Here is a 115,704-nt window from a genome sequence, read left to right on the forward strand (position 1 = left end):
GGTATGAAGCGAAGCGAATATCGCAGCTTGAGACAGAACAAGGGATAAAAAGAGATCAATTTGATATTTTGAGCGCTTTCCAAAAGCACTATCAAAGAAAATTTCGTGGTAACGATGGCCCGGCTACTGATGAAAACTTTGAAGGGTACCTATCTGGGCTCATGATTAAGCAAATTTCTAGCGAGGACAAATTGAATCTTGCGGAGCCAATAAGCATAGAGGAAATTGAGAAGACTTTAATTAACATGAAAAACGGTACATCACCTGGTAGTGACGGTTTCCCAGTAGAATTTTACAAATTCTTTTGGAAGGAGTTGAAGTGCTTTTTCAAAGCTATGTGCGATGATTGTTGGAAGAAAGGGACACTCCCGCACACTATGAAAGAGGGCATTATTGTACTTATCCCAAAGCCAAATAAACCGCGAGATCAGATTAAATCTTATAGGCCAATCACTTTACTCAATGTATGCTACAAGCTGATCTCAGGATCAATAGCGAATAGGCTCAAAGGAGTTTTGAATAAACTGATCGGAGCACATCAAACAGGCTTTTTGAAGAAAAGGTTCATAGGAGATAACATTAGAATGATCTATGACACCATACAAACGATGAATGATGAGAAACTTAGCGGAATACTCATCAGTTTAGACATTGAGGCAGCTTTTGATTCTGTGAATTGGAGTTTTCTCCGGGAGATAATGAAAAAGCAAGACATTCCCGCTAATATAATACGTTGGTTCAATGCTTTGTACGTTGGATCAACAGCACGAGTGGCTTACAATGGGCATCTTTCTGGCGAAATTAAACTAAGCAGATCGTGTAGACAGGGCGATGCCTTGAGCTGCTATCTATTTCTTTTGGTGATGGAAATTTTGGCGAACAAGATCATTCAGAATCGTGAGATCAAAGGCGTGAAACTAGGTAACAGAGAGCACAAAATATCAATGTACGCCGATGATACTGTGTGTTTATTACACCCTGATGAAATAGCTTAAGAGCACTGTTTCAAGAGCTTGGTTGGTTTGCCAAGTACTCTGGACTTCGCCCAAACCTAGAGAAGACTAAAGCAATGTGGATTGGCGAAGTGTTCAGAAATAAGGAATACCTAGAAAGGAAAGTTTCATTAGATTGGTGTCAATCAGTTAAAATTCTAGGAGTAACATTCGAAAATGATCTCTGCAAGGTTATAAAGGCATATGATGACAAAATCAATGACGTCGCAAGAGAAATAGGAAGATGGAAATACCGCAATATATCGTTACAAGGTAGGGTTACAATTATAAAAACTCTCCGCTTTCAAAAGTCAGTTATCTGTTTCTGTCAATTCCCAGACCTACAACAGCTGTGCTGGAGAGTCTTAAGAAAATGCTATTTGGCTTTCTGTGGAATGGAAAGAATGATAAGATAAGCCGGTTAACAACGGTCAAAAGTACTTTGAAGGGGGGTGTTGGCATGGTTGACCTGGACTCTTATATATCGGCATTAAAGATTAGCTGGATTAAGAGAGCAATAATAAATCCCAATGTTTGGGGCGAAATTGTAGAAAAAGAAATGCGAAAAATAGGATTTACCTGGGGTTTAGGAGCAGAAGCGATTAGGAAGAAAACAAATGGACTTCGAAATCAGTTCTGGAAAGAAGTAATGCTGGCTCTAGCAGATCTCCGAGATAGTTACCGAATGGAAGATGATGACATTACTCGAAGTAATATCTTCTTTTCCGACTTCACAAAGTTTAAGTGCACTTGGGTTAGGAGATGGTACGAAAGTGGCATAAGAACTTTAAATGATCTTTTGAAGTCTAACAGCATGTTGATGACTTTTGATGAGTTTAACCAGACTTATCGTGTAGGGGCAAATTTTCTTGACTTTTCTGCTTTAATTAGTAGTCTTCCCAATCATTGGATTACATCACTGGACAGGCACAAGGTGGAACAGCCAATTGTTGATCCGGTCATTGGCTTTATTTTAAGCCCAGAAACTCGAGTCATTAATGCGTACAATGTCCTAGTAAGAAAGAAAACTGAATGCCAAAACAACAAATGGGAGGCGAAATGGGAAAGCGAGTTCCCTGCCTTAAATTGGAGTGAAATTTATTTAACATTAAAAAACCCCAATGCAGTACAGAAGTACGAAATATAAAATAATTACTCGTATACTAGCGACAAACAGCTTGTTAAAAATGATGAACATCAGGAACTCAGATGAATGTGAATATTGTGGGCAACTAGATGACATTCAACACAGAGTCTGGTTCTGTCCGAGAGCCAAAGGCCTATGGACTGAGTTGAAAGCGTGGTTTAGAGGCAAGCAACTTGGTTTTCTAGCTGAAAAAATCGCATTACAAAAGGTAATTTTGGGAATAACGGATGATGCATTGGCAAATCACTGTGTAAGTGCTGCAGTGCACATCATTTGTTCAAAAAGAGTACCATCAATTTCGGCTTTAATTGCAATCCTGAAAGCAGACAAGGACAGTGAGAAGTATAATGCCAAAATTAATAATAAGAACAATGAGCACGATAGAAAGTGGGCCCCTCTCGGACTGTCGTTCCGTAACACTGTGGAGATGGAGCACCGCCACCAGTAGCAGCTCCGAATGTGGATTGTTATGTATTTGTGTATGTACGTCGCTGTATGTGTATGGTTATGGTGTACGTACGTCAGCCTCCGTGTGAGCACAATGTGCTCCCGGACCATCCGCAGCTGACTGATCGGCATTGGTGATGGACTGTGCATTGTGCTGCCCCCGCCCCTAACCCATCCGGGCTAACCCGTGACCGGCCCTGCACAGCGGCCCTAGCACGCTGTGCAGGGTCGGTCCGCCGGCCGCTCGGCCGGGGCGCCGGACTGCGCGATGGCGTCCCGCTCGGGCGGTCGGCGTGATAGGGGCGCTGCCCCTGCGAGTGTTTGCCTATGCGTTTTTATATCCATACGCCATTATTAAGCAGGGCAGCGCGGGCGGGGGCAGGCGGCCCGTCTGGAGCGCCGGGGGGGGGGGGACGGTATCCTACACCTCTCCCCGGCCAGGGAGGTGTCTCTTATTAGCTCTCCCTGGGGCTGGGGCGGCAATGGCCTGAAAGTGTCGTCCCGGCCCGCCCAGACGGGCGGGTATTCTCATTATACGTCATTTTTTTTAAATAGTGTTCCTGATGCTTTCTCAGTGTGTGAACATTTTGTGAATAAAACTAGAAAAAAAAAGAAAAAAAAGGAAGCCCTTCGTAAAAACGGCTATTATCCGCTCGTTTCCAATCTTTTTGTGATTGTAAACGTTCAAACATGTGAAATGATGGTGGTCCCATGCATTATGGTGGGTGTCAAGGTCACGTGAAGGTCAAGTCAAGGTCATTGACCTTTGATGACCTTAGTTCACTTCTTCTGGGTTCATATATTTTTTGGCTAGTTTTTTTAGCTGATTTCGAATTTAGCACCCATTTGAACATTAACGAAGTAATTTTGACGCCTTCGTACCATGTCACGAAGCTGTCAGTGTTGGTTGACACCTACTATGGACAGCTAGCAAGACGCCTACTGATTGACCTGACCTGACCTGACCCAACCTGGCCTAAATGTATGAAGACATCATCTGTGATCAAAACTAACATGATATTCGTGATCAGCGCCCCGAAAACCCTCGGAACAACCTAACTCTCCAAAGTTTTAACAGGTCCCGATTTTCCCGACCTTTGAGTCACTGACCTGACCTGGAAGGTCAACCAATAACCTAGCCCCGCCATGTGCGTTTGTGGCTAGCAAAACACCAATAAGGGCGAGAGTTTATCCCGCAGGACCTGTTGGTTTTCTACATACATGCGCGCCGGCCGGGGGAGGGTTGGTACGACCCCCTCGTCGTTTTTCGCCCCTGATGGAGTTGGAGCGTCGCGGAAAAAACGAGCGTGTGTGCCGTTAGGAGACACAGCAACTAGTATCCGATTTTAAGGTCTCAGGTCAACCAGTGTCCTGTGAGGTCAGGTCAAGTGACCCAAGACACGGTTTCGGTTTTTATTAATAACTTCTTAAAAAACAGTTGCAGAGCGCGATTTTAGCTGCAGGGTGCTCGCCTTGCTCAGGCGCGTCGAATGGTATAGTTTTTGTTTGGGTGAGGTCAGCTTGAGGTGTTGACCTCGTGTCAAGGTCAGGTCAGAGACCCCTAGGTCGCGAAATTGGTCAAAGGAGGTCGTGTGGCATATTCGATTCGGCAGGTCTTCCTCAGTCCATTGGTGGCTTGACCGACTCGCTAGCTCAGTTTGATTGAGAGTTATTGACGAAAAGCTGCAACTAACCTTGCAAGGAGTGCATGAAATCACGATCCGTGTGCTTGAGATAGTTTGAGATCGCTCCCGGCGCCAGAATAGCAGTTTTCATTTTTCTCCATTGACTTATAGTGGTTAGGTCACGTGACCGACCTGACCTCATGTGATCTTTAGGAAAAATCCTTGTGAGACTTCTAAAAGATGCACGTACTGTAAGTTTCATCCCCCTGTAAAAGCTCCTCTGGGACTGAGGGCGTTGCGAAGTTGCGGCATCTGAGGACCGTCGACTTATGACGTCATATGTCAGTAACCTGACCTGACCTGAAAATCTGGTTGGTGTCACAAGATCCGGCTTGAATCAAAGGTCAGGTATGCCTAGTTTCAGCTCTCTGTTGCTGGCATGTTCGGAGCTATCGCGAAAAAAAATAGGGGAGGGGGGGGGGGCGAGGATTAAGCTAGGCTGGGTTGGGTAAGTTAGGGTCAAGTAAATAGTAGGGGTCCCACCCGCTCCACCTCTTTATATCAGGTGTACCTAAACCACCAGCGACAGCTTCGTAGCAAGTTGCATTGGCACCACAACTATACGTCTTCTCAAATGTCTCAACGAATGCTGGATTCGAAATAAGCTAAAATAAATCCCTTAAAATCGTAAAATTTGAAACAGTCACCCGAAGTCACCAAACGTCAACGACCTTGAACTGGCCGACAACTGACAAGTCAACTTGAAACCCATCACGATGCATGGGACAACCATCAGTTCACATGTTGGCACGTTTATATGTAATCACAATAGAAGTCTGGAAAAGCAATTTTATGTGCGCTAACATAAACGGCAAATCATTTCGGTCTGCCATGATCTCAGAAATCAGATCAAAGGTCAAAGGTCATTGGTTTCAGGATCATTATAGGGAATGTGTAACCAGTAACGTAAATAAGTTCGAGGACACTCAAAGTTTCGTCACGATCGGCCGTTTTAGCGCGAGATAATCGCGCAAAAAAACGAGGGGTTTTATCCCGCCCGCACCCCTAAAAGTGTGAGGGATAACCAGCACACAGATAGCGACGGATATCCATCACACCTACCCCAGTAACTATATTTTCTACATGTAAGCATATGCTGGCGATATAATGCAGCCAAAATTATCACAGTTACGTGCTTTGTCCCTGGCACCACATATACTCCTGAGCTGAATGTTCAAATTTTGTTCTTCTTTTCTTTTAAACTGAACTAGAACAACATTTTTATTGGACAAGATTGTTGACGGCCCTCCTGTGAAACGAGACTCGATGAATTCTTAAACTCCCTAGTTATTTTGTAACAACCCTAGGTTCGTTGCATACTAACTAAGGAGGTTGCAACGACCCTAGTTTCGTTACAACGTCCCGGAACGAGCAGTTATTTTGTAACGTCCCTAGGGTCGTTGCAAACAAACTGATCGTTCAGGGAGGTTACAACCACCCTAGGGTCGTTGCAAACTAACTGAAATCGCATACTCCCTGTAACATATATATATATATATATATATATATATATATATATATATATATATATATATATATATATATATATATATATATATATATATATATATATATATATATATATATATGTTACAGGGAGTTTGAGAAATCCGTGAGTTTGCAAACTCCCTAGTGAGTTTGCAAACTCTCTGACCCATCAGTGACTTTGCAAACTCACTAGGGAGTTTGCAAATTCACTAGGGAGTTTGCAAGCTCACTGACCGGTCAGGGAGTTTGAGAAATTCCAGAGCGATTGGGCCAAATAAAATCAAATGTGTAAGATGAGGGTGGCATACGTGCCGTCCGTGATGTTAAAACAAAAGCGACTAGTGGTACGGCCTATATAATCGTCGCACGCTGACAAAAAGCTTACAGATCCTTCATTGTTCTACCGAAAAAATGCTACTCGCGGCTATGTAAAGGGGAGGTTCGGAGCAACGTGCTCCTCCATTCCGTCGTTTCCATCCTCAGGAATCAGGATACTGAAATCCTTCTCGTCCACGCCGAAACCCCCACTCCGGGCTGGACAGGCACCTTTATCTCATGCGGGCTGCTCCCTTGGAGCGGCACCGCTGCTCCCGAGGGAGCGCACCCCGTAGCCGGGTGCAAAGAGTGCTTGGGGGGCTGGTCGGTCTGTCAATTCGGACGGGCTCAGCCCCGGCGACTCTGCATATAGGGTGTCTGCCCAGACCAATGTCTCCCCCTATAATTCCTATCATTCGTCCGACTCTGAAATGGTCTTGTCAGACCGAAAGGGCCTAACAAAAAAAAAAAAAAAACAAACAAACAAGCAGCGCGCGCCAGTCGCAGCTGGGCTGGCTGCCAGCAGCGCCGGCTCTCGATGACACGTCTATGGCGGAGTGGGAATGGGCGTGAATTGATGCGTGAGCCTGTACTTTAGCATAAGTGACCAACAGTGAGCTGTTTCTACTTTGATATATTTAGCCTGACTCTGGAATAGCCACACTTGAGTGGAATGGGTCTAATTGGGACGTGAACTAAATAAATGTATAACTAAATGAAGCGGCGGTACATGCATGGGTAAATCACTGAGCAGTTTAAAATAAAAAGGTATTCATGGTGTGCATATGATCTATAAGCTTTTTGTCAGCGTGCGAGGCCTTAGATTAGAGCTAGCCTCCATTGTTTTAACATCACGGACGGCACGTATGCCACCCATATGCTGCACACTTGTTTTTATTTGGCCCAATCACTCTGGAATTTCTCAAACTCCCTGACCGGTCAGTGAGCTTGCAAACTCCCTAGTGAATTTGTAAACTCCCTAGTGAGTTTGCAAACTCACTGATGGGTCAGGGAGTTTGCAAACTGACTAGGGAGTTTGCAAACTGACGGATTTCTCAAACTCCCTGTAACATATATATATATATATATATATATATATATATATATATATATATATATATATATATATATATATATATATATATATATATATATATATATATATATATATATATATATATATATATATATATATATATATATATATATATATATATATATATATACACATATATATATATATATATACATATATATATATATATATATATATATATATATATATATATATATATATATCCTAATATTAAAAATCACGGCATGTTGTGCTTTAGAAAGCTTTCTGTTGAGTTTTTCGATTCTTCTTACCAATGTTTTTAGGTCTGAATTCAAGTTGAACAATAGTTCACCGAGAGGCATGTGTCATCGTTTATATTGACAAGTCATTGACGTTTCGGATAATCGACTATATCCATTTTCAAAATGATACAACGCTAGTTCTAACTAACCATAATCCATTTTGTTTATACTAAACACTAAACAGACACGCTGAAGAACCAGAACGCTGCACAAGCTCATTCACATGCTATCAGTTTTTAAACATGTTTCGAAATTTAAAAGAGTAAACACGAGCATACATAAATTGACATCTTCGTTTGCGACAGTTTTGCGGTAGGGTACTAAAAATTAACCATACCTATAGCGATAACCAGGCACTTGGTCAGACCTAACTAATACATATGAAACACACACGCACGCATACAACACGAACATACGCTATACCTTCAGCCCACCCCTCTTTGAGTGCGCTGACTCCACAGTGACAAATTGCATGTTTGTTGTACTTGTTTGTTGAGTATGGGTGCCTGTTCATGTATGAGTATGGCTTCCAGCACGCCCAGTTTCCTGGTGTCATGTGTCGAGGCGATGATTGTGGTGTTCTGTGTGAGTGTTCTTCGGGTGATCTGTGTGCTTTGTTCCCGCTGCATGTGGTCCTTTGGAGCCCCCTCAGCAATTTATATTTCTGGTATACACAACATGGCGGAAATCGATAGACAAAAACAAGTCACCAATGCTCCTTCCAGTATATATTAGAGTTCAGTGACAGCAACATACTTAAGATTTAGGCATATGCACTCGAGTTGTGCGGTGCAGCCTACAACACACAGGCATACTGGCATTGGAGCCGTGCGGCATAGCCTACCACCCAGGTGACTGCACAGTATACTCGTACATCGATACACTGATTTGGGCCACAGTTACGAGTCCGCGCTCCGGGGGGGGGGGGGGCATGTGCACCCCATTTAGCCGAATCTTTTGTTAAGACCGGCCGTGTCATCATACGTGCCTAGAAGATGCATCCATCTCTTCTCTCTTACACGCCTGTAGTCCACGTTCTGCATCCACACTCTTTCCAGTCCCACCACGCGTAAATCGTCCACACTGTGGTCCGGAGTGCAGAAGTGGTGCCTCATCGGAAGCGCCACGGTCGGGTTGCTCACCCGTACGGATGATAGGTGGTTCTGTATCGGCCGTACAGATTTCCACCTGTCTCTCCCACGTAGCACACGCACTCACATACATTACACCATATTCCGTAAATAGCATTTACACTTTTACACCCTATCGTCCTATCGTACGTCGTCACGCGCCCCTCCCCCGGTCCCCTCACGCGATCACTGCTTGAGTACATCCGTCTGCAAATGACACACTGTTTGCCGCAGCTCTCTGGTTTGCTATCGCCCTTCTTTGAAACAATACGCCTAGTTTTTGCATTTACTAAAATGTCACGTAGGTTCCTACCTCGTTTGTATGCTACCATAGGCTGACCTGGAAAGACTTCGCGTAGCCTATGCGATCTGTGGAGTATAGGTGCTGCTTCTTTGTGAGTACCGACCTGATATTCGGTAGGAATTTGGAGTACGTGACCGCCATAGGTACTTTCCCCTCAGTTTTGTTGGACGGTCGGTCAGAAAGAAGCTGTTCCCTATTTACTGAATCAAGCTTTTTTACCCGCGCCCGGCTGGGGGTCCTGGATTTCCACGCCCTGCTGGGGGGGTGTTTGAACACCCCCCCTTCTAACTCGGCTCCTGGGCCACGTAACGATACGCGGAAGGCGGCGTTCGAAAGAGCGTCAAAAATAATGAGGAAATTACTTCGGTCAATTTTTTGGTCAGGTCAAAGGTCAGGTCACCAGAGGTCATTGAAGGCAAAATTTCGCCGATTTCCGGGTCGAATGTCGAAAATTTCCAAGAAGCCAACGCATAACTCGGGAACCAATAGAGCTACAGCGCCGCGGAAAAGCGCATTCGATAGCCCTATTAACGCCCTTTCTGAGTAATTTTCTCAGATTTGACCTAACGTCAACGGTTTTGCCTGCAGGGGGCAAAAACTGCAAAAATAGCCGATTTTTTCGGAAACAGTTTTTCGGCAATAACTTTTGACCCAAGCATTGTACGAGCTTACTTTTACCGGCATCGTGTTCCTCTCGTCAAGACGCATCGAATGAACTATAACTTGACCTTGAAAGGTCAACTTAAAAATTTGACCTCAGGTCAAGGTCATGACCTGACCGGAAAGGGTCATGTTGCATATCAGTCGATCCGTATCGTCGAGCTGAACACATCTAAGGCGTTTTCATCGCTCTAGCATGCCTCTATCAAAAGTTATTTTCGAAAAACTGTTAGATACCATTCATGACCTAAGATGACCTCAGGGCATAAACAGGGGTCACGGACACCATTTTCATGTTCAGTGTGTCTAAACCACTTGTAATTCAGTGTTTGGGAGTGTTTATAATGTCTTTCGTCCAAAAGAGGCGCATTTCAATTTTCTCCCATTGACTTATAATGGGGAGGTCGCAAAATTGACCTGACCTTAGGTCATCGATATCAAAATTCTGAGATATACATTTTGTACATGCTATTGCTCTTAGCAATCGCTGAAAGTTTCAAAGCGATCGGTCACTCGGTGTAGCTATGACAGACATTGAAACTTTTTATGAGGTGAGGTCACTTCAAGTGACCTGGTGACCTGACCTTGAATGACCTTGGGCTGAAATTTTCAGAACATGTGTAGAATTGATGTATGATAAGGTGTACCAAAAACGGCGGCGCTGCGCGCCGCCGTTTTTGAGATATTCGCGAAAAACCACAAGGGGGGTGTTCAAACACCCCCCCCCCAGCAGGGCGCGGGTTAAACTCCCTAGCTACTACTGTTTGAGGATATTCTCTCTCAAGAAGACGTTTCTTGATGTCCAACTTTACCACGCGCCACGTGCGGTGGTTGGCAAGAACGCATGGTGGCCATCACACCACATAACTTTTACGTCCAAGTGACATTCAGTAAAGAAGACCGCTTGTCAATCGGATGTCCCGTTCCTAAGATATTAGCTTTTGAAGAGCGTCCCCACTGCCGGCCGGCCGGCCGCTCATACTCAGGATTTTCCCTTAATTACGAGCGAGCGAGCGCAGCGAGCGAGCGAGTTCATACTGAACCAGTAAAACGCCTTTTGGGCGAAGAACGAGCGAGCGGGATAGTGAGCCCTGCACGTGCGGAAGGGCGAGAGGGTAATTCCAACGGGCTTATGCAAAGCACCCTTCTAACCGGTCGCTAGCGGTGTGCCAAATTTGAACGTAATCGACCAGGCCGTTCCTGAGATCTGGAAGCGGCATTCTGCACGTGCGCACGTGCAAATGGGATCCAAACTGACTTTTGCACGGCACCCTACTAACTGGTCCCCAACCGTGTACCAAATTTGAGCGCAATCGGCCCAGCCGTTCTCGAGATCTGGGAGCGCCTCCTGCACGTGCGCACGTGCAGTAGCACCCCAACCTTAACACATGCGGATGAATTATCTGATGGAGACCTAACTGTGTACCGAGTTTCAATTCAATCGGCCCAACCGTTGTGCCGTTATTGAGGTTGCAATTTTGGGGGTTCTTAAAAAATGTCCAACTTTACCACGCGCCACGTGCGGTGGTTGGCAAGAACGCATGGTGGCAATCACACCACAGAACTTTTAAGTCCAAGTGACATTCAGTAAAGAAGACCGCTTGTCAATCGGATGTCCCGTTCCTAAGATATTAGCTTTTGAAGAGCGTCCCCACGGGCCGGCCGGCCGCTCATACTCAGGATTTTCCCTTAATTCAGTATGAACTCGCTCGCTCGCTGCGCTCGCTCGCTCGTAAAAATGGTAGAATAATGACACTCCCGTACATATAGGTCGGCGAGTGTTGAGCAATTCGTGTGTGTGTCACAAGCTCGCAACATTATTTCTAGATCTTAAATTCCTTAGCCTTGCGACTGTCAACACATTCTAATTTATTCAACACATTCTGTGAATGTCATTCTTACGCGAAAACAAGCTCTTAAGTATTCAGAATATTGGGGGTACTGTAGGTACCCCCCAGGTAAACTATTGAGGAGGTCCCGACCCCCGCGTACCCCCCTGTGGCGGAGCCCCTGCACTTGTGGAGACGTTCCATGACCTGAGATAACCTCAGGGGCATACAAGGAGTCACAGGTGCATTTTCCGGTTCAGTGTGTCATGTTTACCTGTGTCACGATGTTTGAGGGTGCTTTTCGGTCAAAAGAAGAGCATTTCATTTTCCTCCCGTTGACTTATACTGGAGAAGTCGCAAAATTGACCTAACCTTAGGTCACCGATATAAAAATTCGGAGATATAGGAATTGTTCATACTGATTTCCTAATGCGAAAGCTCTAGTTTCAAACTTCTGGGATTTAACTATAGTATAATGACAGAATCACATCTCTTTAGAGGTATGGTTATTTAACTTGGCCTGGTGACCTGACCTTACGTGACCTGGGGTCAAAATTTTCGCACACCATGCGATATTGATGTATCATAAGCTATACCCAGTTTCGCGGCGCTGGGCGCCGTGGTTTTCTTTAAACGCGCAAAAACTGGCAGGTGTAGCCAAAAACTCGGGCGAAGGTTAATCGTCTCGGGATCGTCTCATTCGTCTCAAACACAGAACAGCGTTATTCAAACTGGTTTGAAACTGATTTGCTTGCCTTGTGTTAAGTTTGTATTTATGTTATCGTCGCGATTATATTTTGTTACCTTGCGTCGCGTCGTATTATGTTACCGCGTTGTATTTATCGAGCGGGTCGACGGCGTTGCTCGACCTGGCCGCCCGCCGCGGGCCGGCGTGACCGCTATGGCGCATGCGCGCTGACCTGGCGCCGGTCACGTGATCGACAGTGACCTCGGCGCGGCGGTGCCTGGACGGGGGCAGTAGGCGAGCGGGAGGCGGAGCGGACGGTGGCCGGTATTCCGGATCGGCCACGGCTGTCCGTATCTGTCTCTCGGTCCCTGCTCCCCTCGGCCTTCCCCGCCAGTCGGGGGTGGGGGTGGCATCCAGAGCTGCCCTCACCTTCCGCTGGGCGGTCGGCACCTACCCACCTTTTGTGTGCGCCTACCCACCGACCATTACCTGTGTAGTGCCCTGCCTACCCACCGGCCATTGCCTGTGTGATTATGTACCACCATCGCAAATACAGCCGCTTAAACGTATTTTAACTCTTTGGTCCTTAATTCATTTTTATGCGCCTGATTCTCCACTCTTAAACCACCACTTTCAACATAGTCCTCCGGGGTCGGATGAGCACTTGTAGTTAAATCAGGACATAAACCAGAGGTTTAAAATGGACGATCGGGTTAAACTTAGGACCAAATTGAGAACGAAAATTACTAAAACTGTAAAGGATACAAAAGCCTATCGGGATAAAAGTACCGGGGATATCGACCCGGATTACCTGGCATACAAAGTTCAACAACTGAATGAACTGCGAGACGATTTGAAGGCTGTTCAAATTCTTCTAGACAAAGAAGGCCATCCCGATGAATCCCCACACAGTGAAATGCTGTCTGAGGAGATATTTATGGCGTCTCGTCTGCTGGCCCGACTCGAGGGAGCGGCGAGGGGAGCGACGCAGGCCGGAGCGCCTGAACATGACGTCAGCCTGAGTAGCGACCTCCAGTCCTCACTCGTTGTTAAGATACCTACCTTCAACGGAGATCTGATGAAGTGGAGAGCGTTCTGGGAACTGTTCTCTGTGTCCATCCACTGTAACAGCCGCTACGCCAATGTTCAAAAATTTGTCGCACTGAAGTCTCACCTGAGTGGTGCAGCCGAGAAAGCTATCGATGGAATCCCCGTCTCGGGGGATGGATACCTCGCCGCTGTCGACATCCTCCAAAAGCGGTTCCAAAGGGCAGATGTCGAAAAGGAGAACCTCATGAAACAGATCCTCGATGCACCTACCGTCCATAACAGCAGTGATCTGAAAGGCATGCGGTGCCTAATAGATCATCTGTCAGCTCATACAAGAGCTCTCCTCGTTCTCGGTGTGACTACCGAGAGCTTCTCCAACTTCCTCTTGCCTGTGATGAAGGACAAGGTTCCTGAAAGATGGAGGCTGGACTGGGTTCGACAAGAGAAGTCCAGCTATGAGGACTTCCTGGCATTCCTGGAGAAGGAGGTCACCCTACGTGAATCCGCTCGGTCTACACTACACCATCGACCACCAGTTCAGCATCCTCTACCCCATCGCCAGCCACCACTTCGGCCCTGAACATACAGCGGCAGAAAGTCGAGAAACGGTCGAAGGCCTGGACCTGTGAAGCCTGTGGCTTGGGACAGCATGGACTGAACAAATGTCAGCAGTACAGTAGGTCTACTAAAAAAGTCCCCCGCTCCAGAGGCGGCCGGCCGGCCGAACCCCCGGATTCCAGCCCCGACTCTATGCGCAGGCCGCGGCAGCGACACGGGTCAGGTCGCGGCGCCCGGCGAGTGGGTCAGTTGGCGGCGGCCGGCCGTGGAGTGAGGACGCCGCGTGTGGGGCGCAGAGATGCCGCAGTGCAGAGGAGGGGAAGATAATGACTCTGCACGATGCCGGAAATGATGCCTTTGTGATCTAAATTAAACACCTGCAGTGTATATCCTCCCTTGCCCCATTCCTATTTTATCATAATCCTTCAATAATCCGTAATGGCCATTCAACGCAAGCAAGCAAACAAAACAACCCGTTTAGCGGCGACATCATCTCGGATAAAAAAGCGACAGTGATGATTAGAATAGACTTAGCGCGAGGGCAAATCGAGGTGTATAACTATATGTATCCCATACCGAGTATTTTATTCCCATCTAGCGAATTAAGATTGGCGATCTTGTCCAACAAGTCAGCGGCCGTTCTAGACACAGATAAATGCTTTGTTTTCGGTCGCATCATTATCTGCAATAATTCGAAGCGAGGATTAACCCTCGCCGGCCGAGAAGAAAGGGTGGATGCCGCCACCATGTATTTTTTTTTTGCGGTAGCTCAAAGAACACTGATGATAGAAGGCTGACATTTCACATGCCTTACATTTCATTCAAGCCGGATCACTTGACATCAACCACGTTTTCAGGTCAGGTCACTTAACTATGACGTCTTAATTAGGTAAACCTCTGCACGGTTGTCGGTTATAAAATGATGCAATCCGCAATGCACTTAGTGTCATATAAGCATAATGCGGAAAGTTATGGAAACTGTTGATTTGGCGTCGGAAATGATCTGAAACTATACCTCAAGCACATGAAATCGTGACTTCATACATTCTTGGCAAGGTCTAATGCTTCACTTTTGCATTGTTCACCTTGCGTGACGTCATTTATGACGTCACTAGGGTCATACGAGTGCTTCGTCAATAACTCCCGAGTCCCGATCAAAATGAGCTAGCCAGTCGGGACAGCCATCAATGGACTTTGCAAGACTTGCCGAATCAAATGTTATGCAACATGTCCTCCTTTCAACAGCTTCGTGACCTGCGTTGCTCTAACATGACACTGACCTGAGGTAAACATCCTAAATTGCTTCACCTAAACAAAAAAGCATATAAATCGACGCGTCTGAGAACAGAAAACACGATTGTATCGAAATGACGATAATGCGTTTAGTTCTTTTACCAAAAACCGATCAAATGCCTTGGGGCCCTTGACCTGCCCATAAGAGGTCACTGATATTTTAAAATGGGGTACCAGTCGCTGTGTCACGTAACGACGCAAGCGCTCGTTTTTTCCGCGAGGCTCTAGCAGCTAGCTCAATTATAGGAGCTAAGGGTCGGGGAATCGCTCCCTTCTCACTCACTACCTATTTGGCCGGGATAGTGTTTGCAATTATTGTTAAAATCTAGCATTTTTATATTTCAAATGACCCATTTTTCCCGCACCCAAGTCTTTCAATTCAAGGTCATAACACCAGGTCACGTCAAGTGACCTTACTTCAAGGAAAGTGCCTGTGCTCATCATATCTAAATACACCGACTAACCGATCGCTTAAGAACTTTCAGCGATTTTAATGGGCAACAGTATATGTATTTGAAACGTTTACTTTGCAAGTTTGACATTATTGACAGAAAGGCCGGGTCAATTTTGAGATCGCTCAAGTCAATGGGAGAAAATTGAACTGCGCTTTTTTGGACGGAACGCATAATAAACACTCTGAAAACATGTGGTGCTGACATACAATACTGAATGAAAAAATTGTTTGTTTTGTTGGGGGCCATCTTTTTCGGTCTGAAAAGGCCCTTGCAGAGCTATGACATAACTATGCTCTGGTGTAGTAATTGGGTTGTGCGAGCCAGCGACAGTGATCTGCGGAAGCCAGACTGTTCCCGTGGGACGATTGCCCTGTCGGGACGGTCCAGCCGTCTCCCAAACGGTCACCCGAAGAGGATTATGTGTCCTGGAATGGATCCGACATCAACTACTGGTTGGCTGGTGGGGTGACCTCCAGTCCAGAGAGGGAAGCATGAAGACTAGGGGCGATGCGGATTGGTTTTTCCTGAGGATAGCGAGGATGGAAGGAATCTAGCACCCTTGAACCTTCCTTATACCTACTGAATGTATCTCAAGCTGTTAAATCTCCTAAGCGTTTTTTCTCGACATCGTCAAGGTGTCATTAACAAAAATATGAAATCCGGAAGGATAGATTAAATATAGAAATTGTGGCCAACAGAACATTATCAGTTGCGTTCAACATACTCGTAAGCATGTTTACACACCCAGCTTACATATGAGCCATGTAATAATTATTTTTGATAGACATGCTTAAGTTATGAAATCTTCTGAAGTGTTTGTAAAGTTCCACGGTACGGATCTAATATCCTGCTATGCATTATGACAATTTCTGGTCAGGTCATGTCTTTGAACAAAGGCCAAATTTTTCAAATGACCTTTAAAGACCAACTTTTGAGACATTCGAAGCGTTTTGATAAGAGGAACACGAGGCTGGTAAAACTAATTTCATGCAAGTTTTAAGCTAAGAACTTTTAAATGTTTGTGGAAAATCAATTGGTTTTCTCATAATACCGATGGTGGCAGTTGTTGTTATTTACATGCTAAGCCGTTGACCTTAATTAAATCTGACAATATTATTCAGACATAGCGGTAAACGAGCTGATTGTTGTGTTAGGTTAGGCTCTTTCGGTCGATTTCAGAATGGGAAGGAATGAGGATGATAGGAATTAGGGGGAGACAGGGGGCCTGGGCGTGAATCCTGGACCTCATACTCCGCTGGGGCTGAGCCCATCACGTGGGTTGGATTGCCATGACACATGGATAGCCCTGGGCGGTGTTTCATGGCCCCGCGCTGCTGGCACGCTGCGCTGCGCTGCTGCATTGTTGCGGCGGTTGATATGAATTCGGCTCCACGCTAGCGTTGCGAGCTTCCGAGTCTGTTGATGTTTCCATGGAAATTGGAAACCCAATGCACCGGTGCGCGCAACGCACCCTGTCTCAGCAAAATTTTACCATCGATGACCTCTAGTGACATGACCTCTGGTTATGACCCGATCCAAAATTGGCTGAAGTATTTTTTTCTTCTTTTTGCTACTTTTGACGCTACTTCGAATACCACTTAAATGCCGCTGAGTTAAAAGAATGATGCTCAATCCCCGTTTCCCCTCCAACAGGGCGTGAGAGTCTAGGGCATTCCTGTGGGGCACGGGCTAACAATGACTATCTCATAATCATTGTGGCCATGAACAACTACTGCCATTCTTTAACACCGGTTTCGCTGCGCTGAGCGGTGGCCGTCCCGTTTGTTGGATTCTACAGCTGGCTGGCGGAAAGCGTTACCGGCCGCCCGTCCACCGCCCGCGGGCCGGACCGAGCGGTCCCGCTGACCCTACCTGACCTGAGCCCAGCGCGATATGGGACAGGCAGACGGGGGTTCGGCTCAGCGAATGCAGCGCCCACTGGTGCTGGGGACTTTTTTAATAGACCTACTGTACAAGGCTATGACAGTCGAGAATCGCTGGAAGACAGTAAGGAGGGCTGGTGTTTGCTACCAGTGCCTGGGCCCTCACAGGGTTCGGTCCTGTATGAGCCATCCATGTTCGTCCTGTGGGGAGCCTCACCACACATCGCTTCACCATCCGACCCAGCACCAACCGACAAGGCCTGCACCTGATGCACCGAATCTGCCACCATCACTTACCACCACATCAGGATACCGACCTGATGATGTGCCGACCCACCACACATTCCACAGTCGCAGAAGTGATGACATGTGTAGCCTCAACCTGATGGAGGTCTCAGACCAAGAAGCTGTGAACCGAGACGGCCTCCCAGTGACCGAACCCTCCTGTAACGACACCGCACAGCGGTGCAAGACGAATCTTGTGCAGGAGTTGTACTGCCAACCAGTAGCCAGCTCTGCCAACCGGTCCACTCACCAGATGATGATGCCGAAACGGAAGCTTGAAACCAGCCAGCCACCCAAATCCGAGACGCGGAGCGATGCTGTCATCAAAGAAACAGCAACCAAACCACCGAAACCGACATCGAATGTGGAGGATACCGCCCTCCAACCCACCTCTGAACATGGTGGAGGAGACCGCTCCATTGGCACACCGGCTATTGGATACTCCACCAACCTGAATGATGATGCCGCCCTCTTCCCTCCTCACCATGAAAGTAGGAAAAAGAGGAAGCTACGTGACGTAGTTGAAGGATCTGTGGAAGACATCACCGGACAGAGTCTTGCACAACACCTACCTGCAACCGGACAAAAACCGGCCGTGACAACTGGTGGCTGTGACACTCAGTTCCCAAGCAGGGAAACGGCATACCAGACTGACACCTGGAAGAGCTGCCGTCAGATGATGGAAACGGGACCACAACGATCCGTCAGCAGACTGCACCGCCACAACATTGAGCCTGACTAATCTGACGTCTCATCAAACTAGTCATACGGAGACTAGTAGCACGATTCATCTTTACCGACATTTTTCACAGCACTCGCCATTCACCACGGCATCACCACCAGCATATGCATCATGAGCACAAACTTCTTCTTGGCCTTATCTGCCTTTGTTATAGCCCCACGCTTACTACTGTGTGATCTGTGTGTTTGGTTGTGTGCGTGTGTGGATGTGTTTGTGCTCTGCCCGTACATCATACTCACGATGAATTTAACTCTGCCATCAGAACGTTGACCTCTTCAACATTTTCAACCAAGAGATGGAGGAAACCCGGTCCTGGTTCCGCCGGATGGCGGTGAGGCGTCGGTGAGGACCCGCAGTACCGGCTCGCCAGACGCCGCCCGGTGTTCAGCGCCGACAGCCTGCGGTTCGTCTCCGACTGGGCGACTCAGTGGCTTGAGACTCCCACATGAGCTTCCTCGCCAGTCGGGAGTAGGGTCGGCATTTTGAGCCGCCCTCGCCTTCCACTGGGGCTTCAGACTGCGAGCGCGCCGGTCATCTTCCAGTCGACGGTTTACCACGTCCCGACAATATGGGCGGCAACGAAACTTTGCGGTGCCGGCACATCAGATCAGACGCAACCGGCGCTCATTGTACCGACGACCTGCGGCGCGCCTCCTACCAAGCGACGCAGTGACCTAGTGGGGTTAAGACTGACAGTGATTTGTGTGATTGTGGACATCGGCGTTTCGAAAACAAATGCGATTTGTTTTCGAGTGGGGAGTATGTTAAGTTTGTATTTATGTTATCGTCGCGATTATATTTTATTACCTTGCGTCGCGTCGTATTATGTTACCGCGTTGTATTTATCGAGCGGGTCGACGGCGTTGCCCGACCTGGCCGCCCGTCGCGGGCCGGCGTGACCGCTATGGCGCATGCGCGCTGACCTGGCGCCGGTCACGTGATCGACAGTGACCTCGGCGCGGCGGTGCCTGGACGGGGGCAGTAGGCGAGCGGGAGGCGGAGCGGACGGTGGCCGGTATTCCGGATCGGCCACGGCTGTCCGTATCTGTCTCTCGGTCCCTGCTCCCCTCGGCCTTCCCCGCCAGTCGGGGGTGGGGGTGGCATCCAGAGCTGCCCTCACCTTCCGCTGGGCGGTCGGCACCTACCCACCTTTTGTGTGCGCCTACCCACCGACCATTACCTGTGTAGTGCCCTGCCTACCCACGACCATTGCCTGTGTGATTATGTACCACCATCGCAAATACAGCCGCTTAACCCTCGCCCGTATTGGTGTTTTTCCAGCCGCGAACGTATAAGGGGGGGGGGGGTCCGTTGGACCCCCCCCCTTGCCATTTCGCCCCTGATCGAGCTAGAGCTTCGCGGTAAAAACGAGCGTGTTGCCCGTGACGAGAGGAAGCCGATGATACCTAATTTTAAGGTCCTAGGTCATTGGTTTACCTTGCAGGTCAGGTCAATGACCCAAAAGTCGGGAAAATCGGTACCTGTTAGAAGGTCGTAAAGTGTGGCTGTTATGGGGTTTTTCGGGGCGCTGATCACGAATATCATGTTAGTTTTGATCACAGATAATGTCTTTATGCATTTAGTCCAGGTCGGGTCAGGTCAGGTCAGGTCAACCAGTAGGGGTCCTGCCGGGTATTCCTAGTAGGTGTCAACCACCTCTGACAGCTTCGTAACATGTTACGAAGGCACCAAAACTACTTCGTAAATGTTCATATGGTTGCTAAATTCGAATTCAGCTCCAAAAACTGGCCTAGAAACATGTAAAACTTGAAAAAGTGAACCGAGGTCACCAAAGGTCCATGACCTGACCTGACCTTCAGGTGACCTTAACACCCACCCTAATGCATGGGGGCAACATCATATCACATGTTTGAACGCTTGAAACCACGAAAAGACAGCAAACGCGCGGCTAATGCGAGCCGACATACGCCGAATCGCGATTCTGGCCAAACATGGTCTCGAAAAGTAGGTCACAGGTCAAAGGTCATTGGGGTCAGGGTCATGAAATTTTCAGGGTAGGTGTAAAATTGATTAACGCGAGGGTACTGAAAGTTTCGTCGCGATCGGCCGCTTTTTACGCGAGTTATTCGCGAAAAACCATGGGGGGGTCCGTTCGACCCCCCCCCCTATACGGGCGAGGGTTAAACGTATTTTAACTCTTTGGTCCTTAATTCATTTTTTATGCGCCTGATTCTCCACTCTTAAACCACCACTTTTAACACCTTGTTCTTGTGTGTGTGTGTGCATGTATTGCTTTAACCCTCGCCCGTATTGGTGTTTTTCCAGCCGCGAACGTATAAGGGGGGGGGGGTCCGTTGGACCCCCCTTGCCGTTTCGCCCCTGATCGAGCTAGAGCTTCGCGGAAAAAAAACGAGCGTGTTGCCCGTGACGAGAGGAAGCCGATGATACCCAATTTTAAGGTCCTAGGTCATCGGTTGACCTTCCAGGTCAGGTCAATGACTCAAAAGTCGGGAAAATCGGGACCTGTTAGAAAGTCGTAAAGCGTGGCTGCTATTGGGTTTTTCGGGGTGCTGATCACGATAATCATGTTAGTTTTGATCACAGATGATGTCTTCATGCATTTAGGTCAGGTCGGGTCAGGTCAGGTCAGGTCAACCAGTAAGGGTATTCGTAGTAGGTGGCAGCCGCCTCTGACAGCTTCGTAACATGTTACGAAGGTGCCAAAACTACTTCGTAAATGTTCATATGGTTGCTAAATTCGAATTCACCTCTAAAAACTGGCTTAGAAACGTGTAAAACTCGAAAAAGTGAACCGAGGTCATCAAAGGTCAGTGACCTGACCTGACCTTCCGGTGACCTTGACACCCACCCTAATGCATGGGAGCAGCATCATATCCCATGTTTGAACGCTTAAAACCACGAAAAAGACTGCAAACGCGCGACTAATGCGAGCCGACATACGCCGAATCGCGATTCCGGCCAAACATGGTCTCGAAAAGTAGGTCACAGGTCAAAGGTCATTTGTGTCAGGGTCATGAAACTTTCAGGGCAGGTGTATAATTGATTAACGCGAGGGTACTGAAGGTTTCGTCGCGATCGGCCGCTTTTTACGCGAGTTATTCGCGAAAAAACCGAGGGGGGGTCCGTTCGACCCCCCCCCCCCTATACGGGCGAGGGTTAACCCTCGCCGGCCGAGGCGGAGGGCGGGTGCCGCCCTCTCTCTCCCCCCATAGTTTTTTTCGCGATAGCTCAGGACACGCCGGGGATAGAGAGCTGAAAATTGGCATAACTAACCTTTGATTCATGCCGTCCCAGCCCGGGGACAGCTTGGGGATACCTTCCCGGCGCTCCGGACGGGCCGCGGCGCCCCGCCCGCCCCGCCTCGCAGTGCACCATAGCACAACCACAGATCCGTTGCACGACGCAGTGCGAGGCAGGGCCCCTGACGGCCGGCCGGGCATACAGACAACAGCGTTCTGGCCACTCGCATATACCTACCCGGCCGGCCGACCGGTCCCACAGAAGCTTCTGATGGGACCGGTCACGGGTTGGCCCGGATGGGAAGGGCAGGGCGCCAGTCACACATGATGTGCTGCTACACATCATATCACAGGCCACTCATCACGCTCACCGGTTGAGATTTTTTTTTTTTGCTGCAAGAAGAGGTTCTTCCTTTGCGGGGCCTGCTGATGAACTCTGACATAAGTTCATGGCGGTCCGCCTTCAGGACATTCTCCAAACACGCCGCACAGATCTCCGTGTGGTCATGTTTATCATGTTAAAGGGTGTTTATAAGTCCATGATCATCCTCGAAACTGGAAACTCATGTACAGCCCACCGCTAAAGTAATGTAGGGTTTTACCAATCTCAACGGTTGGCTTTGACTGGCGATTGTTTAATGCGGAGTGATCGAAAAGAAGATGTCAATAGCTAAAGTTGCAGCTGCAAGGGTGACGATAGGGGAAGTTGGGGGAACGCCGAATACTTTTTCTCTGACGCCCGTAGCACGCAAGGTAGACAACATAAGCTATTCTTGCTGGCGTCATTCGAGAGGCCAGTCTTTTGCCTTTCAAACATACCAGGCGCATTTGATGAATTCGCATACCGTTAAGCGCACAAACTAAAAATATCAAAGAAGTGACTTTTTCGGCGTTGCCCCGGACTGCGGGGAAAGCCGAAAACGGGAGAAATGATCTACGGGGAATGCCGACATTGATGTTTTGCCACTTTATCTCAAACTTTATCCAGAATTTATCAAAGCTGACACCCGTTTTAAGAGCTTGAGGACGCTTGGTGCACACTGGAAGTTATAATTGTGTGATATAATAAGAAAATGCCAGGTAAATAATTCCTTATAGGTAACAGGCCGTTGTGTCGGTTGAAAGTGTAATTTGTGTGACTAAAAATTCGCGTTGCTATTCTACAGCAGTAAAGTCCACGTAGCGTGCTTTAACGTGCGTAATTGCACGTTTTCGGCATTACCCCAGCCAGCCATACTTTCATTTGCAGGTCCATAACTTTTCAACGTGCCGTATAAATTTCAAATAGGCAGCTCACTTATGCAAAGACATGCTGAAGATTACTTGACCGAATTGGCCAGACAATCGGTAGCATAATGAGTAAGAAATGCAGCTTCAAAGGCGCATGTAGTACAAGGAACGCGTACCTTGAAAACGCTCTTGGCGCCCTCACAGCCGAAGTATTCCGAATGACGACTCGTAACAAACATGCGATAATTGTAGTCACTTAACCCGCGAGTTGCTGGGGGGGGGCGTTAAACGCCCCCACTTTTTTCGCCGGGCCATAGCATAAAAACGGCGCGCCGCAGGCGCGCCAAATTTTGGGTACCTGTAGGGAATTGATTGAAGTTTATTGTGACAAAGTTTCAAAAAAATCGGTCGGAAAATTTTTGAGATATCGAGGTTTTAGTGACGTCATGATTTCTGAGTTTTCGACCAAAAACGGCATATGCTCAAAAAATCATATAAAATCACAGAATAGACATACAGACATGCCGTAAACGCCATTAAACTGCCAAAACCATGATTAATCAAATGGCTATCTTCGATTATTGATTATCGTTCCGCATTTTCCATAATCTTGAACTGAATCTTGGCAATTTTTCGTGACTTCTTCACGACCATGATATATGCATTTCTTTAATTGAACTTTTTGAGCCAAACACGTACACATATGATAAAATGAATGTCACCATCGTGTTCTACGCCCCAAATTACCTATAAAACATGTGTCACAGGCTGCGAATATCAGTTTTGATTTTCGGGGATATGTGCGTACCCGGTTGACCTGACCTTGACCCTGACCTATGCTTGACTGACCCCTACATGGAGCTGACACTCTTGTAGGCCTTATATGATGAATTGTGCACCGTTTTAACAGAGTTTATGACGAGAGGCGCCCATTGCGAAGTCCAGAAGTCCATGCTACTGAAAGCCCGATTTCAGGTGTTTGACCTGACCTTGACCCGACCTGTGACCTCAAAATTCAACTTTAAAGTACTCATCTGAAGCGTCTCGTCGCGCTCTTTCGTTTGCCGCCTCGTGCGTTTCGCTGCGCCTATTGGTTCTCGAGTTATCGGCTGGGGGCGTTTAACGCCCCCCCCCAGCAAACGGTGGGTGGCGAAATACCCCAGCAACTGCCGGGTTAAGCTTCAGAGCATCACTGACAGGTGGCATCCATGTCTTACGGTTTTCGAAATATCTCGAATTTCGGCTTTGCCCCAACTCCGGCATTGCCCCAACTTCCCCTACATATAAGCTACATTCAAAGTTTCATTGTAGCTTGGCTAATCGTTCCTAAGTTTCAGAAGCAGAACATACCCATGACTGAAACCCCACATTATTTCTGCTGTGGACTGTACCTATATGATGGAAAATGGGGAAAATAGCATGTACCTAAGTGTTTTTCTATTTGTGTGTTTTGTCAAAAATTGAAAATTAGAAATGGGGGGGGGGGCTCTAAGCTTCCCAGGGGGGGGGGGGTCAGTTTAGCATAGGGATAGATATAAAGTTACGCCCCTACGCTCTGCCTTCGCAAATATAATTGTTTCTTTAATTGCGTTGCTGCAAGTAAACAAATATTTTTCTTTTCAACCGGGCACTTTCGTACAAATAAAACCTAAATGGCATACTATAATCATCAGTATCGTAAATACTAGTAAGTACTGTATAAGTAAATACTAATAATACTAATAAAAAACTAATAAGTAATAATAATACTAATAATAATAAACTAACCTAAACTAATAATAATAAACTAAAACTAATAAGTAAATACTAATAAATACTGGTAAGCAAGTAAAATAATTAGCAGAAAGGGAATCCCTTCACAATGCTTAAGAGATCCGGTAAATACGGTAACTTTCAGGTAGAAAATGGTAAAACCTTTAATAAAACTTTATTCAAAATTATAAAATCGGGCAGCACAAAAGCTTTTTTTTTTTGTTACCTTACCGAATCAGTCCCAATGGTCAATGGCAATATTGGGTCATCTCAATGTATGTATGTATTGTATTCATAAAAATCTCCACATCGTGGCTCTTCCGATTTCAGAGTCAGTACATTAGTTAAACACAGTGAACATGTTCATAAAACACGAAAAAATGATGGTTTAAAAATCACTATAAATTGCTAAAATGCGATAAAACTGAGCACATCTACTCCCCATGTCTCGCGATTCACCTCCGTGGGTGACACAGTAAACGACTCCTCCTGAGCTCGGCTGGCAGTCGGTTCCAGGCGGTGGTAGCCCGGCACATAAATGCACGGCGAGCGAGTTCTGTGCGCACGCGTGGCATTTGCAGCAGCATACTCTCCGATCCCCGCGTGGTCCTTTCTGATACATCTGAACGGGACACAATCATCGTGCGGAGATGCTCAGGCGACTCAGGTGACCCCAGAATCCGACAAAGTGCCGCCAAGTCACATTTAGTAATCAGCTCATCAATTTTGAGCCATCCCAGTTCTTTTAAAGCGGGAGTAATATGCTGAGACCTCTTTAGTCCGGTGATGATCCTGGCACCAAAATTTAGAACTTTCTGGATCCTATACTTTTGGGTTTTGGTGCAGCCGCCCCAAACGGTCAGACAGTACCTAAGTGATGTGGGGATAAACAAGCCCTTCGATGATAACTTTTTTGGTCTCGTGTGGTAGTCGGTGGCTCAGCTTTGCAAGTCCCACCAACATGCCATAACAGCGCCTGATGACGGCAGATATCTGGAGGTCCCAATTGAGATAAGAGTCCAAAGTTATGCCAAGAACCTTCACAGAAGGAGAAGGACTGATGAGCTGTTCCCCAAAATGAATTTTAAATGTTTCGTTGATTTCTAAGTGAATTCGCTTAGACTTCACGACCAAAAGATCTGTTTTTGAGGGATTAATTTTTAAACGATTTTGAGTAAACCAATTCAAAACAATTTTGAGCGTGTTCTCTACTCTAGTACGGAGGTCACCCACGTTGGCCGGAGCATCCGCATCGATAAACTGCGCGTCGTCGGCATACATGATGAGCTGTCCGTGGCGAATAAAAGAAGGTAAATCGTTGGTAAATAGTAAAAACAAGATCGGTCCCAAAGTACTCCCTTGGATCACGCCATGTGTCACCGCCACTGGCGTTGTACACCCCGCCACACGCTGCGTTCGGCCTTCGAGCCAACCGCGGAACCAATGGTCATCCACACCATACCATCCGAGCTTTTCCAGGAGCCGGCAATGCTGTACGCTGTCAAACGCTTTGGACGTGTCTGTCGTCGTCAACGTGGAGACGAGGCCACGGTCCATGCTGCTGACAAGCCTGTCAACAGCGCACAGCATCGCCGACTCCGTGGAGTGGCCCGGGCGGAAGCCATGCTGTTCAGCGCAAAGTATATGATGTTCGCTTAAATATGACATTAACTGATTTCCAACTACACGCTCACAGAGTTTACCTACAACGGACAAAATCGAAATTGGCCTAAAATTATTTGGCTCAGAACGGTCACCACCTTTGAAAAGTGGAGTAATGACGGCAGATTTCCACGCTGTCGGCACCGTGCCGGACACAAGCGAGTCGTTCACAATATACAGCAAATGTGGCGCGATCACAGGGAAGGTCAATCGGATCAACTGCACAGTGACACCATCCTCGCCACACGCCCTCGACGAACCCAGCTGGCTCAGCGCAGCCGACAGCTCGGGCAGAGTCGCCGGTTTGACACGGAATGAGCCGGCGCACACCCTCGGAGGTCGGGGCGGTACCGTCTCACCCGCGTCAGCGGCCGCGTTCAGCGCCGCGGCTGTGTCTGGTCCGACGCACGCAAAATAGCGATTTAGTCGGTCCGCCCACGTGACATCAGCTGACCTGTCGGAGTCCGGCTGGGGCTCCCGCTTTGTGGCAGACACGATGTACTTGCGAATGTCTTTCCAGTGTGTGGTTTTTGAGTTCTTGAATGTATCTCTGAAGTGAGCTGTTCTGGCGGTGGCTAACCGGCCCTTGACAGCATTCCGCAGGCCACGATACGCGTGCCAGGTGCTGGGAGATGGATTTCTGTCCTTCTCAGCACGGGCGCTGTCTCTGTCACTCATCAGCTGCCTCAGGTCCTCGTCACCATGGCTCACCCAGGGACAGGGCGAATTACGGACCTTGATTTGAGTGAATGGCATATGCTGGTTAATGACACTGTCCCACACTGTCAGCCACGCGTCGTATTTTTCGGATGGTGTCATAGCTTCGTAGATTGACGACCAGTCGGCCGTCAAAAGGTCAAGGCAGAGATGATCCTTGTTGAGATGTCTCGTAGACCTCACGGTGATGCTCCTCGGCGCGCGTCGGATGCGTGTTCCCGTCACTCGGGTGATGATCAGGTCGTGATCACTGATGTGACTCGTGACGACCCTGGTCGAGTCACACTGTTCCGGGTGGCTTGTGATTAGGTGGTCAAGGAGCGACGGTGGCGCGTTCGGAGCACTTCGCGTCGGCGTCGTTATTAGCTGGCTCAGCGAGAGGTCGTGAAGCAGGTCCAGGTATTGCTGAACACCAGGTTTGCTGGGATGGAGCACGTCCCAATTCAGATCACCCAGCACGTAAACCGGGTGTGCCCTGCATAATTGCAATATTGCAATATGTATCAATATTGCAATAATGTAGCTAAACTTATTAACCGTATTGACGATAAACAATAGTGATGGTCTCTCTCGGGTAGCGAAAAGATGTCAACAAATGTAACTTTGGTGATTGATTTCAGGCTACCGGGACTGAATTGAGAAAAATGGACTAGACAGTGGTGTTGGGGTGGGGTTAGCCTTGTGAAAACCGTTTTGTGTCCCAAAGGTGGCAGTCTACCGTTAAGTAGACCTACTGTAAATATATGTTTTTGTTACGTGCTGATTCCTTTAAAACTGATGGCGTTAGAGGAACTTTGAAGTCTTGCTGTTTTTGAAGTGAAAATGGCGTAAAACATGACGTCACCAAAACGTCATTTTCGCAAAAAAAAACATCCGACAAGTTTCGCTCAAACTTTCAGGGAAGATACTAAATTGATGTTGTAAAAGGAATTCAAAATTTGACGTCGCTGGCTTCACGCGTTTTGACGTTATTGCCGAAAAATGGGAGATGGGGCCGATTCTGCCCCCACCCCCAGTGCAGCGGGGCGCGGGTGAAGCCGGGTATGGCTGGGCTCTGACAGCGGTCCGTCTCTGTGCCCAGTCGCTGCGGCGCCAGCAGCAGAGCACTCCGCCTCCGACCAGCCTGTTCACCGAGCTGGGCACCACAGCCACGGCGCGCCCGTGCGACCTCATCTCGGACCACGCGCTCCCCGACCACAACAGCTTCCAGGCGCTGTCGGCCGACTGCGAGCCCAGCGCTGACCCGCTGTGGGCCGACTGCGAGCCCAGCGCTGACCCGCTGTGGGCCGACTGCGAGCCCAGCGCTGACCCGCTGGCGGTGGCCGAGCACAGACGGCTGCAGCAGGAGCGCAAACAGCGCACCCGAGGTTAGTCTCCCACTGGCTGTCGGGGTCTGAGTGACATATGAAAACAGGCGGCTATATTTTCCTAGCGGGGGAGCTGTTAGTGTATTCCAGCAGCGCCTCCCCCACTGGAGGGGGGGGGGGGCGCCCACCTGAACCGTGACTTCAGTCGGCCCATCCTAGATCAATGGCGCCCCTCTGAAACCACTGGTGCCCCTCTGAAAATAACAGTCGGAACATCCGAGATCAATGGCGCCCCTCCAGAGCGTCCGACGCCCTACGGAAGGCAGCAGTGACCCCATTCCAAGCATTGCACCCCTCTAGAGCACCCGGTGCCCTTTTGAAGATTACACTCGCCCTATCCGAGGTCGTTGGCGCCCTCCAGTAGTCACTGACGCCCATCTGAATGGAGACTTCAGTCGCCCGCCCCATTCAAGATCGATAGCGCTCCCCCAGCCCTGAAACCACTGACGCTAGTTAATTATTTTTACTTTTGTGAAGGACGTTTATCTGCAATACCCTTTGGCTCAGACCCGCACGAGATTAATTGAACCGGTATCGTGTTCCATTTTTAGAGACGAGTGAAATGAACCAGAATTTGACATTAAAAGGGCATTTTGAGAATTTGACCTAAGGTAAAGGTCATCACCTAACCGGGAAAGGTCATATTGCATATTAGTCGATCCGCATTGTCGAGAAGGAAAATAATTATATAAGGTGTTTCATTGCTCTGCCATATCTCTATCAAAAGTCATTGTCTTAAAACTACTGGAGACCTTTCATAATCGTATGTCGACTAAAAGTTACCATGATTTGAAAATGGATGTACTTAAGATTTAACGACCGACAACCCGTCGGGGCGAATTTCGCACTGGGGTACTCAAAATTTGAAGAATTTAAGACGTTTCCATGAGTTTTGAAGGTATGGATAAGTTCTAAAAATCCTGTTCACCTTATCTGGGCCATTAACTCCATACGGTCCAGGAAAGCTGGCACACTACCTTTAAATGGCCTGTTTTCGGCGAGCGATATCTCGGTCAACCTTTGAAGGAATCAATGGTTCTTAGTCTCAAATGATAGATCGATGAATTTTCTTTCGACAATTCCTCTACCATTTTTCACGAAACCCAGCCGATCTTCTACGGCGTACAGGGTAAAAATTTATCTGCACGCCAGCACCCGCGATGCGCCTCTCCGATCGTCGGCGCGCGGTCCTCGGTAGCGCAGTCGGTAGCGTATCGGGCTACGGATCCGAGGGTCGTGAGTTCGAATCCTGGAAGCGCCGCGTGATTTTGGCTAGAATTGAATGATGTAGATTCTTGAATGTTTGCATAATCAATTATTAATAGTTAATTGAATGTATCTGCCCACTAATCGGCCCCTAAAACCTGTTATTTAAGAAATGAATGTCACGTGCGCGTCACGACTGCCAACCATAAGCGCTACCATATTCTAGTTTGAACTAACTTTTTGCTAGTCCCGACCACATATAGTAAGTTTTCTAGTAGTTATACTAGAAATTCCTACCAAAGTTCGTCCTACCCTTCACTCAATATACCGTGGTTAAAAACAAACATTGAGCAAAGTACACCGACTATTGAGGTCTAAATGGTTTGAGCATATCGCAAGCGATTAACCAAACTGAGCAACATTTAAGTGCATTGTCTTGATGCTCTGGGACCAAAAGATTTAGTTATCTGCATACTGAGCCACAAAACAACCCGCACACACTTAAACTATAACAGCCATCGCGATACTGCACCTCAAGCTGGCACTCCAGAGGGTGCAGGAGAGACGCAGACCCTTGGTCCGACGCATGGGGTCAGCGACGTGCTGCAGCGCCGCGACGAGCTGGGCGAGCACGCCAACCGAGAGCAGGAGCTTCGGCTCAACGACCCCCATCGACACCTTCAGTATTTCCGACTGAGCTAGGGAGCCTTCAACCTCCTCCTAGCACGGATCGAGGACCAGACCACCCGGTCCCGCTCAACCACCACCTTCCTCCAGCCGGTGAGCGCACCACTGCGGCTGGCGATGACACTCCACTATCTGGTGTCGGGGGGGGGGGGGGTGAATTTTCCGTTCTGGCGCCGAGCTACCGGCTCGCGAAGTCGACCACGCGCGTGTACGACATCTGTCGCGCGATCGTGAACGTCCACGGTTCAGTGTTCCTGCCGGAGCCGACGGCGGAGACGTTGCGCGCCAGTGAGCGGAAGTTCCGGGAGCGATGGCTTTTTTTGAACCGCTTTTTCAGTTTGAGTTCTACCCACTGACCGAAAGCCAGGTCGGCATCGTTCAACGGTTTAGCCACCTGTTGTACACTTTGAAGTGCTGCGAGGGTTTCGACATGGGCACGGCTGCTCCTTGTCGTACTGGTGATGCCGGCACCGACCGCTCCGGAGACGGGGCTGGCCCGAGCGCTGGCCTTGGAGCTGGTGCTGCTTGCCGGGGCGCCGGCCCCGGGGACAGAGCTGGTGCGCCGGCCGTTTGCGGTTCAGGTGGTGCCTCATCGTCCAGAAGACTCGTGTTTCATGAAACTGGCTTGTTGTGTACCGCTTGAATGAGATCCACATCTCCGACCCGACTGAAAACATAGGGAATTTGTTAAAGGAAGACTGCCACCTTCAAAAAGTTTTCTCAGATCGGCCTATGATTTATTCCCTGGACAAAACAAAATTTTAGAATTCACCTGACAAAGTATCATCACGTGAATCGCGAAAAAAATTGTCGATTTTCATACAATTATCAATCGGTTAATGTCTAGCGACAATGTTTACACATCACTAGACTTCAAGGTCATAAGATTATTACATTTTATTTGAAAAAGTAAGGTATTTTATGATTTACTAATATATGATTTCATGAGAAATTGGCCATGTTTAATTTATTTTGCATTTAAGTTCGTAAAACATTAAGAAAATCATGGCTCATTTGGAATGGGTCTGGCCCATGTTAAACCCCATTTCCCACACTTTTTTGGAAAAAATGAACTACTGAATATATAAGTTTAACTTTTATTTTGACACTCCAAAATTCTTCTCTGATCTCGAAACAATCAAAGTTTTGACATATATTTACCAAAAGATAAGAAAATTCATGTTTCAAAGTTATCGATAAACAGTAGAGATGTCGGTTTTCTTGGACTAAAAAAAATGGCATCAAACTGAACTTTGGTCTCCGATTTCTCGCAAACGGGTTCGAATTTCGGAAAACAGACTTCAGTCTGGGACATAGGTGGCTCAGCTCTAGTGAAAACCGTTTTGTGGAAAAAAGGTGGCAGTCTACCTTTAATTTTGAACGCCACCTGTTGTGTTGCTGGGCCCACGACCCGCGTCATCGTTTTAACCGAAGTCATCCATCGTCTTGGGTCCAGCCCACCTCGAGTGAGGCCACTGCAATGGCGTGTTTATAGGTATATTGGTAATGACACTTGGTACACCCTCCAAACCGGCTGAGCCGACAGTAGATGTCGCCTCTGCTGGGAGACGCGCGCGCCATCTAAAGGCGGGTTGGTGGAACAGCCACCAAAGGTCCGCTCATCATGCTGAAATGTGTACACAAAGGTGGATCTGCACTGGTTGGAGTGGACACATCTACCTGGTTCATTGAACTGGCAGAGAAGAAAACTCACTATTGTGACAGATCTCCTAGGAATAACTGTTACACACAAAACAGTATTGAATGGCGAATACTACAGAAAGAACAGGTGCCTATTTTTATATTTGTTCAGTGCCATTACATTTTATCAACATAAAACGAGCTCCCGCACAGAGCAGACAAAAATACAAAAAACACATCCAGCATGCTGATCTCACAAACATCTTTCAATGCAAATATTGCATGCAAGTGTTTGTGAGCATCCCAAAAAGCCTTAACAATACTCCAGACTTTTCTTTCACAACCAACATCTGGCAGAAACACAGAAAAAGGAAAAAAATGCTCGGAAAAATGCAATTTATATCATATTTTGACAGCTCAGATTTTGTATTATGGTATTGGTACCTTAACCCGCGCCGTGCTGGTGGCCTGAACTTTCCGCCGAGTGCTGGGGGGGGGGGGCGTTTTCACGCCCCCCCGTCTAACTCGGCTCCTGGGCCACGTAGCGACACGCGGTAAGCGGCAATCGAAAGAGCGTCAAAAATAAGGACGAAAACACTTCGGTCATTTTTTGGGTCAGGTCAAAGGTCAGGTCACCAGAGGTCACCAAAGGTAAAATGTTGACTATTTCAACATTTTGGAAACTGCCAATGGCTATCTCGGGAACCGATAGAGCTACAGCGCCGCGGAAAAGCGCATTCGATAGCCCTTTTACAGACCTTTCTGAGTAATGTTCTCAGATTTGACCTCAGGTCAACGGTTTAGCCTCCAGAGGGCAAAAACTCCAAAAATAGCCGTTTTTACGAAAAACGTTTTTTCGTCAATAACTTTTGACTCATAAGCGCCATGACATTACTTTTGCCAGCATCGTGTTCCTCTCGTCGAGACGCGTCGAATGAACTATTTGTTGACCTTGAAAGGTCATTTTGAAAATTTGACCTCAGGTCAAGGTCATGACCTGACCGAAAAGGGTCATGTTGCATATCAGTCGATCCGTATCGTCGAGCTGAACACATCTGACGTGTTTTCACCGCTCTAGCACGTCTCTATCAAAAGTTATAGCCAAAAAACTGCTGGCGACCGTTCATGACCTGAGATGACCTCAGGGGCACACAGAGGGGTCACAGGTGCATTTTTCCTATTCAGTGTGTCATGTTTACCTATGAACCGATGTTTGAGAGCGTTTTGAACGATATTCGTCCAAAAGAGGCGCATTTCAATTTTCTCCCATTGACTTATAATGGAGAGGTCGCAAAATTGACCTGACCTTAGGTCACAGATATCAAAAATCCGAGATATACATTTTATACATACTGTTACTCATATCAATCGCTGAAAGTTTCAAAGTGATCGTTCAGTCGGTGTAGCTATAGCGAGCCTTTGAACTTTTTCTGAGGTAAGGTCACTTGACGTGACCTGGTGACCTGACCTTGAACGGCCTAGGTCTGAAATTTTCACAACATGTGCGGAAATGATGTAGGAACACGTGTACCAAAAACGGCGGCGCTGCGCGCCGCCGTTTTTGAGATATTCGCGAAAAACCTGAGGGGGGGGGGCGTAAAAACGCCCCCCCCCAGCACGGCGCGGGTTAAGAAAAAGTTGTGCTCAACGCTTTCACCTGCTACCTACCTACATGTCTAAGATACATATCTATCTGTACATATCTAAGATCAGTGACACATTGGTGCGACAGTGGCCTGTTGGGAGGTGATGTGAATGAAATGATAAATAAAAACCAATGAGAAAGATTGCATCGTAAGAACATTATATAAGAACATTATACCTTCAATGACTCTGACTTGCAAGGTTTGAATTTTGATAGAATTTAGGAATAGCTCTTTGAAACTTCAACTTAGAACTTGCGTCCAACATTTCAAGTTAACTGGCAAAAGCAGAAAATATTTGTTTATATGGATAATAAATGGCCGTTTTCCAAGAATACCTACTGTGGCGTTGAGTAGTAGACAAATTTATGCCCACTGGCACTGACTGTATAGTGTATAATCATGGCAAATTGAGAAAATGGGGAAATGGAAATGAAAAGTGGAGTAGAGATGGTTGAAACCAATGTTTAAACAACATTTCAATTTAAATCACACAGGCAATTGACAAAATACACAACACGGATAAGGATATTATTTCGAATACTTTATTATTTTATTTCGAATATTTCGAAATAAAATAATTTTATTTTATTTCGAATATTTCGAATTTCATTTCAATCGCAAACAACTCCACACCACATGAGCCCCTTGCATCGAAAATGATTGGAATGTAAACAAGAACTGTCAAGGTTGTCTAAAAACAACATGGCGGCTGCTGATTTTCGGTCGCTAAATGATTGCTACGCGCGATACAGTTCAACCGGTTGAACTTTTTTTTCGGTCGTCGCGTGAACATCGTTTGGGCCGAATGCCTCCATAATATTGGCCGAATGCACAGTCGTTGTGTCCGTCATTCGGCCGATATAAACACTTGTGTATGTATGTATATTGTATTAGCGAAGCATTCCAATGATGGATTAGTGTCAGCTTCTAGTCAATGACAATAGTAAAAACATATAAAACACAAGCACACACACGTATACACATTGTACTAAAATACCAAAACGCTAGTCACTTGTCGAGTTTAAAAGTCGTAAAAACTCTGCTCTAGTTCGAGAGCCGGTGGTGGCAGGCGGCAGGCGATTCCAGGACGAGGCCGCTCGGTACGACAAGGCCCGGCGCGACATAGACAGCCGGTAAGCGGGCAGCTCCAGTACACCGGCACACGTTGCCCGCGTTGAGCGCTGCGATACAGCGGCTCGCCGAGTGAATAGGGAGCGGATCGCCTCCGGAGCGCAAGGGTCACTCAGCGCCCTGAACACAGTGGAGCAGTCACGGTGGACGACAAGATCAGCAATGTCATGCCAGCCGAGGGCTCTCAACACCGGTGAAATATGTTCAGAAACCCGCGCTCCGGAGACGACCCTAGCACCAAAATTCAGGATCTTCTGCACCTTATGTAAATGACAGCGAGCGGCCCCGCCCCAGACGGAGAGGCAGTAAAGGATGTGGGGGAAAACATGGCACTGGATAAGGAGCTTACGGGTCTCGGGGGTAAGATGATGACGAATTTTATACAAACATAGAAGGATGGAATTGCACTTTTTGACCACTGCTGACTGCTGACCTGTTCGGATCCCGGGCGGCGTTTAGAAGTCAGGTGAAGGCATTCGTATCGAGTCTGTAACCTTATTTATACATGTGTTAGTTAGACATAGGTAGGTGTGTGAAAATGTGGCGTATATTTATGCTTGTGACTCCGTCTGTAAATGGGGTGCACCTGTGGACGGTATATTTCAATACACAATACACAATACACAATTGACAACATTTGAAATGTGCTTTTCCCAGGATAGGGTTGAGTCGACCGTCACTCCCAGCATCTTCACAAAAGGGGATGGTTGTAGTGTGTGACCGGATATGGTAAGGGAAAAGGATGAGGCTTTCTTGAGGTTCTGGCCAGTACCCACAAGAAGCAAGGTGGTCTTACTAGGATTCATTTTCAAGGAATTGGATGTGTAATAGGACTGGACAGCGAGCAAGGTGTCTTCCTGTTGTTTTTTAAGGACAGGTAAGTCAGTGGGAAGAGCGGAATCGAGGAGTTGGGTATCGTCTGCATAGGAAATGAGCCGTCCATGAGGAAGGTAGGAAGGTAGGTCATTTGTGAAGATGCTGAAGAGGATTGGGCCGACCAGGGAGCCCTGCGGAACGCCATGGGACATAGGAAGGGATAGGGAGCCGCCTCTCACCACCTGCCGCCGGCCGCCGAGGTAACTCGCGAACCACCCGGGGTCAACACCGTACCAGCTCAACTTGGACAATAAAATACCATGGTCAACACTATCAAAGGCGCGACTGAGGTCCACCGACGTGATGGCAACAATGTGACCCTTGTCGACGCGGCGTGTCACCCACTCAACAGCGTCGGTGAGAGCATCCTCCGTTGAGTGATATCGGCGGTACGCATACTGAGATGGTGATAAAATAGAGGAAGTATCAAGATAAGAAGCGAGCTGATTGCAAACCACCTTTTCACATACTTTCGATAACACTGGTAAAATTGATATAGGTCTAAAATTAACAGCGCTGTCACGGGAACCAGACTTATGAAGCGGCACGACAGAAGCAAGCTTCCAAGATGAGGGAAACGTACGTAAAGAAAATGAGGCATTGACTAGATGGAGAATGTGGGGTCCAATCACAGGAAAACACTGGCGAATAGCAAACAGTGGTACACCGTCATGTCCCACCGCACGGGAGGACGACAACTGCCGCAGGGCCACAGACAACTCCGGGAGTGTCGCCGGCCGCAGACACATGCTGGCCGTGGTGACACAGGGCGGCCTCGGCGGGAGTGGCGGGGGGTTGCCGGCTGCCAGTTCAGCGGCAATACGCGGACCGACTGTCGCGAAGTGCCGGTTGAACTCATCCGCCCGGGCCGGCGATAGGCCCTCGCGGGAGAAACCACCCCCGCCCCTCCCCGGACGTAAGGCGAACTCGCGCACGTTTCGCCAGAAACCACGGCGGTCCGACAGCATACCGTCACACAGAAAAGCACGCTTACATTCCGCCAGGCACGATTTCACTCGGTTTCTGAGTCGCCGGTAGCTGTTTCTGTCGCTGTCAGCGCCGGAGTGCCGCCACACTCGGTAGGCCTCGTCTCTCTCCTGTAGCAGGCGCTGCAGCTCCGGGCTGTCGTCGAGCCACGGACAGCGCGGACGGCGAGGGGTCACTTTTCTCAGCGGGCAGTGGCTGTCTATCACGCCCCACCAAAGACGCATAAACTCACCGACCTTATTGTCCAGGTCAGCGGCACTGTATACCGCGCTCCAGTCCGCCCGCAGAAAATCAAGGCACACGGCGTCCCAGTTCACCTTACGCCAGGAGCGCGCGGTAAACGGGGCGGGCCGGCGGCTCCCCCGACGGAACGGCACACGCACAGTCACAGTGAGGTGGTCGGCCACGGCGTCAGCCGGCGGCAAGACGTCAGCGTCCAGATCGGGCACGTTAGTGATGACGTGGTCTATGAGACTCTCGGACGGCTCCAGGTGAGTAGGGACTCGCACCAGCACTTGCGCGAGAAAATCGCCGCTGTAACGGCCGAATGAACCGGCCGAATGGATAGTGTGCGGTGGCCTTAACAGTATGTCTCTCGCCCGTATAGGGGGGGGGGGGTCGAACGGACCCCTTCGGTTTTTCGCAAATAACTTGCGTAAAAATCGGCCGATCGCGACGAAACGTTCAGTGCCCTTGCGTTTATCAATTTTACACCAACCATAAAAATTTTATGACCCTGACCCAAATGACCTTTGACCTGTGACCTACTATCCGAGACCATGTTTGACCAGAATCGCGATTCGGCGTATGTCGGCTCGCACTAGCCGCGTGTTTGCAGTCTTTTCGTGGTTTCAAGCGTTCAAACATGTGATATGATGTTGCCCCAATGCATAAGGGTGGGTGTCAAAGTCACCTGAAGGTCAGGTCAGGTCACTGACCTTTGATGACATCGGTTCTTTTTTCGAGTTTTACATGTTTCTAGGCTAGTTTTGGGAGCTGAATTCGAATATAGCAACCGTACAAACATTTACCAAGTAGTTATAGTGCCTTCGTAACATGTTGCGAAGCTGTCAGAGGCGGTTGACACCTACCACGAATACCCGGCAGGACGCCTACTTGTTGACCTGACCTGACCGGGCCCGACCTGACCTAAATGTCAATCAAAAAAATCAAAACTAACATGATATTCGCGATCAGCACCCCGAAAACCCAATTGCAGCCACGCTTTACGACGTTCTAACAGGTCCCGATTTCCCCGACTTTTGGGTCATCGACCTGACCTGACCTGGAAGGTCAACCAAATGACATAGACCTTTAAACTGGGTATCATCGGCTTTCTCTGGTCACGAGCAACACGCTCGTTTTTTCCGCAAAGTTCTAGCTCTATCAGGGGCGAACGACAAGGGGAGTCCAACGGATCCCCCCCCCCCCCTTATGCGTTCGCGGCTGGAAAAACACCAGTACGGTCAAAGGTTAAACTGTTTATCTCGGACTTTTGATATCTGTGACCTAAGGTCAGGTCAATTTTGCGACCTCTCCATTTTAAGTCAACGGGAGAAAATTGAAATGCGCCTCTTTTGAACGAATGTCGTTCGAAATCCTCTCAAACTTCAGTTCACAAATAAACATAACACACTGAATCGGAAAAAATGCACATGTGACCCTTCTGTGTGCCCTTGAGGTCATCTCAGTTCATGGACGGTCACCAGCAGTTTTTTTTTTGCTATAACTTTTGGTAGAAACGTGCTAGAGCGGTGAAAACACGTCAGATTTGTTCAGGTCGACGATACGGATCGACTGATGCAGCATGACCCTTTCCGGTCATGTCATGACCTTGACCTGAGGTCAAATTTTCAAAATGACCTTTCAAGGTCAACGAATAGTTCATTCGACGCGTCTCGACGAAAGGAACACGATGCTGGCAAAGTAAATGTTGCCACTGTCTTGTGTTGAAAGTTATTGCTGAAAAACGTTTTTCATCAAACTGCTATTTTTGGAGTTTTTGTCCTCTTGAGGCTAAACCGTTGATCTGAGGTCAAATATGAGAGCAATATTCAGAAAGGTCTGTGAAAAGGCTATCGAATGCGCTTTTCCGCAGCGCTATTGTGTACCGAGTTAGCCGTTGGCAGTTTCGAAAATTGTTGTAATGGACTAAATTTGACATTGATGTCCTCTGGTGACCTGACCTTTGATCTGACCTAAGAATTGAATGAAGTGTTTCCGTCATCATTTTTGACGCTCTTTCGATTGTCGCTTACTGCGTGTCGCTACGTGGCCCAGGAGCCGAGTTAAAGGGGGGGGGGGTGAAAACGCCCCTCCCCAGTACGACACGGAAAACACAGGCCACCAGCACGGCGAGGGTTAAAGTGACCATCCTACCTTAACATTAGTTTTAAGTTGAGATAGGCAAATTGGTGGCCATGGCCTGAAAATACCGGTTTGGGCACTCACAACATCGAAAAATGCTTTAATTCGGAAATATGGAATTTCAAACTTGCAGTTTTCGGATTCTAAGGGGCTAATGCATTGGTATGCCCCCCCCCCCCCTTAGAATTTGTGACGTCAGCGGAGATCTAACAATTTTTAAATCTTTTACTAAAACGTTTGGTAGCACGCGGTGGTATATGCTGCTTTGCGCGCAACAAATGCCGCACTTTCAAATAAAGTCGCTAGGAACAGCGGAGATCCCAAAAAGTAAACAAAAGTAAAAGTCTTATATCTTGAAAACCGGTGAATATTTTTCGATGAAATTTGGTAGATATTCGTTTTCGCTCTTTGTGAACCGAGCGACATCACTTTCATGCCAATTCATTGACTTTTTGAAGGTGGGAGGGTTCCTTTAACCCTCGCCCGCACATGGGGGGGGGTTGCCACCACCACCCCCCAGGTAGTCTTTCTGCTCTGCACTCTTAACATTTTTAGAGCTAGAAACCTGATTTTTCGTATAGCTGCTCATCTATCCTTTCTTGATGTCCACTGAAAATTTCAAGTTTCTGTGGTTTTTATTTTGGATATGACCTTCTTTTTCAGGTCATGTCATGACCCAAATGACCAATTCTCAACATCTTGCGTTGGCTATGGGCCTTGTGAGCTTTTGACACCTTGATTTCGGCCTTTTTTGCCAGTCTTACCTCCCACCTATCATGGAACATGTTGTTTGACGATGTACAGATGTCAAGGTCAGGGTCAAGGTCAACGTAGGTCATCTAAAATAATTGCGTTTTAGACAAGCAGAATTTACTTTTTGTGAGTTTTTTTTTACTGCATTTTTGGTAAAAGCTTCTCAGATCATGATTTCATGTAATATGGACACATAAACAATCGGTGCTTACATCAGTATATGTAGGTACACACAGACACACGCAGACATACAAACACATATCACTGACCTTGACCTAACTTGACCTGAAATGACCTCAGCAGCAAAAACCTGGTCGGGTAGTGTGACAAAGAGGTTCTAGCTGGCTTGGCACCAGAAAACGGCATCGCCATCGGTATATGATAAGCAGTGCACTTGATATCCAACGGTGACCCAAAACAGCAACATTTTTTAGTTTGACCTGACCTGGAAGGTCAATGACTGACCTGAGAAGGTAAAACTGGGTATCATTGGATTTGTCTCTTCCCAAAGAATCTTTTTGGTCTTTACCGCGAAGCTCTATCTCCAACAGGAATGAAATGGCGTGGGGGGTGGCAACCCCCCCCCCATGTGCGTTCTAGGATTGGAAAACGGCATGTGCGGGCGAGGGTTAACTAATAGGTAATGGAGAGGGCGCAAAATTGATCTGGCCCTCAATGTAGCCATATGGTTGGGGGATTATGCAAGGCGATCATGTTCGGTGAGATCAGCAGGTTTCTATGGCGCTTATTCAAAGTCGATTATGCACACTCACATCAGCAAAGGTCCGAGATCCCAACTCATTGTCATACCAGCAGCGACTACAGTCAGAGGCGACCGAACGATGACATACGTTCTGGATTTTTTTTTCTCCACCAATCACCTTCCTTCACAATTCGATGTTTAGTGCGCGCAGCCCCTACTTGTGGACATGCATGACTGCATGAGTGCCAGATGGGTGAGGCGTGAGACTGTCCCATATAGAGGCACGAAGGTAAAGGATGTCTTCGGGCGACGTGGTATAGAGGACGACCTTTGCTGATGTGAGTGTGCATAATCGACTTTGAATAAGCGCCATAGAAACCTGCTGATCTCACCGAACATGATCGTCTTGCATAATCCTCAAACCAAATGGCTACATTGAGGGCCAGGTCAATTTTGCGCCCTCTCCATTACCTATTAGTTAACCCGCGCCCGGCTGGGGGTCCTGGATTTCCACGCCCTGCTGGGGGGGGGGGTGTCTGAGCACCCCCCTTCTAACTCGGCTCCTGGGCCACTTAGCGATACGCGGAAGGCGGCGTTCGAAAGAACGCCAAAAATAATGACGAAATCACTTCGGTCAATTTTTTGTTCAGGTCAAAGGTCAGGTCATCAGAGGTCATTGAAGGCAAAATTTTGCCGATTTCCAGGTCGAATGTCGACAATTTCCAAGAAGCCAACGCATAACTCGGGAACCAATAGAGCTACAGCGCCGCGGAAAAGCGCATTCCATAGCCCTATTAACACCCTTTCTGGGCAATTCTCTCAGATTTGACCTAACGTCAACGGTTTTGCCTGCAGGGGGCAAAAACTGCAAAAATAGCCGATTTTTTCGGAAACAGTTTTTCTGCAATAACTTTTGACCCAAGCCTTGTACGAGCTTACTTTTACCGGCATCGTGTTCCTCTCGTCAAGACGCATCGAATGAACTATTATTTGACCTTGAAAGTCAACTTGAAAATTTGACCTCAGGTCAAGGTCATGGCCTGACCGGAAAGGGTCATGTTGCATATCAGTCGATCCGTATCGTCGAGCTGAACACATCTAAGGCGTTTCATTGCTCTAGCATGCCTCTATGAAAAGTTATTTGCGAAAAACTGTTAGATACCATTCGTGACCTAAGATGACCTCAGGGGCGTAAACAGGGGTCACAGACACCATTTTCATGTTCAGTGTGTCTAAACCACTTGTATTCAGTGTTTGGTAGTGTTTATAATGTCATTTGTCCAAAAGAGGCGCATTTCAATTTTCTCCCATTGACTTTATAATGGAGAGGTCGCAAAATTGACCTGACCTTAGGTCACCCCTGAAAATTCGAGGTACACAAAATGTTTACCACGCGCTCAATGTTAAATGGGAACAGTAGGTACAGGGCAGACGCATCAATTTTTTACACTGAATCTTTCATCCGTGAATGCTTTAGCATTATTTAAAGCTAAAAACAGTGCGAATGGCAGAGTGAAACAGACAACCTCTCTCACATATAGACATAACATGTAATCGGTGGTGCGCCAGATGCGCCGTTATTGTCAACTGCAGAAGGTGACATGTGACGTAACAGCATCAAGAGCGTCTTTTTCAAGAACTTAAAAAAACATATTTTCTGTCTGTGGTCCTCCATTTCTCTCAGCATGTTGATTTTATGAGGAAATTGTATGCACCATAAATTCTGCGACAATAGTTTGATCATTTCTACACATTCTTAACCCACGAGCCGCTGGGGGGGGGGCATAAAGTTGCCCCCCCTTTACGTTTTGTGAAATATCTCCGAAAACTGATGAGCTACGAACGTGAAACTTGGCATAGCTTCTAATGAATACCTAGGCAATGTTTGAGGAAAGTTTGGTGGTTGTAGCACCTAAGATGACGTCACAGTGACGTCATAAAGTTTTGTCGTTTTCCGATATGGACCGTTTCTGATGACGCTGAGCATGAAACTCGACTGTAAATGAACTAGACAGCACCTGCTGTCATCCTAAAACATCTTACTACACTTCCATCTAGTTTCTGACCAATAATCGGCCCTTTATATTCGGTCCCATATATGTGATGTATCGTGAGGAATATGAGAGTCGCAAATCTATAATTTCACTTATGACGTCACTGTGACGTCATCTCAAATGGGATCGACACCAAATTTAGACACAACCTCGGCTAGGTATTCAGGAAGATGTGTGCAAAGTTTCGCTTCTCTATCTCTTCGCGTTGCGACGATATCGTCGCAGAAGTAAAGGGGGGGGGGGCAACTTTATGCCCCCCCCCCCCCCAGCGGCCGGCGGGTGGCGCGGAGGCCCAGCGGCCGCCGGGTTAAAAAGTCGAGTTCCCAACCCCATTCAAAGCCTTTCAAAATAGTGTGCAACATTTTCGGGAGATCCCTGGCTTACAAAATTACAGTCAGGTCATACCTATGATAACTTTTAACAGTGCACAATAGGATGCTCCAATATCACTGAATAACAATTAGATGAATATTGCATAAAGTCAATGCTACAATACCTACATAGAAGCATGGATGAAGTAGAAATGAAGTGAAGTAGGTAGTAGGTAATCCATGATAGAAGTAACACAGGCATTGAGTAGCTCCTGTCACTATCTGTGTCAAACATCACTTTAGCCTGCACGATGGGAATCACCACTGGGGTTGGTATCAGAGTGCCTGGCCTGCTTATCCCTCTTCGAATCAAGGGCACCCTTATAGTAGCACAAGACGTGATGTCTATCTACCTTTACAATGAGCTGGCCCTGTGTCCAGACTTGAAACACACAAAACAGAGGCCAGTTTGTCTGACCTTATTCAGTCGGTCACTTTATCTCCAGACTCCTGAATCCTCCGCATTCCGCCGGCTCGTGGTCAGTGGCGGAGCAGAATCCGCATCCCCTCGGAGTTGGAGCAGACGTATGCTGCCGCATCTCCTGTCCGTTCCTGGCTGGAGGGGCAGACTGGAGAGCAGCTCCTGAAGGCGTCCGTCTGAGTTCCCTTCCTGGCATACTGACTGACCACCAATTCGGATTTCGAGCAGGCAGGTCCACCATGGATCAACTGCTCCTGGTGTACAATGAGGTGTCTCAATATGTGGATAATGGAAGTGTTGTTGATCTTGTGATGTTTGACTTCGCCAAAGCTTTTGATGTTGTTTCCCAACCGCATCCTCCTGACAAAACTTCGTCTTCTCGGTATCCAAGTCAGTCTGGTCCGATGGATCGAGGACTTCCTAGTTGGCCGACAAATGGCCGTACAGGTGAAAAGCAGGCTGAGCAGTCATCCCGTCACGAGTGGTGTCCCACAGGGCTCTGTTCTGGGACCTATTCTCTTCTTGATATTTGTTAATCACGTAGCTAGTAACCTGACATGCAATGATACAAGGTTTTTGCAGATGACCTGAAGATGTATATGAAGATTCGTCATGACCCGCACGCCAGTGATGTCCTCGATTCGCAGACGTGCCAGAGAGACATTGATATGCTGCAGAACGCGGCCGAGTCATGGTGTCTTTCTTTGAATGTTAACCCGGCAGTTGCTGGGGGGGGGGGGGGCGTTAAACGCCCCCAGCCGATAACTCGAGAACCAATAGGCACAACGAAACGCACGAGGCGGCAAACGAAAGAACGCGACAAGACGCTTCAGATGAGTACTTTAAAGTTGAATTTTGAGGTCACAGGTCGGGTCAAGGTCAGGTCAAATACCTGAAATCGGGCTTTCAGTAGCATGGACTTCAGGACTTCGCAATGGGCGCCTCTCGTCATAAACTCTGTCAAAACGGTGCACAATCCATCATATAAGGCCTGCAAGAGTGTCAGCTCCATGTACGGGTCAGTCAAGCATAGGTCAGGGTCAAGGTCAGGTCAACAGGGTAGGCACATATCCCCGAAAATCAAAACTGATATTCGCAGCCTGTGACACATGTTTTATAGGTAATTTGGGGCGTAGAACACGATGGTGACATTCATTTTATCATATGTGTACGTGTTTGGCTCAAAAAGTACAATTTAAGAAATGCATGTATCATGGTCGTGAAGTAGTCACGAGAAATTGCCAAGATTCAGTTCAAGATTTTGGAAAATGCGGAACGATAATTAATAATCGAAGATAGCCATTTGATTGTTCATGGTATTGGCAGTCTAATGGCGTTTACGGCATGCTTGTACGTCTTTTCTGTGATTTTATATGATTTTTTGAACATATGCCGTTTTTGGTCGAGAACTCAGAAATCATGACGTCACTAAAACCTCGATATCTCAAAAATTTTCCGACTGATTTTTTTAAAACTTTGTCACAATAAACTTCAATCAATTCCCTACAGGTACCTAAAATTTGGCGCGCCTGCGGCGCGCCGTTTTTATGCTATGGCCCGGCGAAAAAAGTGGGGGCGTTTAACGCCCCCCCCCCCCAGCAACTCGCGGGTTAAGAAGTGCGTTGTGCTCCGTTTTCACAGGAAACTCCACGCCGTTCTCCCTCCATGTTACCACATCTGCAATGCCGCGATCCAGGTTGTCCATTCCCACACCGACCTTGGTATCATAATTGATTCGGACTTGAAGTTTCATAACCATATCGCAGCAACGGTATCAAAAGCTGCGGGGCTGGCTGAGAATCTGCTTAAATCTACTGTTTGCAGGTCCCCGAACTTCATGATGACACTCTTTGGCACGCACATAAGGCCTCGGATCGAGTATTGTTCTCGCGTATGGCACACCGGATACGTGGGTGACTTAACCCGCGCCCGGCTGGGGGTCCTGGATTTCCACGCCCTGCTGGGGGGGGGGGTGTTTGAACACCCCCCCCTTGTAACTCGGCTCCTGGGCCACGTAGCGATACGCGGAAGGCGGCGTTCGAGAGAGCGTCAAAAATAATGACGAAAACACTTCGGTCAATTTTTTGGTCAGGTCAAAGGTCAGGTCACCAGAGGTCATTGAAGGCAAAATTTCGCCGATTTCCAGGTCGAATGTCGAAAATTTCCAAAAAGCCAACGCATAACTCGGGAACCAATAGAGCTACAGCGCCGCAGAAAAGCGCATTCGATAGCCCTATTAACGCCCTTTCTGAGTAGTTCTCTCAGATTTGACCTACCGTCAACGGTTTTGCCTGCAGGGGGCAAAAACTGCAAAAATAGCCGATTTTTTCGGAGACAGTTTTTCTGCAATAACTTTTGACCCAAGCCTTGTACGAGCTTACTTTTACCAGCATCGTGTTCCTCTCGTCAAGACGCATCGAATGAACTATAACTTGACCTTGAAAGGTCAACTTGAAAATTTGACCTCAGGTCAAGGTCATGACCTGACCGGAAAGGGTCATGTTGCATATCAGTCGATCCGTATCGTCTAGCTGAACACATCTAAGGCGTTTTCATCGCTCTAGCATGCCTCTATCAAAAGTTATTTGCGAAAAACTGTTAGATACCATTCGTGACCTAAGATGACCTCAGGGCATAAACAAGGGTCACGGACACCATTTTCATGTTCCGTGTGTCTAAACCACTTGTAATTCGGTGTTTGGAAGTGTTTATAATGTCTTTCGTCCAAAAGAGGCGCATTTCAATTTTCTCCCATTGACTTATAATGGGAGGTTGCAAAATTGACCTGACCTTAGGTCATCGATATCAGAATTCTGAGATATACATTTTGTACATGCTATTGCTCCTAGCAATCGCTGAAAGTTTCAAAGCGATCGGTCACTCGGTGTAGCTATGACAGACATTGAAACTTTTTATGAGGTGAGGTCACTTCAAGTGAGCTGGTGACCTGACCTTGAATGACCTTGGTCTGAAATTTTCACAACATGTGTAGAATTGATGTATGATAAGTTGTACTAAAAACGGCGGCGCTCCGCGCCGCCGTTTTTGAGATATTCGCGAAAAACCACAAGGGGGGGGTGTTCAAACACCCCCCCCCCAGCAGGGCGCGGGTTAAGGCTTCTCGAGTCAGTCCACAGGCGTTGGACGAAGCGCGTCCATGGTCTCGGTAGTCTAGACTACAACTCTCGACCCAAGGCCCTGAACCAGTTCTCGATCAAGGGCAGGCTCCTCCGAGCAGATATGATACAGTGCTGGAAACTATTTCATGGCAAATGTTCAGTCAAACCATCCGATATTTTCGTGCTCTCGCCATCCTCTGGGACCCGAGACTATCTCACGTCCGACCCCAAACCGATGTGCGAGCCAGATCGTTTAGTGTCGATCGCGTTTTTTTTTTTTTGCTCCGCCGGCACACCGGATACGTCAATTGCGCATGCGCGCCTGGATAGGGCGGCCGCGTGTTTGAGACGCTCCGGTTTTTAAGTGCTTTTTCGCCTCCACACGCGACACTGGACAGTGAAAGTGTGCTGAAACTCGGACTGGACAGTGCTGAATCGAGTGTGCGACATAATGACCCACGATTTTGACTTACCTGGCCGCAGTGACTGTTTCCGTTGTCGCGTTGCCTTCCTCTCGATGTCGGCGGTAGCTGCATGGAGGGGATCACGCTCGGCGGTGCGGCATTCTACCGTTTTCCGGAGAGGCGCCGAGACTCGTACAACCAATCAGCGAGCCGGAGAGCCCTCCACCGCATCGGGTGTCGGTGGAATGGCCCGCCGCTGCTGGGGAGCGCCGGAGTGCATATTTACGTCTGGACAACGAGTTGCGGGGAAAAGTGCTGATTTTGTTGCAGTTTTAGGAGCCGGTGATTAGGCTGGATTTTTGGGTTACTTTTTCGTTCCGATTCATGTATTTCATAGTGTTTGGCTTTTGAATATTTTAGTTCTTTCAGATAAATATTACTTGCCTTACAACGTTTGTAAAAACGTTTCATTTTTTTATAAGCCGACGTTCAGAGTCCTAAAAATACATCAGCACTACAATCATTGTAAACAAACAAATGGAGCACCACTTGGCTCTGTTCCAAGGCCATTTTTAGTTTATCTGGTGGTTTTCTTACTCTTGTACGTCGTTTTGTTGGATGTTTTGAATCCCTTAAGATTGACTTATATCATATATAAGAAGCATGTTGACTGAAAACAATCTGAAGTATCCAGGAGGCTGACAGAGGTCCTGACTCCTGAGGCGCACCTCCTGAGCAATATCAATATTGATATCAAGTCAAAGTTGAACAGGTTATGAAATTTTGGTTGATAAACGAAAGTTGATCGGGCTCATATATCAGCAAGAAAAAGTTAAATTAAAAGAGCTTATTGGCCAAAAACAAGCTATAATATTGCAGACCTTGGAGCAATACTGAAGAGCACGCTGAGCAGGATCATGCCAGAAAATGTTGACTGATGAGCGCATATTCATGTATTGGTATGAATATTGAATGATAACTTACAACAGCAAGATAAATTAGTGCTAACTATCAAGTTAGAAATCTAGAATGAATGGACTTGGGCAGTTTTACTATGCAGTATGCTTAGATGCTATGCAGATTGTATAATGTGCATCAGGTACTCTGGCTGGCAAATGAAACATGCGATCATTCCATTGCTACTGGAGGAGAAAGCTTGGATCACTAAATCCACTTTATGTTGATTTTGATGTTAATCATCACTGTATTTCTTGAAAAAGGATTGTAGTAAAATTGTCAATGTGACAATCCATGCAACGATGTGATCATATAATGTGTTCATACTTCATAGTCATTCGTGATAGTGATTATTGGTCCAATATACAATGGCAAAGCTCTCAGCCTCAGCGTTTCTTCCTGTGGATGGCAAGTACTGACTCAGAGCTTAGAAGTATTAGTTTTCATCACAGGGTTGGGATAAAAAGTACTGATGGTAATCTTCCACCAAGGAACTCTACTTTGACATGGTATGAGATGTAGGCACAAGTAGGTAGGTGCTTAGTTCCTATAGTCAGTAGTTGTGTATGTTTAGTCAGGTTAGCTTAGATTAGATTGTTAGTTTTTTTTTAATTTGCCAAGTGTCCATAAAAATGTGACCTGAGCAATGAGCATACCTGACTAACCTGACAGCTGACCTAACCTCAATCATCACGTACATATTTGCAGCCTACCCAAGACCTGCATAGCAGTAGCACCCAGTTATAGATAGGTACTCAGTACTCACCCTAACTCAATCTTACCTGCTAACCTTCAACTTGCCAAAAGTTAGCTCACATTGCCAAGCTGCATCCAGGGAAACAGTCAACTGAGGAATTGGCTCATTGGGTGGCTAGTGTGAGTCTGTGCATTTAAAGTGTTTCTTCTCTGAAGCTGCTCAGCACTGCTGTATGTCATGTTAGATGCTCAGAAAATGTGGAAATGATTACTAAGCTACTTAAGTGCTTTGTTAATGCTCGAGACATGAACAAGTACAGATCCTGCAGGGTACAGCTATGAGTTAGGTGCTAGGTGAGTATGTTATGTGAATGTGCTGTTCCCTGTTTGACGATAGTAAGTATACAAACAAGCACAGTGTCAGTTATATTCAATCTCCACATAAACATACAACAAAAATGGCCATATAGCCTAACTCCAAAGTCCGAACACACCACAGATAACTTAAGCCTTTGCAGGCACAAAAATGTTTTGATTAACAGGACAGGTATACAATATATCCTCTGCCCTTGGGGATCTTGCTGCTAAGTTGAGGTACGATGACTGAACTTCAGGATTGATCAACCTTTTCTTAGCCACTGCTTATATACAAGAAAGACCAAATGCTTGTTTGTTTTGATTTACAGGACATGTATACAATATATTATATCCTCTGTCCTTGGGGATCTTGCTGCTAAGTTGAGGTACGATGACTGAACTTCAGGATTGATCAACCTTTTCTTAGCCACTGCTTATGTACGAGAAAGACCAAATGCTTGTTTGTAAACTGCGTTGAAAATTTAATGATCCACCTTCAATACTGACATGAAGGCACAAATGAAATAGTGAACAATATTGATATTGATATACACTGACGCTTTTCGCTTCATATTTTGTAACAAACGCGCTAAAACTGCAATATGACAGCACTATATGCTTCTTGACAAAATAAGAAAGTAGTAAAAAATTAGCCCTGATGGCATTCATTCTTGGTGGAAACGTAATTACAAAATGTTTTGTAGTAATTATTAAATTCCGGCCGAAAACAGTGCACGGTTTAAAAAAGAATCATTCCAATGACGGTCCATTCTTGCGGTCCTGAAATCGCCACTATTTCCGGCCTCTCCAACGCAACTCGTTGTCCAGACGTAAATATGCCGCCGGAGTACCGACCCGGCTGCGGCCGGCCTGGCTGGACGGAGGCGGCGCCAGGCCCTGGGCCGAGGGGGCTGCCGGGCCGCGGCCGGAGCGGCGCGCAGCTACTGCTCTGCGCCGTGCCCGTCATACCCACCGAGGCTGCAGGGCTGGTCGCCGCGCCCAGGAGAGGCGACATCGGTCTGAGCGGAGACTGGAGTCGTGCCGCGGTGCGGCGAATAGTGCTGCGCTGGCTCCGCCCATTCCGGCGGCCGTCGCCGTGCACCGAACCCTCGTCTACCCGCGTCGTCTGCCGCTGGCTGGGCGCGCCTCTGCGACGGCTGATAAGCCGGCTATCAGTCAGGCGAGAGCGTTACCGGCCAGGGTGCCGGCACAGCGGCTACGGATCGGACATTTAAATGTCCGCTCTCCAGGGCTGGGAAAAATGCTGAATCTGCTACATACCAGATATTACGAGAAACTCTTTATTAGCTACATTGCCACAAATGTTCCTCACATCATTTCTGCTAGAGAAAATGATTTTACAAGTAATCAGAATTCTGGACAGAGCTTTCCTCTTTCATTTTCTATCTATTCTAAATTGAGCTTTGAATGTTTTTATTTAGTTGGTTGCACAAACAAAAACAGATAGTGTCTTGCTTATGCCCCCTGTGAATGTTCTTTTTCTTATTTTTTACTCTTTGTAGGTACTCACTACGCAGGTTTAGAAAAAACATACAAATATCAAAATAAGGTGCTGTAGGGCTTTCTCAGGGCAAGTTCCAGCACCACCTGAGAGCACCAGAGAGCTCCAGTGAGCCCTAGAATTTTCCTTTCAGCATTCCAGCAACTTCAGGATTCAGATGGTATCAGCCTACTCAGGCAGAAAGTATTTGAAAGAAATCAGGTTGATTTGGCTGCTCAGTGCTCAGTCTGGTCAACAATTTACAATCATTGTGCATGCCGAACCCGCTGTACAAAAGTTGCCAGTTGCCACCAATCAAGGTTTAGAGTTAATACAATAATTGAACATGTAAAGAAGTAAATGAAAAAATTATTTTCTAGGCGTTACTTGATCAATATTTCAATCAGATCTCACCTTCTGCGCAAATTCGATCATAGGTATCTACCTATATGTTCACACATCTTGCTTTGCGTGCTGGGCGGCTACCTTGCTCTCAGCTCTATAACTGTGTACTACACGCCGCTTTAGGGACAGTTGTCATTGCAACACTTGAAATTAGGCCTGGAATATCCCACTTTCCTAAAATAGAGGCAAAATAAAAGCTAAAATAGCTGAAATAATTCAAAAACACCCAGAAACACTCATCAAAAGCAACTGAACTATCCACGCGAAACAACTAGAATTGTCTCTAAAGCGCCAGAAACAATGCATCAATAAAATACACAAACAGCAATGACGTAATTTGCATATTTTTGACAAGATTTCTTAATAAAACTTACAAAAAATGTTCATTAGTTCTTTAAAAGTCTAATTTGGTTCAAATCAGTATGATTTAAACAATAAAATACATTAAAAACTGAATAAAATTGCGTATGACGTCATCAAAAAGGATTAAAGACGTTGCAGGACACTGTATCATAGAAGATGGCTTTTTAGAGATGCCATGGGCAGAATGAGTTGATTCTTTTCGTATTTTTATTGATCTTTGAACAATGCCTTTTTAAAAACAATTTGTTTTGTTTCGTAAATATGTCATTTGAATATTTCACAAATAATGAAACTCCTTTTTGCAATATTCATAAGAAAGATAGCGCATAAAAAGGCGTAGCAGATACATTTTGTTACACGACTCAGAGTATGAAGAATTAGTGATGCTACAATGGAAACTGCTACAAAGAGCCGCCAGATTCGTCATAAAATTGAGCACAAAGCTGACGTTTTGAACTTGTGTTAGTCTTACAGATGTTTTGTTCTTATTCGCCGACGAGATCACTGGCTGGTGGTACCTCTATTTTAAAAATGTGCGAATTTTGATGTTTTTATTGTATTTTTCTTTATGATGTACGGAAGAGAGAAATGTTGATTTTGCTACAATTGATGGAACAATAAACCGATATCTGCTACCTACTGGGGTATGAAAGTATGAGAGATTTCCCAGCCCTGCCGCTCTCTCATGCCGTCTATCGATGATGTGATAGAGACGCTAGACAGAGACAATCTGGACATACTGTGCGCCACCGAAACATGGCTCAGCCCCGACATAGACAGCAGCTTTATCATTATACCGGGCTACAAAATCATCCGCCGTGACCGACCGGCTCGGGACGGACGCCGGAAGAGAGGCGGTGGCGTCTGCCTCATCTATAGGCAGCACCTGCGTGTCGAGACTCTGGCGGTGCCCTCGTCCGACTCTCTGATCGAGGTGCTGTGGGTGAGGCTGGTCGCCCGAGTCCATCTGATTGTAGGAGTCATCTACCGGCCGCCGTGTGGCGCCATCTCTCCCTTCCTGGAGGATCTGCACAATCAGCTCGTCCACGTGACCGGGTTGGGTAAACCCATATGTGTGGTCGGCGATACAAACTTCGACACCTCGCAGCCCGATAAACCGGACGTGACGCGCTACCTACAGGCTCTCCACGATCTCAGCCTGAAGCAGATAGTGACCGGCCCGACCCGCCCCGAGTCCGGCTCGCAGCTGGATCACGTGATAGTGAGGTGCTCCGATGACACGTCAGCGGCGCGGGTGGTTCCGTGTGCGTGGAGTGATCACGATCTGGTGGTTGCCGAGTTGCCGGTGGAGCGTACCCGACAGCGTCCAGTGACTGTCAGTGTTCGCTCAACAAGGTCACTGGTGCCGGACTCGCTGTGTTTAGATCTGCTGCTCACGGACTGGTCCGCAGTGTACGGAACGGATGACGTAGAGGCGAAATGGGATGCCTGGCTCGCTGCATGGTCGCCCAACATCGACCGGCACATGCCTGTGAAGCAAGTCAAACTCCGTCACCCGCCGTGCCCTTGGCTCACGGACAATCCTCAGCTCCGAGCCCTGATGCGCGACAGAGACCTCGCCAGAGCGGACTGCGATGCCGACCCGAGCCCAGAGACCCGTGACATCTATCGTGCCAAGCGGAGTGCAGTCAGAGCTGCCCAGTGCCGTGCGAGAACGTCTTTTTTTCTTTCGTCATACAAATTCTCACGTAAAACCACCTGGAAAGACATCAGACGATTTCTAGTGTCCCCGAAGTGTGCCATGAGCGGACCGCCCGATAGCCGCCCGGAGTGGGCCGACAGACTCAAATCAGTATTTCGGCACGGTGGGATCCCGTGTTGCAGCTGAACTGGCTGCTAAGAGTGTGAACGCCGAGCCGATACCTCCATGCCCGCCTCGTGTCGTTAGCGGTGCTTTCCGCGTTCACCCAGTCACTTTACCTGAGCTGTCTAACTGTCTAAAATCTATGTCATCTTCTAAGGCGTCTGGGGACGACGGCATCACTGTGGGAATGATGCGTATGACGTTTTCTGAGATTGGGCCGCACCTTTTGAATGTTATAAACGCGTCTATTACGTCCGGAGTAATACCTGTCTGCTGGAAAAGCGCTACTGTCTTGCCTGTCTTTAAATCAGGTTGCACAGATGACCCTTCTAATTACCGGCCAATTTCGATTTTACCGACAGCGGCGAAACTCGCGGAGCGTGCTGTCTGTACGCAGCTGCTCGATTACCTGATAGCCCATGACATCCTCTGTGATCAGCAGCACGGTTTTAGGCCGGGCCGGTCCACGGAGTCGGCGGTGCTGGACGCTGTCAGTTACCTGACCAACGGTATTGACCAGGGGATGATCGGCTGTCTCACGACGGCTGACACCTCTAAAGCTTTTGACAGCGTCCAGCATCGTCGGCTCCTGGACAAACTAGGGTGGTACGGCATTGACTTATTTATTTGAGAACTGGCTCAGCGATCGGTGCCAGAGGGTCCGAGGGGGATCTGGGGCCGCCGTTCCCGTGGATCACGGCGTGATCCAGGGCTCAATTTTAGGGCCAATCTTATTTTTGATATTTACAAACGATCTGACCTCATACCTGCCCGACAATAAGGTGGTGTTATATGCGGACGACGCACAGTTCATTCACCGAAGTGCACCAAAGGACATGACTGTCCTCCAAAACAGTGTCCAAACCACTCAGTCGTGCTAACAACTGGTTTGTTCAAAACAGTTTGAAGATAAATCCCCAGAAAAGTGATATCATCTTGGTGAGTTCAATTCGCAGAAGGCTCAGTACTGACTTCGATAGGCGTTATCACAAGTGTATTCGCGGCCATTGGGGCGACGTAAGAAAAGAAGAAAACAACTGGCCCCAAGAACTTTAAATTATCAGTTAGCTTGCACCTTTTCCTTGATGTGTAGAGAATTTACCATTAATTGTTAGAGAAAATTGCATTTAAGATCTTCCATTTATGCTTTTTTCATCGTTTGCACAATATGTTCTTTTACTAAGCTAGAAACACTAATTAGAAATAGTTCCCGCATCATCGTCAAGAACAATAGGGAAGGCTTGAAGTTAATACAATAATCTAAACGGTGTTGTAATCTATGTGAAGACACTTCTAAAATTGCCTGTAGAAATATTGAAGGCAAAAGTTCAACTTTTTCACAAGACTGATGTCTATAAACCTATTCAACGCGTGACAACTCAGCCAGTATTTCGTCGCCTACAGCCCAGCTTTCCCAAGTGACCGATAGAGGCGCTGCTATCGATGTCCGCCCGTACCGCCTAACGTTCAGATAAAATTTGATGGTGCCACACTTCGCCCGGCGCAGAAAATAAAAGTACTCGGAGTCGTGTTGGACAAAAATCTTACGTTCGAACATCACATATCTGTAGTTATTCGTCGCTGCTATGCAACCCTGGGTGGCCTGTCTAAAATGTCGCGTCGCCTTCCCGAAGAAGTGAAAAACTCCTCGTCCAAAGTCTGGTTTTCCCACATATTTTGTACTGTGCCACTGTTTGGGCCGGGTGTAATTTAACGCAACGTAAACGACTTCAAAAAGTAATCAACCATAGTGTCAGGATCGTGAAAAATTTGCGCCGCTCCGATCATATAACACCGCATCTGACCGACATGAACTGGCCCACAGTACACACACAGAAATATTGAGCGATGTCAAGTTCAATATACTCGTAAATAGTTCAATTAGCTTCAAAGTTCTGCTTCACTTAGTAAAATATCTTTAGGTTAAGTATTTTCGTGATAAATAAGCAAGGTATCCGTCGCACAACGCCATAAAAAGTAAAGGCATCAAGAATAAGTTTGTTTTTATACGAAGTTTATTGGTTAACTAACAAACATCGGCAGTTTTATTACACCACACAAGCATCTTTACGCAAAACAGGATAATGTAACAGCATAACAGATGTTCAAATACCTAACTGATATGTTTCCATGCAAAGCAAGTGTCTGTGTATCCATACGCGAATGAGTGTTGTGTCGCACTGGTAATTGCGGTACACATCCAGAGCACCGTTCGTTTACGTCAACCAGTGTAAATTTAGCGAAATTTTGAGCTATATGCTGACGGCGGCGGCGCCATTTTCGCAATCTGTCAGTTGTGCGCCGGGGACCGCGGGGGCCGGCGGGGGAGTGTTGTGGCTGCAGTGCGCAGAGTGGGTTTGCCCATTCTTGTGCGATCAGTGAGATAAAACAGTGCTGTGGTGTTTATCTAGTTCGATAATAAGCTGAGTAATGAGTGACTAAGTGAATAATAAGTGAAATACTGCATTGTGGTCATCGTCCGATAACTGCAATCAAGACCGAGTCTGAAATCTGAAGCGGAGCGACATTGGAGGAGCTGCTGGAAATTATCCAGCTTTGTCGGAGTGCTAAGGTGGGCTTGTAATTTTTCAACTGAGCTGCTGTCGTGTTATGAAAATAATGGATGCACTTTCATGCTTTTCTAGGGTTAATTAGGTATAGGTATGCTAATATTTTGCCAGATAGGCAACAGAGAGCCGATGGCTAATTAAATGAACGATAATTTTGGCACAGTGAAGTAGTGCGTACAGATGATATATTTTTTATTTATTACGGGCAGTTGACGGGAGACGGGCGGTGGCTGCGACCTGTAGCGGCGCCCATGCGTTGTGAAATATCAGCTTATATACATGATAAGGTATATACGCTAATCTAACTTTTATTTCCGTCAGATGTGATGTCCATTCTTAACAATAAACGACAAACAAACAAACGTGTTTGCAGCATGGGGTAGGCATTGAGCATCACAATGTTTCGTTGCATTTAGCTAGGCTCGCGGCTGGCGACAACGTCCCGCCGCGTGTTGCTTGCGTTACAAATTTTGCGGGCCCAACATAAGCTTTACCAGAAAAAAATCGTTATAATAACCGTCATATTTGTGTAAATTTACCGTCATGACTTTGTGTACGATTACCACGCGAGTGTTCCTTTTGGTACTTTTTACCAAAAACACATATTTGTGCGTAAATGTAACGCGAGATCCGCGGTAAAGTTACACTGAAAGCGGTTCTCCTACACAATAGTGAAGCACTCCGAAGCTAGCAAAACACACATATAAGTGTTCTTTTACCCAGAAAACAGAGTAATTTTACAGCAAAAAATGTTCCTTTTGGTACTTTCAATTACACCGTTTTTCCGCTCAATATTTATGTGTGTGTAGAGCAGCTCATCACGGAGAGAGACGTCGCCATGTTGTACCGTACTCTGTCCAGCTCCCATGCACCCGACTCACTCCGCGATCAGATCGCATACAGAGCAGTGATCTCCGAAAGAGAAACTCGCGCGTCGCTAGCTGGCGCTCTTCAGCTGCCTCGTGTACATACGGAGCTTGCTAGGCGGTCTTTCCCATATAGAGCTGTTTCAACATGGAACAAGGTGCATGCTGTGGACAGGGAGGCCAGGACATAATTTTATCGGTAGGCGCTAATGGCGTTTTCGCGTCAGGACAATGTCGTACAACTTCAATTTTATTCACTTTATCATATCTCTACAGATCTTTTAAGTGTAACTGCTGTGTGTTTTTATGTTCTTACTGTAACTTGACACTTGACCCGAAAAGCCGTGGACATGCGGAGGTCATACGAAATAAATGATGATGATGATGTCCGCTGCATCTCCCCATGGAATTCTCTACCGGACCAAGTAGCGGCTGAAACAGATCTATCCAGGTTTAAAGGGAGATAATGACCTTTTTCCACAAAATCTGAGTTAGGACCATTTTCTGACAAAACACAACAAGTTATAATGTAAATTAAAACCATTTTGCTCAATTCGGTACCTTGCCGCAAATATCTCAACTTGAAGTCACGTTAGCGGGGAGCGCTGAAAATGACCGTTGAATAAGTACTTACATCACTTTTTGGTACTTGCATGTAATTTTGTAAAATGAGCGTATTCCTTACATTTGATCTTCATCACATCTAGTTAGTTAATGGTCGTCTATAGTGCCTTCAAAAGATATTCATGATTTGGGGGTGGTTTATGTCTAAATTTACGCAACTATTTTTCCTGTTCATCATCTGACGCCATATGCTGCTATTTTAGTAGCAACGACTCAATTTTGAATCGGTCCCGCCGACTGCACAATAAAAGTTAGTATATGACTGAAGATCGTTTTTCCATTGGAGCACGTGTTGAGGATGAAAGCGTTTCTAACAGTTTTGTTAGTGCACGGAGTGCACTAACAAAACTGTTAGTGAACGGGTCAATGACCCATCCAAAACAGACAGGTCAATGTCCTATGACCTACAGTCAACGCCGTGCAATTTCATTTTTCATCTATTTTATTGTCTATTGGCTATTCTTGCCTATTCTATGGCTTGTTTATTTATGTATGTATATTCAAATGTGTTTTTCTCTCTATCTCTGGTGTTCGGACAAAATCAATATCAGTTTCAGAGCCACCCAATTAAATACCAGCAGTGAACAATCAACATGTATTGCAGACTTAGCAATGACACAAAATGACAAAACAGTCATCAATACATGTACATATTACATATTCGGCAGTATTGTCTGCCGTGCGTCCATCACAATGACGTGTGCATGCCCTCCAGGGTAGCTCATACGCTCTCCTTGCTCGTCATGTTGAAGTGTATGTTGAATGTACAGCTGTGGAACTCTGCATGCCGACCACAGCACCACGACTGATGCTCGCGAGATCCGCCGTGCTTGTGACCGTGAATGACGCACCGCTCTGTACGTCGCTGCTGACCCGGCTACACTGGCTTTGTGATCTTGACGATGCTTATCAAGTTGGAGAAGTCTGCATTTTCAGTTACGGTCCTTGCCATCTTCCGTTGGACGGTGTCGCATGCCTCAGAGTAGCTAGTGAGACTGTTTACTGACTTATGCCCTGTGAGCTGAGTCACATAGCTTTCAGGACACCCACCATCAAGGAGCCGTTTGATCGCAGTCTTCCAGGCGCTGTGGTTTACGATTTTTTTGTCTGTTATCTCAGCTATTTTTGCTGCAGAGCTGAGTAAGCCCCCAAGAGAGTTGGCTCCAAGCGGAGCGTTTTTGAACCAGTTGCCAGTCTTTTCAAATGTGTAGTTCACTGCCAGGTAGAATTTTGAGCACGAATCGGAGCTTGCTGGTCTTTTCGACGAATACAACTTGAATGCTTCCACTGGACATTTCGTTTTATCCTCCAGCGAGAAAATTTTCGGCTTGAAAGCCCTGCCAGAGTCGCATCCGCGGCGAGTCTTTGTAAGTCTCTCCGAGTACTCGAGGTACTCACCATCAGCTCCGCATTTCAGATCGACATCTCCCCATAACATCTGGTGGTGCTCGTTGCGCCCTCGTAGTCCAAACAGCATCGTGAAATACCAAAAAAGGACTAAGGAGCGCCATAGGATGGTGAAAGCCGAAGGCCTTTGACTCCCAGAATTTCCTCTCGTCTTCTTCGGATACTGGCATGGCTCTATTTGGCCCGTTGCCCTTGCCGGACGACTTTGACACCGCCATCTTTGCTTTGAGGACATCTTGGGCAAGAGAAAATGACGATGTCGATATCTTAAAGTCAGGGTAGCTCTGCTCTTTTAGGTGCCTTTCGATTGAGTATATGATCCCCTTCAGAGTCTGTGGTTCATATTCCTCGCCATCGCTTCTCTTCAGTTGTTGGATAGGTATACCTACATAGGTAGGCACTTAACAACGGCGCATCCAGCTCATGTGGATCCTTGCTCTGTCCTTCATGCAGAAGAAAGTGTTTAAATTTACGTACGTCTTGTTCAGTGATTTCCTTTGTCCTGGATGACTTGGTGCTAGCAATGAACTTAATGGCTTCCTCTCTCGCTGTTTCTATCGTAGTTTCATTTTTATCTTCATCATCATCAAGTAAATTGCCAATTAAATCAAAACACGGTCTATCACTCATTACTGTTAATTCGAATAACGTGTAACTGCCAAGGCCTAAATTTGCTGACAATGCAAACCGAAATTGTTTCCAGAGGCCTGTTTCACTATAAACTTGCGATTACAAGTGTTTGAACTTTACAATTCATAAGTATTTTTGCAAACTATGTAAAATCGGATTTCACTAAACTTCATCACCAGCGGCACCTCCGATAAAAAGAGTTTGCAAAAAAACTTGTAAACAGTAAAAATGTTTTTAATCAAGAACTACAACATGTTACAGATATTGCTTCTTTTTATCAAATTATGTCTAGTATTCATGTCAAAAAATGCATGAAAAAATTATAAATAATGATGCTGTTTCTAAATGGTATAAATGATAGTTCACAATATTTTATTATTGAAAGAAAATAGCACGCAAAACATTTGACAGCAGAAGACTGTTGAATGCAATTATGGCGCGCGAATGACAAAACATGACGATATTTATTTATTGCTCGTAGCTGGTTCGTAGGGATTGTGCTAAGTAAAAAAGAGCATATAATGACTCAGCATATCATATTTGTTTTAAATAATTGATTGCTTTGCATCATTGCACAAAAAGTAATAAAATTCCGAACGTAAGAGCCACTGGAATTTCGAGTTTGTAAGTACAACGTTTTCTTTCAAGTTTTTGGTCTTCGTGAAACAGAAAGTTTGCGATTTCGATGTTTCTTACAAACTTTTTTCTTGTAAAAAAGTTGGTAAATTTTAAACTCAAAATTCATGCTCGGAGGTTTCGTGAAATCCAAATTTCAAATGTTGGTAAATATTTCTTTTAAACTCAAGTTTTTTCTTTGTAATTACACACTTTATTTGTTAGTGAAACAGGCCTCAGACTTGATTTTTCGCTTTAATTTTGAATTCGCGTGGCGCAGTCATATACTAAATCGCTTAGTACACTCGCGTTTCTAAATTTTCATTTTGTGACCTCGACTACGTCTCGGTCACAAAATGAAAATTTAGAAACGCTCGTGTACTAAGCTATAAAGATAGATACAACACTTTTGCGGCATCACTGAAAAACTTATGCAGTACTGTTATCAAAATTCTCATAACACCGTTCGACAAACCTGAAGTCTTTTTGAAATAAATATGCTTGTATTTTTCGCTTCAGGCTCTGACGCCAAAATAATGAATTTCGTAGTCGCAATCGCAAGATTTGGCTGCGTTTCTGGCGCATGCCGTTCATTTGTGGCGCAAAATAATACTTGGAAACAAAGAAGAGTAGGCACTATGTACCCCCGAATTAGAATATAATTAATTCTAAACCGAATTAACTCTAATTCAAATTAGAATCCTTACAACCAAGCAACGACAAGGCGATAACATAAACAAAAACCCAAGCGTCGCTGTTTGAAACAAAAGCGCCATATACTGCGACTTTTTTATAGAGAAGGACAACGCATTTCGGTGGGTGTTATAAGTACTGCAAGTACTGCTTCTTTTTTTGCAAAAATAAAAACCTTTTTCACATACGAAAATGTGCTAGGAAATTTTTCATATTTTATAGAAACTACAGTAGAAGTAGTATAGATGTCGAGTAATTTTTATTTAAGAAAAAAGAAAGCTCATTATCTCTCTTTAAATCATTGTCGTCTACAACACTGGGCGATGCTCTGTTTTCATTCTAGTTTTGAGTGGATATCTTAACGAAGCCGTGTTCCATGACTGGATACTGTGTACTGATTCGACAATGTTGCTGTTAGTATCACTACACTCTTTGTGACTTATCCATTTGGCACTTGTGGGAGAGAGAGAGAGAGAGAGAGAGAGAGAGAGAGAGAGAGAGAGAGAGAGAGAGAGAGAGAGAGAGAGAGAGAGAGAGAGAGAGAGAAAGAGAGAAAGAGAGAGAGCATGTATTCACACTAGAACAACATGAAATTCATAAATAACATAAGCATTAACCCTCGCCGGACCTATTGGTTTTCTACATACGCGCCGGCCGAGGGGGGGGGGCGGGTACGACCCCCCCTCGCCGTTTCGCCCCTGGTCGAGCTAGCGCGTCGCGGAAAAAACGAGCGTGTGCGCCGTTACGAGACGCAGAGATTGGTACCCGATTTTAAAGTCCTAGGTCAACCGGTGACCTCTGAGGTCAGGTCAAGTGCCCCAAGGTACGGTTCAGTTTTTGGTGAATAACTTCGCAAAAAACGGCCGCAGAGCGCCGATTTTGGCAGCATCGTGTTCGTCTCGCTCAGGCGCGTCGAATGATATACTTTTTGTCCGGGTCAGGTCAACTTGGGGTGTTGACCTCAGGTCAAGGTCAGGTCAGCACCCCCAGGTCACGAAGTTGGTCGAAAGAGGTCATGTCGCATATCATTCGATTCGGCAGGTCTTCCTGAGTCCATTGGTGGCTTTCCCGACTCGCTAGCTCAATTTGATCAAGAGTTATTGACGAAAAACGAATATGACCTTGATGACGTCATAAATGACGTCACGCAAGGTCAACATTGCAAAAGTGACGCATCTAACCTTGCAAGGAGTGCATCAAATCACGATTCTGTGTGCTTGAGATAGTTGGAGATCGTTCCCGGCGCCAGAATAGCAGTTTTCATTTTTCCCCATTGACTTATAATGGTGAGGTCACGAAAATGACCTGACCTCATATGACCTTTAGGAAAAATCCGAGATATACAAGTTGTGGGACTCATAATGGATACTAGATCCTACAAGTTTCATTTCCCTGTGACATCTCCTCTGGCAGTGAGGGCGTTGCGAAGTTGCGACATCTGAAGACCGTGCAGAGGTTCACTTATGACGTCATAGGTCAGTGACCTGACCTGACCCAAAAATGCGGTTGGCGTCAAAAGATCCGGCTTGGATCAAAGGTCAGGTATGCCAAGTTTCAGCTCTCTATCGTCAGCGTGTTCGGAGCTATCGCGAAAAAAACCCTATGGGGGGGGGCGGCACCCGCCCCCCCCCCCCCTCGGCCGGCGAGGGTTAAGCAATGGGCTCACTTTCCCGATGGGATGTGTTCTCTCATCCACCGGGCGAGCTCTTTCTATGCGGGTTCCTTCCCGCTACTCTCTGTTCCTCTATCCATTTGGCTACTCTCAGACCAAGGGAACCCCAAACAGGTGAGTTAAACAGGTGGCTACGCCACTAGCTCCAGGGCGGCGGCTGCCTGCGGGTACGTGTGCTGGCTGTGCTGTGACCGTGTTCCTGTGCGCTCCAGGGCGGCGGCTGGCCTGCGGGTACGTGTGCTGGCTGTGCTGCGCGCTGCTGGTGGTGGCGCTGGCCGCCGGCGTCGGTGTCAGTGTACCGCTGGTGCTGCGACTCGAGCCGTCTGCCGGTCTGCAGCAGCGACTGCACACGGCCAAGCAGATCCTGAGCCAGGTGCCGCTCATTGACGGGTGAGTGACGGCTGCCAGCGCCGGCTGCCGCGCCGCTACTGAGCTCAGACGCTGAGCTGAGCGACTGCCACAGGGGCGGAGTGAGTGACGGCTGCCAGCGCCGGCTGCCGCGCCGCTACTGAGCTCAGACGCTGAGCTGAGCGACTGCCACAGGGGTGGAGTGAGTGACGGCTGCCAGCGCCGGCTGCCGCGCCGCTACTGAGCTCAGACGCTGAGCTGAGCGACTGCCACAGGGGCGCTGCTCTGGACGCCAGGAAATCCTCCCTCGGAAGCGCCAGCAAATCCTGGAGAAATGTTCGCAATGTAAACAAAATAGCCATCAACGAACTCAAAATGGATCTAAGGGCACAATTATGCTGCCATTTTTCCTCGATGAAATTAAGATCAATTGCCTATCACTTAACACAAGATAGGCGAGACAGAAATATCATTTTGAGGATTTGAATCACATGACAAAACCTAGTGGTTATTCTTTTCTTGACCGAATGTTCTTTTAAATGTTTTTTTTTTTTTTTTTGCCAGACTAGTTCAGGTCGAATTCGTTTGCTGCGCTAACAATAATCTCTCTCTCTCTCTCTCTCTCTCTCTCTCTCTCTCTCTCTCTCTCTCTCTCTCTCTCTCTCTCTCTCTCTCTCTCTCTCTCTCTCTCTCTCTCTCTCTCTCTCTCTCTCTCTCTCTCTCTCTCTCTCTCTCTCTCTCTCTCTCTCTCTCTCTATCTCTATCTCTCTCTCTCTCTCTCTCTCTCTCTCTCTCTCTCTCTCTCTCTCTATCTCTATCTCTATCTCTCTCTCTCTCTCTCTCTCTCTCTCTCTCTCTCTCTCTCTCTCTCTCTCTCTCTCTCTCTCTCTCTCTCCTTCTCTCTCCCTCCCTCCCTCTCTCTCCCTCTCTCTCCCTCCCTCTCTTTCTCTCCCTCTCTCTCCCTCCCTCTCTCTCTCTCTCTCTCTCTCTCTCTCTCTCTCTCTCTCTCTCTCTCTCTCTCTCTCTCTCTCTCTCTCAAAAGTCCGTCACCCATGAACAGATGACCAGGAGTGTCCCCACCGCAGTCCCAGCGACGCACAGAACCTGACCTAACACCAGACAAGACATACATAAGAGTATGTAATAGTCGCGGCACTCCCTGCTAGGAAGGTGAAATAAACAAAAGGGAAAATCACTGTCTAGCATGCAAAAGAGAGAAGCAGTCACGCTAAATCCAGCAAATGACTGACTGTCCGCTGTACCAATACTACCAGTATCTCATAGTATAATTGTAACGAACTGGTCTCAGGCTCTCCAAGCACACTGCCGGCCCGCGGCCCAAACCGGCCCGCGGCCCAAACCGGCCCGCGGCCGACCCCACAGCGCCCCAGGGCAGACGCGGCGGCAGTACGTTCACATACGCGCTGACGTCACGGACCAGCCGTGACCTCACCGATCCGTGACCTCAGCAAGGCAGAGCAATACACTACACTCCCCTTCCTTAACTAAGCACTTCCTCGTAGCACTAGTACAGGTAACAGGCCATCACATCCCACTCCCTGCCTGATATAGCTCAGGCGCTCTCCGCGTTCGAGTCGAGCGCCGCAATGTCCGCTCCACAGATGTCGCCACCTCTGGATGAGGCCCAGTCCCATCCGGTGAGCTCGGCGCCGGACACGTTCCCGGAGCGGACGACGGCCAAACGTCCGCCGACGGCCGCGGCGGCCCACCCGGCTCGAGTGACGACGGGGCGGAGACGGGCGACGGCCGATGTGACGATTGAGCCGGTACCCCCGGCTGCGTCGGCGACGACCGAACATTGGGCTGAGGCGGCTGCTGAGTGAGCGCCCCCGGCCGCGACTGCGACGGCCGCACGGCGGACGACAGCGGTGCCGGCGGCGTAGCCCCCTGAGACGCTCCACCTGGTCGCCCGGGCTGGACAGCAGCATCGGACGACGGCCGCCGGACCTCCCGTGACGCCGCCTCCGGCGGACCGATCGGCTCAGCTGACTGCCGCCTCCTCAGCTGGTCACCATGCCGTCTCCAAATCCTGCCATCAAACAAACGGGCCACGTAAGACACCGGGCCATCGGTGCCGACGATAACCCCAGGCAGCCACTGCAACCCAACAGCGTTATTTCTCGCGAACACCGCATCGCCAACCAGCATTTGCCGACACTGAGACGTTCGGTCAAAGTACGTACGTCCTCTGCCTGTTTTGCTGCTGTAGGACTGTCTTGCCTATATCTGGAAACAACAGATCTAGCCGTGTGCGAAGCCTGCGACCCATCATTAGTTCAGCGGGTGTCACCATGGTTGTTGAATGAGGTGTTGTGCGCTGTCTCATCAGCCATCTGGTGAGTCTCAGGTCCCACGGTCCGCCGCTATCAGACTCCCTTTGTAAGGCCAACTTTACCTCCTTGACGGGGGCATGCTCATTTTTCCAAAATGCCTTAGATTTTGCTTTCGTGTTCATAGGCGGTGGAACGGGGAGGGCACCTGGGCACCGTGCCCCCCTTTGATTTTGGCATTTTAACGTTATCCCTATGGGCGTTGCATGGAAAGGATGGGACCAAAAGTCGGCAGTGCCCCCCCCCCCCCTAATTGAAGGTGTTCCACCGCTACTGTTCGTGTTTGATGCTCTTTATTCTATAGCCAGCCCTTAGACAGAGGGGGGGGGGGGCACTAATGATCAGTGCCCTAACCCTCAAAAGTTTCCATCATTAATGTTTACTTTTTATAGTGAAAACTGAAATAAAGCGGATACTGAACTGTGAACATCCAGTTTTAACACTGGCCCCACACAAGCCTCCGAATGCCCAAAGCAGATCTCTGATGACTGGCCTTTGGGTGTCATACCATACCGTGCATTGGTCAATGTGGTCGATGTGTACGACCTCGGCGTTTACCATTTTATACGCTGGAAACTGTTGCGCTTGAAAAAAAAATCAGGGGAGTGGCTTATTATGAGCGCTCATCAGTCCTAACTACCCGCAAGCGAATGGCTAGCCCTTCCGTCTCCGCTCGCTTGCGATTTGGCATTTATGTAGGTACAAAATAGCGGCAAACGACCACTGAAGGTATGAGTTGCGTCTCTTGCACACTTAAAATATCTCTAAATCGAATCTAAAAAGACAAAAAAAAAATGATATAAAGCGGAAATGGTTAGCATTTACACATATTCAAAAGGCACCGTTGAACAAACTGTATGGAGCGGATAGCTGCAATATCAGGTTATGGAAATTTGCCTAATGTTTAGGGCACAAATTATAGAGGGGCAAGAATATACGTTTGTCCCTCCTCCAAAAGTTTCTTAGGGGACGGTGCCTCCTCTGCCACTCCGTATCTGTCGCCCCTGTAAGCGCCAAGCGGTCACTGAAGGCCTGGGCTGCCGCTGCGTCACGTTGACGCTTATAATGCCTCCAAAACTAGGTTGAAGAGAGGAAAACTTCAATTGAGCGCAAACGCTTGCCATTTAACCCGCGCCCGGCTGGGGGTCCTGGATTTCCACGCCCTGATGGGGGGGGGGGGTGTTTGAACACCCCCCCCCTTGTAACTCGGCTCCTGGGCCACCTAGCGATACGCGGAAGGCGGCGTTCGAAAGAGCGTAAAAAATAATGACGAAATCATTTCGGTCAATTTTTGGGTCAGGTCAAAGGTCAGGTCACTAGAGGTCATTGAAGGCAAAATTTCGCCGATTTCCAGGTCGAATGTCGAAAATTTCCAAGAAGCCAACGCATAACTCGGGAACCAATAGAGCTACAGCGCCGCGGAAAAGTGCATTCGATAGCCCTATTAACGCCCTTTCTGAGTATTTCTCTCAGATTTGACCTAACGTCAACGGTTTTGCCTGCAGGGGGCAAAAACTGCAAAAATAGCCCATTTTTTCGGAAACAGTTTTTCTGCAAAAACCTTTGACCCAGGCCTTGTAAGAGCTTACTTTCACCGGCATCGTGTTTCTCTCGTCAAGACGCATCGAATGAACTATAACTTGACCTTGAAAGGTCAACTTGAAAATTTGACCTCAGGTCAAGGTCATGACCTGACCGGAAAGGGTCATGTTGCATATCAGTCGATCCGTCTCGTCGAGCTGAACACATCTAAGGCGTTTTCATCGCTCTAGCATGCCTCTATCAAAAGTTATTTGCGAAAAACTGTTAGATACCATTCGTGACTTAAGATGACCTCAGGGCACAAACAAGGGTCACGGACACCATTTTCATGTTCAGTGTGTCTAAACCACTTGTAATTCGGTGTTTGGGAGTGTTTATGATGTCCTTCGTCCAAAAGAGGTGCATTTCAATTTTCTCCCATTGACTTATAATGGGGAGGTCGCAAAATTGACCTGACCTTAGGTCATCGATATCAAAATTCTGAGATATATGTTTTGTACATGCTATTGCTCTTAGCAATCGCTGAAAGTTTCAAAGCGATCGGTCACTCGGTGTAGCTATGACAGACATTGAAACTTTTTATGAGGTGAGGTCACTTCAAGTGACCTTGCGACCTGTCCTTGAATGACCTTTGTCTGAAATTTTCACAACATGTGTAGAATTGATGTATGATAAGGTGTACCAAAAACGGCGGCGCTCTGCGCCGCCGTTTTTGAGACATTCGCGAAAAACCACAAGGGGGGTGTTCAAACACCCCCCCCCCCAGCAGGGCGCGGGTTAAGAAAGGCAACGTATGAAAGTATATGGGCATCTGGTTACATCTTCAGATGATCGAACATAATAATCAGGTATAACCGAAGGTTTGTTGTCAATAGTTAAAACACTATTCTTTAGAATTGTGTTTTTCTATTGAAAAACAAATCTGAGTTCCCTGACAATTTGGCAAAAGCTGCCTGAGATCAGTACAATTTGATGCTCTAGAAAATGGCTGTTCCAAAAATTCTGATTTTTTCAGGATTTCTAGTGGGCCAGGTGATCTACGTTCTGGTATGGGTCTCCCCTCCGCGGACAATCTGTTGCACGTGCCACGTGACTTTGAAAATTCCCGTGTTAAGCCAATGGGCAAAATGAAAAAAATGCGTTCCACGGCAGATTGCTCGAAAACGATCCGAACGACCCCTCATTTTCTTCCATGCGGATCAACCACCATTCGGTGCACTACCCATGGGTATGTCGCAAAATAGCCGGAAAAGTCCAGAATCACGTGCCACGTGCCGTTGAAAATGACCCTGCACACCGGAAATTTGGACTTTTGGTCATTTCGGCGCACCCATGATGCATACTATGGCGTGGGTGACCAAACAATGGGTGTCATCCGGTCGGCAACTGTTTAACCCGCGCCCTGCTGGGGGGGGGGGGTGTTTGAACACCCCCCTTGTGGTTTTTCGCGAATATCTCAAAAACGGCGGCGCTCCCGCCGCCGTTTTTGGTACACCTTATCATACATCAATTCTACACATGCTGTGAAAATTTCAGACCAAGGTCATTCAAGGTCAGGTCACCAGGTCACTTGAAGTGACCTCACCTCATAAAAAGTTTCAATGTCTGTCATAGCTACACCGAGTGACCGATCGTTTTGAAACTTTCAGCGATTGCTAAGAGCAATAGCATGTACAAAATGTCTGTCTCAGAATTTTGATATCGATGACCTAAGGTCAGGTCAATTTTGCGACCTCCCCATTATAAGTCAATGGGAGAAAATTGAAATGCGCCTCTTTTGGACGAAAGACATTATAAACACTCCCAAACACTGAATTACAAGTGGTTTAGACACACTGAACATGAAAATGGTGTCCGTGACCCCTGTTTATGCCCTGAGGTCATCTTAGGTCACGAATGATATCTAACAGTTTTTCGCAAATAACTTTTGATAGAGGCATGCCAGAGCGATGAAAACGCCTTAGATGTGTTCAGCTCGACGATACGGATCGACTGATATGCAACATGACCCTTTCGGTCAGGTCATGACCTTGACCTGAGGTCAAATTTTCAAGTTGAACTTTCAAGGTCAAGTTATAGTTCATTCGATGCGTCTTGACGAGAGGAACACGATGCCGGTAAAAGTAAGCTCGTACAAGGCTTGGGTCAAAAGTTATTGCAGAAAAACTGTTCCCGAAAAAATCGGCTATTTTTGCCGTTTTCGCCCCCTGCAGGCAAAACCGTTGACGTTAGGTCAAATCTGAGAAAATTACTCAGAAAGGGCGTTAATAGGGCTATCGAATGCGCTTTTCCGCGGCGCTGTAGCCCTTTTGGTTCCCGAGTTATGCGTTGGCTTCTTGGAAATTGTCGACATTCGACCTGGAAATCGGCGAAATTTTGCCTTCAATGACCTCTGGTGACCTGACCTTTGACCTGACCAAAAAATTGACCAAGTGATTTCCTCATTATTTTTGACGCTCTTTCGAACGCCGCCTTCCGCGTATCGCTACGTGGCCCAGGAGCCTAGTTAGAAGGGGGGGTGTTCAAACACCCCCCCCCCAGCAGGGCGTGGAAATCCAGGATCCCCAGCCGGGCGCGGGTTAAACCGCGCCGTACTGGTGGCCTGTGTTTTCCGTGTCATGCTGGGGGGGGGGGGGCGTTTTCACGCGACCCACTCTCATTTGGCTCCTGGGCCACGTAGCGACACGCGGTAAGCGACAATCGAAAGAGCATCAAAATAATGGCGGAAACACTTTGTTTAGTTTTCAGGTCAGGTCAAAGGTCAGGTCGCCAGAGATCATCAAAGGTCAAATTTAGTCCATTTAAACAATTTTGGAAACTGCCAACGGATAAATCGGGAACCAATAGCGCTACAGCGCTGCAGAAAAGCACATTCGATAGCCATTTTACAGACCTTTCTGATTATTGCCCTCAGAATTGACCTCGGGTCCACGGTTTAGCCTCCAGATGGCAAAACTCCAAAAATATCTGTTTTTAAGAAAAACGTTTCTGCAAACAGTGACGAGATTTATTTTGCCAGCATCCTGTTCCTCCCGTCGAGACGCGTCGAAGAACTACACGTTGACATTGAAATGTCATTTTAAAAAATTTGACCTCAGGTCAAGGTCATGACCTGACCGGAAAGGGTCATGCTACATATCAGTCGATCCATATCGTGGAGCTGAACACATCTGACGTAGTTTCACCGCTCTAGCATATTTTTATCAAAAGTTATAGCCAAAAAACTGTTGGTGACCGATCATGGCCTGAAATGACCTCAGGAGCATACAGAAGTCGCAATTCACATGTGCATTTTTCCTATTCAGTGTGTTTTGTTTACCTATGAACCGATGTTTGAGAGGGCATTGAACAACATTCGTCCAAAAGAGGCGCATTTCATAGTTTCTCCCATTGACTTGTAATGGAGAGGTCGCAAAATTGACCTGACCTTAGGTCACAGATATCAAAAGGCCGAGATAAACATGTTATACATATTTTTAGTCTCATCAATCTCTGAAAGTTTCAAAAGTAATCGTTCAGTCGGTGTAGCTATCGCGAGTCTTTTAACTTTTTCTGAGGTAAGGTCACTTGACTTGACCTGGTGACCTGACCTTGAACGACCCGGGTCTGAAATTTTCCAAATTGTGTGGAAAAGATGTATAAACATGTGTACCAAAAATGATGGCGCTTGGCGACGCCGTTTTTGACATAGTCGCGAAAAACCTAAGGGGAAGGGCGTAAAAACGCAATCCCCCCCCCCCCCCAGCACGGCGCAGTTTGATGGGAGAAAATTTAAATGCTCTCCTTCTGAACGAAAACACCCTCAGACATCGGGATACAGGTATATATGACACATTTCATCGGAAAATTTCACTCGTGATGTGACCACTTTTGTGTTACTGAGGGGGCATTCCACGTCAAATCAAACACCGAAATCCGTCATCCCCTTCGATTTTTCTGAAAATTTGTAGGCAGACTGGGCATGGTTCAAAACTGAGTTACGTATAATATTTTCAAAATTTGATAACGTATCGCTGAGATATAGGTCATCGAATATAGCGAAAAATGCCACACATCAATTTTTTAAATGGCTATAACTCTGGTTCCTTTTCTGGTATCAAAATGATGTTAACAGGGTCTTATAGGCAATTGATAAGGCTTTGATTTTTAATTATAAAATTAAATTGAAGTGACCTTGAAATGCATTTGACCTTGAATTAAAACAGAAAAATTTAAATAGCAAAAAACACGTCACCTTCGATTTGGGTAATTTTTACATATTATGTCCGTCACAATGTTCCTAACCATCTGTGAAAAAATTGGAGTGGGCCATTCATAACTTTCGCGGCAAACGCCGTTTTCATGCATCAACATCACGCAACCGCGCGTGACCTTGAAAGACAGAGTCAAGACATGCTTGCTTGTGTACACTTTCTGAAATGAATGATTGCTGATTAGTGATATCCCAAACTCTGCGAGAATGGAAATGCATAGTCATCGTAGTCAAGCATTCACGTTCCATAGTAAAAGTGTCTCAGGCAAACGGTATTTTGCGGTGAATTTTGAGCCGTGTGGAAATGCATCATGAAGTAAATTCAACGAAAACATTATCACGCTACGATATTTTCACGTCTTTTGATCTCCACTATACGAAAGAACATACATTTTTTAGTATGTATGGGGAATTTCTAGTTAATCCAATAATAAATATGGCAGTTAGAGGCCTGCTAAGAGTAACCTTGTCGCCGGCTGAGGCGGGCTCGGCCGATGCGGGAAACGCAGCAATCACAATTTTGTGTTTACACGTTCATATTTCAATTGTTTACCAACCGATTTTCAAAATTCTTTCACCATAAGATTGCCTGTACATTTCTTAGTCTTCTCACAAAATTTGACGCGAATCGAAGGTAATCAGCGGTAGGGAGCGCGATGTAAAGACGGAACCGTTCCGTTCCGTCCCGGCACAGTCTACAATTCAGGCGGCGCGTAGCGGTCGGCGCCGGCTGCCGAGCCGCCGCGTTGCTGCGGCGACAGGATGTTCACTTTACACCGCTATTACTAGAACAGTTGTGAACCGATTTTCTTATTGCTTGCACGATGAGATGCCCAATTCAATTCTTGACAGGTAGCCATAATTAATTTCGCATTAATCTTATGAGATATTGGCGAAAAACAGGAGGGGTGGGCGAAATTTGTTCTTCCCCCTCCACTGCGCGTGCTAACATACGTTTGCATATGTGCAATTTTCTTCAAAACTTATGAATGGCCCACTCTAATTTTTTCACAGGTTGTTAAGAATATAGTAGGCAATAAAATATATGAAAATGAGCCAAATCGAAGGTGACGTGTTTTTTTGCTATTTCAATATTTGTGCTTAAGAACAGAGTTAAGCAAATTTCAAGGTCATATATTTAAATTAGTGCAGTTCTAAACAAATGCTTAAGAAATTACCTAAACAGTAAGGTTTATTTCATTCAAATCAAACAAGTACAACCAAAGTTATGGTCGTTCAAAAATATAAAGATGCAACATTTTGTAAAAATTTGATGCCCTATATTTAGAAGACCTGTGGTCAGAATGTGCAAAAAACATCAATGTAATGTCCGGAGCCACACAGGAACTCGCTCACAAATTTATAATGAAATCGCTGATGGTAAGGTGCAAAACAGCCGATTTTTGTTCGATTTGACGTGGAATGCCCCTGAGGTCATCTCAGGTCATGAAAGGTCTCCAGTAGGTTTTGGACAATAACTTTTGATAGAGATATGGTAGAGCAATGAAACGCCTTATATGATTATTTTCCTTCTCGACAATACGGATCGACTTACCGAAGAGATGCTTACCGAAGAGATAGGAGTAGGAGGCATGGGAGCGGATGGCTCATGAGGGTTGCCTCCTCTCATTGTTAGTTAGCATGTACTTGTCGAATCTTCTCTTGAATTGATTGACATTCTCACTTTGTATGACGGTTTCAGGCAGGCAGTTCCACTTGTCGACAACTCTAGATGTGAAGAACTCGTTACGTTTTTGTGTTCTGTGTCTTGGCTTAATTAGCTTCATACTGTGTCCCCTTGTTCCTTGTTGTCCATGATCCAGGACCAGAAATGCACAGTCTGTTTTGATTCGGTCAAAGCCTTTGAGTATTTTGAATGTTTGAATCATGTCGCCTCTACAAAGAAAAGAAAGTTCTTCTTTTTTCCAGTGTGGTTAAGCCAAGTCTTTGGAGCCGCTCTTCGTATGGCAGATGAGACAGTGATGAGACAAGTTTTGTGGCCCTCCTTTGCACCTTCTCCAGCTTCATGATATCTTTCTTGAGGTAGGGGGACCATGCTTGAATTGCAAATTCCATCCGTGGTCTTACAAGTGCCTTGTATAGCGGCAGGAGGGTTTCTTCACTGAGACATGTTAGGGTGTTCTTGATACGGCCTAGCATAGAGTTTGCTGCTGCTGCTGCTCTGGCGACTTGCATGGCAGGTTTCAGGTCAGTGGTTATTAGTACCCCAAGGTCTTTTTCTTGCTCCGAGTGTGCCAGTTGGGCTCCTCCCATTCTGTATGAGTATTTGGGATTCCTTTTGCCTATGTTCAGTACAGTACATTTCTTCTCATTAAATTTAAGAAGCCACCTGTTGCTCCACTCCTGTAGCTTGTCGAGATCTGCTTGCAGTCGCTGCCTGTCTTCTGGACACTTGATGCGTCGAAAGATCTTTGCATCGTCTGCAAAGAGCTTCCCTCCTGACTGGAGTCCATCCAGCAGATCATTTATATAGATGAGGAACAAAGTCGGTCCCAAAACACTGCCTTGGGGCACGCCACTCCTGACCTTCCTCCAGCTAGATCGTGTTCCTTTAATGCATACCCGTTGCTCACGGTTTGTTAGAAAAGATCGGATCCAGTGTGCTAGTGGGCCCTCAATGCCAGCTGCCCAGAGCTTCGCAAGAAGATGGTCGTGCGGCACTGAGTCAAATGCTTTGGCACAGTCTAAGTACACGGAGTCAACGCTGTCTCCATCATCCATCGCATTCTCTAGCTCACACAGATACTCCAAGAGCTGTGTTAAACACGACATCCCAGATCGGAAGCCATGCTGATGGATGCTGAGGAGACCAGACTCTTCAAGATGGCTGATTAGGCGGGTCCTGATTAGTCGTTCTAGTGTTTTACAAGCAACAGATGTCAGGCTTATAGGTCTGTAATTGAGTGGGTCGCTCCGACTGCCCTTCTTATAAATTGGTGTCACGTTTGCCCTTGTCCAGTCCCTCGGTACGCGTCCTTGTTGCAGTGATGTTTGAAAAACAGTTGTCAAAGGTGTACTCAGACTGGTCGCACAGTGCATTAGCACAACCGGGTGCACTCCGTCAGGACCTGGAGCTGACGGCTTCAGACTACGCAGTGTCTTCTCCACTTCATCCCTGGTTATTTCCACCTGTGTCAGTTTTTCACCCTGGAAACCTGTTAGAACTGACCAGGGGGGAGAGACAGCGGTTCTTGTAAATACCTTCTCAAACTCTTCATTTATCACTTCACATGCCTCTTCTAACGTCTTTGTGTCGGCCCCATTCTTGTTTTTAACAGACAAAACTTGTTCTTTAATTGAGGTTTTACTTCTAGCATAAGCATAAAATGCCTTGGGGTTCGTCTTGGCTTCCTTGGCAAGCTTGGTTTCAAACAGGTACTTTGCCTCCCTCACACTCTTTGTTGCCTTGTTCCTTATCTTCTTGTACTGGTTCAGGTGGGTCTTGCTTTTTGATTTTCTGTATCTGTCCCAAGCATGCTCCTTCCTCTGTATGTCCTCCATTACCTTCCGAGTCGTCCATTTCTTCTTCCTGTGCTTTCTGTTTGGGCTATTCGTGTAGGTTGGAACACAGTGATCAACAACAGCGTTATAGTGCATCATAAATATGTCCCATGCAGCTTGCACATCTTTCCCTCCAAGTTCCTGTATCCAGTTAATATCAGCAAACATGTTGTTTGCTTCTTCATAATTGCCCTTAAAGAAATTCTTTCTAGTATCAGCTTGCAACTGTGGTTCATTGCCTTCTATAAGCAGGTCGATGACCAACAGACAGTGGTCACTGGCCCCTATGGGTGATTTATACTTTAAATTGTCAACTTCCAGTGAGTTCCGAGTAAGTATGAGGTCCAAGAGTGAGGGCTCATTACTTCCTCGGACTCGAGTGCATAAATTGACATGCTGCTGTAGAAAGGCATCTTGGGTAGCTTCATAGAACTGGCTCTGCTCTGTTAGCATGCCACCCTGTACAGTATTATGCATCCAATTAATCTGGGGAAAATTAAAGTCACCACAGATGACTACTTGGCCATGCTTGTTACTGAGTTTTTCAATGCTTCTCTAGTAGCTTCATTGTAGTTAGCATCTGCATTTGGGGGTCGATACATGCACGCAAGATTCACAGTATGTTGTCCAAATGTCAGCTGGCAAGATACACACTCAACATTGTACTGATCGGTAGAGTCTCGGGCAGTGATATAATCTTTGACCAATATTAAAACACCACCTCCTCTACCATATCCCCTGTCCCTTCTAAAAACAGTATAGCCAGAACATTCAATGAAATGAGAGACAACTTGGGTTTCGTCCATTTTTGTTTCAGTTATAAACACAATATGTGGCTTGAAATGGTTGATTGCAATATTAAGTTCATCTCCCTTTGTCTTGCTTAATCCATCAATATTTGTATACAGACAGCTTAACTTGCATTGCATTTCACTCCTATTATTGGATACTGGTTGCGCTTTACTGTTCGTTCCTGGGAACGACCCTGCCTCGAAAAATCATATGAGTTTCTCTTCCTTTCTTCTTGAGTTCCTGCCTCAGTATCCACTCCTTCTCCCGTTCTTCTTTGGAGAGTTCTCTGTTGATGTATGTGTTTGGATATCCTGCATGACGCAGTCCAAACCTGTTCTTCATGACCAGATCTGCATCTTCTTTTTTTCTCAAAGCGGACGAGCAGCAGTCTGGGTCGGGGTTCAGGGTTGGGATTAGCATCCCTCCTCTGCAGTCGGAAGACCCTTTCAACCTTGATCTCCCTGTCATTTTCACATATAGAATTGATGATTTTCTTGACTTGCTCCTGGTCATGCTCCATCTTCTCTGCCACTGTGCCTCCTTCACACTCTGGTATGTTGTGCATTATCACATTATGGGAACGGTCTACTCTCCTCTCATGTTCTACTACAGCTTTCTTCACTTCATCGGAGCTCTTGCCGATTTCTTTTGTGACATTTGACTCCACATTTTTCAGTCCCACTTCAAGTTTTTGGTCGAGCTCCTTCGTAGACTGTAGCCCTAGTTCCGAGAGTTTTCTTGTTAGCCGTTGCTCTGTCTCGTTTATCTGACTTGTGATCTCCTTCTCCATCCCCTTCATCCGAAATTCAACTTGCCTGTCAATCCTCCTAACCAGCCTGCGTTTCTGCTTCAACTCTGCTCTACAGGATATGCAAATCCATGGCAGTTCATACGTCTCCAGTGCGTATACTGCACTGGCACTGAGATCCTCACAGTCTGTGTGGAACCACCCAGCACAACATTCGCACATGATGCATTTGTCCTTCCCTTCAATGACCTTACCACATGGCTTTTTGCCTCCCGTACATACATACACTACCTTATCTCCCTTCTTGCCCTTTTTAGTAGCATATCTCCAGAGTCCAACAGGTCCAATAATCTCTTCCCCATCACTACTTACGTCAGAATCTGTGATATCCTCACTCTCACTTCCACTGCTTTCCTCAATTTCAGCCTCTTTTACTACCTTAGCTTGTTTCTGTTTTGCTTTCTTAGCCTTTGAAGACGAACCCTGCGCATCATTCGCCTCTTTGTTGTTCTTCTTCCTTCCCGCCATTTTCAACACGTCGCCAGCCGTCCAGTATTTTTACCAAATGGATATCAATGTTATATATCTTCTACCAAACTAATCACAAGAGGTGGCAACCAATATTGTTGGATCAGTAACGGATAGCAAAGGTTACTTTCGGCTATTTAGGTCCTGGGTCCGGGGAGCACGCTGGACACGTCCGGTCGGGAGGGCTTCCAAGGCCAAACTCCCGGTCGGGAGGGCTTCCAAGGCCAAACTGTCTAATGTGTAAACTGACTAACATGTAACATGTGTGTAAACTGACTAATATGTAATATGACCTTTCCCGGCTAGGTGACCTTCACCTTAGGTCAAATTCTCAAAATGCCCTTTAATGTCAAATTCTACTTCATTTGACTAGTCTCGAAAAATGGAACACGATGCCGGTTAAACTAATCTCGTGCAGGTCTGAACCAAAAGGTATTACAGGTACATAAACGTCCACCGCGAATACGTATATTTTACGGCTAAAACGTTTACCTACCTTAGGTCAAATCTGAGATAATTAATAAGAAAGAGCATAAAAAGAGGTAGGGTGAAGTCGTATAAGAGTACGCACTTAGTGGATTTCTTGCTCTCATTTGTTTAATATTTGAAAGAAAGAAATCGCAAAAAGGGAATATTTAAGTTCATTGAATTAGCCATCAACCCATGGGGCAACGATCCTTCAGCGTAAATGGAAGTGGTCTAAAACTGACATTTTCTGAACCGCTGCAGTTGCGTACTCTTACCATATGGGGTGTGCAAGAGTACGCACGCCAGGCGGGTGGAGTACGCAAGCATATAAACACACACATATGCAGCTTGTACTGTCCAAATGCTTAACTTCAAACTCAGAAGGCATTTAAGTTAATTCTAGTATCCAAAAAGAAAAAACATAAAATAAATCTTTCAAGTCTATAAATCAGGAAATAATCATGTCGTGTGTTTCTTTACAAAAATGCACAATCAAAAGGGAGAATAACTCATATTTGGAAGAATTTCGGGTACGCATCTACATCACAGTACTCCATTGATGATATACCTACGAAACAAACGTCATTGAGCGATTGATAAATAATTCTATATTTCTGTATATTCGATTTAATGTATAATTCTGCGTACTCTTACCCTCCTGAACAGTGCGTCCTCTTACCGTACATGCAATTCGCGTACAAAACAACCCCGAAACGTTGTGCAAAACTTCGCAAACAGAATATTGCACTGCACAGTATTTCCCCAGATAACCTCACAAGTTTCCCACAACAATCACGGAAATGTACCTTATCTCAGCTGCCAAGTATCAAAATTAATGTACCATACCATAATAATATCTTAACGCTCGAAAATAATATTCATCGCCTTAAACTCAACAGCGTCGCCAAGCAACGCCCACGTTCCGTTGGTGACAAGCGCGCACTGGCGGCTTCATGCCACTTCATGAACTCGACAAACCCGCGTTGCTAAGCATGCAACAGCTGATGCGTACTCTTATCGCCCGCGTACTCTTACCCGCCCTTACTCTATCGATTGGGCTTTGCTGCGGCGCTGTAGCTCAGTCTTTTTCTGAATCCTGACTTATGCGCCGCTTTGTCGTAAAATGCCAAAATCGGCGAAATTTGATTTTTTGTTGTCTCTGGTGACCTGACCTTCGACCAGTTCGACCTAACCTTAACAATGACCTAAGTAGCTTTATAATAGTTTTTGACGCTCTTTTGAACGCCGCCTACTGCGTGTCTCGACGTGGCCCACAAGCTGAGTTAAAAGTGGTGTTCAAACACCCCCAGCAGGTTCAATTAAAAAACGTATACGCTGGGGGCGGTACCGCACTGTTAGGCGGGGGCGGCATCGCAATAATGGGCGGCACTGCGCCTAAGGAGTGAGGGATACCACTTGCATTGAGGAGTGGCATTGTACGGTGAAGGGGCGGCGTCGCAAATTGAAGGGCGGTATCGCAACGAGGGGTGGCGCTAACGAGGCTGCCTTATAAGAAACGCTTGGCACATCCTAGCCCAGCTCGACGCCGCCTGGCTGCTGCATCTTGAAAAAGGCCCTTGGTGTCGATGAGAAAGCCCCATTTTCAAATAATTACCTAGCGTCAGTGGTTTCAGGAGAGGGGGGGGGGCGCTATCGATCTTGAATGGGGCGGGGCGCCATTGATCTCGGATGGTCCGACTGGGATCTTCAGAGGGGCGCCAGTGGTTTCATAGGGTCGCCATTGATCTAGGATTGGCCGACTGAAGTCCCGATTCAGGTGGGCGCCAGTGGCTCTTGAGGGGCGCCAGCGATCTCTGATTGATGGGGCGACTGTGATCTTTAGACTGTGTTGAATGCACCATTGGGCATGGATGGGGCCACTATTGCCTTCAGCAGGGCGCCGCACGCTCTGGAGGGGCGCTTTGAGCTTGGGTGGGGCGACTGTAGTTTCAAGGGGCGTTGTCTCGGATGGGGCGAATGTAATTTTCAGAGGGGCGCCGGGTACTCTAAGAAGGGTGCCATTGGTTTCAGAGGGTTGCGATCGATCTTAACCTTCGCCCCAGTGGGGGGGGGGGGCATATATTACCACCCTGTCGCGTTTTTTGCGTGAGAATAAAAAACCGCGGCGCGTAGCGCCGCGCCGCTTGGGGTAGCTTTTTGTACATCAATTTTAGACAATGTGTGAAATTTTCGACCCCAGGTCATGTCATGTCAGGGCACTAGGTCAAGTTAACTGACCATGACTAAAAAGTTTGCAATCATGTCCAGCCTGCAGTGTCAGAAAGGTTTTAAACTTGGGGGATTTCATGATGATATGGGCGCCTATAATTTGCATATCTCGGATTTTTTATATCCGTGACCTTAGGTCAGGCCAGTGGCGTGACCTTACCATTTTAACCCGCGCCCGGCTGGGGGTCCTGGATTTCCACGCCCTGCTGGGGGGGGGGGGTGTTTGAACACCCCCCCCCCCTGTACCTCGGCTCCTGGGCCACGTAGCGATACGCGGAAGACGGCGTTCGAAAGAGTGTCAAAAATAATGAGGAAATCACTTCGGTCAATTTTTTGGTCAGGTCAAAGGTCAGGTCACCAGAGGTCATTGAAGGCAGAATTTCACCGATTTCCAGGTCGAATATAGAAAATTTCCAAGAAGCCAACGCATAGCTCGGGAACCAAAAGGGCTACAGCGCCGCGGAAAAGCGCGTTCGATAGCCCTATTAACGCCCTTTCTGAGTAATTCTCTCAGATTTGACCTAACGTCAACGGTTTTGCCTGCAGGGGGCAAAAACTGCAAAAATAGCCGATTTTTTCGGAAACAGTTTTTCGGCAATAACTTTTGACCCAAGCCTTGTACGAGCTTACTTTTACCGGCATCGTATTCCTCTCGTCAAGACGCATCGAATGAACTATAACTTGACCTTGAAAGGTCAACTTAAAAATTTGACCTCAGGTCAAGGTCATTACCTGACCGGGAAGGGTCATTGCATATCAGTCGATCCGTATCGTCGAGCTGAACGTTTTCTAAGGCGTTTTCGAGCTAAGGCGTTTTCATCGCTCTAGCATGCCTCTATCAAAAGTTATTTGCGAAAAACTGTTAGATATCATTCGTGACCTAAGATGACCTCAGGGCATAAACAGGGGTCACGGACACCATTTTCATGTTCAGTGTGTCTAAACCACTTTTAATTCAGTGTTTGGGAGTGTTTATAATGTCTTTCGTCCAAAAGAGGCGCATTTCAATTTTCTCCCATTGACTTATAATGGGGAAGTCGCAAAATTGACCTGACCTTAGGTCATAGATTTCAAAATTCTGAGAGATACATTTTGTAAATGCTGTTGCTCTTAGCAATCGCTGAAAGTTTCAAAGCGATCGGTCACTCGGTGTAGCTATGACAGACATTGAAACTTTTTGTGAGGTGAGGTCACTTCGAGTGACCTGGTGACCTGACCTTGAATGACCTTGGTCTGAAATTTTCACAACATGTGTAGAATTGATGTATGATAAGCGCCGCCGTTTTTGAGATATTCGCGAAAAACCACAAAGGGGGGGTGTTCAAACACCCCCCCCCCCCAGCAGGGCGCGGGTTACGTCAATGGAGAAAAATGAAAATGCCTCTAGATCCGTGTGTACGCATAGGAACTCTCAGAATCACAATGATTTGGACCACCCGTGACGACCAAGGTGTCCTTTTTGCTGATAGCCTCTAGAAAGGTCATCCGAGGTCATTTTAGGCTACAAACAGCTTTTTGACAATAACTCTCGATTGGAAAGAGATAGAACGCTGGGGTTGGCCTAATTGTGTTTGACTTGCCGAGACGCATCGACTGATATGCAACATGACTTTTTCCGGTCAGGTCATGACCTTGACCTGAGGTCAGATTTTGAGGTTGTACATTCAAGGTCAAATTATAGTTCATTCGACGCGTCTCGGCGAGAGGAACAGGATTCTGGCAATAGAAATGTCTTGTTTTTTTTTTTAGTCAAAAGTTACTGTCGAAAAACACTTAATAAAAATAACTTTTTTGGAGTTTTTGCCCTCTGGAGGCTAAACCGTTGACCTGAGGTCAATTTTGATGATTACCTAATCAAAAGAAGAGTTGCAAAGCTATCGATTGCTTTTCAGTGCGTGTTTCTAGCTATCATAGTTCCTGAGATAAATGCATGTTTGCTTAAAAATATAATGACATTTGGCAAATGTTGACCTTTGATGACCTCCAGTCATCCCAATATTGCTCTAAGATGAAAAATGACCGAAATACTTTCAAACGTATGCATTGAGAGCTATTGACTGCTTTTTACCGCGTCTTTCTAGCCCTCTTAGTTTTTTTTAGTTAGAGGGGGTAGTAACATATGCCCCCCCCCACTAGGGCGAAGTTGGCTGAGACCGCCACTGGGGCGCGGGTTAAGATGAGGCAGCTGTAATCTCCGTTTAGATGGGCGCCAGTGACTTTCGAGGGGCGCCAGCGACCTCGGATGAGGACGACTGTGATCTTCAGAAGCGCGCCGGACGCTCTGGAGGGGTGTCGTTGGGCTTGAATGGCGACTTTAGTCTCAATCGGAACAACTTCAGCCTCAAGGGGGGGGGGCGCTAGTGGCTCTTGAGGGCGCTATTGATCTCGGATAGGGCGACTGTGATCTTGAGAAGAATGCGGGTGCTTTAGAGGGGCGCCAGTGGTTTCAAAAGGCGCGATCGATCTTGAATGGGGCCGATTGGGGCAGCTGTGAACTTCAGAGGGGCGCCGGGTGCTCTAGAGGGGCGCCATCAACCTTTAAAGGGGCGACTGTTCCGTTCAGCTGGGTGCCAGCGGCTCTTCAGGGGCGCCATCCACCCTGGGGGTTCGGAATATTCTGGTTTCCGGAGGGTCGCCCTTCATACTTGGGGGCTCAGGTCCTAGTTGGGGGTGTCCTGGAGAACATTCGGGTGTCCAGGCACCCCTAAAGAGATATTGAGTTCGATCCCTGCCTTCACATCACTCTTTTAAACGCCCCCAGCCGATAACTCGAGAACCAATAGGCGCAGCGAAACGCACGAGGCGGCAAACGAAAGAACGCGACGAGACGCTTCAGATGAGTACTTTAAAGTTGAATTTTGAGGTCACAGGTCGGGTCAAGGTCAGGTCAAACACCTGAAATCGGGCTTTCAGTAGCATGGACTTCAGGACTTCGCAATGGGCGCCTCTCGTCATAAACTCTGTCAAAACGGTGTAAAATCCATCATATAAGGCCTACAAGAGTGTCAGCTCCATGTAGGGGTCAGTCAAGCATAGGTCAGGGTCAAGGTCAGGTCAACCGGGCAGGCACATATCCCCGAAAATCAAAACTGATATTCGCAGCCTGTGACACATGTTTTATGGGTAATTTGGGGCGTAGAACACGATGGTGGCATTCATTTTATCATATGTGTACGTGTTTGGCTAAAAAAGTTCAATCTAAGAAATACATGTATCATGGTCGTGAAGAAGTCACGAGAAATTGCCAAGATTCAGTTCAAGATTTTGGAAAATGCGGAACGATAATCAATAATCGAAGATAGCCATTTGATTGTTCATGGTATTGGCAGTCTAATGGTGTTTACGGCATGTCTGTATGTCTATTCTGTGATTTTATATGATTTTTTGAACATATGCCGTTTTTGGTCAAAAACTCAGAAATCATGACGTCACTAAAACCTCGATATCTCAAAAATTTTCCGACCGATTTTTTTTTAAACTTTGTCACAATAAACTTTAATCAATTCCCTACAGGTACCCAAAATTTGGCGCGCCTGCGGCGCGCCGTTTATATGCTATGGCCCGGCGAAAAAAGTGGGGGCGTTTAACGCCCCCCCCCCCCCCCAGCAACTCGCGGGTTAATTCATGTTCCCTCTTTAACCCGCGCCCTGCTGGGGGGGGGGGGGTGTTTGAACCCCTCCACCTTGTGTTTTTTCGCGAATATCTCAAAAACACCTTATCGTACATCAATTCTACACATGTTGTGAAAATTTCAGACCAAGGTCATTCAAGGTCAGGTCACCAGGTCACTTGAAGTGACCTCACCACATAAAAAGTTTCAATGTCTGTCATAGCTACACCGAGTGACCGATCGCTTTGAAACTTTCAGCGATTGCTAAGAGCAATAGCATGTACAAAATGTATATCTCAGAATTTTGATATCGATGACCTAAGGTCAGGTCAATTTTGCGACCTCCCCATTATAGGGGAGGGTGGGGCAAAGCGGCCACCCTAACGCTTCTCACGATGCCAACGCTTGATCTTTAAACTTGAAAAGATTCTTTCTATACCAATGTGATCCCTATTAAGTTACCTTTTATTTCAACTGCGTTTTATTTCCAAAGGCGTTCACATATGGAAGATATTTACAAAACTTTAAACCTATGCATATTGGCCACTTTGCCCCATACCCTGGGGCAAAGCGGCCACCGGCGTCTTCTCAAGTCCCGATATGAGAAACAAAATAGTTGCCTCATGTACGACTAGGGTATTTGATGGTGACAAGGTTTAACCCGCGCCCTGCTGGGGGGGGGGTGTTTGAACACCCCCCTTGTGGTTTTTCGCGAATATCTCAAAAACGGCGGCGCGGAGCGCCGCCGTTTTTGGTACACCTTATCATACATCAATTCTACACATGTTGTGAAAATTTCAGACCAAGGTCATTCAAGGTCAGGTCACCAGGTCACTTGAAGTGACCTCACCTCATAAAAAGTTTCAATGTCTGTCATAGCTACACCGAGTGACCGATCGCTTTGAAACTTTCAGCGATTGCTAAGAGCAATAGCATGTACAAAATGTATATCTCAGAATTTTGATATCGATGACCTAAGGTCAGGTCAATTTTGCGACCTCCCCATTATAAGTCAATGGGAGAAAATTGAAATGCGCCTCTTTTGGACAAAAGACATTATAAACACTCCCAAACACCGAATTACAAGTGGTTTAGACACACTGAACATGAAAATGGTGTCCGTGACCCTTGTTTATGCCCTGAGGTCATCTAAGGTCACGAATGGTATCTAACAGTTTTTCGCAAATAACTTTCGATAGAGGCATGCTAGAGCGATGAAAACGCCTTAGATGTGTTCAGCTCGACGATACGGATCGACTGATATGCAACATGACCCTTTCCGGTCAGGTCATGACCTTGACCTGAGGTCAAATTTTCAAGTTGACCTTTCAAGGTCAAGTTATAGTTCATTCGATGCGTCTTGACGAGAGGAACACAATGCTGGTAAAAGGAAGCTCGTACAAGGCTTGGGTCAAAAGTTATTGCAGAAAAACTGTTTCCGAAAAAAATCGGCTATTTTTGCAGTTTTTGCCCCCTGCAGGCAAAACCGTTGACGTTAGGTCAAATCTGAGAGAATTACTCAGAAAGGGCGTTAAAAGGGCTATCGAATGCGCTTTTCTGCGGCGCTGTAGCTCTATTGGTTCTCGAGTTATGCGTTGGCTTCTTGGAAATTTTCGACATTCGACCTGGAAATCGGCGAAATTTTGCCTTCAATGACCTCTGGTGACCTGACCTTTGACCTGACCAAAAAATTGACCGAAGTGATTTCGTCATTATTTTTGACGCTCTTTCGAACGCCGCCTTCCGCGTATCGCTACGTGGCCCAGGAGCCGAGTTACAAGGGATTCCCCCCCCCCAGCAGGGCGTGGAAATCCAGGACCCCCAGCCGGGCGCGGGTTAAGCGAGGATGGATGTTTGCTTTGTCAGCATCCCACCTGTAGGTAAACAAAGAAAGGATTTTCATGAAAAAAAAACATTTAATTGCATTATTTGGTAACTCACGCAACTGAAAAGTGGCCAAGATGAATGCATGACGACACATTTGAATATAAATAATGTTTTTTATCCAGATGGAAACAACTTATGGCCAATTGGGGGGTGGCATTGTGTATCATATGTGTATCAGATTATGTGTGTATGTGTATGTGTGTATGTGTGCATACACCTTTTTTCAATCCGAATCGGCATCCGGTCAGTTAGTTTCGGCAGATCTGCATTAGGAACGTCAGCTTGAGTGCGCTTTCGACAAACCACGCCTCAAACTCGGCATAGTGCAGCAGCGTGACATGGGGCATTTAATGTCGGCAATGAGCGTGGTTTCGACACTGGCCAATGTATTTCAGCACACGGCATAGGACTGTGACATCGGGCATTGGAAAAAGGCAAATTTCATTTTACAATGACAATGGTCATGCAGTTTCGTTGGCGGTATAACAAGTTAAATCGAACAAATTTCAAACCATATTTTTTACTTTGAAGCGTTTCCAATGCTTACCACTAGAATTTATAGCATTTTTCCTTTTCTTAGACTTTCCTTGGATTAATGGAACACAAAATACGCCAAGGCTTATTTTAAGGTCTAAACGTTTTTTTTTTTTCTGTGGATGGAGAGTGAGTAGGCTAGCAAGCCATGTCAGAGTCGTGAGATGAGAGGATCATGCGGAGGAAACATTTGGGTAAGTCTACCAGTGACCGGTGAGCTGCGGCGGCTGACAAGGCGCCGGAATAAAACTGTCCCGCTACGGATATGCAGCCAAAGCGATCGATGGTCAGCCCGTAGGGTTTCCACCTTTCCAAAGGGCAGTTTTTTTTCTGTCCAGAGATACAGTTGACCATGACTCAGACTGACCACCGCCGTCCTGCAAACATTGTTGCCGCTTTACGGTGACATGCCCATTTCCATCTCGGCAGACCTGAACCATCCGCGCTGCCGGTCAGCGCCACTCACAATGCGTCGATAGATCGACACAATTGAAAAAATCAATATTTTTTCATGCAAGAAATACGGCTAAAACATTGTCAACTTTAGATGTGTTGAAAGGAGCGAGGCCCCGAATGACCCCCGTCGCCCTTTGGATTCGCCAGTGCTTCCACATTGTCACAGAATGACACAAGGATGATGACCTAGCATGAGGTCAGCTTGCGTGCCGGAAGCGGGTGATGTTAGGGACGAACCGGGGTTAAGGCTCCAGAGCGACTGACGAAATTAGGTGCCCGTTGCCGCATTCCAATGAACGGTTGCCGATTCGGATTGAAAAAGATGTGGTTACCTAGCAACCAAGCGCTCATATTGAGTGTCTCTTTACAGTACCGTGGAACATTTAAACAAACATTCTTAAAATGCCTTTCCGAAAAGGTAAGAGTTGCTTAATTCACTGATGAGATAAATTGACCATTGTCTAGCTTGGTTGCAAGCTGCCGACGTAAAATGCCCTTTGTCAAAACAGAATGCCCGTTGTCGATATTAAATGCCCCTACCGTTGTTCAATGACCCTGGTCGAATATCAACAGATGCTATTCTAAATCAGCGAAAAGTGTCGAAATGCGTGCTCCAGTGTCGAGTTGCTAGAGTGCCTGTCGAGATAAGGTGCCCGCTGCCGTATTTGAATGAACGGATGCCGATTCGGATTGAAAAAAGGTGTATATCATAATGTATATATGCCTTTTGTCTGTTTACAGATATTTTCTGTATTCTGTATTCTAAAGACTCAACTGCCTAAATTTTTCCTCTTTTTTTTTTCTTTTACAGTACAGTACGGTACAGTAGGTACACTGTACACTGTACAGTTACAATACCTTTTTCTCTTTTTTTATCACTTCTTTCACTGTACCCCAGGTACGATGACCAGTGATACATAGGTACACACTTGCTGATAATACCATTGATGATGGTAATAATGGTTGTATGTTGATGTATGTTATTTACATCTCTTATTGCATTACGAATGTACGTTGATGTATGCTGTTTGTTTACATCGTTGTGTTACATGTAAGTGTTTTGTATTGACGTCCTACCGTGTATTTTTGTGGTATCAAGTATCACCCAATAACCATCGCTGGAACCGGTGAGACCGAGCGGCAACAAGCTTTGCTTAGCTGCGGGGTCTCACTTGGCTCCAGCAAAAGCAAACTGCTAAAATGACCAGATAATGTATGCATATATTATTTTGCATATTACTCAGAAAATTGTATAAATGTGAAATTCTCTGCATGGCTGGGTCTCCCATGATCACTTTAACCTTTTTATTGGGGATTGTAGTGGGGGGTCAGTCAATGACTTATGAGCTCATTGACTACTTTCTGTCTTATGATTATACCATACCTATATCCTCGCTCCCTTGTTGTCTTCTTTTATTTCTTTTCCATTTCTTAGCTGGGAGTATTGTATTGTATTGTATTTACGTCATAGACTCATTCCTTCATGAGATCGGAATCACAGGGCTATTTTCGAGTCAGAGTCAACACACGCTAAGAAATGCAATGATGAGGATAAAAAGTGAACACACATAAACCACACTACACACACGATGCAGAAGCTAAAAGCGGTTACAGCGACGTGTCAGCTCATGTCACCGAAGATAAGAGTTCTAAGACCTTGCTGGTAAACATCGAGGTGGACATGTCCCAGAACTCGCGTGGTAGGGCGTTATAGCCTGCGGCAGCGCGGTACACGAATTGCCGCTTCCCCGCAGCCGAGCCGTGTATGCGGGGAAGACTAAGCAGGTGGTCCTGCCTGGTGCTGCGGCTACGGTCTGGACGCTCGGCATTAGTGGCAAATAGTGCAGCTAGTGACTCGGGCTGACCTGTTCGTCTAGCTTTGTGTAGGATGTTTAGGGTTTGGGCTTGAACCATAGTGGAGGGGTCCGGCCAGCCGAGGGAGGCACGGACAGAGGAGATGTGGTCGAATTTCTTTTTGCCGGAGATGATGCGGGCCGCAAAATTTAGAATTTTGTTGATGGTGGCGAGGTTCTTGGCAAACCCGTTGCCATAGACGGAGAGGCAGTAGCGGACGTGGGAAAGGACGAGGGCAGACACAAGGAGTGGGCGAGTACCGGATGGTAGGTAGTGGCGGATGTGGGAGAGACCGATAAGAATGCCGAAGCACTTCTGTGACAGTTGCGATACGTGCGAGTCCCAAGTGAGATGGCGATCAAAAGTGACACCGAGATTTTTTGCTTCAGTGCAAGGTGATAGCACGGCTTGCCGAAACTTGACCGTGAACGGTGGGAGATCTCGTAGATTTTGACGTGAGCCGATGGGAAGTAGTTCGAATTTTGACTCGTTAAGTTTTAGACCGTTCGAATGAAAGTAATCACCAAGCGACTGGAGAGATGCCTCTAGTTTTAAGATAAGGTCAGGTAGCTCGGACTTGTGTCCAGAGACTTAAACCTGGGTGTCATCGGCGTACTGAATGATAAAAGAGTCGCCAGCGTACAAGCTAAGATCGTAAGGAGTGCCGCGACACTGTTTTTTTTTGTTTTTTTTCTCTGGTGTTAACGTAAGGGACGGGTACTGTGTGTCGCTGGGTTCGAGGGTGGGGGCACTCCTGGTCACCTATTAATGGGTGGCGGCGTAAAAAAAAAAAACGCTTTCTGCAACCGCGAGTACCTTCAAAAGGGAACAACAGTTTCCCCTACACTAGGGACATGCGACAAAATGACCACTGGAACATGCATGAAATGGAGCTCTTATTCCTAAAAAATGTCTACAATCACTTCTTTTCTGATACTATTAGCAAATACCGTCTCAAGTTAGGTGGTTGACAGTCAATGGAGATCTGGGGAGACTGAGTGATGCCAATTCACCACGTAACTGATAATGAGGGCCGAGGGGAGAGAAACATGCAACATGCACAACACAACTGACAACTTGACAAGTGACAAAACACTACCACTATTGCGCAGTGCACAACAAATTACAGCGGCCAGCCCAAAAAATGCTTTTGGTGGCTAATTGCAAAACAAGTCACCAATCAATGTCTTAGGTGCAGCTGAACACTGCACAATGTTCACACTGTTCACGCATTGAGTGAGATGCCACAGGTGGTTTGAATCACACATTGGTACAACTGCAAATCTGAAGTGGTGTCATGAGGTTCATGCCTCCATGATCACAGCACTTTGGTTGTAGTTGGCATAACACTTGTATTCTGCTGAGTTCCACATGAACTGCAGACACCTCATCTGGTGGTCTTCATGTTGCTCAACTTCTTCAGGAGGCAAATGTCGACCACCCAGCGGAAGCATGGTCCTGCAGAAGAAAAGGTAATGCATAAGGTACAGTCCACAGCAGAAGTAATGTGGGGTTTCAGTCATGGGTATGTTCTGCTTCTGAAGCTTAGGAACGATTAACCAGACTACAATGAAACTTTGAATGTAGCTTATATGTATCGTCACCCTTGCTGCAACTTTAGCTATTGACATCTTCTTTTCGATCACTCCGCATTAAACAATCGCCAGTCAAAGCCAACCGTTGAGATTGGTAAAACCCTACATTACTTTAGCGGTGGGCTGTACAAACATTATCTGCTGAAACAGCCCTTTCTGTTGGCTGTTATCAAACTTTTAGCATAACATAACATAACATGTATTCCATGTATGTTGCATTTGTTGATGCAAAATACTGCAGGCTATTTCAAAACCAGAAAATGAAATAAGATTGTGGCATGATTCACATACTCAGCTATCAGTATCAAATAATAAATTACTTTTAAAAGTTGGCATATGCTATAAAACACATTCATAGAATATTCTACTTCACGTCACAAGGACTCACAATCTTTCTGTTGGGTGTTTGAATTTTGATTGACACATTAACTTAGGTTTGTCTTAGATTTTATTATTGCAAAAAATTCATATTGCATTTATTGTAGGTATCAAAATACTGCCAGCAAAAACAAAACAAGAACATGAAATGTCAATGAGCAAGCCGCCTTTCCTAAAAATGGGTTGCTTTGAAAAGAATTTTAGTTTCTTTAAAGGAAAAGGAGAAATGATTGTCAGGTAATTATCAGAAAACCATTCAACCAGATAGTGGCTGGGTGGTTTCACAGCAAACATCAAGCCAAAACATATATGTACTTACATTTATCTAAAAATTGAGCCATTTGACTACTACAAGGATATTTGAGCAAAATAAGAATCCAATTATCCAATGTTGACTTCCTTGCAAAGTTTATGCCTTATTTTATGAAAATGTGTCACTAGAATATGATACTATCATCGAATATTATTTAATTTACGATTCATTTCGATCGAAACGCACATCGAGTCCCGCGCCATTTTCGTCGACGATGAATATGGTCGCGTTTCATGAAGAGATAAGGGGTTTCAATGGTCTTTCAAAGCAATAATTTGATGCAAAAATTGATGGGAAATAATATAAAGCTGGTTCCAATGGCCATCAACCATTTAAAACACCGAAAATACTCACAACTACGTCCCCACGACCACCCAGCACCGCGCACGCCACACTACTGGCACAATGCCAAAACTGCTGTCACAGCAGAAATGTTTTTTTTTCTCGATTGCAATTGTGGAATTATTTATTAAACAGAAGATGATCTTTCCGAAAAACCCACTGATTTCATACACAGATGCATGGAAAATAGAAAAAAATCCCAGTATGTTTATTTGTATTGTTTTGTCGATTTTGACATGCCCCTAGTTTGCAGCCATATTTCGATATGTTCTACAGGGAGTTCAGAATTATTTCAGGACCAATCTTTTCCTCGTTCATTTTCCCGTCGATCATGAAATTTTTAGAGCGGAACAATTAGTTTCCAGGCGGTCCGAGTGGTTTTCGTGAGAAGGGTACAAAAATCGGCGTCATTTTTAGAGCCTCGACACCAGCTCAACACAGGACCCTATGGGAAGCGGTGAAGTAGCGGGAGCAATAAATAGAGCGCTCTAATTTTAGTTTATTTCCCTGGTATGTCACCGACTGCCTTGCTATCGAAAATTCGTGGATTACTTATGTCGACGGGAGCTGAATAAGCAGCCACCCTCCACAAACTGTAGGCACGGGTCAAGACGGCGTCCGTCCACACCAAACCCAGTGTGGCTGCAGAACCCAGTCGGTAGAATTGGCTCCAGCGCATCGCGGTAAATGTGGTCGCATGAAGCGTGGCTGTATCGTCATTCAAAAGGAAAAGCACCTATTTGTTTTGTTTTCTAATTCCAGCGGGAGCAAAGATGTCCGGATAATTTCGGTGCACCCTGTACTTCTTAAATGCTTAATGGGTGCTAGACTCGAAATCAGCTCCAAAAACCTTTAGAAACATGTTTAACTCGAAAAAGTAAACCAAGGTCATGTAAGGTCAATGACCTTGGTCTGACCTTAACGTGACCTTGACATCCACCATAATGTATGGGACAAACATTTCACATATTGGCACGTTTTTTATCACAAAAGGTATGGAAGCGCACGGATAATGTGCACCGACATATGCTAAACCACGATTCCGGTCTGACGTGGTCTAGAGAAATAGGTTACAGGTGAAAGTTCTTTGGGGTCAGGGCCATGCAATTTTAGAGGATGTGTAAAATTGTTAAACTCGAGTGTACTCGAAGTTACGTCGTGATTGGCCGCTTTTTGCACGAATGATTTACGAAAACCGCAGGGTAGTTTCACCTGACCGATTAGAAATGCGGGGGTAATATTAGCCGTTTTCACAACGGCCATCTGGTGTACATTTGGTGAAGATTAGGTGCAGATTTGGTCAAATTTGGTTTATTGTGTTCCTAAAAAAACGTCGGCTGGGTTTGCATAGATGCTCATAGACCTCATTGTTTTCAAATTACCAGACATTATTCTTTTAACCCGCGCCCTGCTGGGGGTCCTGGATTTCCACGCCCTGCTGGGGGGGGGGGTGTTTGAACACCCCCCCCCCTTGTAACTCGGCTCCTGGGCCACGTAGCGATACGCGGAAGGCGGCGTTCGAAAGAGCGTAAAAAATAATGACGAAATCACTTCAGTCAATTTTTTGGTCAGGTCAAAGGTCAGGTCACCAGAGGTCATTGAAGGCAAAATTTCGCCGATTTCCAGGTCGAATATCAAAAATCCAAGAAGCCAACGCATAACTCGGGAACCAATAGAGCTACAGCGCCGCGGAAAAGCGCATTCGATAGCCCTATTAACGCCCTTTCTGAGTAATTCTCTCAGATTTGACCTAACGTCAACGGTTTTGCCTGCAGGGGGCAAAAACTGCAAAAATAGCCGATTTTTTCGAAAACAGTTTTTCTGCAATAACTTTTGACCCAAGCCTTGTACGAGCTTACTTTTACCGGCATCGTGTTCCTCTCGTCAAGACGCATCGATTGAACTATAACTTGACCTTGAAAGGTCAACTTGAAAATTTGACCTCAGGTCAAGGTCATGACCTGACCGGAAAGGGTCATGTTGCATATCAGTCGATCCGTATCGTCGAGCTGAACACATCAAAGGCGTTTTCATCGCTCTAGCATGCCTCTATCAAAAGTTATTTACGAAAAACCGTTAGATACCATTCGTGACCTAAGATGACCTCAGGGCATAAACAAGGGTCACGGACACCATTTTCAAGTTCAGTGTGTCTAAACCACTTGTAATTCGGTGTTTGGGAGTGTTTATAATGTCTTTCATCCAAACGAGGCGCATTTCAATTTTCTCCCATTGACTTACAATGGGGAGGTCGCAAAATTGACCTGACCTTAGGTCATCGATATCAAAATTATGAGATATACATTTTGTACATGCTATTGCTCTTAGCAATCGCTGAAAGTTTCAAAGCGATCGGTCACTCGGTGTAGCTATGACAGACATTGAAAGTTTTTATGAGGTGAGGTCACTTCAAGTGACCTGTTGACCTGACCTTGAATGACCTTGGTCTGAAATTTTCACAACATGTGTAGAATTGATGTATGATAAGGTGTACTAAAAACGGCGGCGCTCCGCGCCGCCGTTTTTGAGATATTCGCGAAAAACCACAAGGGGGTGTTCAAACACCCCCCCAGCAGGGCGCGGGTTAATTAAAACCCTGAAATAAATTCACATTATGAAGATATTTGTTGTAAAAGAGGTTTGGTGCAGATTTGGTCAAATTAGGTGTATTCGCCGGTTAGACCGTCGTGAAAACGACTATTAGGTATCTATAGTTTTCCCTTCCCCTCTTTTTCTTTACAGTGCTATATGGGCGTAACATGAAAGCACCTGAAAATAACAGCAGAATATAACTGGAAAGTTGCTGACACCCGTCTCTTTGTTTTATGTTTCAGGCACAACGATCTACCGTGGAACATTCGCAAGTTTGTGCACAATAACTTACGGATATTTAACTTTAGCGCCGACCTGCGCGCCGCCGAGCCGTGGGCTTCCAGTCCGTGGTCGCACACGGACATCGGCCGACTGCGGCGCGGCCACGTGGGCGCCCAGGTAAGCGCGCTGCGATCTGTACTCCACTGTGCTCTGCTCAGCCAATACGGCCCCCGCCGAAGTTAGTTGGTAGCACTGCTGCTCCACGGCGTACATTTCCTACCAGCCCATAGGGTTTACTTACATGTTAAATGGCCTGTTTTCGGCGAGCGATATCTCGGTCAACCTTTGAAGGAATCAATGGTTCTTAGTCTCAAATGATAGATCGATGAATTTTCTTTCGACAATTCCTCTACCATTTTTCACGAAACCCAGCCGAGCTTCTACGGCGTACAGGGTAAAAATTTCTCTGCACGCCAGCACCCGCGATTCGCCTCTCCGATCGTCGGTTCGCGGTCCTCGGTAGCGCAGTCGGTAGCGTACCGGGCTACGGATCCGAGGGTCGTGAGTTCGAATCCTGGCAGCGCCGCGTGATTTTGGCTAGAATTAAAGGAAATAGTTCACTTTTAACATGGGGTTTTGAGTTGAAATAGCAGTTTCGTAGCTTGAGCTGAGACTAGCACAAATCAGGAGCTTTTACGGCTCAACGATCACCCTAGACCAGTGGTCGGCAGGTCCTCCGGGGTCGTGCCCCCTTTTTTGGCGCCAGGCAGGGCCATTACCCCCACCTACCAGACCCCATTGCTGATACAACCACGGTTACTGAAATTCCATACTTTTCCGTGACTCTTTGGGTACCATATCTGCGAGAAACCGCAGGCCCCCTCCCCTGCGGTTTCTCGCAACTATCTCAAAAACGTTGGCACGGAGCGCCACCATTTTGGAACAATTGATCATACATCGTTTCTGCAGATGTTGTGAATATTTCAGACCAAAGTCACTCAAGGTCAGGTCACCAGATCAGTGAGGTCACGTCTAAAGACTAACGCCTGCTTTAGCTGCATTGAGTGACAGGTCTCTTTCAAACTTTCAGGAATTGATAAAGGCGACAGCATGTACAAAATTTGTATCTCGGAGATTTGATGTCGGTGACCAAAGTTAAGGTCAATTTCACACCCTCTCCCATTATCAATGGGAGAGGGCGCAAAGTAAATGGTAGAAAATTGAAAGGCGCCTCTTTTGGACCAGTGTCATTCCTAACACTGTGACACTCTTATTTACAAGTACCTAAACATGACCGCTGAACCGGAAAATTGCACCCGTAACCCCGCTGTATGTCCCTGAGGTCATTTCAGGTCATGAATGGTATCTAACAGCTTTTCGCTAATAACTTTTGATAAAGGCATGCCAGAGCGATGAAAATGCCTTAGATGTGTTCAGCTCGACGATACGGATCGACTGATGTGCAACAAAACAAAACCTTCGATGTTTCTCGACGGGAGGATCACGATGCTGATAAAAGTGAGCTCCTGCAAGTTTTGAGTGACAAGTTATTTAAGAAAAACTATCAGCAAGCAACGTACATTTTGGCAGTTTTTGTCTCCTGCAGGCTAAACCGTTAATCTTCGGTTGAATCTGAGGGCAGGCATCAGAAAAAAACGTTAAAGAGAGCTATCGAATGCGTTTTTCCGCAGCGCTGTAGCTCTATCCTTTCCTGAGCTATAGGCCAGTTTGTCGAAAACTGTCAAAGGTTGACCTGGAAATTGGCGAAATTTTACGTTCGATGACCTCTGGTGACCTGACCTTTGATTTGACCTAAAAAGTGACCATTATTTTTTTTCTTCATCATTTCTTACGCTCTTTCGATCGCCGACTACGGCGTTTCGCTAGTGACCCAGGAGCCAAGTTAGTACGGGGTGTTCAACCTCCACCTCCAGCAGGGCGTGGAAATCCAGGAGCCCCAGCGGGGCGCGGGTTAACCCCCATACGTATAGGGGTAGCGGGTATTTTTCGGGAATAGATCACGTTAAAAGGGTCGGATTACGAAAAAACTGTACCATCGAGCCGATCATTTTTATCTGTCCTGAAAATGGCATGACCACTGAAAATGGCATGTGAAAACGCCAATACCCGAATAACCGTTGATTTGTGGGATCTTTCTTGAGATCATGGCAGGCCACAAAATCTCACTTCAAAAAGTTACAGCAGGACCCGATTTACTCGGCAGTTGTTATTGACCTATGGAAGGTCACCCAATGACCAACTGTAACGCTGGAACGCGCCGTGCACTCCATGCGCGCACCGGCGATACGGGACACGCGCCCCGTCCGAACACGACCGTAGCCAGTTACCGACTGTATTTTCCGTCTGACCTGACCCGCCTGCGGCGGAGCAGTGGCGCCCCCAGCCACAGCCGCATAGGCACCTCGAGGGGAGCAAACGGGGGAGGCTCACATTTCCTCCCCTCACATTTCCTCCCTCCGCGCAAAAAAAACATACATGAAACGAAACAACATGTCCGTAACCCGTCACGTCACTTCAATATTCCCAAACACACACACGCACGTGCTAATTCGCACATCCCGCCTCACGACGCAATGCCTATGTACATTCAGGTGCCTACACGTCTCGCCCCACCACCGGCTTAACATACCTGATATGTGTCCGCCGTGTTTTGCCTGTTCGTGGGTCGAGACATTCTACATGACGCCTGCTAAGGCGTTTCGTCATTATGTAGATTGGTGACCAGGGAGCCACCATCTTTCGCGACACACCCGAAGGGCTATCAAAACGTCGCAACAAAACCTGATCGCCCGGTTTGACAGCCGGCTCACGTGCGCGATGACGTAAGTCGTACGCACGTTTCATGCTTGTTTGTGTCTCACGCAGCCTATTGTGTGCGGTGCGTAACGTGTCCGACAGTAGACGCAGCGTTTCATGGACAAAATCATCGGTATATTTCGGCACTGCTTGCGCGGTGAGATGAGATATGGGTGTGTTTGTATGCCGCATGAAATAGAGAAAATAAGGGGAAAATCCATGGGATGCACAGACTTCGTTATTCAAAGAAAAAAACAATAGCGTGTAAGTGATTTTCCCAGTCTGCACCATGGCTGTCGGTGAGGGCGCGCAGGCGACGCTTGATATCCCGGTGCCGTCTCTCGATCTTACCTATTGCTTCGTGGTGAAAACCTACGCCACTTCTGACATGTACTCCCCAGAAGCTACAAAATTCTGCCATTTTGTGACCTGTGAAGTTTGTCCCTGCGTCCGTTTCGATACGTTGGGGCGGTCCAAAAGTCAAAAAGTGCTTATTCAGAGCATCTACGATGTGCTCTGCGGATCCAGACTCTAACGGATAGTGAGAGAGAAAACCAGTAAATTTATCAACACATGTTAGCACCAATGTTCTGCCAGTCAACCGGCTGTTCGGCATATGCATCACGTCCACCACTAACACCTCCCCCGGGCCGCACGGATCCTGAGGCAGAAGTGGTGGCGCGGGCGGTCCCCGGTCGTCTTTCCGCTGACTGCACCGCTCGCAGCTGGCGACGTAATTCTCGCAATCACGTCTCAGACCAAGGTACCACACGTCCCTGGACACTTTCTCAAAGAGTTTCTGGTCACCACAGTGTCCGTGGTGCGACGAGTCGTGATTATGGCGGAGAATTTCATACCTTTTTGCTCTGGGCCACACGACCTTGAGCGTTGCGCGCGTAATGTCTTTATAAAAAAGAATGCCATCACGGAACATAAAATTTGTAACATCCTGTTTTTTTAGAGTAGGTGAACAGAATTTCGGCCATTTCTGGTGCTTCAGACGATGCACCAGAGCACGACAATCCCTGTCATGTTTCTGGTACCACCGGATTGAGTCTGGATCCAGTGATAACCGTGTCCCGTCTATGCTAACCGCATTCACTCGTTCACCCGTCTTACCGGAAGCGACACCCTGCTGACATCCTCCCGTCACCCGCTCCGAAGACGGGCCGCACTGCCCCGATGGCAGACCCGACGCCGGCGGTACGGGCCGGAACCCGTGCGACCCCAGCCCATCGTGCGAGCCGCTCGAATCCGGCGGCCGCGGCCCGGACGGGATCCGGCGCCCCGTCAGTCCGGCGCGATCGCCGCCACCTCCGCGCGCCGGTGGCGGCGGGCGCCGAGCGCCGTCACACCCGAGCACGGTCCCGGCAACTGAGCCAGCGCCACCGACCGGAGCCGCCACGACTGTGGTACCATCAAGCGAACTGTCGCCACCCCCGCCGGAGCCCGAACCAGACCCAGGCTGGCTCTCAGGAATCCTCGACAGCATGTCCACGTGCTGCATGCACGCTGCTGGTCGATGTTCGGCCCGAAAATGGAATTGGCTGACATAAGCTCTCCACCTGACTATACGCGGGTTCACATCATCTTTGTTTTGTAGTATTTTAAGCGCACTCTTGCAATCACAGACCCATGTAAAATCGGCGCCCGCAAGGTATTTATAAAATTTCTTTAGGCCTGTGATAAAGCTGAAAAGTTCAAGTTCGTAAATCGTCCACTTTGACTGCATTTTGTTATATTTACTGCCGTTGAATGCGATAACTCTTTCCACTCCACCTTGGACTTGACACAAGACTTGACCCGACCCGACCGTGCTACTGTCTGTATAGAGGACAAACGGATCGTCACGCGTTGGGTAGGCCAGTACTCGGCCCGATAACAAACATGTACGCAATGAATCAAATGCCGCCTCTAGTTCGCGATCCCAGTAAAACGATGATGAGTTCGCTAGACGAATCAGAGGCGCCGAAGTGTCCGAAAAAGATGGGATGAATTTCCTGAACCATGCAAAAAAGCCGTATATACGTTTCGCCTCCTTCACAGTGGTGGGAGGCTTGAGCTCCTGAATGCATTTCACTCTGTCTGGGTCAATTGACACGCCTTCGGGTGTAATCAAATGTCCCAAGTAAGAAAGCTTTTGCATGCCTATGCGACATTTGCTGGGCGCTAATTTCAGGCCCGCCTGGCTCAACCTATCTAGTACTGTATGGAGAAGCTTCAGGTGGCTATCGACATCTGCACTCGTCAGCAACACATCGTCGGCGTAAATAGATACACCGGGGATGTCCCCGAGAACACGATGCATTGCAACATGCAAGAAGTATGAGGACTGGGCACAGCCCATGGGCATTCTCTGCGGATAGTAGGTCTTTCCTAGGGCGTAAAAAGCGCAGACTTTTTGAGACTCTTTCGACAACTTTAAATTCCAAAATGCATGTTTTACATCCAGCGAGCTGGCAACTTGCCATCCATGAAGGGACTGCAGAAAATCGTCAATGCTTGGAAGCACGAATTTCTTAGGCAAAAGACTTTTGTTAATTTCGCGCATATCCTGGACAATGCGGAACTCGGAAGATTTCCCTTTGGGAACGAGAATCACTGGTGAATTCCAGTCACAGGGCTCTCCGACGGCAATCACGCCACTGGCCTGTAATGCATCCAACTGTTCTTCCAAGATTTTTTTCTTTGGCCCACGGTACTGGATAAGGCTTTGAAAACCTAGGCTTTGTACCCGGCTCAAACTCCAAATCAACGTCACCCCCACCGTAACAGCCGATGTCTGTGTAACTCTGGGAGAAAACGCCGGGAAATGACTGTAACAAAGAGGCTACCTTCTCGCGATCTGCCCCTCTAACCCCGTCACCAACTTGGAACCGGGTCAGTACCTCCTCCGGCTCGAGACCCAAGAACTGACTATCGCTGGCGGACACGGCATTGGTCTCCGCGGTGTCGAACGTGTCTGTGTCGCGCGGCGGTGTGATATCTGCGCCGTCGGTAGGCTGCAAATACCCGATAACATCACGCCGGCGAAGTGTCACAAATCGGTCTGAACGATTTCTCACACGAAGTGGTATCTCACGGGCTGAGTATGGCCTAAGCAGGGCATCAGTGACCTCAATTTGACCCGTTTTCTGACCTGTCAGCACGTATTCTGAGTCTGTCGATAAATCTGTACTTATTCTAACACAAAGACATGATATTGACCTCGGTGGTATGCGCACTGGCTTCTTCAAGCGCAGCTTCACCTGACCAGACACATCTGAGCAATCTAACACAACACGATGGGCCTTCAGAAAATCAAAACCAAATATACAGTCATGTGAGAGGCCCTCAACAACAGTGAAATCAAAATGCACTTCATCGCTGCCCTCGGCAGCGGCTATCTTTACGGGCAGGCTGCATGAACCAAGGGCTCGCATCTGATGGCCTGACGCTGAAATCAGAGCCGCGGCTGGCTTCAGTTGTGCTTGAGGAGCAATCACTTGCAAAACTCGATTATCCAAAAGAGTTTTTTTGACTGCCGGAATCTAGCAAACAATCACTGACAATGAAGCCGTTGATCGAAGCCCTGGTTACTGGTAAAGAGACCAATCCTAGAACCGGTTGCGCCTGCCCGCGAACTCGTTTGGGCACTGACGCTTGAAATAACCCACTCCCCCACACGACCAGCAGCGGACAATACCTGACCGTCGTCCCTCGACACCGTCACCCCAGTCCGGCGACGGATCACGCGCCGCCCCTCCTCCGGCCGCCGACTCGGGCGACGCGCGGCGGCCGGCGCGCGGCCGCTGGGTTCCGCCCCGTCCGCGGCGCGGAGAGCTGCCGCGTTCCTCCCCTGATGACCGGGTCCAGACGCGTCCAGTGTCGGTCCAGCCCCGGCCGCCACGCGGTGAAGGGGAACGGCGTCTCGCGCCCACTGGCCCGGCGGACCGGCTCTGACAGGCCCGGGCATCGCTGGGTGATCTGCTGGCCACCGGGGAGTTCCACCGGCTCCTCCGCTCAGGGGCTCCAGATCGTCGTCCTCTGTCGTTCTCGTCTTCCGGCTCCTCCCACCCGTGCCGTCCTCTGCCGTCCTCGTCTTCCGGCTCCTCCCACCCGTGCCGATCTCGCACGGGTGAACCCGGCGATGCCGAACCCGACCAGCCACCGCGGCCGGCCGCGGCCGGGGATTGGCGGCGGGGTGCGGAGTAGCGGCCGTCCCGGTCAAGGTCATCCCAGCGGACGCGGCGGCCGGACACCGCGCTGGCCACCTCTGCCGCTTCCAGGCCCTCCTCTCGTGTTAGCTCTGAGAGACACTGCTCGAATGTAGACGCTTTCTGGCGAGACAACAGACATCTCTCTTCATGTGACAGCCCGACCAGAAAGTGTCGATATAGGGCCGCGTTATAAGACGGCACACATATTTTCTTCACTTGGCCGTCCTCTCCGAACATCTCGGGACACGCCTGACGGACCAGCTGACGAACCTGAAGACCGTAGCTTTGGGCTGAAAGGCTTCCTTTAGTCAGTGTCGCCAGGCCCTGTGACGCATGCTCTACAGAGCCGCTCGCACCACCGAAGTGTGCCTTGAGCTGCTCCGTCACTGTTGCTAGCGACAGCTGACCTCCAGTGTCTTCAATGCTGTTGACGACTGACAGGGCCCGTCCATGACACCTGGCCGCGATGATAGTGCCGAGCTTGGAGTCCGGCAGGCCCCCCAACTCTGCCAGTCTAGAGCACTGTTGGAGAAAGTCCTCCGGCCGGCCCGATCCGTCGTAAGTCGGGAAATCACTGACGGAGACGGACACCACAGGCTCCATCGCCACAATCCCACCGCTGCCACCATGTAACGCTGGAACGCGCCGTGCACTCCATGCGCGCACCGGCGATACGGGACACGCGCCCCGTCCGAACACGACCGTAGCCAGTTACCGACTGTATTTTCCGTCTGACCTGACCCGCCTGCGGCGGAGCAGTGGCGCCCCCAGCCACAGCCGCATAGGCACCTCGAGGGGAGCAAACGGGGGAGGCTCACACCAACGACCTTTAAATTGGGTAGCAGCGGCTGCTTATCTTCACGGGCAACACGCTCAATTTTTCTGCAAAGCTCCAGCTCAGAGACCGAGGTGCCCAGGTCAGGGTGCCATGGACGACTCCTCTCCCTTGCGTTAGTGACTGTGAAAACGCCAATAGACGAGCGCCGGTTGGTACATGACAGTTACTTTCAACGACTGTACGGAATGGTGAGCAGCTACATGAAAATTGACATGCGCCAGCTCATCAGTTCATGCTTTGTGCGTTTGACCTCGACTAATCTTTGAATCCTGGGGCACAACAGTTGCGATGTTTGTCCCATCAAGGGAGCCATTAAATCTAAAAAAGATGAGGCTTTCTCAGAGGCCCTCATTACCCCCCGCCGAAGGGCGCCATTACCCCCAAAGGGGGCATGCCCCACCATTTGCCGACCCCTGCCCTAGACGAAGATATTCCATTTCTCGTTCCGAAAAGAGTGCCTTGTAGAGGAATGCGTGCCTTGCACAGGAATGCAGCCACGTCATCGTCAGCCAATCAGCGTGCTGCTTACAGCCAATGCAGTATGCGTAGGTTTGAGCTACGCAATATGATTGGTCAATGCGTAATAAGCTTCCGCGTCAATCATTATTTTACATAGAATATAGTTCGTCCTATATTAAAATATAGAAAATAATTGTTTTTACAAAAAGGTTTTATTTTATTTCATGATTATTTTGAGCATAAAAAAATCATAAATCAATAGCAAAATACTGATTTCAGGAAAGTGGACTGTTTCCTTTAAATGATGTAGATTCTTGAATGTTTGCATGATCAATTATTAATAGCTAATTGAATGTATCTGCCCACTAATCGGCCCTTAAAACCTCTTATTTAAGAAATTTAAGAAATGATTGTCACGTGCGCGTCACGACTGCCAACCATAAGCGCTACCATATTCTAGATTGAACTAACTTTTTGCTAGTCCCGACCACATATAGTAGGTTTTCTAGTAGTTATACTAGAAATTCCTACCAAAGTTCGTCCTACCCCTCACTCAATATACCCTGGCTCAGCCAACCACCTCACTAGTGACGTCAATCGCATTACAGCGTTTCAGTATACCGACACTAGATAGGCCGGCTGCGACTACGGCTAGCTATATCTCTACGGCTATGGGGCGGAGCAAATGCCAAAATGTCCAAAAGCACGGTATGATGTGGCCACAGTTGTGATATTTCTAGCTCAATCCTAACCCTTGCCCTATAGGAGGGGGTGGGGGGGGGGGGGGTCGAACGGACCCTCCATCGGTTTTTTCGCAAATAACTCGTGTAGAAAGTGGCCGATCGCGACGAAACTTACCCTCGAGTTATTTAATTTTACACCTACTCTGAAAATTACATGAACCTGACCCAAATGTCCTTTGAGCTATTTCTCGAGACAAAGTTTGGCCGAAATTGCGATTCGGCGTATGTCGGCTCGCATTAGCCGCTCGTTTACACTCTTAGAGTCATTTTGTGGTTTCAAGCTTTAAAACATGTGATTTAATGTTGGTCCCATGCTTAGGGTGGATGTCAAGCTCCCGTTAATCAGTGGTAACCATCACCCATCGTCTTCGATGTAGTCGAACTTGGCGCACTCGGATAGTGTTCGAAATTTGTGACGCGTACTTGTTGCTATGGCGACCGGGCAGCACCTACGCTATTCATTCGTCAACAAGTGCTTCCGGAGCTGCCGCTTACACTTTTGAACACAATCTTTATGCGTCAGTTTGTGTGACGCGTCATATCTGAAACATATTTCGTGAGGCTCCAAAACCATTCAATTCATCTCCTTCAAAAGAAGTTTTATGTAACATTTTCGATGTGTTTTTGGGCTTAATTGCTAGCTCCATTCATCCTATCTTGCGTGAGGATAGTCATCACTCGGGGACCAGTCGTTGAAAGCAAGAAACAGCGACGAGGAGAAGGTCTTGTAAAAAGTCGCAGCGATTGCATTGAGCATTAACCCGCGCCCGGCTGGGGGTCCTGGATTTCCACGCCCTGCTGGGGGAGGGGGTGTCTGAACACCCCCCCCCCCTGCTAACTCGGCTCCTGGGCCACGTAGCGATACGCGGAAGGCGGCGTTCGAAAGAGCGCCAAAAATAATGCCGAAGTCACATCGGTCAAATTTTTGGTCAGGTCAAAGGTCAGGTCACCATAGGTCATTGAAGGCAAAATTTTGCCGATTTCCAGGTCGAATGTCGACAATTTCCAAAAAGCCAACGCATAACTCGGGAACCAATAGAGCTACAGCGCTGCGGGAAAGCGCATTCGATAGCCCTATTAACGCCCTTTCTGAGTAATTCACTCAGATTTGACCTAACGTCAACGGTTTTGCCTGCAGGGGGCAAAAACTGCAAAAATAGACGATTTTTTCGGAAACATTTTTCTGCAATAACTTTTGACCCAAGCCTTGTACGAGCATACTTTTACCGGCATCGTGTTCCTCTCGTCAAGACGCATCGGATGAACTATAACTTGACCTTGAAAGGTCAACTTGAAAATTTGACCTCAGGTCAAGGTCATGACCTGACCGGAAAGGGTCATGTTGCATATCAGTCGATCCGTATCGTCGAGCTGAACACATCTGAGGCGTTTTCATCGCTCTAGCATGCCTCTATCAAAAGTTATTTGCGAAAAACTGTTAGATACCATTCGTGACCTAAGATGACCTCAGGGGCATAAACAGGGGTCACAGACACCATTTTCATGTTCAGTGTGTCTAAACCACTTGTAGTTCAGTGTTTGGGAGTGTTTATAATGTCATTTGTCCAAAAGAGGCGCATTTCAATGTTCTCCCATTGACTTATAATGGGGAGGTCGCAAAATTGACCTGACCTTAGGTCATCGATATCAAAATTCTGAGATATACATTTTGTACATGCTATTGCTCTTAGCAATCGCTAAAAGTTTCAAAGCGATCGGTCACTCGGTGTAGCTATGGCAGACATTGAAACTTTTTATGAGGCGAGGCCACTTCAAGTGACCTGGTGACCTGACCTTGAATGACCTTGATCTGAAATTTGAACAGCATGTGTAGAATTGATGTATGATAAGGTGTACCAAGAACGGCGGAGCGGAGCGCCGCCGTTTTTGAGATATTCGCGAAAAACCACAAGGGGGGGTGTTCAAACACCCCACACCCAGCAGGGCTCGGGTTAAATGACGAAAATATTTTTACCCCCACCGCCTCAGGCGATCATGTGCCGTCACCCACCTGGGTTAATATACCCTAAATGACTTCAGATACTGACTACCTTGAGGCTTTTTTTGCTATTAAACGATTGCAAGGTCATGTGACGTCATCAAAGGTCACCAAAGGTTTTTTGCTAATAACTCCTTACAGGAACGAGATAAAGCCACGCGGATTGTCTCATTGTGTTCAGCTCGTCAAGTCGCATCGAATGATAAACATATTGACCGTAATTACCCAGTAATTACTGGGTAATTACGAGTTACCCAGTAATTATAATAATTATACCCAGTAAGTCGAGGGTAATTACCCAGTAATTGTTTTTATGTTGTCCAGTGACCAAGGGTGAGCAACATCATCCGAAATATATGGACTTGTGAGTTAGATATTATTATCCCAGAGAATAATCCGAAAAGTAACTATACATAGCTAATTTCCTGGGAAAAATGACTTTAAAACAACAAACATAATGACCTTGAGATCACGTGACCTGAGGTCAACCTTTGACCTTGACCTTTCGAGGTTAACACAACAGGCATGTATGTTTCGATGCGGATTGCCGAGAGGATCACGATGGTGCCATTGGTTGGTTCCTAGCTTTGCGATTTCGAAAGTTATTCGAGAAAAACTCTCCCCATACCTAGCATCACAATTTTGCCTTTTTTAACCCTGTGACGTCATCTGTGACCTGACCTAAAAATGACCTGGGTAAAAATTGTTGACCTTGTCTGTGCGTACCCCATGCTGTTTTCTTCTTGTTGCTATCTTGCTTTGTTCTCGAGATCTTAGAGGGGCGGGGGGGGGGGGCGCGGTCCCCGTCGGTTCTAAGTTGGCGCGGACCGCCGTCGGTGCGCGGGATATACCCATATGGACCGGAGAGAAGTTGTATGGTGCTGCCGGTTGGTACTGGTACTGGTGGTACTGGTGGTACTGGTGGTACTGGTACTGGTGGTTCTGGTGGTTCTGGTGGTACTGGTGGTACTGGTGGTACTGGTACTGGTGGTACTGGTACTGGTGGTACTGGTACTGGTGGTACTGGTACTGGTGGTACTGGTACTGGTGGTACTGGTACTGGTGGTACTGGTGGTACTGGTACTGGTGGTACTGGTACTGGTGGTACTGGTACTGGTGGTACTGGTACTGGTGGTACTGGTACTGGTACTGGTGGTACTTGTGGTACTGGTACTGGTACTGGTGGTACTGGTACTGGTGGTACTGGTACTGGTGGTACTGGTACTGGTGGTACTGGTACTGGTACTGGTGGTACTTGTGGTACTGGTGGTACTGGTACTGGTGGTACTGGTACTGGTGGTACTGGTACTGGTGGTACTGGTACTGGTGGTACTGGTACTGGTGGTACTGGTACTGGTGGTACTGGTACTGGTGGTACTGGTACTGGTGGTACTGGTACTGGTGGTACTGGTACTGGTGGTACTGGTGGTGCTGGTACTGGTGGTACTGGTACTGGTGGTACTGGTACTGGTGGTACTGGTACTGGTGGTACTGGTACTGGTGGTACTGGTGGTACTGATGGTACTGATGGTACTGTTTTTCGTCAATAACTCCCGATCAAATGGAGCTAGAGTTGGGAAAGCCACCAATGGACTCGGGAAGACCTTCCGAATCGAATGATATGCCATATGATAAGGGTTGCCCAGCTTCGTGACCTGAGGGGTTCTGACCTGACCTTGATCCGAGGTCAACTGCTTAAGTTGACCTCATCCTAGCAAAAAGTATACCATTCGATGCACCTGAGCTAGGCGAACACAATGATGCCAAAATCGGGGCCCTGCGGCCATTTTTTGCGAAGTTATTTACTAAAAACCGAACCCGTAACTTCAGTCACTTGACCTGACCTCAGACGCTACCGGTTAAATTGAGACCTTAAAATCGGGTACCAATCGCTGCGACTTGTTGCGGCACACACGGTCGTTTTTTCCGCGAGGCTCTAGCTCTATTAGAAGCGAAACGGCGTACTGGGGTCGTATCAACCCCTCCGAAACCCATTTTGTTTGCGGAAAAATGAGGATTTTATAGAAAGAACACCTTTCTAATTTTTTGCATGTCGATTTGCAATGACATGAAGTTTATTTTGGAAAAATAAAAATTTGAAAAATTTTGGTCCCAAAGGTCATTAGAGGCAAACGAAAAACGATTAAGGTTTTTGCTCAACAATGAAAATTTTTCTTTGGAATTTTTAAATGGTAATACTAATTTTTGATTCATCGCAAGCTTAGTGTTGTTAACTGTTTGTTGGTAGCTTAACCCGTTCTTGAGTTATAGGCCATCAAACTCACCGTTACAAACCGAAGTTAAAAAATGTAATGCAATATAACTCAAAAAGTTTTGATCTGAGAAGTCTGATATTTTGCCAGGCGTCTTTGGGGCCTATGATTACCCCGGATGCGGATTGCCGAGAGGATCACGATGGTGCCATTGGTTGGTTCCTAGCTTTGCGATTTCGAAAGTTATTCGAGAAAAACTCTCCCCATACCTAGCATCACAATTTTGCCTTTTTTAACCCTGTGACGTCATCTGTGACCTGACCTAAAAATGACCTGGGTAAAAATTGTTGACCTTGTCTGTGCGTACCCCATGCTGTTTTCTTCTTGTTGCTATCTTGCTTTGTTCTCGAGATCTTAGAGGGGCGGGGGGGGGGGACGCGGTCCCCGTCGGTTCTAAGTTGGCGCGGACCGCCGTCGGTGCGCGGGATATACCCATATGGACCGGAGAGAAGTTGTATGGTGCTGCCGATTGGTACTGGTACTGGTGGTACTGGTGGTACTGGTGGTACTGGTACTGGTACTGGTGGTACTGGTGGTACTGGTGGTACTGGTGGTTCTGGTGGTACTGGTACTGGTACTGGTGCTGGTGGTACTGGTACTGGTGGTACTGGTACTGGTGGTACTGGTACTGGTGGTACTGGTACTGGTGGTACTGGTACTGGTGGTACTGGTGGTACTGGTACTGGTGGTACTGGTACTGGTGGTGGTACTGGTACTGGTGGTACTGGTACTGGTGGTACTGGTACTGGTGGTACTGGTGGTACTGGTGGTACTGGTGGTACTGGTACTGGTGGTACTGGTGGTACTGGTACTGGTGGTACTGGTACTGGTACTGGTGGTACTGGTGGTACTGGTGGTACTGGTGGTACTGGTGGTACTGGTGGTACTGGTGGTACTGGTACTGGTACTGGTACTGGTACTGGTGGTACTGGTACTGGTGGTACTGGTGGTACTGGTGGTACTGGTACTGGTACTGGTGGTACTGGTGGTACTGGTGGTACTGGTGGTACTGGTGGTACTGGTACTGGTGGTACTGGTGGTACTGGTGCGGCCGGTGGGCCGGAGGGAGGGCGCCGGCTGACCGGCTGTCCGGGCCACCCCGCTGTGCCGCCAGTTTTGGGCGGCCTACGTGCCGTGCGAGTCGCAATACAAGAACGCCGTCCAGATGGCCCTGGAACAGGTGGACCTCATCAAACGACTGGTGCACCAGTACTCGGACTACCTCAGTCTGGCGCTCACTGCCGAAGGTAAGATACTCTCTCTCTCTCTCTCTCTCTCTCTCTCTCTCTCTCTCTCTCTCTCTCTCTCTCTCTCTCTCTCTCTCTCTCTCTCTCTCTCTCTCTCTCTCTCTCTCTCTCTCTCTCTCTCTCTCTCTCTCTCTCTCTCTCTCTCTCTCTCTCTCTCTCTCTCTCTCTCTCTCTCTCTCTCTCTCCCTCTCTCCCTCTCTCTCTCTCTCTCTCTCCCTCTCTCCCTCTCTCTCGCTCATCACTGCTCAGGCAATCTTCACTCGGAATTCATCCAACAGCTGCTGGTGTATTTCAGGTTATAGGAAATAAGATATGTGCCTGCACTGCTTGTTTCGCGTCGCAGTGAATTCATGCGGCACTGGCTAATTTACTGTTGAATGGTATTTCATTCAGGCTGATTTGTTGGTTGTAAACAGAGGTGTGCACAGAAACGTGCGGAGGTTTAGATGAAACGGCCATTCCGAGGGCTTTATTGGGTCAACTTCGGGTGACCCGGGGTGAGATCGGGTCAAAAGGGTCAACCTACGGTCAGGCTGGATCAGGCTAAGTCAGCTTAGGTCATACCAGGTCACCCCAGCCAGCAATCAGGGGCGTAGCCAAGGGGGGGCATAGGGGCTATGGCCCCCCTGGAGCCCAAAAGGGCCCCCATCGCGGTGATATAAGTACGGTAAGTGTCACAATAAAAGTAGCGTAAGGGCCCCTCGGGGCACTCCTCTGGGTTCGCGGGGGCCTTTCGGGCCTGAAACCTTTCCGCTAGGGCCCTCTGGGCTCTCTTCATTGGTTATAAAAGGGCCCTTCGGGCCTGAGGCTTTGCCACTGGGCCCCTCGGAGCCCTCTCCATTGGGTTCGCAGGGGCCCTTCGTAATTTTAAAGGTAGTGTGCCAGCTTTCCTGGACCGTATGGAGTTAATGGCCCAGATAAGGAGAACCGGATTTTTAGAACTTATCCATACCTTCAAGCCTCATGGAAACGTCTTAAATTCTTCAAATTTTGAGTACCCCAGTGCGAAATTCGCCCCGACGGGTTGTCGGTCGTACCCCAACCACATTTCACACCACTATGAACAATAAATGCACACACTGAAATCGCTTTTACCGATAGGCTCATCCAATCAAGTTTCGATAAACCCGTTCATCATCATCTCCTGCGGTTTCGAACACGCATGTTCGGTGGTGCGGTAGACCGCGCCCAAAGCCAGGGCCCCGGTAACGTGAGGTAGCCGAGTCGGGGCAGCGTGCGCTGACCCAAGCCGGGGCCGCGCGTCCTCCCGGTGTCATGTGATAGCCCGGGGCTGCCCGCGGGGATGCGGTAGACCGCGCCCAAAGCTGCGGCCCCGGCTTGGGTCAGCGCACGCTGCCCCGACACGGCTACCTCACGTTACCGGGGCCCTGGCTTTGGGCGCGGTCTACCGCAGGTGGCTTCTGCTCATACTTTGTGGTGCGGTGGTGGTGCGTTTGGCCGCGCGCTCTGACTTCGGCCAAGAAAAATGCGTCAGCTGATCTTTGTCATTTCTGCCACTTTCATGTGGTGAGATGGGGTCATAACTTTAGAGACGGCTGTTTCATATCAATTATTTTACATAAAATAATATTTCAAACCATAAATTAATGTTCGACAGCCAAATTAAAGAAACAATACCAATACAGGCTTACAGTTTAAATTCGACATTGTGTTGTCTACGATTATACAGCTGATAACTCATTCCCGTACGTCGTAACTCTATAATGACCTTTGCTTATTGTCGCATGTGCGCCGCATTCGCGATTGTTGCCGACGCCTGTTTGCAGGTCAGCCCACTACAGTTGTTATACATATCGAAAAACCGATAAACTTTTAGGCGAAAAAAGCACTATTTTAGGCCCATTTTTGATTTTTTTTTGCGATATTAGGTAAAAACAGAAGCTTCTTATCCTAGGAAAAATAAAATGGGAAATTATTGGAAGGTGGCACACTACCTTTAAGGTAGTTAAGCAAATAACTAGTAACTATGTCAGGAAATTAAGAAAACGTTGGACCCCTTCGCTCACATGGGCCCCTTTCGGTCTGATTGGCCCCCCTGAGGAAAATCCTGGCTACGCGCCTGGCCCTGTCAGGCGTTCAGGGGCCCCTTGGGGTCCTTAATATGCTCAGAGAGTTTTCCTGTAGATCAGAGGACTCGTCACGCGCGCTCAGGGGCCTCTTCATGCACTTAGAGGGCCCTGTCGTGTACTCAGAGAGCCTTTCTGTGGCTTAGAGGGCCCCGTGAAGCGATCAGGGGCCCCTCCATGCGCTCAGGGGGCCCTGTCGTGTATTCAGAGGGCTTTTCTGTTGCTAAGAGTGCCCTCGTCAAGTTATCAGGGGCCCCGTCAAGCGAAGTTAAGAAGTTGCCACTGGGGCCCCTCTGGGCCCTTTCCATTGGTTGTAGAAGGGCCATTTGGGCCTGAGACCCTGCCACTGGGCCCCTCGGGGCCCTCCATTGAGGAGCAGGAGCCCTTCAAGCCTGAGACCTTGCCGCTAGGGCCCCTCTGGGCCCTCTTCATTGGTTATAAAAGGGCCCTTCGGGCCTTAAGTTTTGCCACTGGGCCCCTCGGGGCCCCTTTCCATTGTGTTCGCAGGGGCCCTTCGGTTCTCTCAGTTCTAACATTTTTTTCATTTTCTAATTTTTTTAAAATTTATTTGGGCCCCTTTCAAAAAATAGTGGACGAAATTCGATGACTTTTTGGATTTTGAGGGGGTTTACCTTGGGCCCCTGTAAGTTTGGCCCCCTCCTGGAGGAAATCCTGGCTACGCCCCTGCCAGCAATTCGCTTGCGCTGAGCTGCGGCAAACGTCGGGTAGCTTGGGCTTAGCTTGCGTTTGCCCACTTCAAAAGAGTAACTTTGATGCTTTAAAATATATGGTATGCTGGCAGTGGCCGATCCAGGGGGGGGGGGGCAAAATGAGCATTTGCCCCCCCCCCCCCCAACGGCTTAATTTTAACATTACGCCTATGGACGATGCATGGAAAGAATCGATAAATTGTTATGGTTTGCCCCCCCCCCAAAAAAAAACTCTGAGCTGGATCCGCCTCTGTATGCTGGTGCTGATTACGTTTTGTTTGAGTCTTTCGCATGCTGGCCCCTTATGCACTCAACCCTACCATACGCTACACAACCCTACCCTACCCAGAAGCTCTACTCAACACATACCAAACCATCCTTTACTTCTTGCCTTACCCGTAAGACGCTGGTTGTATCAGTCACCACCGCGGGTAAGAAGATGCTGTCGGAGAATCCCGCGCAGCACTCGTGCGTCCTCTTGTCTTCCTCGGGGCTGACACTACGTCATGTCGTGATAAGAAGTGGAAGCAGCTGCAGTGCGCAGGTGACAGTACCTGACATGTTTCTGCAACGCAATCAAATCTAGTGAATACAACAGTGAAATACTTACGTGTCGCTCTGTGTGGCTTTTCCCCGCAACCCGCCACGTGGAGGCTGCCACATCGGATTGCGTCTCTATTTAACGCCCGAGACCCCTCACCGGGTGCAGAGCGCACACCTCTGGTGAGGGAAGACACGGCGGCCGTGGGCAGCGGCAATAAGGCCCCCCGAGAAGTACTCGGTGTGTGCTACTCGCAGCCGATTGTATAGCTGGGGGCAAACGCCCATTGTTAGATGTGCTCTCAAATATCAAAATATATCAGCAAATATCAAATATATCATCAGAGCATATTAAACATGTTTTATAACATGCCACTCAATACATTGATTTATCCTCAAAATATAAGTTGCGCTCGCGCATTGGAGGTCACCAAAGCCAGTTGCGGCATTATGTGTAAATTTTCCACTTGACGGCGCATTGGCTCGCCAGGATTGATCCGTCCTGCATCACGATCGGCCGGCTGTTTTCTCTCTACTCTCCACGTTGCTCGTAGCGCTCTGGCTACCCGTCGCCTCTGCGACTCGTGGATCTACCGGCCATCACCTCGGCCCATCACCTCCGTGTACACCACATTTGGTGTTGCGCCTTGGCCACCTCTGGGCAGCGCGATCCTTAGATCCGCCGGCCGGCCGACCCGCGATGCAGCCACGTACAGCTGCCCGTGGCTGAACACTGGCTCCTCCAGAAAGACCGCGACCCGACCGAGCGTCTGCCCCTGGGCTTTGTTCACCGTCATGGCGAAACCTGGCCGCACGGGGAACTGGTGACGCTCCCAGCGGAAGGGAAACGCGTCATCCGGGGGCTGGAGTGGGAGCCGTGGAATAAGCACTTGCCTTCCGGCGTTTTTGCCGCAGGCGATGGTGGCCTCCATGAGTCGCGGGCTGATGATACGACCAGCGATAAGTCGCGTGTCATTGCACAGTCCGTCAGTGGCGGACAGATTACGAAGTAGCATGAGTGGCATGCCTGGCTTTATCATCAAGCAGTGAGGTGGGAAGCCGGGAGCGCGCAGAGTGTTAAGATACTCATGTGGGATATCCAGCTGCTCGGCCTCCTCCACCAGACTGTCGGCGCTCAGCTGGCGGACGGCCTCTCCGGGGAAGCGCTCGGTGACTGTGGCGTTCAGCTCGTCGACCCGAGTGTTTCGCGGCGCGAGCACAGCCCGCGACGCCATCCACTCCCGGTCGCCGTGTCGCCCTGCCAGGTCATCAAACACCCAGTCAATGACAGCGTCGATATCCCGGCAGTTGCTGGGGTATTTCGCCACCCACCGTTTGCTGGGGGGGGGGGGGGCGTTAAACGCCCCCAGCCGATAACTCGAGAACCAATAGGCGCAGCGAAACGCACGAGGCGGCAAACGAAAGAACGCGACGAGACGCTTCAGATGAGTACTTAAAAGTTGATTTTTGAGGTCACAGGTCGGGTCAAGGTCAGGTCAAACACCTGAAATCGGCCTTTCAGTAGCATGGACTTCAGGACTTCGCAATGGGCGCCTCTCGTCATAAACTCTGTCAAAATGGTGCACAATCCATAGTATAAGGCCTACAAGAGTGTCAGCTCCATGTAGGGGTCAGTCAAGCATAGGTCAGGGTCAAGGTCAGGTCAACCGGGTAGGCACATATCCCCGAAAATCAAAACTGATATTCGCAGCCCGTGACACATGTTTTATGGGTAATTTGGGGCGTAGAACACGATGGTGACATTCATTTTATCATATGTGTACGTGTTTGGCTAAAAAAGTTTAATTTAAGAAATGCATGTATCATAGTCGTGAAGTAGTCACGAGAAATTGTCAAGATTCAGTTCAAGATTTTGGAAAATGCGGAACGATAATCAATAATCGAAGATAGCCATTTGATTGTTCATGGTATTGGCAGTCTAATGGCGTTTACAGCATGTCTGTATGTCTATTCTGTGATTTTATATGATTTTTTGAACATACGCCGTTTTTGGTCGAAAATTCAAAAATCATGACGTCACTAAAACCTCGATATCTCAAAAATTTTCCGACCGATTTTTTTGAAACTTTGTCACAATAAACTTAAATCAATTCCCTACAGGTACCCAAAATTTGGCGCGCCTGCGGCGCGCCGTTTTTATGCTATGGCCCGGCGAAAAAAGTGGGGGCGTTTAACGCCCCCCCCCCCAGCAACTCGCGGAATATCGGCGTCCATCACCAGGTGCGGGGGCAGCTGACCAAACCCATCCTCGGGGCCCTCTGCGCGCCCCTCTCCCAGCTCGAGCAGCCAGTCACAGAACGCCCGCAGCTCTGGACCGTCCGGCCCGGCTGCCCGCCGCGCCCGCATGTTCTCCAGCAGCGGCGCCACAATGAAGTGGCGCCACAGCGCTGACCGCCGCAGACAGGCGTCCACCACCTGTGCGCGGGTACCGTGCCTGAAACGGACAACAATATGCATATAGAAACGCGCCGAGACGGCCACTAATGCTCAGAAATGGCTGTTTAGCCGGCGCCCTGGTGGGGGTCTAAGCCACAGGGGGAAAACTAAAGCGTTAACATTTTTCGGGAAACGTTTTTCTGCGAAACTTTTTCATCAAGGCTGTATTGTCGATTTTATCAGCGACGCATTCCGCTCGTTGAGACGCGTCGAATGAAGTATAACCTCACCTCAAAAGGCCGACTATAAAATCTGACCTAGGGTCGAGGTCGTGACCCTACCGGAAAAGGTCACGTGTCATAACTGTCTATTTGTGTCGTGTAACTGAATCCATCTAACTACGTGTTTGCATCGTTCTAACATGTTTAAGTTATCGCAAAAAAAGCTGGATGACCCGTCCAGCTTTTTTGCTACATGCAAAAAAGCTGGTGACACGCGCACCGACGCGACGGGGGGGGGGGCGGATATCCGCCCCTCTGAGGTTTTTCGCGAATAGCGGAAAAACCGCGGCGCGAAATTTGGTACGACAATTATCTCATCAATTTTACACATGGTGTGCAAGTTTGAACCTCCTAACTTTTAAGGTCAGGTCACCAGGTCACTTTGAATGACCCAACCTCAAGTCACTTTTTTGCAACTTTGTCACCGTGCCAGAGCTACAGTAGATGTCGGAGGCCTTTGAAAGTCGCAGGATGTTATAAGTCTTTAGTAGCTACAATTTGTATATCTCGGAATTTTGATATCGGTGACCTACGGTCAGGTCAATTTCTCGACCTCCCCATTATAAGTCAATGGGGGAAAAATCAACTCCCTGTTTTTACCACTAAAACGGGTCGGAATGGCCCCATATACCATACATGACATCCATTCATATACGATCAACCTTCACTACCTTGAGGTCTGTTGACGCGACGACTCCCTGGCAATGCCATCTATAAAGACGAAACAATACTTTCCTCACGCAAATGTTGCACAGAGCACGCACCAAATCCAACTCACACTCTTCCGAACACTGTTTGGCGCTTCTTCGGATGATTCGATACGAACTCACGAAGGATAGCCTTCGGATCCAGCTTTCTGGCGCGGTCACTGTGCGTTGCAAGGACGACCAGATTGGACAGCCTGGCCTGACTCATAGTGGACCGCAGTGGCGTCTTAATGCGACTCAGGGCGCTAAAAGAACGCTCGGATGACGCTCCGCTCATCGGGACTACCAGAATTCGAGTCGCCAAACGGAGCACTTCAGATAGCCTCTGGCGACACACGAGGCCCTCTTCCACGATGATGCCGACAAGTTCACTGATTGATGCGACTGGAAAATCAATGGCACTACACTGACGGATCACACTCAGCTGTGCAGCAAGAGCGTCTGGATCGATGTCACCTGCAGCGGACCCGTCCTCGTTACGGTCACCCACAGCTGCCATTATTTCTTTGACTCGTGCAGATGATACATCTTTTTCTTTCCCGAGCAGCAGGTCCCCCATTTTTTCCAAGCGCTCAAGACCAGGCTGATCGAAGCGGCGTCTTACCTCGCTCGATATCAGGTCCATGGCTTCCATGAAAGCTCTCCTGATCGAGGCCTTGGCGCTGAGAGCTGCAGGGGGAGCTGCGTTCGTACAGTGTTCCAGTCGCTTCGGTGGTCGGCTTGCGCGGGGCTCCTTTGGCGGGTCGATCGGTGCATCAAGCGACTTACTCTTCCGGGCACAGTCTGTCCAGAGCTGGTCGAAGCCAGCCTCACGAAGCGTGCGGAGCGTTTCGAGAAGCATGGCTGCTCCTCGACGGACTTCTCCAGAGTTCACCCCTGGGCGCTGCAGTGCCTTTGCGAAGAGCTCGCAGGGACGGAATATGCGTTCGCATAGCATAAGGGCGAACACCGTCTCGTAGTGGTGGAGGTGTTGGAGATGATGACCCCTCACCCGGTATCGAACATCGGGCGATGCAGATGCATCGGCTGCGACGCCTTCAAGTGTTAAGATGATCGCGTCGTACTCGTCCAGGAATCGTGACACTGCCTGGCACCTGACAGTCCATCTAGTGGGGCACAGTGATAGAAGCTTTCGCGGCGGTTGCTGCATTACACCTTCGTCATTTTCCACGCTCACGTTTAGTTATCGGAGATGCTCTTCAAACCAATGTTTCCTCTTAGTTGTCTTCAGAATCCCCACAACGTCTCTGACCGTATTCAACGCATCCGCTACCTGGGAGATTTTCTTGGCCTCTGGGGCATTCCACGATAGATCGTACCAATTTTTTCCAATTTGACACCGTCATCTCTCGGAATTTGACGAGAATTGGCCTCAGGGGTAATCAGGGGCTCTGAATCCACCTGTAACAAGTTCAGGCTTATCAGACAAGTATTTTTTGAGTTATGGTGTATAGCATTTTTTGGATCTTGCTTTGCAGCGCTAAGTTTGGCGGGCTGTAACTCTAAGACGGATTATTCAAATGCCAAATGTTATATAACATTGAACTTGCAATGAAACAGAGATTAATATGTACAGGGTGATTTTTTTACTTGTTAAAAAGTAATGAGGTTTAGTGGCGTTAAAATGCAAATATATATGGTAAAATTATATACCAGCATGACGAGCATTCTGGGACATTTTGATTTCATGCAGACACGATGTGAAGAAACGTCCATCGTGTATTTTACTTGTGCTTGAAGTTACCCCCTCTCTCACCGACACGAATCAGCCCGCCTGAGCACGTGTTGAACAGTACCATGGACTCCCATGCTCATTAGGCGGACTGAAAAGGCTCCTATCACCCATTTTCAGCTCTGCCAGATATTTCCAATGTTTTCTTGTTATATCTGCCATACCTGGGTCCAAAAACTAGAAGTCTAGAAAAGGCAGGTCGGGGATTTTGCTACTGGCGGCCCTGGTGGTGTCTGATTCGCTGTTTTTTGTTTCTCCCTGAAGACTGATTCTTCAGAGGTTGCATATACGCCAGATGGACCGTTT

At 47.4% G+C, this 115,704-nt stretch overlaps 3 protein-coding genes across 3 annotated transcripts; 1 reads left to right on the forward strand and 2 right to left on the reverse strand.

The window, feature by feature from the left end:
* The first annotated feature begins 12,960 nt into the window (after positions 1-12,960).
* LOC122374836 lies at positions 12,961-110,551 on the forward strand. The gene is made up of 6 exons (XM_043353843.1): positions 12,961-13,581; positions 27,974-28,259; positions 62,019-62,196; positions 92,390-92,546; positions 106,812-106,944; positions 110,451-110,551. The coding sequence occupies exons 1-6, from the start codon at positions 12,961-12,963 to the stop codon at positions 110,549-110,551; spliced, it is 1,476 nt and encodes a 491-aa protein (XP_043209778.1).
* On the reverse strand, positions 63,226-72,078 carry LOC122374837 (vegetative cell wall protein gp1-like). The gene is made up of 2 exons (XM_043353844.1): positions 71,870-72,078; positions 63,226-64,204 (listed from the first exon to the last, which is right to left on the reverse strand). The coding sequence occupies exons 1-2, from the start codon at positions 71,908-71,910 to the stop codon at positions 63,700-63,702; spliced, it is 546 nt and encodes a 181-aa protein (XP_043209779.1). The 5' UTR covers positions 71,911-72,078; the 3' UTR covers positions 63,226-63,699.
* Positions 110,552-110,871: 320 nt separating the features above from the next.
* On the reverse strand, positions 110,872-113,874 carry LOC122374838. Its single transcript, XM_043353845.1, has 3 exons — positions 113,738-113,874; positions 112,540-112,736; positions 110,872-111,539 (listed from the first exon to the last, which is right to left on the reverse strand). The coding sequence occupies exons 1-3, from the start codon at positions 113,872-113,874 to the stop codon at positions 110,872-110,874; spliced, it is 1,002 nt and encodes a 333-aa protein (XP_043209780.1).
* Between the last annotated feature and the right edge of the window lie 1,830 nt (positions 113,875-115,704).

The sequence above is a fragment of the Amphibalanus amphitrite genome, unplaced genomic scaffold (genome assembly GCF_019059575.1).
Source record: "Amphibalanus amphitrite isolate SeventyFive unplaced genomic scaffold, NRLGWU_Aamphi_draft 001723F_arrow, whole genome shotgun sequence".
Taxonomy (NCBI): Eukaryota; Metazoa; Arthropoda; class Thecostraca; order Balanomorpha; family Balanidae; genus Amphibalanus; species Amphibalanus amphitrite.

What these genes read in the sequence shown, in the direction of transcription:
- LOC122374836 (XM_043353843.1), top strand. Translation starts at nt 12,961, where the DNA reads ATGCTGTCTGAGGAGATATTTATGGCGTCTCGTCTGCTGGCCCGACTC. An exon ending in GCGCAAACAGCGCACCCGAG is followed by an intron (nt 28,260 to 62,018) that starts GTTAGTCTCCCA and finishes TGTGCGCTCCAG; the next exon opens with GGCGGCGGCTGGCCTGCGGG. An exon ending in TCTGGCGCTCACTGCCGAAG is followed by an intron (nt 106,945 to 110,450) that starts GTAAGATACTCT and finishes CACCGGGTGCAG; the next exon opens with AGCGCACACCTCTGGTGAGG.
- LOC122374837 (XM_043353844.1), bottom strand. Translation starts at nt 71,910, where the DNA reads ATGAGCCATCCGCTCCCATGCCTCCTACTCCTATCTCTTCG. An exon ending in CTCCTACTCCTATCTCTTCG is followed by an intron (nt 64,205 to 71,869) that starts GTAAGCATCTCT and finishes GTTTGATGGCAG; the next exon opens with GATTTGGAGACGGCATGGTG.
- LOC122374838 (XM_043353845.1), bottom strand. Translation starts at nt 113,874, where the DNA reads ATGAGTCAGGCCAGGCTGTCCAATCTGGTCGTCCTTGCAACGCACAGT. An exon ending in CAAACAGTGTTCGGAAGAGT is followed by an intron (nt 112,737 to 113,737) that starts GTGAGTTGGATT and finishes TGTCCGTTTCAG; the next exon opens with GCACGGTACCCGCGCACAGG. An exon ending in GGGCCCCGAGGATGGGTTTG is followed by an intron (nt 111,540 to 112,539) that starts GTCAGCTGCCCC and finishes ATGACCTGGCAG; the next exon opens with GGCGACACGGCGACCGGGAG.